The sequence below is a fragment of the Camellia sinensis genome, chromosome 7 (assembly GCF_055761805.1).
Source record: "Camellia sinensis isolate YWXY chromosome 7, ASM5576180v1, whole genome shotgun sequence".
Classification (NCBI taxonomy): domain Eukaryota; kingdom Viridiplantae; phylum Streptophyta; class Magnoliopsida; order Ericales; family Theaceae; genus Camellia; species Camellia sinensis.
In genome coordinates this window covers 70,415,468-70,559,646 of record NC_138967.1, presented here as the reverse complement: position 1 = coordinate 70,559,646, position 144,179 = coordinate 70,415,468, and the positions used below count along the sequence as shown (strand labels likewise).

Genomic DNA, 144,179 nt, shown 5'->3' with positions numbered 1-144,179 from the left:
ATTGTGCTACTATTGACTGTGTAGCTAAACAAGTTGTGTTCCGACCACCTGAATTTATATTTAATAAAGTTGGTGTCATACCTCTCCCATATTTGATCTCTTCTATTAAAGCAAATAAGTTGCTTAATAAAGGCTGTAGGGGATTTTTATGCTTTGTGTTAAATGTGCTAACTGATGATAAAACTAATGTGGATAGCATTCCTATAGTCAAAGATTTCCCAGAGGTTTTTCCAAATGATTTGTTAGGGAATTTGATTGACAGAGAGATTGAGTTTACTATTAAGATAGTATTGGGTGCACAACCAATTTCTAAAACCCTATATCAAATGTCGACCATCGAATTGAAAAAGTTTAGTAACAATAGTTGCTAGACAAGAAGTTTATCAGACCTAGCACTTCATCGTAGAGCGCTCCAGTCCTATTTGTGAAAAAGAATGATGGTTCCCTATGACTTTGCATTGACTACCGTGAATTGAACTACGATAGTAAAGAACAAGTATCTGTTGCCAGGCATTGATGATTTATTTGATCAATTGCAAGGGGGCACAAGTATTTTCCAAAATTAATCTTCGATTCGGATACCATAAACTGAAAGTTAAAGTCGAATACGTGGAAAAGATTGCCTTCTAAACAAGGTACGACCACTATAAATTTCTTGTTATGCCTTCGAGGTTACTAACACGCCAACTGCTTTTATGGACCTAATGAATAGAATTTTTAAGCCATTCCTAGAAGAATTTGTTGTTGTTTTTATAGATGACATTCTAATCTATTCTAAACGTAAAGAGGAACATAAACATCACCTGAGACTTGTTTTACAAACTTTGAGGGAAAAGAAACAGTATGCTAAATTGTCTAAGAGTGAGTTTTGGCTTGATAGTGTCATGTTTTTGGGACATGTGATAACTAAATATAGAATCTCAATTGATCCGCAAAAGATAGAGGCAGTTATAAACTGGTCTAGACCAACCAATGTTACTGAAGTCCACAATTTCATGGGTTTAGCCAGGTACCACCGCCGATTTGTAAAAGATTTCTCCAAAATTGCTTTGCCAGTTACTCAGTTAACACATAAGGAAGTACCATTTTAATGGACTGAATAGAGCGAAAACAGCTTTTCAAGAATTGAAAACTCGATTTGTAATGGCACAAATTCCCACCTTACCTTCAGGTATGGATGGTTTTACAATTTTTAGTGATGCATCTTATAAAGGTTTGGGGTATGCGTTGATGTAGAATGGAAAAGTGATTGCATATGCTTTCGGCCAACTGAGACCACATGAAAAGAATTACCCAACTCATGACTTAGAGCTTGCCGCAGTAGTTTTTACATTGAAGATTTGGCGCCACTATCTGTATGGGGTAACATGCGAGGTTTATACGGATCACAAGAGTCTCAAATACATTTTCACCCAAAAGGAGTTGAATATGAGACAACGTAGATGGTTGAAATTAATTAAAGACTATGACTTGCAAATCTCATACTATCTGGGGAAAGCTGATACTGTTATCGATGCCCTTAGTCGGAAATCAATTGGAAATTTGGCTTGGTTACTCACCAAGCAAAAAGAATTGCTTCATGACTTAGAAAGGTTTGAAATGAAGATTGTTTTGCGAGAACAATACGGGACATTAGTTGCTATTTCTGCTTAGCCGGCAATCATTGAGAAAATTAAAGAAAAACAATTACAATATGACTTTCTGAAGAGAGTTATTGATGAAAGGGAAGCTAAGCCAAGACCGGGTTTCGTTTTTGACAATGATGTGTTGAAATTTCAAGGAAGGTTACCAAATGATAGTGATTTAAAGAAGCGGATTATGCAAGAAGTCTATACTTTAAAATTTGCCATCCATCTAGGGAACACTAAAATGCATCAAGACTTGAAACAAAATTTATGGTGGCCGGAAATGAAAAAAGAAATTACTGAATTTGTGTCGAAGTGTTTACAATGTTAACAAGTGAAAAGCGGAACATCAACTACCCGCGGGATTACTCTAATCATTGCTGATATCGAAGTGGAATTAAGAACACATTATAATGGACTTTGTCATTAGATTGCCTCGCTCCAATAGAGGTATGGATTCAATTTGGGTAATTGTCGTCCATTTGACAAAATCTGCTTATTTCTTGTCTATTAAAGTAATTTATAATGCGGATAAATTGTCTACACTATATATTAATAAGATTGTGAGATTGCATGGAGTGCTTGTTTCAATTATTTCTGATAGGGATCTGAAGTTCACTTCAAGATTTTGGCAAAGTCTACAAAAGGCATTGGGAACTGAATTGAGACTAAGCAGTGCATATCATCCGCAAATAGATGGTCAATCGAAAAGAACAATACAAATGATGAAAGATATGTTGCATATGTGCGTATTAAACTTTCAAGGAAATTGGGAAATCCATTTGTCGTTGGTTGAATTTGCATATAACAATAGCTTCCATTCAAGTATTGGCATGGCACCATTCGAGGCTCTATATGGCAGGAAATGCCGATCATTGATTTGTTGGCTTGAAATTAGAGATAGACCTTTGTTGGGACCTGAAATTGTGCAAGAACAATAGAAAAAAATAAAGTTAATTCATCAACGGTTGAAAACAGCGAAGAGCCGACAGAAAAGCTGCGCAGATATGTGTAGACGAGATAAAGAATATGAAGTGGGTGACCATGTTTTCATAAAAGTGACACTGATGAAAGGGAAGACTTGTTTTGGAGCAAAGGGCAAATTTGCACCTCGGTACATTGGGCCATATGAGATTATTGAAAAGATTAATCCATAGCATATGTGTTACAACCCAAACCCGCCTCCATGGGTTTAGCGTCGTAACCGGCCAGTAATCCTCAGATTACCGAAGGCCTTTGACCTGATCGCAATTTATAAGGGGCTAGCAGAAGCAAATATAGAATATACATAGTCCATTGAGCTGTGCAGACATACACAAGACAAGAAATTTCAAAACTTACATATACGTGACGTCATAATATAGTAGTCTTACGTCACATTCAGTATATACATAACCAAAAGGGAACTAAGCCCAATATACAGATAAATGAGAAACTTGTTCAAAACCCAAAAAAAAACAAGTCTTAAACGTTCACAAAACAAGACCACATGACATTCGGAAGACTCCAGGTCATCAACTCTGAGTCTGATCAAGGGCCTAATCATCTACATACATAAATAACAGAGTGAGTGGAAGCCTAGTGAATAATAACAAAGTAAAGGTTTAATGAATGATGTCCTATAACAGATTCAGAAATAGACTTCATATCAGAGAAAGATTTGTATTCATATCCTTATTCAAATCATGTACAGAAATCAGAATTCATGCTTAATCATACATGGTACATCCATTAGCACTCACAGATCTAATACAAAGCATAAATGGTCATGCTTGCCAGTTCCATTAAGGAACCTCCGGTATCGGGAACAGATAACATACTTAACCCACGATATTGTTACCTCTGGGCGAGGGCCATGGGACAACGGTATTATTACCCCCGGGCAAGGGCCTTGTGCTCATAGACCATGGTATTGTTACCCTCGGGCAAGGACCCTGTGCTAAGGATGCCATGAATACTTTTCAATATATGGACAATCGTTCATTGATATGTAACATAACATGTCAGAAAACAAATCATTTATTGTATATCATATCACATAAGAAAATATTTAAACGTGAACATAACTTTACAAAGTTACTACTCACAGTTGGCTCCAGTAGCAGATAGACAAAACAGATATCCAGATAGCTTACTGCGCTTGACCTACACAAACCCAGAATAGACACCTTGAAACACATGCTCGGGATACACTTAACTCATTGTGTTTCGTTATTAACGTATTTCTAAGTCTTATCCTTATTATTATGTCTTAATTAGAGCTTAAGAATGCCTAAGACACAATAAAGATGCAAAAATGTGATTGAAAACACTTAGTCAAAATTTGCTAAAAACAAGGCCTTCGCTCGAGCGCAACTTCCTTCGCTCGAGCGGTTTATAAACTTTGCAAAAGTACTGGTTACTTAATTTTTTCGCTCGACGGTTACTCGAGCGTGTGACTGAGATCTTTGCTCGAGCGCAACTCTTGTCACTCGAGTGGTCTGCAAAACATGTGAACTTCTGAGAGCATGCATTTTACGCTCGAGCTAATTTTTGGTCGCTCGAGCAGAAGTACAAGATCAATAGTGCTCGCTCGAGCGCAAGTTTGGTCGCTCGAGTGTAGAAGCAGAATTCTGGAATTCTTAGATTTTCTTCCAAGCTTCAAACTCAAATTCAAAGTTGTAAAACATGTTCCATTAGGTCAAAACTCAAGAAATCACTTGTAAACTTGCAAAACATCATGAATTAAGAATCATTGCTCAAAATCAAGGCCCAAAAGCAAGTGGATTCTTCAAATTCAAACTTGAATTATATGTATACATACCATGCATGTATTGACTTAAGTTCAAAACTTCCAAAACATATTCAAATAAGGTCCAGTAGTGAGAAATGTCATGAATTAGTAAATCCCTGCTAGAATTACCACATGCATGAGAGAAAATCTTCGTAAACAACTTCAAAATTCCATGAAATGTACATATATGCATGGGATGCTCTTCTTTTCTACTTCTCTAGCTCAATTCTTGCTTAACTTAGCTTACTTCTCTAGAATTCATGTATTGAATAACTTAAACTCAAGCCTAAGGGTTGAATTCTCACCTTAGATGTTCAATTATGCTCTAGAATGCTAATTTCTTTGAGCTTGAAGGCCAAATGTCCAAGGTTCCTTCCCAAATGCTAGCAATTCTCTTGCTTGATCTCAACTTCCTCATTTTCTCTCTCTCTCACATTTGTGTGTGGTGTAGGTTCAAAGATGTGATGAAGAAAATAGATGAATGATGGCACAAAGAAGCCTTATATATAGGCTTGTTTAGTGGTGATTAGTTAAGACTAATCAAATGAACATTAATCATTCTAATTTACTTGTTTCGATTCGAATTTTAATTAAACCTACCATAAAATTCTAAAAATTTCAAAAAGCACATACCACGTCAATTTCATGATCGGATGCCGATAAGGCCTTTAATTCGCAAAACATAACAGAATCTCAAATAGATATTCCTACGCAAAACAGATAGAATCTCATATAGCATATAACACATTCAATTAATGCAAAATTCCACCTTAAGTACTTATTAGGCATTCTTAATAATGGTTTAAAGATTAATCATAGGTCGATGTCGTTACAATATGCATAATGTATTTCATGTTTCCATGTTATGAGAATATCTCCTAGATTTTTTCCATGTCATTGAGCCTGCGCACGTGGTCTTGAATGATGATTACACATATAAAGAACGACCCATTCAGATTGTTAACCGTCGAATCAAAAAGTTATGAAATAAGGAAATCCCATTTGTAAAAGTGGATTGGCAAAACCACGGTGACATATATGCAACTTGGGAAAGGAAGGATGATATGAAGAGAAGATACCCGGATCTCTTTCCTTTAGACCCTACATTATTCACGGAATAAGGTAATTTAGTTTAGAGGACTAAACATCTTAAGGGGGAGACATTGTAGCACCCGCCTTCTTGATTAACTGTTAAGTCTGTGGCTTACCTTAATTATGTGCTTATATGTGACTTATATGCTTATATGTGCGTTAATTATGTGCCATGTGCTATCTGACTTATGTTATAATTGACAGATATGTTAGAATGTAAAAAAAACCTGCCTGAACCGTTGAACCATGAGGTTGAAATTAAATTGTTGGAATATGCAATTAGAGCCTAATTCATAGTAGTATGGATAAATTTAAGTTGATTTATTAGGCCAATTTATGAATAATTACAATTTAATAGTGATTAGGCACCTTATTGGTTTAAGTCAACAAATAATATGGTGATATAGAGAGAGATATTTTGTAGAGACTTGAGAGAGAGTTAAAGAGAGAACGAGAAGATAGCCCTAGAGCAAGAAAGGAAAAGAGATAGAAGAGGAATTAAGCAAACTATACCAAATCAACCACTGAAGGTAAGAAATCTTTCATAATTTCTTGAAGTTAATTTACACATGAGATTGTAGAATTTGAGTTGAATTAGGGAGTTGGGAGGTGTATGTTGAAGTTATAAACCCTAGAGAGAGAACTTGTAAGAAAGAGCTTCAAATATTGTCATATATGGCATTTCTCATGATCAAACACTTGTTTCTTATGTGATTCTTAAAGATGGAGGATGACACTCCGTGGATTTGAGTTTGGAATTTAACAATTGCATGGTTTGCATTTTTGACCCATAAATTCCAAGTTTGTGATCTTTTAATGGGAGAATGAGTTTTGTTTTAAAGCTATGAGTTATATTTGAAGTTAGAAATGTTGTATTCAAATGGTTTGAAAGGGTTTTGGGCTTTGATTTGTTTGGAAATGGCGTTAGTTTTGGAAAAATTGCATTCCATGGTATTTACCAGAACTTCAAATTCCGGAAGCCCAGAACTGCACGTGCTGAAGGGAGCCCCGCACGCGCGAAAAACAAAGCAAAGGAAGCTGCACCTTCTGAAAAAATTGCACGTGCCATCATACGTGTGGTGGGAGTTCCGCACGTGCGGTCAAGACACACTGCACGTGTGGTCAAGACATACTGCATGTGCGGTTTCAGGACATGTCCAGTTCCGTTTTCTTTCTGCGTTCACGGGCTTTCGTTTGCATGGTTTTCAACTATTTTCACATTCATACGCATTACATGAGCATGAGAGGAACTAAGGAATAATAAAAAGAATCGAGTAACGTAAGAACCAATAAAATGAATTTACTGTGAATTGAACGTGTTATGCTTGCATGTCTTTATGTAGGTCAAACGCCGCATCCCAATCGCATAAATCGATGAGCCAACTATGAGTAACACTCTCGTAAAAATATGTTCAATTATCAGTATTTTCTGAACGATATGATATGATTTGTTTCCTGAAATGCTATTTTGTGATTAAATGAATGATTGTCATATTTGTAAAATGTATTTGTGGCATCCATAACATCTGTTACTGCTACTACTTATTGTTATGGTTACAGAGATTTTTGTCAGTTTCAATTATTGGAACTTTGGTTTACTGTATTGATGGCACGTCCATTAATTCTAACTATTTGGTCTTCATGATCGCTTGTACTATTCTGCTATTGGATGTACCATGTATGACTGCCATGTTTTCTATATGAAATATGAATTGGTTATGTAAATGACTCTGATTTTCCATGAACTGCATAACTAACCGATTTGGCTTACAGTAAGGACATCACTCATAACCTCTTTATGTTGTTGTTATTCATTGGGCTCTAACTCATTCTTTTATATATGTACGTAGGTGATCAAGTGTAGGAGAGAACGTAGTGGCGTCGACCTAGCCTTAGTTTTGTCAAGCCAACTTTTGTATCTCGCTGCGAGGTTCCCATCGGTCAAGTGTCGAGGTTTTCGGGTGGTGTAGAGGACACCCTTTTGGCATTTTGTTTACGTTATGGTTTGGCTTAAATCTTTTCTTTTGACTGGGTTTGTTAATGGGATTAACTTCCCTAAGTTGTGTAATGTTTTGTATGTATATTTGTGTTGGATCTTGTACATAGTTTTGTATAATCTATAAAATTGTTTTGTTCCATGTAAGTCTCACAGCTCATTGGACAGTATATTTTTTTGTTTATTGGCTTCTGCCAGCCCCTGTTACTGTTTACTGTTAAGTAGGTCTTTGGTAATCCCGAATTACTGGCCGGTTACGCCTCTAATCCCATGGGGCGGGGATTGGGTCATGTCAAGTTGTGTATTTATTTACGTAGGTAATAGACCCTTGCTTTTCGGTGATGTTGTAATGAGTGGTAAAAAGTGAGGGGGTGGGCAGTGGAAAGTTTTTTTTTTTTGTGTTGGATTGTGGTCACCTGTTTAGGCATGGTCTGAGAATAAGTTAATAGGTGATGTGGTGGTGTGAAAATGTAATGTTAATTTGAATTTGTAAGTTTCTTGAATTTTAAAGAGGGTTGTACCATTGATTTGGTTGCATCGATGTGGTGTAATATGTGTGAGCCAGTAAGTGAGGACATATATGTGGTGTACGTAATGTTTACGGTTATTAGATTTGATGTTTGTGTATGTTAGTTAGGTGGTAGACATTGTAGGGTGGTTAGGTTTAATGTTTGTGTTCCTTAAGTATATTTAGATTAGGTGTATCCAAAAAATAAAAAATTGTTTAAAATATTAAAAAATCAATAAAAATAAAAATAAAAACTAAATAAAAAAAAATTATTTTTTTGTGTGAGTTGAATCAAAGAAGACGATTATTATTTTTTCATAAAATGACATAAATAAAATATTTATATTATTTTATTATTTAATATATAAATTAAGCAATAAATATATTATTTTAATCTGAAAAAAAAAATAAACGTAATTTTTCAAATATAAAAAACAGCCGGTATTAAAGGACCTTTTCCCAAACTAAGCCTATTTTGCCTCATATTTCCCAAACTAGGCCTAGTTTTGCCGAAATTCTCAAACTAAGCTAAAGCGCTATTACAAATCGCGCTTTAACTGTTTGGAGGCCAAAATTTGATGAATAGTTAAGGTGTTATTGTGAATCGCGATTTTAATTAAGAAAACGCTGTTCCGAATAACGATGTTAACCTCAATTATAAAACGCTATTCTGAATAGCGCTTCATTCTTGAGAAAACGCTATTCAGAATAGCGACTTCACTGTGCATCACCGTTGTGAATAAAACGCTATTTCTAATGGCGACTTCATTGTAGCTAAATGAAAACGCTAATTGAAAAAGCGTTTTTCACACTGCTATAAAAGACGAACCCCGTCATTTGCATTCATGTTTTTCACAGTTAGGTTTTTCGTCTCTGCTCGATCTACAGACTCTCCATCTCTCACTCTTCATCTCTCACTCTCCATCTCCCTTTGCTCTCAAACTCACTCTTCATCTCACTCTCAATCTCGCTCTGCTTCATCTCACTATCGCTCTCCCTCTGCTCTCTGCTCTCACCCTGATCTCTGCTCTCTGCTCTCTCTCTCTCTCTCCATGGTATGACAGTTAACCCTAATTTTATGTATTTATTTTTTGTGTTTGTGAAAATGTGAATGTGTTTTAATTTGCTGTGAATGTTAGGGTTTTATATTCGAATTATTAAATGTGTTAGGGTTTTATCAGTGTGGTTATGAAATTAGTGTTTGGAATTTTTTGAAATCAGAAATCAGGGTTTGGAAATCAGAAATCAGAAATGTGAATGCTTTTGAATTTGTGGAATTTTTTATGCTTTTGAATTTTTGGATGTTGCTTGTGAATTGAATATTTGGGTTTGGATTTTTTACGCTTTATCAATGTGGTTATGAAATTAGGGTTCTAATGATAATTGTTGCTCGATATCAGATTGTTCACACATCCTTTTAGGATGACATTTTAGACTTCACATTATTAAGGGTTCTAATGCTTGTGAATTTGTATGCTTTTGAATCATAAATCAGGTTTGGAATTTTTTTAATTTTTTAAATAAATCATAAATATGAGAATTGAGAATTGAAAAATGGAATTATGAAATTCATAAATTCATAAATCATAAATATGTCAATGTCATATTATGAAATTCATATAATTGAGAATTGAGAATTGGGAATTGAAATTATGAAATGTTTATATTTTGAAATTTGAAATCAAAAATTGGGATTTTGAAATTATGCTTGTGAATCAAAATGTCTATATTTTGAATTTTGAATAAACCAACTTATATTTGTTGAATTGGAAATTTTTTTTTTCTTGTTAAGAGGAATTAAAAGGAAATTAGGGTTTGACATTAGGGTTTTAAAAGTAATTTTTTTAATTAAGAATTGTGATTAAAAAATCCGAAATTCATATAATTGATAATTGTTAATGTCATATTATGAAATTCATGTAATTAAGAATTGTTGAATTGAAATTATGAAATGTCTATATTTTGAAATTTGAAATAAAAAATTGGAATTTTGAAATTATGCTTGTGAGTTTTTTTTTTTTTTTTTTTGCTTGTTAAGAGGAATTAAAAGGAAATTAGGGTTTGAAATTAGGGTTTTAAAAGTAAGTTTGTTTAATTAAGAATAAAATTTAAAAATTTGAAATTCATATAATTCATAATTGTTAATGTCATATTACGAAATTCATGTAATTGAGAATTGTTGAATTGGAATTACAAAATGTCTATATTTTGAACTTTGAAATCAGAAATTGGAATTTTAAAATTATGCTTGTGAATCAAAATGTCTATATTTTTTTAATCAAATTATGCTTCAGAAATTGTTAATGTCTATATTTTTTGAATCAAAATGTCTAATTTCTACTAAATGTAATTATTAAACAAAAAATATTTAATTTTGAATGTATTTTATTAAAAAAAATTGTATTTACTTCAAAATAATAAATGAAAAGATCATGTTCTCTCAAATAAAAGATCATGTTTTCTGAAATATTTAATTTTGACTCTATTTTATTCAAAAAAAATATTTTTATTGACTTGAAAATAATAAATGAAAATATCATGTTGTCTCGAAATATTTAATTTTGACTCTATTTTATTTAAATAAAAAAATTTTGGTTTAATTTCGTTTGGTTTATTTCACTATATTTGGGGTCAGGCACCCAGAATATGATTAAAAAAGTTAATGAGCTGAATTTGTAATACATATAATAGCATTATAGTACAAATTAAAATTTCCTTTGAAAACTTAAGAAAATTTGAAAAAGTTTTTGAAATGGGTATTGAACGAAGTGACTTATCGCCACTTCCGCTTTGTGACTGTTCACCACCATTGAAAAGAAAAATCTAAACATTATGTTTTAATAATTTTTATTTTTATTTATATAATTACAAGTCATTATTAGACTAGTTATAATATATGCATGAAAAGAGTCTTAAACTATTTTAATTAATAGTCCATAGCAATTTCGTAGGTAAGAAGGAAAAAACAAAATGGCACTTTGATGGGTAAGCCTGTGTTTCGTAATACCAAATAATTGGTACGGATGGCCCGATAGATTCACATGGATAACTATTCAAAATTTAGTCCATACATTTAACCACCAACTTCAATTTAATTCTCTCTAATGGGTATTGAACGAAGTGACTTATCGCCACTTCCGCTTTGTGACTGTCCACCACCATTGAAAAGGAAAATCTAAACATTATGTTTTAATAATTTTTATTTTTATTTATATAATTAGAAGTCATTATTAGACTAGTTATAATATATGCATGAAAAGAGTCTTAAACTATTTTAATTAATAGTCCATAGCAATTTCATGGGTAAGAAGGAAAAAAAAAAATGGCACCTTGATGGGTAAGCCTGTGTTTCGTAATACCAAATAATTGGTACGGATGGCCCGATAGATTCACATGGTTAACTATCCAAAATTTAGTCCATACATTTAACCACCAACTTCAATTTAATTCTCTCTAATTTTTGGCCATTATAAATTATCTCTCTAATTATTTTTTTGTTTTTGTATGTTTAAGAAAAAAAAGGAGTAAATAAATTAAATTTTTTTTCTTATTTTTCAAAACGATCCAAAATGAGCTTTTTGCTTTAATTTTATAAGAAAGCCTCTATGACCTCTACAAAGTGGACGAGGGTTACTAGTTCACATAGGAAATAACTTTGTCATTAAGGTCCCTAGGCACAAGTTTGAGCAAATCAAATTAACTTATATTGTCCATGAATCTGAAGAATTGGATTACCAGTTTTAAAAAATTAATAACAATGTTTGCAACCTCTATTTTATATTGTCCAAATCAATCGCATTCTTTCAACTCAATAAAAGAAATATTTAATTATCTACAAAACTTACACTATGATTTAAAATGTTTGTATGATTTGTCAAATTTTGTCCAGCCTCACTGCATAAGAAAAATTCTTCATACAATGAAGTGTTTTTTAAATGTGTGATATATCTGTCTACTTTATGAGAATACTAAAAAATAGATCAAGATTTATGAAAAGAAAACAAAATACGTGTTTATAAAATTGGTCCCGCTTACATGCGTACGATTAAATCATTGCCTAAATTAACGGTTGTGTAGAGTCGTTATTATTATTTATTTATTTATTTATTTATTTTCAGTGAATGCCTTTTACAAATTGATCATATTAAGGGAGGGATCATATGAAGTTATTACTGCAATGTGATTCAAAATTTATTTTTCGCCACTAATTCAAAAGAATTAACACAAGAAGTATACTTGTTGTGATGTTTTTTTTAAATTAAGACAAGAGAGCAATGACAACAAAGAACATTCACGTAGAGAAGATAGGAGTCTTCACATAGGAAGTAAATGAAAACTCCATGTAGAGATGAAATCTCAGCTGTTGTTTTATACGAATAAAAATAAGTGAGAAAAATGAGAAAATAAACAGTAATAATCAAATTGAGACACAAATATATAGTTGACAAAATATAAATTGAATTAATGTTTCACCTCTACAGTTCCTTCAACCCTGGAAAATATAAATTGACAAAAAATGAGAGGGTTGATTTTGATAGGAAAATGTCACTTATGATATAAATGTGACTTCTTGAAAATTTATTGTTCTTCTTTTAATGTTTGTTTTAGAAGTAGAATTTGATATATGTATATTGTTGATATTTTAATGTTTATTGTTTCATTGAAGCAAGTATATGGCAACTGTTCCAATTATCTTCTACTGGGGGGAAACATAATTCGGGATCCCGATGAAGGTGTGTCATATGATGCTGAGCCAAAAGGGATATATGGGGTGCAACTTGGCACCACACTTGTCAATTTGGAGGAGATGTTTATGCCCAAGGTGGCAAGTTACGGGGAAACAGTTCGATTGCTCTTCAAATGTAGATATTCTTATCGCCAGTGGCAAGCAACCAGCAAATACAAAATATTACCGATAAATGACGATGAGGCGTTGAACACCATAATAAGTATCGGTGGAAGTTTCCAACCACCTAATTGTTTGGAAGTGTACATTGAGAAAGAGATTGTACACAATCTTCCGAATATAACACAGATGGATCCTCATCCGTTCACTACATTGCTGACACATGGGATTGACACGATAGCGTTTCAGTCTCCTATGTATGAATCAAATGAATGTTATGCAGCTGGCTACACACAACAGACATTTCATGGCCATGGTGGGGAATCAAGTTCGCGTGGTGGATACGAGACTGAATTTCACAATAACACTGAAGATGTGCCCACCTACAGCCATCATACAACTCCAGTTGAAGTTGCTGGTAATATGGCTGAAACGGTTAATTCTATGCAGTTTGCTGACAGTGACATGTACGGTCCTGATGTCGCCCTAGACAATGATGAGAATGAAATGTGTGATGAAAAAAATGTATTGGGCGGATCAGATGATGATGAAGATGATGCCGACGCTCCCGTTGATATTCAGAATGCCCCCATTCCACCTAGACCTGAAATCCCTTTCTATGACAACATTCACATGGGTGGTTATTTTGACATTAGTAACCGCGATGCCGTTTCCCGTTACCGAATCTGGAATGCTGAAAATCCAGAGTTGGACAAAGGGATGGTTTTCATTGATAAGAAGCAACTCGTACATGCTGTGAAATTGTACCATGCAACAAATAATCGAGAGTATAAAGTCGTAACCTCCAAGCGAGACGTTTGGGTGTGTGCTTGCAAGCACGATTGTAGATGGTGGTTGCGTGCATCTCTTAGTAGGATACATGGTCTTTTTGAAATAATGCAGTACAGGGGTCCTCACCATTGTTTATACCCACGAAAGAACAGGGACCACACAAATATTAGCTCCAGTTACATTGCTTCTCAACTTTTGGGACAAGTTGCGGTGAGTATACAAAATAAATGTTTACATTTATATACATATTTGTTTGTTTAAAGTGTTCACACAAAAATAATCTAACTCATAGGTATTGTCGTATGCAGAATGAACCTGATATGCCCATTAAGAATGTCATCGAAGATATAAAAAAGAACATGAACTATAGTATATCATACAAGAAGGCGTGACATGCAAGGGCAAAGGCAATTAGAATGGTATTCGGGGATTGGGATGAATCATATAGGATGTTGCCTAAATTCATGTATGCATTACAAACATCTAATCCTGGCACCATTGTACAATGGAAGCGTAGATATACCGGAAATACAACCATTATGCCCGACTTCCACTTTGTTTTCTGGTCTTTCAAACCCGTCATCGATAGATTCAAACATTGTAGGCCTGTTATAACCATAGATGGTACATTCTTATACGGGAAATACACTGGTGTGTTGCTTGTAGCAACGATTGTCACTGCCAATGGCAAAATATTACCGCTTGCATTCGCTGTTGTCGACAGGGAGAGTTTGGAGTCTTGGTTGTTCTTTATTGCAAATATCAAGGAACATATTGTCATGGATTGACAGGGAGTGACTTTGATATCTGATCGAGCTGAGAGTATTTTAGCTGCTGTGAGGCGGCATTGGCTGAATCCCTCGCTCCAATTTGTTGGATATCATCTGCACTGCCTTCGACATGTTTGTAGTAACTTTAACACTAAGTTCAAAAATAAGGAGCTCAAACAACTTCTATGGAAAGCAGGGAGTGCTCATCAACGACGGAAGTGTAATAGTTACTTACAACAAATACAGGCTATTGACCAAGAAGCCATCAATTGGGTTTACAAGATGAATCCTGAGGAGTGGGCCCTTTCGTATGACGGTGAACATCGGTGGGGGGTATTGACCAGCAATGATGCAGAGTGCTTCAATAGCGTCTTGAAAGATGCAAGGAACTTACCTATCTCAGCTATGGTTGAATTTACATTTCGGCGGCTCGTAAAATATTTTGACGAGATGGGAGCCCAAGCTAAAATAGATGTACGAAATGAGTTTCAATACCCTAGAGAGATGCAAAAAACTATTGAGGATGGCATCGTAAGGGCAAATACTTTCACGTTGATATCATATGACAGATTAGTTTGTAATATAAACTAAATTGTTGTTATTATGTTGTCAAGTTAAGTACACCTAAAATATGAACTTGATTAATTTCTATTACAATTTTCTGATAGGCCACACCGCGTGTTTGAGGTGCAAACATCTTTTCGCCATGGACGAGGTCGCAATACATAAATTGTGCGGATGAATCAACCCACATGCAGTTGTGGGAAATATGAGATATGACACTATCCATGTTCTCATATGCTCGCTGTAATGTCTGAATGCGGTGACAATCCATTCGAGTACATTGATCTAGTATATAGGCTTCATGTATACATGAGGGTTTGGGAAACTAAATTCAATCCAATACCGCATCAAGATTATTGGGCTGATCCGCAGTGGACCTTAATGCCTAATGTACTGCGTCTGCGAGAAGTAAAACGGGGTCGTGCATCTATGTCTCGTATTCCGAATGAGATGGACATATCAGATAGGCGTTTGACCGCTCGTTGCAGTGAGTGCCAGCAGACAGGTCATGACAGGCGAACATGTCCGGCGCGAGTTGGTCGATGAAGACTACGTAATACTTACATATTGTAATAGATCATTTTTTAATTCTTGATTTGTAATAGATCATTTTCTTTTCTTTTGTAATTCATTATTTGTAAACGGGGTCGTACATTTAAATAGATCATTTTTTATTTGTAATAGATCATTTCTATTTTGTAATTCTTTATATATTGTAATTGTTTGATTTCCTTGACAAAATTTACAACTAACATACTAAACAAATAAATTAAACTAAATGACAATGCAAAAACATTTAACTATACCACATAGGCCTATGTTTTTTATTCTCTACTTGATTGAAAATGTCTATTACAAAATTTTAGTTAAAATCACATAGTTCTTCTACCATTTGAAGATTTTAATAGTTTGACTGATGCAAGCATTTTGTACATTTACAATTTCTGAATTACATGTACGTAATTTACAAATTTGATACTTTATTGGGAAAAAAAAACATTACAAAATCAATAATGAAGTTTTGTCAAATATGCCATAAATGTAATGAAGTTTTGTCAAATATGCCAAAATTAATAATGAAGGTTTGGAAAAAAAATTATTATTCTTGTTTTTCGCAATTATTTATGTACGAAAACTATCCACATGTTACTGGTCATTATTAAGCTTATGTAACTGAGACCGTAAAATGATTTTGTAAAAGATTTCTATATTAGTTATAGCGTACATAACGATAGGTTCTGTTGAATTGCTTATCATATTTAATGACACATAATATGCAAACTTTAGATTTTAGTGAATTGCTTCCATGTTAATGGCACGCAAATTAATACTTTTAAAATAATCGACCACACAAATTTGATACTTTTTCAAGTCGTCATGTACAAAATAATTTGAGTATAATTGTTATAGTTAAATTACATGCTCACCAATATAGTTTTTAAAAATGTATTTGTTTTTCAACTGTACAGGCTTCATGGCACATCTACCTGATGAGGTCCCACTTTTGAGTCATCCACATCGGGCTGACAGTATATGGGAGGACCCGGTATGCAATAACGTTTGTTGGACTTTACGCTTACAATGAAAATACCCTGCATTTTGTTTTATATTACGTGATAATGCTATAATTTAAACTACTCATTCTGTTATGTAGGACCAGGCACGCACCGTGGTAGCATGCCGGCGGGGAGATTCTGGCCTGTGGGAGCATCCATTGAACCATAGAGTCTTGCAGTGTCTACTACGCGCGGGATTCTATAGTGGATATCGTATAGGCCATATCAGACTGGACCACCCACTCATTACTGCTCTCGTCGAGAGGTGGCGCACAGAGACTCATATATTTCATTTCCCGACCGGTGACGCCACCATCACATTGCAGGACGTATCTGTCCTATACGGTCTACGGATTGATGGGCGAGCAGTTACTGGACCTGACCCATCATTGACGAGGGAGCAGTGGATAGCCCTATGTGCTGAGTTATTGGGAGTAGCACCTACACCTGCAGACTTACAGGCAAGTAGAGTGAGGGTGAGGTGGCTGTCCGAGCAGTTTCAGGGCCATCTTCCAGATCATACATCAGCATGCCCGAGCATATATTATGTGGCTTATTGAGGGGGTACTTCTCCCTGATAAGTCACAGAACCTGCTCAAGCTGATGTACTTGCCACTATTGAGAAACATTGACGTGATCGGCCAGTACAGCTGGGGCGCCGCGGCTTTGGCATGCTTGTATAGGATGCTATGTCGAGCAGCTCAAGTGGGTGCGAATCAGATTGGAGGACCCCTTGTCTTGCTACAGGTTAGTAAGAATTTTATTACATGTCAATTCATATTGTATGACATATATTAGTATTGTAATTGCGTTCAAACTATTACAAATTTGGGCGTGGGAGAGATTGATTCGCATTGCGCCGTCTAGGCGGCAACTGGTTGCTCCTGGTGAGGTTCCCATCGGTGAGGGAGACATGCAGTTGCCGGCCGGACCTTAAGGTAGTCGGTGGAGGGTTGACATGGGCCACGAGGTCGTATCGACCCACGTAGTCGTCGTGTATAGAGACCAGCTTGACCGGATGATAAATGGCGAGGTATCAAATTTAAATACCTAAATTTTAATTGTCATATGGAGTGTATATGTTCATGAGCGATTTTTAATAGACTTGTCGTTATTGTAGTTTATCTAGCAGCCTTATGCTAAGGTCCTCGATACGCTCCCAGACTGTTGCCGACTAGGTGAGGAGATATGGATGGCGAGAGTGCCACTCATTTGTTTTGACGTGGTTGAGTGCCATCTCCCTGATCGTGTCCTCCGACAGTTTGGTCGGGTCCAGTCTGTGCCGGATCGGTGTGACACCGAGTGGCGGTTGCATGTGACTGATAGACGTGGTTGAGCCAGCACTGACTGGAGTGTGCATCATATGCGATACATACAGTTGTGGGATGCCCGTCGCGACACTATTGTACAGGCTGAGTGGAGTGATGGGGTCCTCCCCTCTCCCGACCCTTACATGTTGTGGTATCGACGACATACACACCTATTTGTCGATAATCCGAGCCACCTGTCTGAGGCCAGATATCAGGGAGTTGGGCCTTCTCTCGAGGCATTGGTGAGTATCATAGTATGTGTCAGATAATTGTTAATATCATAATTGATTATTTTCAGTCAACTATAGCCTAATATATCTGATTTTTTGTTCAGGTGGTTCGAGTTGGGAGGTCATACCACTTGGTTGATGACGCACTTTTCAAACATGATGGACAGCTTGATCCGCAGGCCCTTGCAGAGATCCGAGAGTTATTATACGAGGGGATCCAGCATGCCCATCGGGTAGATCGTCTGCATTTTGGGGACTACGGTGTACACAGTGCAGCAGCTGCGCCAGACACATCAGTCCCGTCCACGTCAGTGCCTCCCACTTCAGCGCCAGCCACAGCAGGTCCTTGGACTTCAGTCACCCCACCACATGATACCTTATACATTTCTCCAGATTCCCCACACGTACATCCTACCCAGCATGCTGACCCTGACCCTGATTGGACACCGCCCCGGTTCATGCATGATGTTGTTACCCCACCCACCCAGTTACCACCTGCTTTTCTAGGGAGTACTTCGACCGCGCCCCGGTTCATGCATGATCTTGTTACTCCACCCACCCAGTTATCACCTGCTTTTCTAGGGAGTACTTCGACCGCGCCCCGGTTCATGCATGATGTTGTTACCCCACCCACCCAGTTACCACCTACTTTTTTAGAGAGTACTTCGACCGCGCCCCGGTTCATGCATGATGTTGTTACCCCACTCACCCAGTTACCACCTGCTTTTCTGGGGACTATTTCGACTGCGCCCATGAGTACACATGATGCAGTTCTCACCGACATCTCCCACCTTGATGATGAGGCCGATATTGAGCCCTCTCCCAGAGCGCGAGAGAGAGGCCGAGGTTATAGTCGTGGGGGACGTCGCGGCCGAGGTCAGGGTGCGGGCAGAGGCAAAGGTCCAGGTCCAGCTGCAGATCGTGACACAGTTGCACTAGATGAGGGAGTTTCACAGCTCACAGCAGTATCCGATCTGCAAGCACAGACAGGATCAGGGGCAAAGTGGGCCACATGGTTAGAGACTGTCCCTCCGCTCCGCAAGTTAGTAGCAAAGCTACGCCAAGCGCAGCAGCGTCAACTGTAGCACCAAAGCCTAACCCCAAAGCTACCGGGAAAGAGCCCATGAGGCAGGGTCGAGTGTTCGCCCTAGTACCGGGAGACGTGCAAAATACTGAAACTGTTGTGTCAGGTATCCTCTCTATTTGTACACAAAATGCATATGTTTTGATTGATTCGGGGTCTGCATATTCTTATGCATCGCATGCTTTCTCACGGAAATTGAATAGACCCTTAGAACCCATGAACTATCTGCTAGCCGTATCATCACTCGTAGGAGGATCCATGACATGTGCTTATATGTACCCTGCATGTGAAATCATTGTTGGGGATATGCATCTGTTTATTGATTTACTACCATTGAACATTGATCATTTTGATGTAATATTGGGGATGGATTGGTTACAAAAATATCATGCCACTATTGATTGTGTGACCAAGCAAGTTGTTTTCCATCCACCTGGTTTGCCTGAATTTGTGTTTAATGGGAGTGGAGTAGTACCTCCTCCGTATTTGATTTCGTCAGTGAAAGCTGTTAAATTAATTAGAAAGGGGTGTAAAGGATATCTGTGTTCTGTGCTGACTGTGTCTACTGATGATAGTGTTAAAACTGATGTGAATTGTATTTCTATAGTCAGGGAATTCCCAGATGTATTTCCAGATGATCTGCCAGGGGATTTGATTGACAAGGAGATTGAATTTACCGTTGATGTGATTCTGGGTACACAGCCGATATCGAAAGCTCCTTACAGAATGGCCCCAACTGAACTGAAAGAGTTGAAAGTGCAATTGCAAGAACTGTTAGACAAGAAGTTTATCAGGCCCAGTACTTCACCGTGGGGTGCACCGGTTTTGTTTGTAAAGAAGAAAGATGGCTCACTGAGACTGTGCATTGATTACCGTGAATTGAATAAGGTAACTGTGAAAAATAAATACCCATTGCCACGTATTGATGATTTATTTGATCAGTTACAGGGTGCACAAGTGTTTTCCAAGATTGATCTCAGATCGGGGTATCATCAACTGAAGGTTAAACCAGAAGACATTGATAAAACTGCTTTTAGAACGAGGTATGGCCATTGTGAATTTTTAGTTATGCCATTCGGAGTCACGAATGCCCCTGCTGCTTTTATGGACCTCATGAACAGAATTTTTAAACCATACCTTGATGATTTCATTGTAGTATTTATTGATGACATATTGATTTATTCCAAAAGTATAGAACAACATGAACATCATTTGAGACTTGCCCTGCAGACCCTAAGAGAACAGAAACTGTATGCTAAACTGTCTAAATGTGAATTTTGGCTTGACCATGTTATGTTTTTGGGGCATGTTGTTAGCAAAAATGGAATTTCTGTTGATCCGCAGAAAATTGAAGCTGTAGTGAACTGGCCTAGACCAACAAATGTGACTGAAATCCGAAGCTTTTTGGGATTGGCTGGATATTACAGAAGATTTGTCAAAGATTTCTCCAAAATTGCCCTACCATTGACTCAGTTAACTCAGAAGGGGACATCATTTGACTGGACTGACCAAAGGGAATCAGCATTCCAAGAGTTGAAAACTCGACTTGTGATTGCATCGGTTTTGAGTTTACCTTCAGGTACAGATGGTTATACTGTATTTAGTGATGCTTCTCATAAGGGTTTGGGGTGTGTTTTAATGTAGAATGGGAGAGTTATTGCTTATGCTTCTCGACAGTTGAGACCACATGAAAAGAACTACCCGACCCATGACCTGGAACTTGCTGTGGTGGTGTTTGCACTGAAAATTTGGCGTCACTATCTGTATGGGGCGACATGTGAAGTATACACCGACCACAAGAGCTTAAAATATTTCTTCACACAGAAGGAACTAATTATGAGACAGCGCAGATGGCTAGAACTGATCAAAGACTACGATCTACAGATTCTGTACCATCCGGGAAAAGCCAATACTGTTGCCGATGCATTGAGCCGAAAGTCAATTGCCAACTTAGCTTGTTTGCTCACCGGACAGAAAGAGCTGCTTAGTGACCTTGAAAAATTTGAAATTGAAGTTGTTTTGAGAGAACAGGGTGGAACGCTAGCTGCTATTTCTGCTCAACCAACCTTGATAGAAGAAATTAAAGAGAAACAGCAACAGGATGACTTCTTGAAAAAGATCATCGAAGAAAGAGAGTCTAAGCCGAGACCGGGTTTCAAATTCGAGAACAATGTACTGAAATTTCAAGAAAGACTGTGTGTGCCGAATGACACTGAACTGAAAAGAAGAGTTCTGCTAGAGGGCCACAATTCAAAATTGTCTATCCACCCGGGGAATACGAAAATGTACCAAGATCTGAAACAGAATTTCTGGTGGCCGGGAATGAAGAAAGAAATTGCCGACTTTGTGTCCAAATATCTTCATTGCCAACAAGTCAAAGCTAAACATCAACGACCTGCCGGATTATTGCAACCCCTACCCATACCAGAGTGGAAATTGGAGCATATCACGATGGATTTTATTGTTGGGTTACCTCGCTCCAGAAAAGGTATGGATTCAATTTGGGTTATTGTTGATAGACTAACCAAATCTGCTCACTTCCTACCTGTCAAGACAATCTATAATGCGGACAAATTGGCTGTTATCTATATTGATGAAATTGTGAGACTGCATGGAGTGCCTGTGTCTATTGTTTCTGACAGGGATTCGAAGTTTACATCGAGGTTTTGTCAAAGTCTACAGACTACATTGGGTACTGAATTGAGGCTAAGTAGTGCCTATCATCCTCAGACAGATGGACAGTCAGAAAGGACCATTCAAACTCTGGAGGATTTACTGAGAATGTGTGTCCTTGATTTTCAGGAAGATTGGGAAAGTCATCTGCCATTAGTTGAATTCGCCTACAACAACAACTACCATTCGAGTATTGGTATGGCGCCTTTCGAGGCATTGTATGACAGAAAATGTAGATCTCCGATTTGCTGAGCAGAAGTTGGAGATGGGCCTTTGCTTGGGCCCGAGATCGTATATGAGATGGCTGGAAAGATAAAACTGATACAGCAAATACTGAAAACTGCACAGAGTAGACAGAAAAGTTATGCGGATGTCAGAAGACGAGACAGAGAGTATGAAGTGGATGATCACGTTTTTGTGAAAGTGACACCAATGAAGGGCCAGACTCGTTTTGGAGTCAAAGGCAAGTTAACGCCAAGACACGTCGGACCGTATGAGATTATTGAGAAAATTAATCCGGTGGCGTATCAAGTTGCGCTCCCTCATGAAATGGAGCACATGCATAATGTTTTCCACATTTCGATGTTAAAAGATTACCTCCGGGATCCCTTCTATGTAATTGAGCCTACTCGGGTAGTGTTGAGTGATAACTACACTTACGAGGAACGGCCTATACAGATTGTAAACAGACGGATCAAGAAACTGAGAAACAAAGAGATCCCGCTAGTGAAAGTTGACTGGCAGAACCATGGTGGTGTGTATGCCACTTGGGAAAGGGAAGATGACATGGCTAAGCGATATCCTGATCTGTTCCCGCTTGATCCTGTTTTCTCCCAGAATGAAGGTAACTCGAGTTTAGAGGACTAAACTCCTTATAAGGAGGGGAGACTGTAACAACCCCCATACTGCTTACCGGAAAAAAAAAAAATTTTCTGAGTTACCTACTGATTATTGCTAAACTGGACTGCTTATGACAGATAATTGAACTAACTGAAGTACTGAATGGACTGATTGAAAACTGGAACTGAATTGACTGAGCATATCTATTGTATTGCATTTTTATCTGTTCGATTGTTTGATTATCTGTTGGTATTTTTATGTTTAAACTGCAAAATGAAGGCCTTATTAGCGGCCGAATCGAAAATAGATTGATGTTTTGGGATCATTGGAAATTATGTGATTTAATGGTATATTTATCAGAAATGTGATTAGGTATGACTGAATTAGATTAAATATTGTTATATTGCAAACTTTGACTTATTTACCAAACTTGCCACTAAGTGGGCCACTACCTCACACACTTAGAGACTTGTATATGCTTGATCAAAAACCATTTCCCCAGCCCTTTTCCTTATACTAGCCGACCAAGAGAGGAAATAGGAGAGAATTGAGTTCATTTTGTTGAATTGGCTTGAATTGCTTGGAATTGAAGTGTAAATTGTCAAATTGGACTCCTAAACCTTGAATACAAGACTAAGGTAGGACATTCATCTTCTTGTTGTTGTCATAGAATTAATTCTTGCATGATTCATGCTTCAATTGTAGAGTTAAGTCTTGTTTTAGTTCATACATGTAGGATTAGAACATAATTCATGCATGCATGTTTGAATTGATGAGTTTTGAGTTGAATTCATGGTAAAATTGTACATGCATGTTCATAATTAGGCTTGAGTCCATGAATTCATCATGTTCTTGAAGAAATGAGTCCATCTGAACAAGCTTTGAAGGTTGAATTTGGTTTGAATTCATGCATGTTGCATGTTCATCCTGTTCTTGACAATGGTTTGAAATTGAGTTTGAATTAAACACCCTTGGGCTTCGATTTCTCAAATTGAGCTTTGAACCATGTCATTCTATATGTTTACAAGTGTTTTCTGGAAATTCAGCCCAAGAGGATCGGTTTTGATGCATTTGAACCTGGTTTTGGCTTGGAGGTGCAATCTGGAATTCTCAGATTTTGCACTTCCGCTTGAGCGGGGGAAAGTGACGCTCGAGCGTGGAATCCGAGCGTCCAGTATTTTCTCTGCACTGTTTTACAGTCCGCTCGAGCGGAGGATTGGACGCTCGAGCGGAGGCATGTGTCTCACGATCGAGCGGGAGTCGAGCGCCCGTTGAGCGGAGATTTCACCCATCCAGTACTTTTACAGTACGCTCGAGCGGGAGAGTTGACGCTCGAGCGTGTACCTTGTTACATGTCCGCTCGAGCGGGTAAAACCGCGCTCGAGCGGGACTCTATTTTTCTGAAACTTCTGAAACTGTTTTCTGATCACATCTTTGCATCCTCATCTCATCCTAGGTATTCTTAGGCCTAGTTTAAGGCATCTTACTGAGGATATAGATGTAGAACACACCGAGGCATTAGGGGTTAAGTTACTATCTTTCCCAGCTGTGTAGCTTAGTGTGTGTTCAACCTGTGAACTGTGTAGGGTTGGCGACTGGGGAGACACGCTCTAGCATACTGTAGCCCAAACTCTGTGAGTAACAATTGTGTAAAGATATGTTCAACTGAGAATGTTTTCTGACTGTTTAACGAAACTGTTTTCTGAAGTAATTATTGTTAATTGTTTGAATGTATGTCCTATATTCTGAAATGCATTGTGGCATCCTTAGCAACTGTTGTATACTGTTACTGCTACTGTTACAGAGAACTCTGTCGGTTCCCTCGTGGAACCACTACTGTTTACTGATTGATGGCCATCATTACTGTTCGGTCTTTAAGACCTATTGTTTACTGCTATGCTAATGGATGTACCACATATGACTGAATAACTGTTTTGACTGAAAGACTGAAGTATTGTTTAATGAACTGCTTTCATTACTGTAAGGACATTTCATTCTTAACCTCTTTACGCATTATGTTATTCACTGGGCTTTAGCTCACTGTTTATATATATATATATATATATGTAGGTGCTCAGCCACCCGATCGGAGCTAGGAGCGTGGGTTAGACTCCAGTTTTGTCAAGCCAGCCTTTGTGCCTCACTGCGAGGTTCCGAGTTGCCATGCTATGGCTTTGGGGTGTTTTGTTTTCCCCCGTCTGTCTCGATACTGTTTGGATTACTGTATAGACTGTCAGCTACTAACTGTACTGTTATCAAGGGATTAGGTCCCTGTACTGTGTGACTGTAAATTTTGTATAGACTGCACTGTTTGTATGTATGAATGCATGAAAAAAAATCTTTTTTGGCATACAGACTGTCACAACTCAATGGACATTATTTATTTACTGTATTGGCTTCCGCCGGGCCCTGAACTCTGTTTTACTGTACTACTGTTAAGCAGGCCTTCGGTAATCTCGGATTACTGGCCGGTTACGGTGCTAAACCCATAGGGCCGGGTTTGGGTCGTGACACGTAGTCTGTGCATTATTTATAGTAATTTACGATTTTTCCTCAATTTTACAAATTGAGACAACCATTTATAAAATTGAAGTTTAAATAAATTTGAAGAATTAAATTATAAATCCTAAACCCTAAAATAAAAATAAATAAGGTAGTGTTTGGTAACGTTTACGTTTTTGGTTTATGTTTACAAAAAAATTAAAAACTGATTTTTGTTTATTTTTAGAAAAACATAAATTACAAACGCGTTTGGTTTGAACAAAATGTTTAAACAACACATAAAAACATAAAATAAAAAATATGTTTGTCCATGCCTAAAAAATGTGTTTGTTCAAGCCTAAAAACAATTGAAATATCTCCCTTCATTGATAAGTCATAGATAAGCATTACAAATTCACTACAACATAAATGGTTTGGTCATTCATCCAAACAATTTCATTCATTATCATCATCATCTGACATCTCAATATCAGATTCATACATAACATCCATGCTCCACGCGTAGTACTGGTGTGCATCATCCATTAACCCATCTTCGGCACGCTCATTTGCGGTCTTCATTAGTGAGGACCTTTGCAAACGTTGGGTCATGTGATTAACTTCGTCGCAGATACGATGCAATGCTTTTTGCAACAACTGTGGAGTGTCAGTTGGCATACGCATGGCTAACCGGCGAGAAAATTTAATATTAACTTCACGGCATAACTCAACGAGAACGTTTGGTATAGTTATGCGAAATTCCCACTCAGCTCTCATGGTATTGACGGTGCCACGTGAGTAATGCAAATTTGGATTTAATGGGTATTGAAATTCATCTCCATCCGCAACCCAATAGCGACCCATTGCTGAATATAAATCAACCACCGTATATCTCATGATGATATTGCTCAAAATAGCTGTAAAACTTTTGTTGTGGTATGATGCGATATTTATACCATATATACACATGGTAGCTGTATGTATGAAATTATTGTAAACAACTATGACAACTATGCATCAGAGTTGTCACATCAACTTTGATGACCTGAACAACTATGCATCAACTTAATAGGAGTTGTCACTTCGACTTTTATGAATTGCATAATTTATTGTTATTTGAAAACAAATTGCATAATTTATTGTTATTTTTTACATTTCTATTTTTTATTTGTAAGATTTTGTTTTGAATTTTTTTACTTTTTAAGTGTATTTATGTTAGGTATGTCTAAAAAGTAAAAAAAATTGCTTAACATATTACAAAAATTCAATAAAAGGAAAACACGAAAATTAAGAAAGTAGAATTTTCTGGAAAATATTTTCTGAAAAATAAAAACAAGCTAGCTAATCAACCGACTAAACGTCTGAATTAGAGAAATTTTTTTGAAAAAATAAATGTGAAATTATAATTTAAAAATGCAAAACAAACACCACGGGCGTAAAATTGGGTAAAAATGTAATTGACAAATATAACTGAACACAGCCTGAATTTTGACTACAACATTGCATTGAAATATACTTATAATTTTAAGTACTAAAATATTTTAATTTATTATAATATTTTGTCTCAACCAATTTATGAGCATTTCCTGTTGGATCACATGCATGCCACTGACCTTATACAGTGCATTCGGCTGGCAGGACTCGACTTTTGTCAAGTCATGAACGAATCAAAGGCTTGTAGCATCGGCTGTTGTGCCGCAGATGGTGTCAGCCTGGCTACTGTAAAAATGTAACTTTACCTTCTTTCAAATGGAAGTTGAAAATTAAGAGGTTGTTTGGGATGATCAAAACAAGTGTATTTTTTCCTCACATTACAATATTTTTCTACAATATATTTTTCTACCCATTGTTCAAACCACTTTTTCTACAATATTTTTTACTTTTATGTATTTCTTAATTTGTTATTTTTTAACAATTTTTTTTTTACTTTTTACATGTATTGTAATGGTTATTAATTTATTGTTATTTTGTTCTGACACCCCCTCAAAATTTGTATGAATTGCATAATTTCAATGGGCACTGTAGGTAGGTATGTGACTTTGTGCAGCGATGCAGTGATGCATCTGACTTTGTGAAGTGATACGGTGATGCATGTGACTTTGTGCAGTGATGCATGTCACTTTATGCAGTGATGCAGTAATGCATGTGACTTTCTGACTTTGCCATGCTTCCTCACATTACGTGATGTCTGTGACTTTCTGCAGCGCAACTTACATGCTTTGTTTTTTCCTCACATTTCAGAATTCATCTAAGTCACATTAAAACGACTGTGAAAAGAAGCAGAAAATGCAATTATGTTGGTGAAAAAAACATGATGGACGGTTGTGTAATAACAATGAAAATGGGATGACTGTGAAGTTCATTAAGTGAAAATAAGATAAAATATAGGCTGCAAAGTTCCAATCGTGTTTACATATCAGGTGACCATTTTATTATTTTGGAAAAAAAAACAACGATAGTTTTGTAGGTCGAAGTGAGTTGGACGGTTATGTATTTACTTGCATTTTGTTTCATAATTGTTTATGAACAATATTACTTTAAAACAAAGAAAATTAAAGTCGTTTCATTTTCTGATTTCAATTAATTTTTTTTTAAAACACCTATACGTACTGAAATCGTCTATTCCAAGTGACTACTTACTGTATTACAAAAGTAAGCATGACAAAATAGTTTCATGTGGCGATGTGACAACTCACTGCATTTTGTTTTATTTGACAACTCACTGCTCGAATATGAAGGGATTGCATTGTGATTCTCTGGCCTACAATTATGATTTTATCTGACAACCACGTCCGTGACTACATCACAGGTACACAAAGTCACGGGTACTCAAAATTATATGAAATGAATAACATAAAATAATATCACGTGTATAACTTTGTCCATAGTGCCCTAGCACGCATTATCGTCACCAGATCATCTTTAGTTAACCCCCACTATGATGCCTATAAATACCCCAGTATGATGTTTGTTGAAGTCATAACAATAGTAATATATATACAATTACTATTATTATTAAATTTTTTATTTTATCAACAATGTCTTCAAGAGGTACAGAAAGTTCACGTCGGCAAAGAAATCCGAAAGTGTGGCTGCTACCTCCATTTACCTATGACTACAAGAGCGAAAAGTACTCGAGTCCGAAGGATTATTATGCTAGTATCCGAGCAGAATGGGCGTTCAGGGTAACGGAGCAAGAAGGATTGTATAATGATCTACGTAACTTTGGGGCATCGATACCTCATCGTCGTTCATTGACCATGGCTAGACGAAATGTGAGTGACTATGAAAAAGCAGTTAGCAGAATTAAGAAGGAGAACAACAGAATGTTGATGCGGAGATGTCGACATTTCATGCTTCAGCTAGCCACCGAAATGGCTGAAGCAAGCAACAGAGATTTGACAGTGATTGAGCGAAATAATGTCTTAAACAATGAAAAATATCTCTCTGACTACTACATGTCAGATGAGGAATAAGAAATCAAACACCGTTATCTTTCATATATGTTTGTATGTACGTTGTGTCGTATGTTCGTTACTGGAGTGTAAGACAATGTTGTTGTTCATCTTACGTACGGATCTATTTCAAGTATTTGTTTTATGAACCTGAAGTTTATGACATAACTACAGTTATAGTAATTTACAGTTATTAGTTCATGACTTTCTTTATTGAATTGCAATGAGTTAATGAATGTTCAGGATTAATGAATGGATTAATGTGCGGATCAATTATGTGAATAATTAAAACACATAAAACATAACAGGTAGCTTGGTAAAAAATTTTCCTTAACTGCGCCTCGTTAAATAGGGATCTTCTACATAAAGAATTTCAATCTCCATCAGGAAAGAAAAAAGTGTCACCTTCCAATTCTTGTAAGTCTAGTACAAATGATGACTCTGGTAAGGAATGTGGGGTTGACAGAAAACTAAACTCGGTGAAACGAACTACCGCCTTCAATAACACATAAAACAGAGGAGGTAGGTCGGTGAAAAGCTTCCCGTAACTGGGCCTCGTCAAAGGCATTTTACTCTACGTAAATAATTTCAATATCTATCAGGAAAGAAAAAAGAGTCGCATTCTAATTTCTGGAAGTCCAGTAAAAATGATGACTCTGGTAAGGAATGGGGGGTTGACATAAAACTAAACTTTGGGGGCTGGACAAACAGGCTCAAAACCAAGTGTTGGTCCAGTTGGGGGACTAATAAAGTTCAGACAAACGAACTACCGTCTTTAATAACACATAAAACAGAATAGGTAGCTCGGTGAAAAGCTTCCCTTAACTGCGCCTCGTTAAATAGGAATCCTCTACATAAAGAATTTCAATCTCCATCAGGAAAGAAGAAAGAGTCACCTTCCAATTCTTGTAAGTCCAGTACAAATGATCACTCTGGTAAGGAATAGGGGGTTGACAGAAAACTAAAATTTGGGAGCTGGACAAATAAGCTCAAACCCAAGTGGTTGGTCCAGTTGGGGGACTAAGTTTAAAACCCAATTGGTTTTATTTGATTTGGTTGGGATGAATCACTATTTAGAATTAATTATACCCAAACATATTGTTTTCTGCACATTTTTTAAGAAATTGACGATTCTCTTAGTATATGTAATAACCCTCATCACTGCTTACCGATAAACATTGATTACTGATAACTGAACTGATTATGACTGATAACTGAACTGATAATGACTGATAATTGAACTGATTAAAGTACCGAACTGACTGACAATTAAACTGATTAAAGTACCGAACTGACTGACTGAAAACTGGAACTGAATTGACTGAGTATGTGTGTTGATCTGTATTTTACCTGTTTGATTGTTTACTTGATCTGTTTACGTTTTATGTTTAAACTGCTAATTGAAGGCCTTATCGGCGGCCGAACCGGGAATTGATTGATGTTTTATGATCCTCATAATTAATGTGATTTTATGGTATATTTATCTGAAAACTGATTAGGTATGATTAAACTAGATTAAAATGAGTTAATTGCAAAGTTTGCCGTAATTACCGTTTTGCCACCGAGTGGCCCACTACCTAGTTATGCTAGAGCCTTGCATACTTGACTCTAAACATCTCTTAAGCTCTATTTCTTGCACACAAACCGACCATAGGGAGGCGAGAGTGAGAGATTGAGTTGTTCATCTTGAGTTCTTGAAGATTTGGCTTAGACAACTTGGAGAATTGAAAGTTGATTGTTGATTTGTGGTTTTACACTTGTAATTGAAGCTCTAGGTAAGAGAATTCAACCTTTATTGATGTGTTTGAGCTTGTTCTTGCATGATTCATGTCAAAATTGAGAATTGAGCCATGATTTAGTGCTAGCATGTTGTAATAGAGCATAATTCATGCATGCATGTTTGAATTGTTGGATTTTGAGTTGAGTTCATGGCAAATGGTACATGCATGTCCATAATTTTGTAATGGTCCATGTTTTCAACTTGTTTTTGGATCAATTGGCTCCTTAGAGCATCAAATGGAAGCTTTGAATTGATTTGAATTCATGCATGTTTGCATGTTCATATTGTTCTTGATATTGATTTGAAATTGAGTTTGAATTAAACACCCTTGGGCTTTGATTTCTCAAATTGAGCTTTGAACCATGTTATTCTACGTGTTTATAAAGGTTTTCCAGAAAATGGGCCCAAGAGGATTGGTTTTGATGCTTTTGAACCTGGTTTTGGCTTGGAGGTGCAATATGGAATTCCCAGATTTTGCACTTCTGCTCGAGTGGGTAAATTGGCGCTCGAGCGTGGAATCCGAGCATCCAGTATTTTTCTCTGCACTGTTTTACAGTCCGCTCGAGCGGAGGATTGGGAGCTCGAGCGGAGGCACGTGTCTCACAATCGAGCGGGCGTCGAGCGTCCGTCGAGCGGAGATTTCACCCATCCAGTACTTTTACAGTACGCTCGAACGGGAGAGTTGACGCTCGAGCGTGTACCTTTGTTGCATGTCTGCTCGAGCGGGGAAACCTGAGCTCGAGCGGGTCTCTGTTTTTCTAAAACTTCTGAAACTGTTTTTTGAATACATCTTTGCATCCTCATCCCATTCTAGGCATTCTTAGACCTAGTTTAAGACATCTTGTTGAGGATATAGATGTAGAACACACCGAGGCAACTTAGGGATTAAGTTATTTTCTTTCCCAGTTGTGTAGCTTAGTGTGTTCAATCTGTTAACTGTGTAGGGTTGGCAACTGGGGAGACACGCTCTAGCATACTGTAGCCCAGAACTCTGTGAGTAACGATTGTGTAAAGATATGTTCACAAATGATTATCTTCTGAACTGATTTACTGTTAACTGAATGAATGTATGTCCTATATTCTGAACTGTATTGTGGCATCCTTAGCACCTACTGTTTACTGTTGCTGTGACAGAATTCTCTATCGGTTCCCTTGTTGGAACCACTACTGTTTACTGATTGATGGCCATCATTACTGCTCGGTCTTTTTAGACCTACTGTTTACTGTACTGTTATGCTAATGAGTGTACCACATATGACTGTACTGACTGAACGACTGAAATACTGTTTAAATGAACTGTTTTCATACTGTAAGGACGTTCATTCTTAACCCCTTTACGCATTATGTTATTCACTGGGCTTTAGCTCACTGCTCATATATATATGTAGGTGTGCAGGCACCAGACCGCGGCTAGAAGCGTCAGGGTTACTCCAGTTTTGTCAAGCCAGCCTATGTGCCTCACTGCGAGGTTCCGAGCCTATCGTGTTAAGGCTTAGGGGTGTTTTACAATTCCCCCTTCTGTACTGTCTTACTGTTTTGTATAGACCGAATGTTTACTGTACTGTCATGCAGGGACTGAGTCCCTAGTCTGAATGATTATAAATAGTGTGTATACTGTTCTGTACTGTTTATGTATAAATGTATGAGAAGTCTTTTTGCATACAGACTGTCACAGCTCATTGGGCATTGTTTATTTACTGTTTTGGCTTCCGCCGGGCCCTGTACTCTGTTTTACTGTTCTACTGTTCTGCAGGCCTTCGGTAATCTCGGATTACTGGCCGGTTACGGTGCTAAACCCATAGGGCCGGGTTTGGGTCGTGACAGTATAGAAATTAGAATTGTTATCAGTTCTAATGACGCTGATTTGTTAATTTTCGGATTTATGCCCAAAGAGAACAACACTTCCGAAATTACTGTGTAACACCAGTTTTCTAGACAAATTTGAATGCACCACTTTTCTGGACAGATTTGAATGCACCATGATATTCATAAACACTGCTGGCCAAGTACTCCTACGTAACCCACGTTTCACTCACAAGATTCACCATTCTTTTAAAGTTGATTTCAAAAGTTGAGATTGTAAATGTTTGCAAAAATATTACAAATCGAATATTCAAAAGTTGATTTTAAAATAATTCCAAATGACAACAGAAATTCAAATAGTCATACTTTTCCCGTTGATAGAAATAGTAGGTCGTAACAACGAATGATGCATAGCTAACACTACAAGAAATATCTGTTTTGGAGGCGTTTTTTTAATGGCGTTTTTGAAAACGTCACTGTTTCAAATATTTAATGACATTTTGTAAACGTCACCTTTTCGTTTAATCAAAACAGCGCCGTTTCATGAACAGAAGACGCTTCTGAACGCCTTCAAATGGTGTTGTCCCACGCGCTCTTTATCTCCGTCTTTTCAACCTTTATTTTGAATATAATAAGCTATTTTGATCTGATAAGCGAAAATGAAAATCTCGAGCTCTCTCTCTTTGCGCTGTCTAAGATCTTTCAAAATCGAAGTCACAGCCATTTCGAAGATCTTACATCGGTGATTCATCAGAGCCATTTCGAAGTTCTCTCTCAAAATCGATTCAGATCGGTGAGCTCTACTGCTGTCTAAACCCTAATGATCTCAAAGATTCAGATCAGTGAATCGATTCAGATCGGTGAGCTTCACTGCTGTCTAAACCCTAATAATCTCAGGGATTCAGCTCGGTGATTCAGAGATTCAGCATGGTCTCAACGAAACAGATTGGTGATTCATCAGAGCCATTTCAAAGTTCTCTCTCGAAATCGAAATCGAAGTTCATCTCAGCGATTTAGATCGGTGAGCTCCACTGTCTCTGTCTCTGTCTCTGTCTCTGTCTCTCTCTCAAGCTGAACTGATGGTGCAATGTCGATTTGGTTATTGAAATCAATCCTGTGAATTCTATGAATGGTTTTGATATTTGAATGTTGATGCCCTGTTGTTTCTTCTCACTGAACGTGCTAATTGTTTGTTGGTTCATATTTTGTTTTTGAAAATATTTCATTTTATGCTGCTTTTGAATGGTTTTGATATCCTTTATGCTTGTTCAGTATGGCTGTTATTCTCTAGTTGGGATTTCAGAAGTGACAAACCTGCACGATCACACCAACACAAATTAGTGTTATGTTCAGATCATGGATTTATCAAGTGGAAAGTAAAAAAAAAAAAAGTCTTATTTCACTTCAGTTTCTTCTTGACTTTTCCCACCACAAGTCAATGATCGAAATATAGCCCAAGGAAAAAGCTGTTAAAATTGATTGTAGGATCTTAGGCTTGTGGCAAGAAATTTCTGATAAACTTGTTCTCTAGGAATAAGAAGCTCTGTTTCATCAACTGTTAGGACAATAGGATGATGAGTGTTTGTTTTTACCATGAATGCTCTTTCTTTTCAAAGCTATCTGCTATGTAAATATACCAAATATCTACGATTTTTCCCTTTCAAGTAATGATGTGGCTATGAATTATTTTAATGGCACCCCACGTTTTTCTCTATCTACATGCTTGTATTGCATGTTCATTGAAGCCATCAGTTGACTGGATTGCAGCTTCAGACCTTGGAGATGAAACTGCAAAATTGGCATTGGGCCTTTACTAGTTGTATGTTGGATATTCTATCAAATGTTTTTGAGGACAATGTGTTATTTCATTGTTCCTTGTGCAGGCACCAGAAGATCATGCTACTGCATGAGAGGCATTGAAGGTAAGTTTTATGGAATCTCTCTCTTCTTCTTTTTTGCCTTAGTTTTTTGGTGTGTGGCATCTTCTTTTTGTTCTTATATTTTTCTTCCCAATAGGTCACACATCTTCAATAATTTGTTTGTATTCAAATGGGAACTCTCTTGTTTTGCGAATCACATTATTTAAAACATAGTTTACATAACATGAAAAACCAAGTTTTTAAAGACCTTCTAGACCAGATCATTGGTTGAATTTTTTGTTGACTGATTGTGTGTTGACTCTGGTTGCATATATGGTTCAAGATGCACATGATATACAGGTGGCATTCATGTAGTTGGGTCATGGGAATTGTTGCCTTGAGCCTTACTCAATATGTGAATTTTGTAGAGTCTTTTGATATCAGAGGTGATATATATGCCTTTATTTTTTCGTGTGTGTCTTTTCCTGATTTGTTTTGTTTTGTTTTGTTTTTTCTTCTTTTTCTACATGAGTGGCATCCCCATTGATTTTTTTTTTCTAATACATTTTTTTTTAAAGACAAGAAATTTTAGCTCTCCTTAAGAATAGAATAATTAAGAAGAAATGGATTTTGAAATAGGAAACTAGTTCTATGTGGATGAGGTGACCAGTTGTACAAAAAAGTGGAAAAGTATCAAGATGGTTGTGTGATTGCACGATTCCTATTAAGTTGAACATGTGAATTGAGGAGTAATTTGATCCATGTGGAGGGTGATTAAAAAAAAATAGAGGAAAACCGAGGAGAACCTGAGATGTGGTGATAAGAAATAACATGATTAACTTAAATTTAATTGAGGATATAACTTCAAATAGAATCAATTGGAGGAAATAATTGACCCCAAATAATTAGGATATTGATTTGTTGAGTTGAGTACTTTTCAGAAGAAACAAAGAATATACACACACCTCACATAATTTGTCTCTATTTACATTATTTATTTTCATGATTACAGAAGAACATTATTGGGAATTTTCTAACCTCTTTGTATTCGTTGTTGGCTATATGGCCAAATCTTCTGATTTTCCTCTTTCCCAGCAGTCTTCTGATTTGTTTGGAATTTGGTATAAATAGGTTTGTGATTGTTTCACTGTTTCATGTTTCTTCCGTTCACGCCATGTTATTTTTTATACCAGGATACATGTTATCTATAGATGCATGTTTATCTATAGATGCATGTTTTTCTTACTTCCTTTTATTTTTATTATATTTTTAATCTTTTTGATAGTTGAGTGTTGAGCATACTATTTGTTCAAACCTAAGCAATGACCATCTTGATTGTTCTTAAGCTAGTATTGAGTAGGACTGCCGTTAATTTTTTAGTTAGAACATTTTCACCAAATCATACAAATTTGGTTACCCAAACATTTTCAGAATGCAGCATGTGTCTTAGTTCCTGGTGGATTTGGAGATCGTGGTGTGAAAGGAATGATGCTAGCTGCAAAGTATGCCAGAGAAAATAAAGTTCCATATCTTGGGATTTGCTTGACCATGCAGATTTCTGTTATTGAGTATGCTAGATCTGTAAGTGACTTTCCTTCCAATAGATTGACATGTTTCATATGACAGACCATGTACTAACCTTATTTTCATCACATGTTTTAGGTTTTGGGTTGGGAAAAGGCAAATAGTACAGAATTTGACAACGAGACACCCAATCCTGTTGTAATTTTCATGCCAGAGGTGCTTGCATTGTATTGCATTTTTTTGAGCTACTCCTTTGCAAGAAACATTGGTTATAGAAAATTAATAACCATCATCTTTCTATTTTTATACAGGGTTCAAGAACACATATGGGAAGCACAATGAGACTGGGGTGTCGCGAAACGCCGTTTCAGACTCCTGATTGTATCACTGCAAAACTGTAAGAGATATCAATGCTCCATTTAATAATTTCCAAAAGTGAACCCAACATCCCTTTCTGCGAGATATGAATGTCCACATTTTCCAATCAAGTTTCTTTGATTTTTTCATCTTCCTTCATGCATGCATAATACTATATTCTCTGTTTATTTCTAGGTACCATAATTCAGAGTATGTGGATGAACGACATCGGCATAGATACGAGGTTAGTTATGAAGATTGATTTGGTGGAAGAAAAGTGTTCATAGACATAATACTTATCACGGGATATATACTTGCCCATGGCATTATTGTTATAGGTGAATCCAGATATGATTGACTTTTGGTTGAGTTGATTTTCTTTACTAGACACTTGAGAAGGTCCTAATAATCGAACCTCATACTATTTTCCGGACCCTTTAGGTTGAAAACAAGTGCATAAATGTTTTTGTGTTTATTTGCTAGATGGCTTTCAGTTTCGGGATGAATTTCGCAATTTGCAGTTTTTATACGTTTACATGAGAAACACTAGTTTTGATAGTTTATTTTCTCAGTTCATGTTTGGTGGCTCAGAAAAGTATGTTCTTTTAAAGTCACATTATTTGAACTATTTTAATATTTTCATAGCTTACTCTTTTAGAGTCACAACAGCAATTGACTTTCTCCTTTTTTGGATGTCTGCAATTAGCATGTATTCCTGAATTTCACATACAGCTTTCTAGTCATACCTAGAAATTGAATTTGATTTATTTATTTATTTGTTTGGGTTCATGTGACTTTTATCAACTTTGATTGCTCAGTCATTAATTACTTTATTCTTTCAGGAACACTAATTGAAGACATTATGATTATCACTTTCAATGTGCAGGCCACAGATATTAAAAAATGTGAATGAGGTGCTGACCTTATGGAACTTCCATATTGTACCGTTAAGGTAAATAGTAGTTTTTGTCTTTGAGTTTTAGGATATGTAATTATCATTTTTGCATCTCTAGTATTATTTTGTCCGTTGAGAACAAGATTTAACGCAATTTAGTTGCACCAAATTAAGTATTTCAAGATTTATGAATGAAATAAACTAAGCATATCCTCCCAAATTTCTTTAATATGCTGGTGATTCTTTATTAACTGCTAAGGGTGCACCCAATCACTTCATCCAAAGTTGCTGTTGCTTTCAACACATTTTTATGACTATGTTTGATGGCCACAGGTGCATCGTTTAATGTGCCTAGAGCTTAAGAAATGCATCGACAAAATCTCGCAGATATTTTCGTCCATTGAATCTTCTCGACCAGGATGCCAATCAGGAATGAAGGTTCTGTGCGCTTTACACCTTGCCATGGAGAGAGCCAATTCACTTATTCTGCACTGCTCTGAGTCTAGTAAACTCTACTTGGTATTTTTCACTACTATTTACATAATTGATTAAACTGTTGTGATTTTTTGTTTTAATTTTTGTTGAACATGCTTATACCAATATTGTCAATCTATCGTGTGGGATTGAACATGCTTATACATATATTGTCAATCTAATGTGTGGGATTGAGTTTCCATTAACCACCTCATCAACTGAAAGAAAATTTTCATTCAATCTTCAACCTCAAATACTTCCAAAAGCCAAACAAAATGGGTCACAGCAGAATCGAACTTTACATAATGTAAAGCAGTTCTAGCTTTACGTCCACTTGAGGATGCTTGGGGATTCTACAATGTAAAGTAGTCTCCAGAAGAGAATCAAACTTTACATCCACTTGAAGATGCTTGGGGATTCTGTAATGTAGTTCTAGCTTGTTTATTTTGTGAAGTGATTTATTATCTAAAAAACCCATTATATACATTATTTGTTTGCCTTCTTCAATGTAATCATGCTTTTTATCCTCTTTTTTTTGGGAGAGTGTAGGTGTAAATCATATCATTCTTTGTCTAACAGTTAGTTTAACTAATTTTTCCAGGCAATCACAGGGTATAAGATTTTGTTGAGATGTGAAAAAATACGAAACACATTGGAGTCATGTTTAAGCCAAATTCAAAATATGGTTCATCCAGTTATGGCTGCTCAGGTTTGTCCTACTCTAACGCTATAGCCTTTTCTTGTTTATGTACCCTTCAGTGCAATTTGGTGTTCCAGATGTTCTGTCATAAGCTAATGTCTGAGCACTATGTGCAAGTCCAGTTGTTTCTTATAGTGAGCAATGTCTGTATCACATTTCTCCAGGGCATGCAAATGTAGCTTTTTTTTTAATCCTTCTAGGAGGAGTGATAATTTCTTTTGTTCCTCCGTTTGTGAACCATTTTGCAAAGTTTAACATTTAGCTTCTTTAACAGATATCAGACGGTGTAACCACAATCTTAATTTGATAGAGTTTGTCCTTCTTTCCATAATATGTTAAGAGTTTGCCTCCATATGGAGTTTGCATTCTTCATATATTTGTACGAATTTTTCTTCCTTGCAGCTTCTATTGATGAAGAGAGGAGGGAATGTGATATATGCTGGACCTCTCAGTCGCCATTCTCACAAGCTTGTTGAATATTTTGAGGTCAGTTTTCATTTTCCTCCATAGCTAGTTTCTAAAGAGTCATCTATTATCAATTTGAAAGTTCAAAATATGATGAATCAATACCTTCTCCTGAAGGCTGTTCCAGGGGTTCCTAAGATTACTGAGGGTTACAATCCAGCTACTTGGATGTTGGACGTCAGCTCTACTTCAGTTGAGGCACAACTTGATGTTGACTTTGCAGAAATTTATGCCAATTCTGGCCTCTACCAGTATGTTTATAGACAGTACTAAGTCCTTTACACTTTATCACTGTCTCTCTCTCTCTCTCTCTCTCATTGTCCGAGTGCGTGCTGATATTTCTCATGATTTTCTTTTCCAAGAGAAATCAAGAACTTATCAAGGAACTAAGCACTCCAGCACCAGGTACCAATGACCTCTACTTCCCTACCAAATACTCGCAATCCTTACTAACTCAATGCTTGGCTTGCTTCTGGAAACAACACTGGTCATACTGGAGGAACTCACAGTACAATGCTATCAGATTCTTCATGACAATTGTCATCGGTATTATTTTTGGTGTTATCTTCTTGGGCAAAGGAAGCAAAATGCAAGTCTATAATTTTGGCATTTACACTCTAGTTATCACATTTGTGGTAATTATTATTATTATTATCAATTGACGTCAATACTAACATGAAGATCAATTGTATAATTTTTGGTCAATAGACACCAACAACAAGACTTGCTTAATCTGCTTGGAGCTACCTATTCTGCTGTCCTTTTCCTTGGAGCCTCCAATGCTAATGCGGTGCAAATTGTTGTAGCAGTTGAGAGAATAGTATTTTACCGTGAAAGGGCAGCTGGGATGTATTCAGAGTTGCCTTACGCATTTGCTCATGTAAAGGATAAAAGACATTACATCACATCTCTCTCTTCTTTTCGCTAAGAAGAATGTGTATATATGGTCTCCCACATCCAATATTTACACGGTACTTTTTCTATTACAGGTGGCCATAGAAACAATTTATGTTGTAATTCAGACCTTTATCTATGCTTTTCTCCTTTACTCGATGATTGGCTTTGAATGGACAGCAGTCAAGTTCTTCTATTTCTACTACTTCATATTCATGTGCTTTACCTACTTCTCCATGTATGGAATGATGGTTGTGGCTTTGACTCCTAACCATCAAATTGCGGCTATTGTCATGTCCTTCTTCTTCAGTTTTTGGAACTTGTTCTCTGGTTTCCTCATCCCCAGGCCGGTATGTATCTATAACGTGAAATACTACTTTCAGCGTCACATATATACCTGTATGAGGATTTTTGTTATTGTTTTTGTCATACCACATATATCTTTTTACTTGAAATCATGCCATTATTATCATAATTATGACACTTGTGCTCTCTAGACACATAAACGTTGTCTTTTTTCATATATATATATATATATATATATTCTTTAATTTTATAATAAATTATATTAGCCTCTCTTAAAGTTTAACAAAAACACACTAATAATTTAGAAAAATCTGGGTATGTAATCTAAGCATCAATTTACTTTAAAATCTTATTGGATTCAAATCAGTGGCGACTCCAGGTTTTTATAAGGATGGGGTTCACTCCAAAAACTTAAGTTCCCCAATTTTTATGAGAAAAAAAAATTAAACTAATTAAAATTTAAACTTCTTCAACTTCAAGTAAAATAAACTTTTAATAAAATACTAGTGTCTTAACAAATCAAAAAAAATATGTAAGCTTCTACAATTACATTCAATGAGGTGCCATTTTTTGAAATTTTTGCATGATAAATTCATTGTCAATAGTGTCAAACACATCATTTTCTATATATATTATCAAGCAATCATTCAACCATTGATTTGTTGGGGTCAATTGATTATTAAGTAAAACATTTACCATTAAAAAAAAAAAAATCAAAAGCTTTTGGCAAGCTGATGGGGAGATGGCTCCCCATCAGTTGCTTGGTAGAGTCGGCCATGATTCAAATTGTTTGATTATTCTTTAGTATTTATTTTCTATTGTGACTGTACAAAATGCTTTAATTACAAAACTTGCACTTGCTTGTCCTGTCCTTATACTGAAAATTGGGTAAGCATTGAATCTTGTTGCACATCCTACTACAGTATTCTTCCATATTTTTTTTCTTCATGAATTGCTAGTGGCATTCAAGTTTTTGAGACATTTATTTATGTACAACGAGTGATGGGCATGCTTACTCTTCTATACCAATGCTGTAGATTTTCCATTTGTACCCAATGTTTATTCATGCAGAGGCATAAGGCTTTATTTGCTCAGAAACTATTGTTGGGTGATTTTAATCTATAGAGGCATTTGAAACCTTGTAAACCATTCTCCAACCAAATTTTAATGTCTCATAAAATTCTACATGTTCAAGCATCTCTTGGAAGAAAAAAAGAAGGAAAAATTAGTTGGGAAAGTGGAAGGGTTATGTGGATTTACATTAAGATTTTCTCAAGTATATTCCTTGTTTTGTTGGTCCAAACCATCTGCCTGTACTTGTGGTTGAAGTGATATTGGTGTGTTTAATGCTTGTAATTTTATCATCTCAGTGTTGATTCCTCTTTTTTTTTTTCCCTATAAAAATGGAGTCAAAAACAAAAGGAACCCACCTCCTCACAAAAGGGAAGTAGAATTTGGAGAAAACAAAGAAAAATTGAACATTTAGAGTTTCAGATTTATTTTAGTGCTTTTAGATGGCTACATGATTTTGTTAGACTGCTATTGGACATGTTTCAATTGATGCCGAAACCTGTATCATAGCTAGATAGGGGCACTTTAAATTTTACATATACATGTGTGTGTGTGTGTGTGTGTTTATGTATTTCATAGGTAACAGAGACTTAATAAGGCTAATTCTTTTATGTGTATTTCATAGGTAAAAGAGACCACATGGTGGGTTGGGTTAAGTCACGGTTCCGCAGCCTTCTTGTTAAGGTTAGTGTCTTGATCTCATTTTAGATTATTAACTTCTTGTTGATAACTACTGTGATTGTTTAGGCAACTACATTTGTATTCTCTGTACTTACTGGTTGTGTGGTAAATTTGTCCTTGTTAACACCTATTTTGGTGAATGCTTGGTAGGTGACAGCACAAGATGTGTCAACCATGCTGAGATGTGAACAAAGGACCATCATCTTCCTTATAGAACCCGGGAATTTTTGTTTCTTAGTAGATGCTTTCATAGTACTTGTATGTATAATTAGTTTGAATTGCATCTTTTGTGCCGATTTGTTTTGTAATAACTTTCAACTTACCACTTGGTTAACTTTATTTCATCTTGGAATTGAAATATTTTTGCGTATTGAGAAGCATGAATTGATCTAGTATTATGTTTGCCTAAATTTAGTCAATATATTGTATATTTTTCATCTTTATAAAAGGGATTTTTTTTGGGTTAAATCTCACAGAATTAGCACAATTTATTATTAATTTTTTTTAAAAAAATGAAGTTATAACGGCGTTTTTAAACGCCACTGTAGAATACTAACGGTTATATTTTAAAATAAAAATGATCTATCACGGCGTTTTTAAAACGTCGCTAAATGTGGAGTGACGTCATTGCATCATTCTGAAGCACATTTAGCGGCGTTTTTTAAAACGCCGCCTATACTGATATAGCGACGCTTTTAAAGCGTCATAAAGTTACAGCGACGGCCGCATCTTCGGCGTTTGGTACTAAACGTCACAAAAACAATTAGCGGCGTTTTTGATAGCTATAGCGGCGTTTTTTAAACGCCACTAAAAGCTTAATTTCCAGCAGTGTAAGTGAAACACAACATTGCCTACATAAGCTTCATTTTTTAAAACATTGAGTAGTCAAATCGTGGAGAGACTTGTCATTGCGAAGTCATGTGACCTTGTGCATAGGCTTTGGATTTCTCGATATTTTGCTCGATTATTTGATACACAGTGACAACTCATCTCTTATTGATATATGTGGGATTCTCAATTCAGAAAGTCACATGGCAACAGTGAATTCACTGATTTACCTTACAGTGAGCATGCCCTTATTTTGTCTGTATATGCAGATGGATTGCCAAGTCATGTGACTTGGTGCACAGGCTTTGGTCAAGTTGATGTTTTGCTCGATTTTTTAATTACAGTGACAACTCATCTCTTACTGATATATATGGGATTCTCAATTCAGAATGTCACATGGCAACAGTTAATTCATTGATTTACCTTACAGTCAGCATGACTTTATTTTGTTCGTATATGTAGATGGATTGTCAAGTCACGTGACTTCGTACACAGTATTTGCTTTTCTCTGTTTTTTCAGTCTAGTGACACTCATACCTTGTTCATATATGTGGGATTGTGATGCAGAGACATCTTTCTAAAGCCGTTCATAAGCAACTATATAAACGGCTAAAGGTGAAGACATAACTTTACAACTCATTTCGCTCTACGAAATTGTCATTTACTTGTTTTAAAAAATTAGCATGGCTACATGGTTCATGGGAGGGAGTGGGAATCGCAGAGGTGGTAGGAACTTGCAAAGGGGTGACAATTCACGACGAGGAGGGGGAAGGGGAAGTGGCAATGCTGAAGATGAAACACTATTTCCTTTGTTAGATGCCTTTTGTGCTTATCATGATAGGTTTGGGAAGCGACATTTTGTCATGCCCAAATACTATCGAGATCCATGTGGTTTGGTGGAGGATCCATCAGATAATCAAACAGGATATGGTTTAGCAAACGCTAGACTTCTGAAGTGGCCTGCACTATTTATAGAGCGAGTGCAAATGGAAAGATTATGTCGGGAAAATCGACTGAAGGTGCCAAAAGCACGTTCTGTTGAGATCCAAAAGGAAGATCCTGATAATGTTGATCGACTATGTGAAAGACTACAACGTGAGATTTCTCAAATGCGCCGCAAGTTAGCCCGCGATATGCAGCTATACATAGTTAAGAAGGATGCCCAGAAGAACAGAACAGAACCAAATGTTGCGGCTATCAACGGTATTATGAAGGATCCTAAGCTTGTCTCTGATGCTGAGCTTTCGGATTATTCAGACTCTGAGCCACCTGCCGATTTAAGCGCGAATTAGGTGTTAATGTCTACACTTCAGCAATATTAGGTCATGCATTAATATGTAATGTTTGTGTTAGAGTAAGTATAACTGTTATGTTATGTTTATGTTTATGTTTATGTATTGTGTCTGTCAAATGTTGCGGCTATTAATATGCAATAATAGGTCATGAATTAGGTGTTTGCCTGTCTAACTGTTATGTTTATGTATTGTGTGTTCAGTTCAGGATGTCCAGGATGTATGTAATGTGTGTTCAGTTCATGGTGTCCAGAATGTATTTTTGTGGGAGAATTATGTCTGTACTACCTATGTAACTGAAAACTATTACATTTGCAACTTCAGTTATGTTGTTTTCATGCTTGTATGAGTATTTAGTAAATTAGTGACTTCGTATATTATGTATTAAGATTTATTACAAAAATGTTGACAAAATTTATTTAGGAGCTCTCGCTGTGGCCTTCGTCTTCTTGGCCTACTCCGCGGTGGTCTTCGCGTCTCACCCTTTGTCGTTGCTCGTCGAGCTGCACAGTGTGTGGGTGTGCTTCGGACTGTAGAGCATGCATATCACCTTCTAACCCATAACAAAGACGAAACAAAAAAATAATTTTTTTAATGAAAACGGGTACAAAACGGTTTTACTAAACTGGTTTTCTGAATTACATTCCCACCTTCTAACCCAAAACAAAGACAAAATGATTAATATATATGTATATTTAAATGAAAACAGCTTTCGTAAAGCCAAAATAATTTTCTGAATAACACCTTCTAACTCAAAACAAAGACAAAAGAAAAAAAAAAAATTTACATGAAAAACGACTTTAGTAAAGCAAAAAAAAAAAAAAAATATTAATTACATTATCACCTTCTAATTCAAAACAAACACAAAACAATAAACAAAAAAAATTTACAAGAAAACGGCTTTAGTAAAGACCAAAAAAAATTTTGAATTACATTTTCTAAACCAAAACAAAGACAAAAGAAAAAATAAAAAATTTAACATGAGAATGGCTTCAGTACAGCCAAACAAAATTTATAAATTACATTATCACCGAAACAATGACAACAGAAAAAAAATATTTACAAAAAAAAATTAAATATAATTTAAATGAACAGTGAAAGTGTGGTTTCAATCCATGCTTACAATAGTGAACAGTGAAACCATGACTTTTGTAAATGAACTTGATTGGCTTAATAATATCTAAATGAATATGATTTTAAAATTATATATATGAAAAATATTATGTAAAATAAATATATGAAAAGAGGTTTTTCTCATATTATGTAAAATTTATGAATTACACATTCTAAACCAAAACAAAAACAAAAACAAAAGAAAAAAAAATAAATTTTAACATGACAATGGCTTTAAAGCCAATAAAATTTTATGAATCACATTATCACCAAAACAATGACACCAGCAAAGGAATTGGCACTGAAACAGTTTAAACGTTATTCTAAATAGCGTTTTATTCATAATTAAAATCGCTATTTCCAATAACGTTTTATTCAGAAGTGAAATCGTTATTTGTAATAGCGTTTTCTTTATAAAACCAATCCGCAAAAATCAGCAAATGAAGCGCTATTCAGAATAGCGTTTTATAATTGAGGTTAACATCGCTATTCAGAACAGCGTTTTCTTAATTAAAATTGCGATTCACAATAGCACCTTAACTATTCATCAAATTTTGGCCTCCAAACAGTTAAAGCGCGATTTGTAATAGCGCTTTAACTTAGTTTGAAAATTCTGTCAAAACTAGGTTTAATTTGAGAAATAAGAAACAAAAGAGACTTAGTTTGGAAAAAACTCCGGTATTAAACAAAAAATCTCAACTGTCAGTCTAATTTTTCCTTATAAAAAAAAACTCCCATTCAGAGTGATAACTCACCACAAAATTCGTGCTTAAACCCTGTGTTGTTTTGTCTGTAATTTTTCCAAAAGATATTTTATAATTTCCCCCCAAATCACCCCGTCCAAACCGGATAAACCCTGACAAGACAACACAGTCACCACCCTTCCATTGCAGTTAGGCCTTCCACCACCGATCGTCACCGCCCATCACCACCGTCCTCACGCACAGAGCACCGTCGTTGCTCCCATCCCCACCGCCACTGCTCCTCCGCACAACCACCGCCTCCTCCATCAATAAAGGGACTCAAGTGGAGGTATCAAAAAAGAATGGTTGAAATATTGTTTTTAAATTGAAATACTAGGGTTTTAATTTGTTCCCACACTCAAACCCTAGTATTTATTTTGTAATTTTCTCTTAAATTTATATTGACAATGGTTTCATTTGTGGGATTTCATTATTTCAGGCCATTGGTGCAATAGAAACTCATTTCTTATGCTATATATATATATATATCAATTTCAGAAACATATTCTCCAGACAAGCTGGCATGAATTGATGGCATGCTATCAAATTTCACATTATCTCATTCACTCCTTTTCAAGGACTCTACGTTGCCATAAAAGGAACTTGTTAATGATTCAGCGGGCTCGAAACTTTTGCAGTCTTAAGAAACAACCATATGGAACTCGTCCTTCGTCCGTTCTTTTTAAGAAGGTAATGCTCAATAATCAATCGCGTGCACAATTGCTTTATTAGTGGCATTATGGGAAATAGGAAATGTGAAATGAAGCCATTAGGCTAGTAAAATTGTTTGACTTCATTTTAGGTTTACTAAACCTGGTGTTGCGAGATGTTTTTGCTTTACTAAAATATAGAACCTTTTTGTGTGATTGCTACATCATCAAATATCAATTGTGTTTCGGCAACCACATCGGAGTCAGGGTTGTTTCATCTTACTATTCATTGAATGTGGTGCTTGTCTAACAGGATTACTGTAAGCTCTCCAGTTGTTTGGATTCAGATTTATCTGGAGTTCCTTCTGCAACTTCTTCTGGAAATATGGGAATATCTACCTATGAAGAACCACTATGCCAAAATGAAGTTTCTGATTCTTTCAAGGGTGTAGAGAAATCAGCCAATCTTGATTCTTCAAATGGTAGAGTAATGCTCATTGATGGCACATCAATTATTTACAGAGCTTACTACAAGCTTCTTGGTATGTCATGTATCCCATCTTTTAAATGTGTTGTATTTTATTTTAGTTGGTTTTTGGGGTATATGGATTACCCTTGCCTTGTGGTGGAACCCATGAGCACCGCATCATCTCCTATGTCATGGTCTTCACCCTTCATGTGGCAAGCCTTCAAGGGTGTGATGACATCTATGAGATTTGTTGTGGTTATGTGCTTAGCTAAGTGGAGGTACAACAATCACCAAGTATGGTAGCTTAGCCCACTAATGTGATTGACACCTCAGTCGCAGGCCTAAACACCTACTGAATGAGTCAAAGTAGGAGTCTCAAGGCATGGTCCATAACGCCACTCAGCCAAGCGTTGCTTGGTAGTGTCATGGTTTTGTTGGACGAGCTCTTGCCAAACCACGGCTCCTTATACCTCATTCCCATAGGGTATGACGAGAAGTGGCCAGGAGTTCTTCTCGATCAAACTAATGTACCTCTGTTTGGCACTTGATAGCAGCATAGCCTGGCTTTCAACTTGGTGATGCCTCCCTTATGTCCTTACCCACTAGCTAGGAATTTTACTTATAACTACCATCATTGTCACCATCGTGGCATCTAAAGTTGGCAGCAACTACTACTCGGAATCATTGTAGGATTTTGGGAGGCTAGGACCAATGGCTCGTTAACGTTTCTTGGCTTGCTTTCCCTAGGTAGCAACCCCTTTTTGATTTCATCTTAGAGAGAGGGACCTTCACCCAACACCTGACACCTCGGAAGAGGTACGATACCTACCAGCTACATCATGCTATTATACACCCTATGATGCATCATACCTAACTTTGCAACTCCTATGATACGACCTCTGAGGTTTGAATCATGGGAGACAGAGATAGGCCTGATATATCCCTCTGTTGGACCTAGAGGAGTTCAATTGTTCATAGGTGGGTTGGGCTCCATTGGTCTTGGACCTTATATAAGGGATATCCATGGACATAAACAACACAACTGTTTTCATCTTTTTCTATCACTTTGGTGGCAAGGTTCTCTTCCATTGCCACACTCTCTCCCTTTACGGCTTACTTGGTTCTCTCTTCCTTACTTTGGAGGACTCCCAGCCATTGAATTGCCCACCATCATCCCAAAGGTCCATGACCGATCACTTCACTTTCAACTACTTTTGTTGTGTTTGCTCTACATGTTGGGATGCTTCACTTTGTCCTTTGATATACATATGTTTATTAGTTTTATTTTGAAATGTTGAGTTATGGTTATGCTATTTAGATGGTAGTGTTGTTGCATCCTAGTTTGACAGTGCATAATAATATCACAAATAATGCTGTATAAATAACTGTGCATAATGAATTTTAGTCGTAGGGTGTGCATGGAAGCTACTTCAGGAAGAAGGATTTCTCTCCAAACTTTTACATATCAAGTTAGGATCAAATGTTCTTGGATGCTGTTTAGCTTATAAAGAAACTAAATATTACTATTTGGATGATTCTATAAGAATGTATGTACAGAAGATATTATAAAGAAACTAATATCAGAGGATTACTATGGAATCTGAAGAAGGAATATTCAATTTCTTTTCAAAATTAAACCACAAGTAATTTGGTTGGTTGTAATTAATGTTAACCCATTGTCCTCGCAATAAATCATTTCTTCGACCTCTGCCTTGTTTCCCTAGATACTAAAATACTCTCTTAATCTTCATTTTTATTCATATTGTTTCTTTGTTGCTTCACTTACATACTTTGTGTACACAATCGGTTGGGTCATTTGAATTTTTGTCTGACTGAGTTCTGGACCATCAACTGCTCATGCAAAAAGATGCAAGCTAGTGAAGGGCAGGTTCTATGGCATATGATAATAAAGTGTAAACAACTAAGAAATATGATAATGTGACTAGTAGCAGCTGTAGGAGCAAACATATTAACAAGTACAACAAGTTTTAATGATAACCTAAGAAGCATGGACACTTTCATGTCGTGTCCTTGTTGGACACCGACACTCGTCAAAATTTGTCCTATTTTTTTTTGACCTTGACATTCTTTGAATACTTGAAGGACACATGTCCATCGATTCGACACATGAAATTAATGATAAGTTTTAACAAAATAACTTAGGATACAATAATAAAAGAAAAACAATGTAAATTTACAGAAATGCGTGTTATATTACGTTTTTTTTAAATCTTTAAATGATATATTCATATATATGATGTATAATAAATATATAAAATTATATATTTCGTACATATCTCTCACGTGTTGTATCTTGTAGTTTTTGAAAATTGTCTTGTCGTTTGTCCATTTCGTATCCGTGTCTGTGCTTCTTAGACGATAATGTAGTGTAGTGGTAATGTAGAGCAATAGTTGTAACCAATGTTTTTAAAGGCAAATGTGTTACATAAGACGTTTAACCCCTCATCATGAGGCGAGGCATAAGCCTTAAGGCATTGAGGCTTAAGAATTTCAAATTTCAAATTTTTATATTTAGTAAATAATTTAAATATCTTAAAACAATAAATAAATACATCAAAATTAAAAATAAAGGTGTAATTACTTTTTTTTAGTGTGGAGAAGGAAGTTTTGATTTATTGAAGTGAAATAAGTATTTTTAGCTTTAGTGATTGAGCTTCTCACTAAGCATTAACTTTGTGTTTTTTTCTTGATTGGTCATTTACTTAATTTTTCCTATAGAATATAGTTGCAAAATGAGGTACTAGACTAAGCTTAACAAGAGCCTAAGGTAAACCCTGTAGATGCTTACTCCTCACATGCTTATGCGTAAAAAGTGTATAAGATGCACCCAAGGCACATGTCTCAAGACTGTGTGCGCAATTCTTTGGGGAGTAAAGCCTAAAAATCAAAGCCTTGAGGCAAAGCCTTTTAAAACTTTGGTTGTAAACCAGATTAAATCACATGAATTTTTTAGGTTTCTAGATATGGACATCGTGGATGAAATGGAGAGATGGTGTTTGGTGTGGTTGAAGTTAAGTGATTTGCAAAGATGGTCAGCACATGGTTGGCAAGAGACCACCAGAGGCGGAGGAGAGAGCCAAGGAAACCCTAGTAGGGAGAGTTGCAATGGGGATACTTTTGACCTTGCCGAAGAGGGTTCAATTAAAGGCTTGTTGTTCATGCATGGAGATATCCCCTTTTATAAGAGAATTGAATGACTCGAACCATGGGAGCTAGCTCAATGGAGACAACTAGTGTAACCTCTTTGATTCGACAATTCGAATGTATGGACTAGTCACTATGGCTCGAAGTCAAATTTTGGGAGCCATATCATGGGGTGTGTGTAGTGGTAGGTATGTTTAACCATTGGGGTTCACATCATAGTGCCAAAGAGGTACGCATGATATGATCTTTGAGAATCACATAAAGGCTATGTTTGTGCCTCTCTCTCTAAGGTTGGTCAAGGTGGGGCTATGTGAGCCAAGTGATATTGACAATCCTTGTTTCTAGCCTCCAAGCCACATTATTCCAATGGCCTTGTGCAAGGATTCAGACCTTGTTCCCATCTCAATTCCTGTGGCCGAAGAAGCATGGACATGGACATGTGACATGACATGGATACGACACGGATACGCCAACACGCTAATTTTCAAAAAATGCAAGACACGATACATGAAATATATAATTTTATATATTTATATATATGAATATATCGTTCAAAGATAATAAAAAATGTAATATGACACTAATTTCTATATATTTATATGGTTTTTGTTTTATTATTGTGTTTTAAGTTATTTTGTTCAAACTTATAATTAGTTTCACATGTGTTTAATCGATAGATATGTGTGTTTAAGTAATAGACACGTGTATCCTCCAAGTGTCCAAAGAGTGTCCGAGTCTTGAAAAAAATTTAAAAAATAGGACATGCTTTGAAGAGTGTCAGACGCGTGTCTTAAGAGTGTACAAAGAGTGTTGGTGTCCGACAAGGACACGTCACCTTCTTAGAAGTGTTTGTGCGTATTAACCTGTGGGTGAGTGGAAAGGAGATTGGTTGGATAGTTATTTGCTCACACTCTTTTCTATTTGGAGCTAACCCAAAAAGGGTGCATGGAGAATCACCATAGGGATCTCACTCTTGCTCTTTGGACATGCTTGGAAGCATCTTCGACCCAGCATGGGGATACATTTGATTTTTTTTTAATTTTTTATTATACAGAATAGACTCAGTGGGGTGTGTGTGTGATTGGGAAAATATGAGTGAGAGAGTGAGGTTGAGTGTTTTTGTCGGGGGAGCTTCTGAGCTGTGAATCGAACAGAAGCTTATCACCATTCAGGTGGATTCTGAATCCAGAGGAGGCTTAGTGGAGAGCATTGAGCGGAATCGATTTTGAAGTTACAATTTGAAGATAGATCTGGGGGGTGTTTCTTGGGCCATTAAAGCCTTGCGACAGGTATGGAGCCAGCATTATGACCGACCTTTCTTCTCCAAATACACAAGTAGTTCAGCAGTTTTTTGGGTTCAGAAATTTAGTAACAAGGGAGTTATCTTTGTTGAGATGTCAAAATAGGAGGCTGGGGTGAAACGCAACAACATCATCATTCCAGCAGGGGTTGATGGTCAGGGATGGCAGGCAATGGCCAAGATGCTGGAACGAATCATCCATGGAGGTATCAGGGTTTCGGATGTTGAAAGGAATGTAAGGTCTACAGATAAAAGGGGCCATAATATAAATGATCAATTTGTATTCAAAAGCCGTAGGGGAAATTCAGAAGGAAATAGGTTTACTCTCCAAACAACAGGGGCAAACAGAGTAGCCTCATACGCTGATGTGCTTAAGTCTCGATCAAATGTTTCGGATGGCAATGATTTCTGTTTGGAGATGCGCAAGGTGGTGGTCTGTACCAGAACTGACTTCTTCGATGACTGGGCTTAGATTGAAAAGGAATTAAATCGATCGTTTAAAACCTCAATTGTTTTGAGACCTTTTCAATTAAATAAGGCTTTATTTTTTGCAAAGAGTTCTGAGGAAGCTGATTACTATGGTGAACAAGGAGTGTGCTTTTTTCATAAAAGTATTGCTGTGAGAGTGGATAGGTGGTCGGAGGAGGTATTCAGTAAGGATGCTGTCATCGCTTCAAATGGAGGTTGGATATCTGTCTGTGATCTGCCTTTTAATTTCTGGAAGGACAGAGTTTTTGAGTGGATTGGGTCAAAATGTGGTGGGCTGATTGAGGTAGATCGCAGAACCATGAATTTTAGAAATCTCTTCGAGGCTTGATTGAAGGTTAGAGGGTATGGAAATGGGTTTTTACCTGCAAAACTCCATGTTCAGTTCGATGGGATCTCGGTGGTTGTGCGTTTGAAGGCTCTGTCAAAGCCCGTCGGAAGAATGGAGGTACATCGGCAATGGAGTTTTTCAGGTGAACCCAGAGCCGGAGAAGGGGAAGACGAGGAGCCTCAGGGGACAAGCTCGACACGTGGCACGAAGAAGATGAGAAGGCAGTTGGGTGACACGCTCGAGGAGGGTGAAGATAATGGAGGAATTGAAAAGGTCGATCGGGGAAGTCGACTTGGGAAGAATAATGTGAATAGGCCTGTCTTCAATTTTAATGGGCCTGGTAATGAAGTGGGCTCAACCCACGAAGTGTTAGTATCAGATAATAGCTACGCTGATGGGCCACAGCTTTCAGTTCCATATGCTTGCCATACTCATAAGGAGAAGGGCCCAATTAATTTTGAAATTTCAACATCTGGGCTGCCTCTTGAAAGGAGCCCAAGTGTTTTTAAAGGCCCTAAGGTCTCTTTTGCCAACCCGATTGAGGTTTCGGGGTCGGGTTTCAACCGGGTTATAGGGTTGGATGAAGAAGAGGGTCTTCGACGTAGCTCTGCGATGAAGGAGGCCAGTAAAGTTATACCATGCGAAGGCTCAGATCAAGTCGATCATGCTATACAAATCTTGTCACCCATTCGCAGAGATATGAGCACAGAGGAGATCCATTTTGGGCTGGCAGATGTTGTCGATAGATCAGTGGGGGATTTACAGGGACTCAATGGGAGGACAGAGACTGGAATTCAGGAATTGATGGAGGTGATAAGGAGCTCGGAAAAGCAGATTAATGAGGTGGATGAGGGTCATTTTGAGATACACGAGGTATTGCAAAATTTGGAGGATTATGGATCATCTGCAAGCTCGGAATCGAAGTCTGAAGGGGAAATTAGTGAGGGTGAGCAAGTAGATAGTGACTGGGATCTCAACCGATTCTTTAATGTAGACTGTACCACTTTGGATGAGGATTTCGGTAAGGCTCCTGAAGCTTTGAATCAGGTCAGTTCTTCTGATACCCAAGGTTTACAAGTTTCACCTTTCCAAGAGGGATTACATGCTATTCCAGATTTTTCCTCTTCTGGGGATGGGGTTCGGGATGGGTGGTCTTTGCCTCTTCAGTCCAATTCTTTCTGCCCTGTTCATGATGTTTCTTTAGTTGACACTGTTGTACAAGGGGTTACAGTTGATATCCCGAGGGCCACGGTGATGCAATCTACCTTAGTGTCTGAGTCCTTATGTGCAACTATATCTCAAGGTCAGGTGAACGATAATCAGTGTAGGATTTCCAGAAATCATTTTGACAAGGGGGATCAGGGTTTTAGTGGAGAGAAGGATGAAACAGAAAGATGGTTGAACGAGTTGAGCAAGTATGCAACTTGCCCAATTGAGGAGAGTGAGATTCCTCATTTTTTGCAACTATTGCAGGTCATGGGGTTGTCATTAGTTAGAATTAAGGATATGTTTGGGTCGGGTAGGGTGAGTAATAGGCCCACGAGGGGGTTAGCTGTTAGAAAGGAAGGTGATAGTAGTAAAAAGGGGGCTAGGGAATTAAAGAATCTAGCAAGTTCAGTGAATTATGAGAGGAGAAGTGGGGCGGGTAGGGGAGATAAGGTTTCCTTCTGAAGATTTTTAGCTGGAATATTAGGGGTCTGGGCTCTCGGAAAAAGAGGGGTGTTATCAAGGATTTTCTTAGACATCATCAACCGGACATTGTTGTTTTACAGGAAACCAAAGTAGAAGTATGTGAGAGAAGGTTCATGCAAAGCCTTTGGGGGGTTAGACATAGGAGATGGGTGTGTTTGCCTGCAAGTGGTAGATCAGGGGGTGTTTTGATTTTGTGGGATGAGAGAGTTGTTTCTGAGTGTGAAACAATCGTGGGGGAGTTTTCGTTATCAATTAGGTTTAGGAACTTAGATAATTCGGAGTGGTGGTTGACAGGTGTTTATGGCCCTAACAGGCCTTCTAGGAGAAAGGATTTTTGGGAGGAGATAGCTGGATTATTTGGGTTGTGTTCACCAAATTGGTGTGTTGGGGGGGATTTTAATGTGGTTAGAACGGTTTCAGAAAAACTTAATGGGATTAGAACGACTAGGGGGATGAGAGATTTTGACTCGTTCATACGAGAGTGTGAGTTGGTGGATCCTCCTTTGTGTAATACCAGATTTACTTGGTCTAATCTCCAAGAGAATTTGGTGTGCTGTAGACTGGATAGATTTTTATATTCTTTGGGGTGGGATGGGGTTTTTCCCAATTCAAAACAAGAATCGTTGCCTAGAATAGTTTCAGATCATTGTCCTATTGTGCTCGAAAGTTGTCCATTAAAATGGGGTCCGACGCCTTTTAGATTTGAGAATATGTGGTTGGAGCATGCATGTTTTAAGCGAAATTTTGAGGAATGGTGGTCCAATGCTAGTTGTCACGGCTGGGAAGGTTTTAAATTTATGAGAAAGTTGAAAATGGTCAAGGAGAAGGTAAAGTGTTGGAATAGGGAGGTGTTTGGGATTTTGGAATCTTCAAAAAAGGAGGTGATAAGTAGAATAGTAGAGTTAGATGATTTGGAGACGCATGGGGGTTTAGTTGAGTCATTGAGAAAGGAAAGATCCGAGTGTAGATTGAAACTGGAGGAGTTGACTTTTAGGGAGCAAATTCATTGGGCTCAAAAAGCAAAGATCAAATGGTTGAAGGAAGGGGACGTTAGTTCAAAATTTTTTCACAAGGTTGCAGATGGGAAAAGAAAAAAGTTCATCAAGAGATTAGAATTAAATCCAGGGGTTGTGGAGGACAGGGAGAATCAGATTGTCAGTGGCATTTATGAATTTTATTCCCAACTTTATTCGAAGGAAGAGATGAGTAGACCGGGGATTGAAGGACTAGATTGGGGAACCATTGATCCGGAAATTGCAATATGGCTTGAAAAGCCTTTTGATGAAACAGAAATTCCAGAGGCAGTTTTTGATTGTGAGAGAGATAAAGCTCCAGGTCCGGATGGTTTTTCTATGGCTGTCTTTCAAGATTGTTGGGAGGTGGTGAAAGGGGATTTGTTGAGAGTGTTTTTGGAATTTTATGAGTCCGGAATTGTTAATTTGAGCTCAAATGCCACATTCATCTGTTTAATTCCTAAGAAAGTCAATGCTGTTAGAATTGGAGATCTTAGGCCTATTAGTTTGGTAACGTCATTGTATAAGATCTTGGGAAAGGTTTTATCAAAAAGACTTAGGATGTCTTTAGGGGATACGGTGTCTAGGGTGCAAGGGGCTTTTGTGAAAGGTAGACAAATTTTAGATGTTGCCTTAGTGGCAAATGAAGTAGTGGAGGAATATAGGAGTTCAGGGAGGGAATGACTTATTTTTAAGGTTGATTTTGAGAAGGCATATGACAATGTGGATTGGCAATTTTTAGATTTTGTTATGGATAAGAAAGGATACGGTGGGAGGTGGAGATCTTGGATTAGGGGTTGTTTGTCGACCTGCAATATGTCAGTTATAGTTAACGGGAAACCAGGGGAGTGTTTTAGGGCTTCGAGAGGACTTCGACAAGGGGACCCTCTTTCTCCCTTCCTTTTTATTTTGGTGGCGGATGTTTTGGGTAGGATGGTTGATAGTAGAGGGGTTGGAGGTGGGGCGGGGTAGAGTTAGTGTGACCCATTTACAATATGCGGATGATACTATCTTTTTTTCTACGGGGGATGAAAATCAGATATTCAACTTGTATTCGATCTTGAGAATCTTTGGGCTTATTTCGGGACTCAAGGTTAATTTGGGAAAAAGTAGTGGTGGGAATTAATATGCAGCAAGATCACCTTCAGAGTAGGGCATCTCTTTTAGGTTGTGGTATAGAGTCCCTTCCGATTAAGTATTTGGGTCTTCCTTTGGGGGGTAATCCTAGGAGTGAAGCTTTTTGGACTCCAGTAATGGAAAAGATTGGCAAAAGATTGGACGGCTGGAGCAAGGCTTTATTATCTCGAGGGGGAAGGTACACTTTGGTTAAGACTGTTTTGAGCGGAATTCCTATCTATTATTTATCTTTGTTCAAGATTCCAGTTAAGGTGGCAAGTTCAATAGAAAAGTTGATGCGGGATTTTCTTTGGGAAGGTAAGGATGAGGGGAAAAAGGATCATTTGGTGAATTGGGAGGTGGTGTCGTTATCTAAGGAGAAAGGGGGTTTGGCTATCGGTAACATTGTTGCTAGGAACTTGGCCCTTCTTGGCAAGTGGTTATGGAGATTTCCACTGGAGATTGATTCATTATGGCATTCGGTTATTAGAAGCAAATATGGGATTCAGGACAATGGTAGGGATTCACGAGTGGTTTTAAGGGGTAGTTGCCGTGCTCCTTGGAAGTCAATTTCTCAAATTTTCACATGTTGGTCTCGACATCTTTCTGTAAGTGTGGGTAATGGGGAAGTTGTTCGGTTTTGGGAGGATGTTTGGATGGGTCAATCTTCTTTTGCCGCGGATTTTTCGCATTTTTATCGAGTGGCTCGTTCTCATAATTCTTCAATTGCTTCCATGGCTTGCTCTCTCTTAGCTCCAATTGCTTGGAACTTTGATTTTTCTTGAAATCTTAATGATAGGGAGGCTTCACAGTTGGTTTCTTTATTATCTAGAGTTGATCACTTTTCTTTATCTCCTCTTTTGGAGGATAAGAGGGTTTGGGCACTTCATTCGTCCGGCATATTTTCTTGCAAGTCTCTTTTTGACTACATCATCAATAATCCTCAAATCCCTCAATTCCCTTTTTGTAAAAAAGTTTGGAAGGCTTGTGTTCCCTTAAAGGTAAAGGTGTTCATGTGGGCCTTGATTCATGGGGGAATTTTGACCAATGATACATTGCAGAAAAGGAGACCAAATCGTCTTTTAAATCCTCAGTGGTATATTCTGTGTTGTAAGAGCAGGGAATCCGTGGATCACTTATTCTTGCATTGTCCAATAGCTTTGAATCTATGGCATAGATTGTTTCGTGTTGGAAACGGTATGTGGGTGGCCCCAAAAAGGAGCGTACATATGCTCGTAATTGATTTTCATACATTTGGAGGATTGAAGAGAGCCAAAATTTTATGGACTTGTGTGGTCTTTGCAACTTTTTGGGTGCTATGGTGGGAGCGTAATCAGAGGTTGTTTGAAGATAAATTTCGGGAGGTGGATTGTTTACGGGATCATGTTTGTCACTTATCTTCTTTTTGGGCGTCGGGGAACTCTTTATTTAAAGGAGTTCCACTCTTTTTGTTAGCTAGAGATTGGTTAGCGGTGTGTGCTTTGTAAGCTTTTGATTGTTTTTAGTCGGTTAAGAGCTTTTTCTTGTTGTCTTCTCACTGTTTTGTATTCAGAGGATGCCTCATCCTCTTCTCTCCTTTTTCAGTTTTATTAATAAAGCTTTTGTTGTTGATCCAAAAAAAAAAAAAAAAAAAAAAAGAATCACCATAGGTCCATGTGTTGCCAAGATGCGGAGGTTCTATGTAATGGAGATGGATACATATATTTACATTATGTTCTTTGTGCGCTTGCTTTAACAAACAATGGGAGTGTGAACCACTTCGAGGTGGTTATTTTGATAGTAGGTGAGGTGATTTGATGTTTCATTGATAAAAACTACCCTTTTGTATTCCAAGAATGCCCCCAACCTTTATAAATAGTGCCCTTTGGCCATTTGATCATGTCACTTTAAACTTGAGAGCTTTGAGTTTGGCTTATCTTGAGTTGCACTTGGCCCCCGTGATTGTTTGACCCACTGCTCTCCCTTTTTGTGATTGGCCCACTCAATCGACCCACGTGATCTTGTGTCTCAGAATTACCCTTTAGTTTTGCCTCAGCATACAGCCTGACATAGTATAAATTGTATCTATGTGCTTATCTCTTTTTAATCCTCACTAATGCTCTTTTGCTAATGGTTGTTTTCTTTTCATTGCATTGTGAGTAGCAAAGTTGCACCATGGTCACCTCTCACATGCTGATGGCAATGGAGATTGGGTCTTAACTATATCTACAGCTTTATCTCTTGTAAGTCATGTTTATCTTAGCTTCATTCTTCTACTGTTCCGTTCTTCCAGTATCTTTATAGAGCTATGAGCTAATATTTATTAATTATTAGTTTTGAACAGATAGAGCAATGGGCTGATATAATTCTCAATTTTTTTTTTTTTGTGTGGTCAAATGGAGATTCCATTTTATCTTGCACTTCTTTGGTTGTTCGAATTACCTGTTCTCTTAGGAACAGGATTAGCTGAGTAGTGGTTGGTGAAGTTGATTTTCTAAAAAGTTTGAATCCTTCAAAGCTTTGGTGTTATCTAGGGCTTATCTATGTCAAGTGCTTTAGCTATCATTTTGCATTTGGAATATGGACACTTAAAGGCAATTTAATTGTTGATTGGAAATTTTTATGGTTCACCTGGTAGAAACAACCATTTGGCTTTCTAAGTTATGCTCCTTCCCACACCTCTTTCCCTCTCTAACGCTAAAAATGGTTGGAAGACAATTAAGCATATTGTTCAGTTGGAGGAATAAGTCTGTTTGAAATATGATAAGTGCCATACTTCTCTTCTAAACTAGGGTATTATAATGAAATTGCTTTTTTAAGTTTGTACTACTAATATTGGTCATCGAAGCATTTCAAAGATTAAATCAACTATACTTCGTTTAGTTTGACAGAATTTCTGCTACCATTTTCCTGTGTAGGCATTCATGTGTATATGCACAAAACACACAGAGAAAACTTGGGACATGTAACATAGGATTTATTAAAGCTTTAGAGTCCCTTGGTAGGAACTGTCAAGCTCACAAATCAGGTCTGTTATATCCAACTTGACAACTGATCATCCACACACAACAGGTAAACTAGAGTGGAAAATGGGCTATACTACACTGATATATGGCAAGGAGTGAACTTTATTGAAGACTTGCAACTCATAGAAATCAATACAAAAGCATAAATATTTCACAAGCTTCTGAATAAAAAATAGATTTCAAGTATGAATGAATAAATTGTTTTGGATGGGAAAATATTGGCTACTCTAAATGATTAAGAATTTATATGAAAGTCTGGTTGGTGGCGGTAAGATAGCAATAAGCCAATGGGGTAAGACTAGGGGAGAAGTGGTTAGTATAACAAAGGTGAGAAATAGCAGAGAGGAAAAAGTGAGGAGATTTTCTTTGGTCAAAGCTGCAATGTGGATTTCCAAGTCTGTTGAACATAGAAGAAGTAACAGCTGATTCATGCAAGCTTGCAATCTCTTATTTAAGCCATCAATTATCAAGGATAAAAGGAAAAGAGATATAAAGAAGAGATGGGAAATTCCTATATATGTTGCAATCTCTTATTGCTTCGGATAGATATCTTTGGCCAGATGGTTGGTTCCATTCTTATAGGATGAGTACTCTCTACTGCACAAGTATGCAAATCAGAGTTCAAAGGTTTGGGAAATGGAGGTTTGCCAAACCTCTAGCACGAGGTTAAGAATACATGATGAGGATGGTTGTGTTAGAATATATGTTAGGATCATTCTATTATTTGTTTCCTTATTTACATTATATTTTGATTCCTTAATTAGTGCCTTAGGACTTTCTTATTCTATTAGCTGTTATTTCCTTATTCTGTTATTTCCTTATTTGTGCCTCCATGACTTCCATTATAAGCTACCTATTATCAATATAAAAGGGGGTGATTGTCTAATCATTCTCTAAGTTAGTTTTTTCTCAAACAAACATGGTATCAGAGCCAAAACGCTAAACCCGTCACCCACACAACCACTAGCCATCATCAATACACGACCCGACCACTACCCGTCATTACCCAACCTGTTCCAGACCCTGTCGGCTCCAGCAAAAGGCCTCTAGCTGCCGTTTAGGGCCTGTTGAGCTCTTCCGACACTTCTCTGGGTGGTTTCAGACCAGCCGACACCTACCCCAGGGTTTTTCGGCTCTAACCGACACCCTCCTAAGGTTTTTCGGATCAAATTGACACCCTTCTGGGTATCTTCAGCCTTCTTCCATGGTCTAGTAGGTGCTTTGGACTTCCCTCTGGCCTTCTCTTGTTTGTTTCGAACTCTCTGTGATAATGTCTAAGTGTTTCTCCACATTGTATGTCTGGATAACACTCCTTGATTCATCCTCTTTATTACTACTGTGTTTTTGTTTTCATTGTGGTTGAACCCAAGACTTATTTTGATTGAAGTCTCACATTTTTTTTAACCATTTTATTTATTCTTTGGGGTGCTAAATGGCCCCATTAATCTAAGTGTTATGCTCCCATAGTGGTTTGTGTTTGAGATTGCTTGCCCATTCCATTCCCTCTTTCCATTATTGTGATTAGTGCTGTGTTTTTTTGGTTAAGATAGTAGCATAAACATGGTTGACCCATCTAGTGAATCCACTACTTCTCACCCATCTAAAGAGGAGAGTCCCAGTCTAGTTATGACTACTACTTCTGAGAACCTGAACCCTAGCCTCAAAATCACCACCTCTCTGTTTAATGGTCAGAATTACCTTGCATGATCTCAACGTCTGACATTTTTTTTGAAGAGTAGAGGAAGATGGGATATGTTGATGGGAGAGTTCAAGCACCATATAATATTTTTTCATTCATGGCATTATCTATCAAATATCTTGCATTGACACCTCTCAATAGAATGGGGTTGCCGAGCGCAAGAATCGTCATTCCTTGATATGGCTCGCTGTATGTGTTTTTCTATGGGCATATATTGGGCCGACGCCAAGGTTTTGAAAAGCGGTTGCAATTGCCGTAGCGGTAGTGGTGGCGGTGGCGGTGGCGCGGTTGTTGTTGCGGGGTGTAAAGGTCGTAACGTAATGGTTGTGGTAACCGGAACTGTGAATGTTTTTATTTTTTACAAAATTTGAAAAAAACTTACCAATATGCATTTTTTTTAAAATCGAATTTATTGGATTTAAAAATAAATTTTGATAAATTTTTGTTAATTTTAAGTATGATCCAATATATTTCATATTTTTAAATCACTATAAAATGAGTTTTTTGTTTTACATTTTATTTTAATGATTAATGACTTTATATGTCATAAATTTATATTACACTTGTGGCAAAAATTTCTAGATGAAATAAACTAATTAATAAAAACTAACATGTATAAAATATATATTAATATATAATTATAGGTATTATGTTTTTTTAGATATTTAAAAAAAAATCAATCACTAACTATTATAAGATAAATAGTCACAAAAATAAAAAAATAAATATTCTTAAAACAAGAGCTTATATATATATATATATTTTTAATCAAGAGCTACCAAATAGATGATAACCACACAATAATAATATTATTATTATTATTTTTTTTTTTGGAAACAACAGCTGGCGCACACAAATAAAACAATTAAAAAAAAAAAAAAAGATTTGAAGAGACAACTACTAGGAGTGAAACAACAACAACAATAATAATAATAATAAAAAAAAATTATTTATTTGTTTATTATTTTTTTTTGCAAACAACTGACACAAACAAAACAATAAAAAAAATTGATTTGAAGAGACAGCTAATAGGAGTGAAACAATAATACTTTTTTTTTTTGGTTGCAAACAACCACTGGCACACAACCAAAACAATAATAAAAAATGATTTCAAGAAGCAGTTGTATTTGCTAGAAGTGTCTATGGAACTCCAACATTCATCATCATCAACTTAGACCAAAAAAAAAAAAAAAAAAAAAACCTTTTGATTTCTTAGTAGATTTGGAAGATGCATCGACAACATCAGTTCTTCCTCTTCAACAACAACATCAGTTCATCATCTTCAACATCAGTTCTTCATCTTTCCTCTTCTCTCTCTCTCTCTCTCACTCCTCCATCTTCCCTCTTCATCTTCAATAACATCGGTTCTTCCTTCTTTCCTCTTCACTCTTTTTTGTTGAACTCAACTCCTTGCAAAGTAGACCAATCAACCATAAAGGTATGTATAAAACCTGTATAATATAATTTTTCAGCTTTTTGTTTTTTTTTTTGGGACACAAAGTGTTCAGAATATTGCGTAACGGGCCGTTACGGTACTGTTACGGCCGACACACCTATGAATCTCAATCACACCGCAAAAGTGGGGATAACACGTGGTGCCTACTGCCGCAACCGTTACGTAACGGCTGTAACAGTTACGTAATGCCGCATTTTGAAATCTTGGCCGAGGCTATTCTCACTGTTGCATATCTCATTAACCGTCTTCCTACACTAGTCTTACAAAAAAGGGCACCTCTTCAGGTTCTCTTAATTTCTGAGTCTCTGTTTTCCATTCCTCCAAGAACCTTTGGCTGTGTGTATTTTGGTCACAATCATTCTCCTTTTTGGGGTAAGTTGGATCCTTATTCTCTCAAGTTTGTGTTCTTAGGTTACTCTCCTACTCAAAAGGGGTACAAGTGTTATAATCCTTCTTTGAGTCTCAATGGTTTATGTCCATGGATGTCACCTTCTTTGAGTATCAATCTTACTTCTTGTCCTGTCCAGTGTGCCAATCATCTTTTTAGGGGGAGTCTTGGAGTGGAGAGAGTCCTGTTACTTCTATTGTTCTTGACCCAATACCGCCACCAGCGGTACCTGTTATTGCTCCTATTGTTCCGGGCCTAGTACCACCTCCACTGGTACCTATTACTAGCAATACAAAATCTGATGTTGCCAAGAACAGAGAAAGGCAAGTCTATGTCAGGGATAAAGAAAGATAGAAAGTTACTTGGATACAAGAGACCATTTCTGATCAATCACTGTCGTCTCCTTCTCTTGATGAAGGTCCAGGTAACCCTAAAACTCTTGATATCACTACCTCTGGGTCTGAGCCTATTGATCTTGATATGCCCATTGCCAAGAGAAAAGGTATGAGATCTTGTACTCATCATCCTACTTCTAACTTTGTGTCCAATTCTCATTTGTCCTCTTCATATAAAGCTTTTGTGTCAAAAATTTCTTCTGTTAGTATACCTAATCATTTTCGGGATGCTCTTACTATTCTTGAGTGGAAATTGGCTATGGTGGAGGAAATGAAAGCACTTCGTAAGAATGACACTTGGGATTTGACTGAGTTACCTAAGGGCAAATGAACTGAGGGATGCAAATGGGTGTATACTGTGAAGCACAAGGTAGATGGTTCAATTGAGCAGTATAATGCTTGACTTGTAGCAAAAGGTTTCATTCAGACTTATGGGGTGGACTACCAAGAGACATTTGCTCCTATTGCAAAGATGAATTCAGTCATAGGACTTCTCTCTCTAGCAACTAATTTGGATTGGCCACTTCATCAGTTTGATGTGAAGAATGCTTTCCTGTATGGTGACCTAGAGGAGGAGGTGTATTTGGACATTCCTCTTGACTTTGAAACTCGTCAAACTAAGGGTAAGGTGTGTCGACTTTGGAAGTCTTCATATGGCCTCAAACAGTCTCTTAGGACTTGGTTTGAGAGATTCACTCAGGCGATGCTAAAATATGGCTTCAAATAAAGTTAGGCTGATCATACTTTGTTTGTTAAACATTCCTCTCATGGTAAAACTACAACTCTCATTGTATATGTGGATGACATAGTGTTTATAGGAGATGATGTAGAGGAAATCTGTTAAAATCCACCTACTCTCCACCTACTTCACCCACTTAAACCTACTCCACTAAACCTAACCCACTACACCACTACCACCTCACCTACTCCACTAAACCTAACCCACTACACCACTACCACCTCCACTTCACCTACTCCTTATCTACTACACACTCACCCTCTTCTATATATAGGAATCATGAATCATTGTAATAGATATCAATATAAATCAATCAATAATACAATTCTCTATTTCTCTTTATACATTAAATTTCTACATGGTATCAGAGCAAGGTTAAGCACTTAGTATTTTTCGTTTCACCGGCGGGCGGCAACCTCGCCTTGGCCGCCCGCCGGACCTCAACCTATTCCGCTTATTTTCTACACATACCTTCCCATCACTGCCTAAATCCTCTCTTTTGAGGCCAATGTGAATTCCTCTTCTTCATAATCTGCACTAACTGTGGCATCTTTTCCTGGAGTAAACTCTGCAACCCAACACTCAATCTATGCTTCTCCTCCATGCTCATTTGCCTCTTGTTAGGATCCTTCGCCTTCGGCTTTGGTTTGGGCTTCGCCACAGCCTTGAGCTTCACTGCAGCTTTCAGCTTCACGGCAGCCTTCGGTTTCACAGCAGCTTTTGGCTTCGCAGCTGGCTTGGCCTTTGCCGCTGGCTTGGGCTTCACAGCGGCTTTAGCTTTTGGCGCAGCAGTTTTTGTCTTAGCCGGAGCCTTCTTTTCCTTTTTCGCTTTTACAGCCTTCGGCTTTGCAGCAGCCTTCGGCTTTGCTTCCCTCTGGTGGCTCCCCAGGTTCCACCTGAGCTGCATGATTCATTTATAGCTGAAATTGATAAGGGAAGTATTAGAACAATGCCCAATGGAAGTATGCCAGCTGCTCCTTACCCTACTCCTGGAGCACTATTAATAGGTGATGCTTTCAACATGCGTCATCCTTTAACTGGTGGAGGAATGACTGGAGCCCTGTATAAGGTGTTTTGCGCATCTCCTGATCAAGCAAGGAAGGAAATGCGTGAAGCATGTTTTGATTATTTGAGCCTTGGAGGTGTGTGTTCAACAGGACCAGTGGCTTTACTCTCTGGTCTAAATCCTAGCCCATTGAGCTTGATACTCAATTTCTTTGCTATAGCCATATATGGTGTTGGCCGTCTCTTGCTACCATTTCCTTCCCCTAAGCGCCTGTGGATAGCAGCTAGATTATTTTTGGGTGCATCGGCTATCATTTTTCCCCTCTTTCTCTCACATGGGCTTGTCCCCTCTCTCCTCCGTTTGATTTCAAAATCCATTATTTTTATTTATTTTCTCCAAACCACTTTCCTTATTTCCCCCATCTTTCATTTTGATTTCAAATATATTTTTATTATTTCTTTCTTTATTTTTCTTTCACATTATTTTTTAATCTTTTTCAAATTCCATTCATACCATATAGCTTTGCACACCAAACCATCTTTTATTCATCTCAGGGATCAACCCCGATCACAATTTTAACAAAAAAAAAAAAAAAAAAAAAAAAAAAAAACAAACAACCACAACACCACAACACCACATGATTTGTTTTCTTTTCTGCAGACGGCCACCCACCGACCTCACTTTTTCGCCTATTCCGCTGGTCTTTTCTTCTTGCCTCCATCCTGGGCGGTCCTTGACGGTGTTGCCTCCGTGTTTCCCACTCCACTGGGCACGATCACTCCTCCCTGCTCCTCCACTACAGCATATGGTGGCCCTCCAAATCGGAACATCACGGTGGCCTTCCGCTTCAGCTCCTTAGTTTCCGCCTTTAGCACACTTATCTCTGCTCGCGCATCCTTATACATGCGTTGGAGCAGAGCCAGCTGGGAGTTTAACTGTTGCACCTCATTTGTCCTGCTCTGCAGCCGGTGCGACAAGTTTGTGACCGCAGTCATGGTTTCCACACATGACTTCAGAGTATACTGATTGGCCTCAATATCAGTTTGCACCGCCATTTTTTGCTCCACCGACCGCATCGGAAAGTTCAACGGAGCAAACACAGAGGTGTTTGGTTGAGGTTCACTGGCCACCGCACCAGTTCTCTCTCTTGTTGACTCATTGAGGTCTGGAAAGAGAGTGAGCAGACTACGGGACGAAGAGGCCATTTTCTGGGCAACCGAGTATTACAGAGTGTTTCAAGATTTGCAGCTCTTAGAGACACTCTCTCAGCAAAAGGAACTATCTCTCTCAGCAACACGAAGAGTTTTTTTCAGAGTTTTTTAGCGGGTTTTCTGCCTCAGCTTCAGCCTCGATTTATAAAGACCTTGACGAAGAGGCAGACACGCGCATCATGAGCCGCTCGGCGCTCGCCGACAACTTGGCACGCCTTTTGATGGCACGTCTTTTTATGGATTGGGCACGCCTTTTGATGGCATGCCTTTTTATGGATTGGGCACGCCTTTTGATGGCACGCCTTTTGAAAGATTGGGCACACCTTTTGAGGGTGCGACTTTTTATGGGTCCGACAAGACTCTGTAAACTGTCCCGACATTGATTCCGGTTAGCTCCTTTATGGGTCCGACAAGACTCAGTAAACTGTCCCGACATTGATTCCGGTTAGCTCCTTCAAGGGTCCGACAAGACTCTGTAAACTGTCCCGACAATGATTCCGGTTAGCTCCTTCAAGGGTCCGACAAGACTCTGTAAACTGTCCCGACATTGATTCCGGTTAGTCTTCTACAACGGTCCGACATGACCCCGTAAACTGTCTTCTACAACGGTCCGACATGACCCCATAAACTGTCTTCTACATCGGTCTGACACGACCACACAGTGTCTGCTACAACGGTCCGACATGACCCCGTAAACTGTCTTCTACAACGGTCCGACATGACCCCATAAACTGTCTTCTACATCGGTCTGACACCGCCATACAGTGTCCTCTACAACGTTATGACACCCCCATACAGTGTCCTCTACAACGTTATGACACCCCCATACAGTGTCTTCACCAATGGTCTGACACGACCATACAGTGTCTCCTATCCTTTTTTTATTTTTATATATTTTCTTGTTTTGTTACTCTCTCCAAACTCAAGTTGGTTAGTTCCTATCCCCCTTGAGTTTGCGGGGGGCTGTTAAAATCCACCTACTCTCCACCTACTTCACCCACTTAAACCTACTCCACTAAACCTAACCCACTACACCACTACCACCTCACCTACTCCACTAAACCTAACCCACTACACCACTACCACCTCCACTTCACCTACTCCTTATCTACTACACACTCACCCTCTTCTATATATAGGAATCATGAATCATTGTAATAGATATCAATATAAATCAATCAATAATACAATTCTCTATTTCTCTTTATACATTAAATTTCTACACCTTTTGTTAAAGAAGTATTTGGCAAGTGAGTTTGAAATCAAAGTCTTGGGGAACCTGAAGTACTTTCTGGGGATTGAAGTGGCTAGGTCGAAAGATGGGATTTTCATTTGTCAGAGAACATATATCTTTGACTTGTTGAAGGAAACAGGGATGCTTGGAAGTAAAGTCTGTGACACACCACTGGAATCTAATCAGAAACTTTGTGATGATAATGGGGAAGCAGCCGTTGATAGGGGGAGTTATCAGAGACTAGTGGGTAAGCTTATTTACTTATCTCATTCTCGTCCTGATATTACTATTGCCTTTAGTGTGGTTAGTCAATTTATGCATGCTCATCATGAAATACACTTGGCGGCAGTTATAAGAATTTTGAAATACTTGAAATCTTCTTCTAGAAAAGGTCTTTATTTTTCCAAACATGATCATCTTAGTGTGGAAGCTTATACGGATGCTGATTGGGCAAGATCAATAACTGATAGGAGATCCACGTCAGGGTATTGTACCTTTGTTGGGGGCAATTTGGTTACTTAGAGAAGTAAGAAACAGAATGTGGTTGCCAGGTCTAGTGCAAAAGCTAAGTTTAGAACTATGGCACAAGGTGTGTGTGAGCTTTTGTGGATTAAGTTGTTATTGCGTGATTTGGGAATTGATCAGGAAGTCTCCATGCGGCTATATTGTGATAATAAGGTTGCCATCAACATAGTTCACAATCCTGTTCAACATGACAAGACAAAGCATGTTGAACTTAATCGTCACTCCATTAAAGAGAAGCTCACTAGTGGCACACTATGTACTCCATTTGTGAAGTCTGGCGAACAACTTGCAGATATACTCACTAAGAAAGTTGGCAGGAAACCATTTCATGATATTCTTGGCTATGTGAGCATGAGAGATATCTTTGTACCAGCTTAAGGGGAAGTGTTAGAATATATGTTAGGATCATTCTATTATTTGTTTCCTTATTTAGATTATATTTTGATCCTTAATTAGTGCCTTAGGACTTTCTTATTCTATTAGTTGTTATTTCCTTATTTGTGCCTCCAAAGCTTCCATTCTAAGCTACCTATTATCAATATAAAGGGGGGTGATTGTCTAATCATTCTCTAAGTTAGTTTTCTCTCAAAACAAACAAGGTGTCTTGCACCTGTGGCTGTGTAGCCAAGGCTGCAGCTTCAGTGTATTCATGGATGAACCCCTTACGAAGACCATTTTGAACTAGGAAAATGCTGAACCTGCTCCTCATCTACAACTGTGTATTAGAACTTCCTCTAAAACTCAAAATGGAGTTGCATTGGGTTGCCCGGCTACTACCCAACTTTAGGACACGTTTCTTTAGAGGTGGAGTTTTGATGTAGTAAAATAAGCATTTTAAATGCTCAAGTATGCTCAACTTTAGCACACGTTTCTTTAGTGTCATCTACAACAGGCTAATTTAGTAACTTTTTGGCTATTTAGCTAAAATATGAGCTAAAAAAAACTAGTATGTTTGGGATGACTTTTTGGCTTTTTACGAAAAGATGTGCAAAAAGTAGAGAGAAAAGTGAATCTTTGACTTTTTGGTATGGGTTGTTGGCTTTTTGGCTAATTTAGTAACTTTTTGACTTTTTAGCTAAAAAAGAGGATTCCCAAACGAGGCCTTGGTCTACAAATAGTCTTAAGTCACCAATTGTCCCAAAAGTTTAAGCTGTTAGGAAATGGGCTTACCAATGTATATCGAGCTATCCAACATCCTTCCTTACATGCAACTCCGTCTTACATGTGGAAATGCAAACATCCATACATAGAGAGAAGAAAGAATGCAAATGGGGGGACTTGAACTCTAGACCTCTTCAAACTTGAGCTAGTATTACCTGAGGTAGTTGACTTCGTTTTTGCAAATTTGACCACCCAATGGACAATTAGGCCTTTTCTCTCCAAATTTGCAAGTGGGTTTCTAGAGAGAGAAAGGTGCATTGGTGGTGATAGTTGTGAGAGTGATGAAGGGTGCTCAGAGTTGAGGGAGTTTGGCCCCTTTATGCTTTCTCCTTCGATTATTGTTGCAGACAAGCCCTCCTCTCTTTCTCCAAATTCTCTGCTCTCTCTCTCTCTCTCTCTCTCTCTCTCTCTCTCTCTCTCTCTCAACCCCACCTACAACCTCTCCATTACTCCCTCAACCCATCACCACCACCTACAACCCATTTTCGCCTAACTCCACCCCATCCCTTTCTCAACTAGCCACTCTCAACCATGGCATCCACGTATATTTTAGAAAAGTGAGTTGTTCAAACATACATATAATGCATACACAGATGTATGTGTTTATAGTGTTACTCATATTTTTTAAGCTGAGATATACAGTAAACCAGATTACAATTTTCTGTGAATATTGAATCCAAAATTAGATCAAGGCAATTGAAGGTTCTATCACTAGAGATTGTGTTTTCTTATAGACACACACAAAACCCAAATGAAGGAAAAGAAAAAGAAAGAGTGGAACTTTAGATGTTGGACATATGTATATACATATGTATGTATATGGATGTTCACTCCCACATTTTGTATACGTAATGACAATCTTGCGAAATATGCCACAAAATTCCCATTGAAAGAATAAACCTATCTCTAAACATACATACATATATATATATATACATATACACCCATTCGGTATACATAGCTGCCAGAATCATAGATCAAGGTGTATCTTGCCATGGAAGCTTTCCGTAAGACAACTGAAGTTGATATTGGATACATGAAGTTGTCTACTTTGAGAAATTTCAACTAAATTCACCCATGATGAATTATAATATTATTATGAGACAAACTGTGTCAATGCCTTTTTTCCTCCTAATTTTAAATCCTTCCACGTGGGCATGAATTTTCTTTGCTTGAAATTATGGATTGATTGCCTCTATAAATATTACTATATTTTTCTGTCGGTTTTTTTTTGGGGAATTTTAGGTGTTGCTGATTTCTATTGTTCTCGCAGATAATTGATGTTCTGGAATTTATCCCTTCACATGTGGCGGTATGGATCTTTCCCTCTGTTTGTGTGTCTCTCTCAAAATAAAAAAACTCAAAACTAATGCACAATCAGTGCTTTTTAATGTTTCATTTTTTGATGTGCTGATATTACTATCTGTGACCTCTTTTTTCTTTGACAATTAGTTGATAGAGTTTCTTTTAATTTTTCTTCTTCTTTCTTTTGGGTACTTTTCCTGTTTAAATAATGGGCTGGAAAGATTGACTTAGATTGGTCCCCTGCTATCTGGCTAGTTGAAGGGTTGAAATTCAAGTTCCTCTTACCACATTTGGAATAATGCTGAGGCATTTAATCTATATTTATGGTATAAAGAGAGATGGATTTTAGACTGTCGCTTCTAGTTTTCCATTATTCCTTTGCTAGTATTAAAAGAATGAAAAGAATTATTTGGCTTACCTATAAATGAGGTAGAGGCCATATATATATAATAGATTCATGATACAATTTAGGAAACGATATAAATAAGGAAACAATACTAAATCAGTGATTGACACAATCACAGATTATATACATAATACTAAAAATAAAAAGATTCTATGTACTCTAATTTTTGTATTCAACACTCCCCCTCAAGCTGGTGTGAAGATATTCAATAATCGTAACTTGCCAATGGATGACTGGAAGAAGCTGGAAAAAACTCAATAGCTAGTCCAAATAAATGCCACCAAACAAATTTGGTAGTCCATTAAATAAAAAAGGTCAAAAAGTGCTTAATACATCAGCACCACACCCTAGAAAGGGAAAAAAACAGGGACTGAACTGCCCTAGAAGAGTTGCCGAAGTATCTATGGCTAGGAAACACCCTGGTCGGCAGCCAACAAGACCTTGGTCGGCACAGTTTAAGGTTATGTTGGACCGTTGTAGGAATTGACCGGAATCAACGTCGCGACAGTTTACAGGGTCATGATATAGGTATAATACTCCCCTCAAACTCAAATAGGTTTGAGGATAGAAACCTATCTGAGGTTGAAATAGAGGAAAGACAAAGTGAAACAGAAATATACAAAAAAATGGATTGCAAGTAAAAAGAATATGATAAAGATATTTGGGATAGAAATAAACTAGTGGATAGCGGAAGAAATCACCACGAAGTGATATTGAAAGAAAATATGGCAGTGGAATGGGTTGAGGACCAGCGGGCGGCCAAGGCAAGGCTGTCGCCGCCGGTGAAGCAAAATTACTAGGTACTTAACCTAACTTTGATACCAAAAACAATGATAAGAATTATTTGGCTTACCCATAAATGAGGTAGAGACCATGTATATATAATAGATTTACGATACAATTTAGGAAACGATATAAATAAGGAAACAATACTAAATCAGTGATTGACACAATCACAGATTATATACATAATACAAAAAATAAAAAGATTTTATATACTCTAATTTCTATATTCAACAGTCTTTGTATATGCTTTTATATCCAAAGACAAGGAATCTAGGTTTTTGATGTATTCTTTTTTGTTCTTTGTCCTTCTCTAGATGGCTGTTTCTCAGTTAGGAGGGTTGGGTGCATTCACATTCCCTTCAAAAGCATTTCCAATTTGTGGACCACCATCTGAATTCTTCTGTTGGGTAGATTGATGAATGGGGATTAGTCTTGATGTTATCAGTATCTGATTTGTTTTTGGACTTGTGTCAAGGACATGTTGCAAACAATGTTGTTGGCTAGATGGATAATAGTAAACCTGTTTGTTGTGTTGTCCTGTGGTTGGGCTGTCTTCTGCTTTGTAGTTTTGGCTATTGTTATGTTGCTTTCTGCTTGTTAGTGGGGTTGCAAAGGGTGCCTCACACCATACTCTTCCATCAATTAGTACCCAATGATTTTCCCAAAGTACGAATTAAAATCTGATAAGGAGGCTTGTTGATAGGCTCTTTTCTCTTTATGGTGTCCCCTAGCAAAACTTCTAGGATGGTCCTAGTCAATTTAGTACTTTCTCAACTTCTGATTACTCTACCTTTCACATACTAAAAATTTGTAAACTTTACGCCACCATGCTCATGTGTTTGATATGTACCACTCATTAGTTGTGATGGAGCGGTCGAGTTCCTCGATCTTCATTGATGTGCCATCTGTTGAAGACAGAGAAGAACTTGCCAAGCCATTGGCTAAAGGAATGCAGCTTTTTATCACATTTTTGTGCAAATGGGCATTTTTAATTTTCTTGCACCAGCTTGAGTGTGTGCTAATGGGATGACGTCACACCAAGTGTCCTGCTTTAACTTCCCCATATCCAACTTAGCAGAAGGGGCACCTTCTCACCCCTTTCTATCATGTTATTTGATTGTACTTTATTCTTATTTATTAATGTTTTAAGGGAGAGCATAAATAGTACAAGTCTCTCTTCCTCCTTTGCCCTTCTCTTCTCTTTATTTCCTTTTCTTCTCCTTTTGTAAAATCTAAACATTCTAGAACCAAAAGGAGCTGTTAGTATGCTTTTAAGTTACTAGTAATTATTTACATATCATAATTGGAAATGTGAAATTTCAATTTCTGGTATTCTCATCGTTGCTCTTTTATGCTTTTAAATCCATTTGTTTATTTGTTGTCTCTGATTCTTTCCTTTTTTTAAATTCATTTAGAGTGTGCTTTGGGACTGTTACTGTTGCTTATGTTGGATTCTTTTTTGTTTTGTTTTTTGTGCAGGTGGTTTTTGACCATGACGGTAAGTTTTGTAATCTAGTTACATCTTCTATTGTGCTCTGTTTCCTTCATTTTTGTCCATGCCAATCTGTTAAATTTGATGTATAGAAAAATAGAGAAAATGAAATATGTATTGATGATTGATATTATTGATTGATGTATTTATCTCTATTACAATGATTCATGATTCCTATATATAGAAGAGAGGATGTGGGAAGAGAATAGGTGAGTGTGTAGTAGGTATGGAGTAGGTGAGGGGTAGGTGGAGAGTAGGTGAAGTAGGTGAGTGTGTAGTAGGTGGTAGTGGTAGGTGTGTAGTAGGTGAATTTTAACAGTCCCCCGCAAACTCAAGGGGGATAGGAACTAACCAACTTGAGTTTGGAGAGAGTAACAAAACAAGAAAATACATAAAAATAAAAGAGGATAGGAGACACTGTATGGTCGTGTCAGACCATTGGTGAAGACACTGGATGGTGGTGTCATAACGTTGTAGAGGACACTGTATGGGGGTGTCATAACGTTGTAGAGGACACTGTATGGTGGTGTCATAACGGTGTAGAGGACACTGGATGGCGGTGTCAGACAATCCCTTATTATCGTCCGTCATGTATGGGGATCATACTATCCATCTTCATGCTGTTTTTGTAATGCATGGACTATTTTTGAAATGCATGGTTTTGTCCAAGCTAACGCCTTTCTTCTTCTGACTTTTTACTTGTGTTTTCCCTCTGATTTAATAGTAGTCCTTTATTTTTTTATAGGCTGAAATAGTTGTCAAAAAGGAAATACCTTAGTCACGAAGAAATTTTAAATAACCATCTTTCTTTCTTCATTTAAATTGGATAAGTTTACCATTTAATGGAATGGATGGTTTAGTTCATTCATGCATTCTTTTGGCCTCAATAACTGATCAGCTGAATCCTGATTAAATTAGAATTTGCTCATGTAAGGGGGTTGATTGACCCATACATAGTCTGATGTAGCACAATTAGGGACAGCGCTGTGAGGAATTTAAAAATGACTTTCTGTGGGTTTTTATGGTTGCTTAAAGCTGAAAATCAATAGAAATTTTAGGATTTCAATTAATGAATGGAATGAACTGGGTTTAGGATTAATAAATCGGATGAAAGAGATCAAAATAGGGGTTGTTTAGGAGCTGTGAACAGTAGTTCGTGAACAGTAAACTGAAATAGAAAGAAGAAGAAAGAAGAGAAGAAGATAGGTCTAGGCATCACACTTAGATTCTATAGGCATAACACCTAGGGTTAGAGTTGCATCACATAAACCTAAAAGAGGATTCAAAGTTCTGAAAATTCTATAAATTGTCAACTCCATAGAAATAGAAGCATTACATGACTTTATATAGACTTTAGAGACTTCTAAACCAACTAAAACCAAAAAAGGAAACTGTTACAATTTCTTTGAGTTTTAAAACCAATTTAAGACCAAATAAGAAATATAAATAAAAACCAATTATATAATTTGACCCGCAAGACAATCCATGGGCAACCCCTACAGCCTATTTCAACAAATATGAAAATTTCCAAAATATCCCTGACCTAAAAATCCTAGAAAACATAAATATATAATCATAAATTATGACTAATAATAGTAGAAACATAATTATATAAGATTTCTATCAGTTCGTCTATGAAATCATGCCAATGTCCAAATATCATCGCTTCTTTGAGTTTAGTCTTTCTTGAGCTTCTTATACTCTGCATCATAGTCTTTAGTGAAAGAGAGAACTTTTGGCATCTCTTAATTTTTTTGGGTTTCAGGAACTCGAAGGATCGTGGAACATGAAACAATGTTTCAGGACTGACTGTCGATTTCTATTGAGGTCCTGCTATCCGAACCAAAATTATAGCTTGAACCCTTTAATTTTTAGCTTATATTATTGCTAATAGGACTTAACTGCACAGCATTCATGAATATACTGTCCTTTTCTACCTTTGTTTTTTGTTAAAGTTCGTCGGAATCTTCTAATGAATATGCAGACCTGGTGCAGTGGCTAGTGCTATCTGCCCCCAGTCTTGTGGTTTAGGTTCTGTTTCTTTTGTTATGTGTAAATTTTGGCCCTTATAGTGTGACATAAAACTGGCCTAATGTTCCTGGATTAGCTCACATGGTAATACTTTGTGGTTTCTACCATTTATACTGTGCATAAGCATGACCCATGTAAAATCATACTGTGAAATGTATAGCTGAAATGTTCTTTTAAACCTTGCTTCCACTGTTGTTGTTTGGGTAAGCTGGAAGGAGAGGAATTCCAGAAGTTTGAGAACTGATGTCAGTGTATTGTTGCAAGAATGCAGTTGATCTGGTTTGGTTGAGCTTTGTCCCTGAGCAGCTTCAGGGGTTTCTAAAGGCAATTGGGACGATTTATTTGCAGTTATCTTGCTTGCTTGTTTTCTCTGTTCATTTATGGGTGCTCCTTGGGTGTTTTTTCCTTATCCCTTGTTTTAAACTGAATGCAAAAAGAGAAAAAAAAAGGCTGGTCCTATAGTGATTGTTCAGAGTGTTTGATTTATTAACTAATCTTTCTGTGCCCGTTTACCAATTTAGGTGCTTTGGTTAATAGAAATATGTCGTAGTAGTGTTTATGTAGTCAAATTATTGGCTTCAACTTGAAGAAATCATAAGAATACGGATGTCAATTCCCCCTGCCTCACCCCGCCTGCTTGGGGTCTCCTTACCCCTCCCTTGTCCCGATTATATTTATTAAATATAACAATGTAAAATTTAATTTGTTAAATATACAAAAATATTACTCGTGACATACATTTTCACTTCTTTACTTGTCATCTTACTTATTTTAACTCTCATCACTTATAAATCATTATCTTTAATATACCATGTCATCTTTCATTTTTATTAGTAACCTCATTCCTAAAGGTATAAAATTAACCCGCCCCACCCCCACTACTTTTTTGATTTGCCCCGCCTCAGAGATGATATGCGGCGGGTGCAGGGGTCGGCACTACAAACCCGCCCTGCTTGCCTGCCAGGCCCGTGTCCCTAAGATTGAGTCTTACTCTTTTAGTACATTCATGGGGAACATTTTTTTGGATGGGTGTCTTGTAGATGCTTTTAGATGCTATTAATTTCGAGATAGAACATTTTCGTGAGATGTATGCAAACGAGTGGCATGGGTTAAATAACACTGGTATCTACCTACCTTGCTCATCCCTTCTGTAATCAGTGGCAAGTATTTTCGAGTTATTGGGTTAGTTTTTGAGGATGTTGAGTAGGGCAATATTTTGATAAAACAAACTTTTTCTTTACAGGAATTCCATTTGGTCATTCATCTGTTTCCTCCAAACAAAGTTTTGTGGCAAAAGGTATGTTGTTTGTTTCTAATACCCTTTTTTGGGAAATAAATTAGAACTGTGGGCCTATATTTAAGAAAGAAAGAGCTGAGGATATATTTGCTACGTGGGAGAATTACGAGTGCTTCCAGTGAGAATAGATGAAGGAATGTGGATAACTTAGTGCACGAGTGTAAGATTGAATGCTATATGACAACAGTATAACCTATTGGCCTTGTAGCCCAGGTGGGAATATAGCAGACAGCTCTCGTATAAAGATTTAAAGTACTTCTCCCTCCCCCTTCCCAGGAAGAGGGACAAAAAAGGAAGGAAAACAATGGCGTCATTTTCCCAGAAAGAGGGACACGAAGGAAGGAATATAATGATAATAGAGCCTGAATATACAAATATTGGACAGTAGATGTAAGACCTTATCAAGTCTAACTCTAGACATTTTCCTGTTGATACAGTATATCTCATGCGCACCTTGTTACGCCACTGTAGTATTTTGTCTGGCATGTTCAGTTTAGTGTTGACTGCAGAATTCTTGAGTACTGTGAATTTTTAATTATTTATTTTTTGATGCAATACTCTCTTTGGTTTAACAATTTCCAAAACAGTTTTTGAGTTTCAATTTGTATTTTCTAGTTTTTAGTACTTTTTTAATATTTTAATTATTAATTTTTTTTTACTTTTTAGATTCACTGAATCTAGATACATTTTAAAAGTACAAAGTTTGTCAAAAAATCTTTTAAAAATTCATTAAATACAAAAAAATACAAACAATAGTACATTTTCGTAGTTTTTGTATTTATTAATTTTATTTATTTTTTATAGATTTTTTCACAAATATTTTACTTCTTAAGTACATTTAGATTAGGTGCATTTTAAAAGTAAAAACATTTGACTAAAATACAAAAAATGTTCACTAAAGACAACAAAACTCGAAAAACAAAAAAACTCAAAAACTGTTTTCTAAAACTCAAAACCAAACAGAGTTATTACTTGAAGTCAATGTGTGTGTTTTTATCAAGAAATTTTGTCATTTTGGAGTGTAGAGTATGTGGTTTTGGACACATGGTAAATAAGGTTTTTCTAATACTGTAGATTTTCCTTCATTATTCTTTCTATCTTCTTGTGTTTTTGTTTTCTATTTTATTTCCCTTCTTCCTTTGCAAATTATGTTCTAATGTAGGTCTTTCAAACTAGAAGGTATTTTCAATTCCAATATATTAGAGCACCAGTATATATACACTCACGCAGTGTTCTCCATGGCTGTGCCATTTGGCTAAGCATTTTAAAGAGTCACTGGGGTACACTATTTGATGCCACAATATATATATATATATATATATGTACGTACGTTTCTTTTTACTTATTTATTTATTTATTTTTTGGGTGTGTGTGGGGGTTATCTATGTCCTATATTATTGCTTGCATCCACATCATATCATTTATTGTCTGTGTTATTAGCGCATGTATGGTTTATGACTGTAGGTTGAGTATTCTAACTTGTGCCTGTAAAGAACTTGTTTGCTAGTGCATCCTGCCTTCTTAAGTATAATTAGCGTCACTTAAAAATTGCATTAATTAGTGCCGTTGCATGTTGTTTGGAAAAATTGCATCAATCAAACTGCAGTCCAGTTGGTGGGAAAAATAAATGCGGTATTATTTAATGACATCATATATGGGTGAGATTGCTCGAGCCTAGCATGAGCTAGCTCTTTTCTTCTTTACTTTTATTTGTCTCATTTATTGCATGAAGATGTTTGACTTGCCAGGTGGCTGGGTTTTGATTTAATTCGTAAAGATCATGAAAATGATTATGGCCATGGAACAAGTGCCATGGTGTTTTGTTGGGGAAATAAGTGTGATGATGTTTTATGTGATAGACCGATGTACAAACTAGAATTCTTGGATTGTTTTTATATACAAGTGTTGCATAAGTTACACGGACGCGGGTACGAGGATCGGGTGCGGGTGCGTATCTAGGGGTCGGACACTTCAAAATTAAAAATTAAGGATACGTGGATATGTATCTAAATTTGGATACGGGTACGGGGATACGTTAAATATATATATATATATATATTTTAAATATAGTTATTAAGATGAGTTATATTATATAAATAACAAATAATTATTTTACATATATGTGTTTATTTATTTTTATTAATATATATAAGTATATGTTATCTTATAAATATCTTATATGTTATACAATAATTATTATATAATATCTATATAATTTATATAATATCTATTGTATTATATAATTTTTTTTAGATGAATAATATTACATATTATTATATTAATGTAATTTATACTATATATTATATATTAATGTAAATGTAATATGAATAATAATTTATAAAAATTATTATATATGATAAATTATATAAATTATATTATATATATTATATATGATCAATATATATGATCATTAAAACAGAGGCGAAGAGAGAGAACAGATTGAGAGACGAAGAGAGAGAGAGAAGCAGAAACGAAGAGAGAGACGAAGACGATCGAGCTCGAGGTCGAGATCGACAGTGATCGAAGCCCTAGACGAAGACGATCGAAGCCCTAGACGAAGACGATCGTGATCAACAGTGAGAGCCGTAATCGTGATCGATGATCGAAGCCAACAGTGACCAAGTTCTCTTCCTTTCTCCTCTTTCATTTCTTTGCTGTCTGTAAAGTGCCGTGTCCGAGAGAGACGAGGCGAATCCGACACAGATCTCACACCCGCACCCGTGTCGTGTCGTGTCGACACGGGTACTTCGCCCCAAAGTGACGAGTCCATGTAATGCACAGTAATCATGCTACAAAACAGAATTCATATTGGTGGGGTTTTACTGTTATTGTATGACAACCCTGTCTTTATTGACTAATACAGTCCATTGGTTGCTGAATCTTGTATAGATAATCATGCTTGAGCATGGCCTCGAAAATCTATAGTTGCTATTATAAATTGCTTATGTATTCAGATAAACCGGTACGCAATGCAACTATGCCACCTAACTTGGTCAGTGTTGGAATAACCTTGCATTCCGTTTACTTGACTGAAATTTTAGTCACTATATCATCTATTCATTATGTTTTACTATTTTCTTTAAAATTTGGATGCTCATTTTTATTGCCTTACCTTCTGGGTTTTTTTTTTTTTTTTTTTTTTAATTAAGTGGTACCATAGGAAAGCATTTTGTTCTATTTTGGCAACAGCTTGCTAATATTACTTCTTTTGGAGATTACCATTTTGAGTTTTGATTTAATTGGCCGCAAATTTCTTCTGAGATGCTTTTTCTACCATCTATTTCTCTCTTTCTTCAGCCTTCATGTACATGCATTCCTATGTGGGTGCACATGCATAAATGTGTGCTTCCATGTGTTTTGTATGCTCCCGAGTGTACTCACATGCTCTGTAATGCACATACTGTCTTTATTTATCTCTCTATTCTTTGCTTCAAATGTGCCTTATTTATGCAAGTTAAAAAACAACTCACTGGATTTCCATTTAACTCCTGATATGGCATGCGATGTAGAGACACGGGCACGGACACGGACACGGACACGGATATGGATACGGGCATGGACACGGATACGGATATGGGACATAGTGATTTCTAAAAAATGGGGACACGGACATGGCAGGGGACACGACAAATTATTATATATATTTGCTATGTAGATTAATATTATGTTATCAAATAATTAAAATTAATAAAAATTAACATTAATTCAGTATATATATATTATCCACTATGCTATTACTGCATGTTATATATATATATAAACTACTACATTTAAACAAATTAATAGATTATCTATATCTGAACACTCATGTCCCCGCCGTGTCCCCTGCAAAAAAAAAATAAATAAAAAATAAAAAATAAAAAATAAAAAATAAAAAATAAAAATAAATGGGACACTCCATTTGGCGTGTCCCCTTCAAAAAAAATAATAAAATTTAAGGTGTCCCATAATGTCCCTAGTGTGTCCCTGTGTCCGACACCGCTACGGCACCTATATTGAAGTGTCCGTGCTTCATAGCATGTGATTCTGCGCTTGCCAACAATGGAGTTATGACTTTTTTCCTCTTCTTCTGGATATTCTCAATATCTGAATTCGAATTGGAATCCACTGCTAATAATGAAGACCAAAGTGAAGACGCATTGATATCAGTTTCAAATTTCTCGACATTACGTAGTTCTATTAGCTGCTTTTCATTGTATTCCAGTCAAAGTTATCCGAATTTGACTGAACACAATCTGATATCCCAACTAATGCTGGCTGACTAGACGTATCCTTTTATGCCACCAATTCTATTGAGGTTCATATTCATAGGCCATCATGTCTGTCTCTTGTAGCTTCAAGAAATTATCATCTATCATAGCAGTTATGGGTGTTCATGGGTTGGTTTGGCACTAAATTTAGAACCAATCCAATCATGATTGGTTTCAAGTTTTTGGACTCAGAACCAAACCAATCATGCACTAGAACCAACCCTACCCAACCCAATGTAACTCGGGTTGGAACCACGGTTCCACTACATTAAAAATAAATGAATCAATCAATAAGAATAATTAAAATATACACGTCTTTAACATTTAAACATTACACAAACTAAGAGCAAAATATTGTTTAATGCAAGCCAATAGAAATTAAATCCAACTCGAACTTAAGCATAACCAATACAGATTAAATCCATTAATACAACCAATACAAATTAATCAACTTTGAAATCCAACTCAAGCTTCTACTATTTTCTTCGATCATCTAATAATTCTTGTATATGGAAAATTATTAGGTGCCCATTGTAACAGACCAATTAGGTGAAGGCATGTCAATATAAATAAAAATTTAAAAAATATACATAAAAAAGTTCGGTTCTCGGGTTGGTTCGGTTCGGTTTAGGCAAGGCCTAAACCAAGAACCAACCCAATACTATTGGTTTGATGATTTGAAGATCCAGCCATGGTTGTTAGAATCATACGATTCATGATTCGATTCATATGATTTGATATGAGTTTCAACAAAAACGATTCAAATCGTGTTGTTGAATCGGAAAATATAGTGAATCGTACGATTCAATTTACAATTCATTGCAATTCGCTACGATTCATTGCGATCTAGTTATATTCTATTTTTGTTTGCATGATGTATGAAACAACATTGTTTTTGCTAAACCATGAAGGTATATCGAAGAGATTAATTAGTTATATTGATATACGTGATTTTATATGAATATACCATCGTTTGGGAACTTGGCTATTTTAGTTGGCTTTTTGGCTATTTTATGATATAAAAAAAAAGTTGTGTTTTGAATGATTTGTGAATTTTTTTTTTTTTTTTTTTTTTTTTTTTTTTTTTGTAGTTGAATAGATGGTTGTGAGAGAAAAAGTGATTGACTTGATGGATAAGATGTGATATTTTGTCTTACTGGCTATTTGTAGCACCAAACTAGTTCACTCAAAAACCAACCCAACGCAACCCAGCCCAAACCAAACAGGTTGGTTTGGTTTGGTTTGGTTCTTTGGTTGACTGCATAATTCGAACACCCATAATAGCAGTGGTGGGTTTACAATTAAAATCGTGGTCGGTTTTTGGTTATGGAAAGCTTTTAGGGTTAGGTTTTTAAAAAATAGAAGAAATATTTTTTTGTAAGGAGGAAGATGGTGAAGTGAGTTAATTTTTTTAGTGTCAGGTTGCAGGATTTGCAGAGAGACTAGGTTGGATTTCTCTGGACAACTGTGAAATCAAGGGTTTCTATTGTAGATTGAAAGGCCAAAGGGTAGGGCAAAGTGTTAGGGATGACTTTAACTGGATTGGCTAGGGTTAGGAGTTGAAAAGGGGATTGTTCTATGGCAGTGAACAGTTACCCGAAAATAGTAATGCAAAGAAGAAAAAGAAGAAGAAGAAAGAAACTAAGAGCTTGTCCTCGCAAGGGTTGAGCAAATCTCATTCAAAACACAATATCAATTCTCCATTAATTCAATGAGATTATACATGTATTTATAGGTTGAAGACTACTTTTACGAGGAATAGGACTCCAATTTAGAAACTAAATCTAAAACTATATAGTAATCACAAATCTTCTAGATCAACTCAGATTGCATATAAAAATCAAGAAACATTACTTGATCTAAATTATGGCCCATTGACTATGACTAGGGCTGCAAATGAACCTAGTTGTTCGTGAGCTCGGCTCGTTAAGGGCTCGGCTTGACTCGGTTTATTAACTAAATGAACGAGCTTGAGCCTAATTTTTAGGCTCGTTTAGTAAACGAGCCGAGGTCGGGCTCGAATAAGCTCGGCTTGTTAAGCTTGACTTTTTTTTTTTTTTATTCAAATTATAAAATAAATATATTATTTATTTATAAAATATGTATAAATAATAGCATAACTATATTATTTATATGTTAAGATAATATAAATAATTTTTTAAAATAATATATAAATATTATGAATAATAATAAAAAAATTATATTATTGAGCTTTGATTCGAGCTCAACTAATATTTAATGAGCCGAGCTTGAGCTCGATAAGCAAACGAGCTGAGCTTGAGCCCATCAAAGCTCGGCTCGGCTCGGCTCGTTTGCAGCCCTAACTATGCCTACTACTTAGATAATTCTATTTGCACACCATACTTTATCACGGTACACAGCATTTGTGTTGTCGAACATCAACTTTTGAACAAAAACAAAATGTTCGAATATCACACTTTGCTCAGTACACACTATTTGTGCCATTTGGATATCAACTTTAGGACAAAATGTACATGTTTGGATCTCTACTTCTGAACAAAATACAAATCTTACACACCATTTGTACCATTTGGATATCAACTTCCGGACAAAATACACATGTTCGGATATCAACTTTCGAACAAAATACAAATGTTCGGATATCAACTATTGAATGAGATTTTTGTTTGAACAATTGGTTTTTGTTATTCAACATTTTTTTTTTGGTTCAAAAGTTGATATCCGAACGACACAAATGGTCTGTACTGAAATAAAGTATAGTGTGTGAATAGAATTATCCCTACTTCTCATGTCCAACAATTATTAAAATTACCAAAGTACCCTTGACACAAAAAATTAATAAATTTGACTAGCAGAATAAAATTAAAATGGACCATCAAACATGTATAAAAAAAAGACTCAGGACTAAATTATATAAGGGTCCCAAATGAGTCCCGGTCTGGATGGAAACCAAATTTAATAGTTTGTCGCCTATGTTAATTTGGTTTTCGAAGACTTAATTGCTTGGGTTTTCCAAGACTTAATTGTCTGGGTTTTCGAAGACTTCATTGGGATTTGAGGATTGGAGTGTAGTGACCCTCATTCCCCACCTTAGCCTCGGGCATGAGCATTTGTATAATCTTGTTTTGCTAAGTTGCAGTAGCGAATTTTCTTGACTTGTCTTAACTAGAATGAGATTTTTGTCTTGGTATGTACTTATGTGAAATTTACTTGTTGAGTCTTGTTCTTTCTGGTGAGTCTAGCCGAGGTCACCTTAAAGCCAGAACCACCTTGAAACCACTTTGGTTGACCTCTACCTTCGTCCTGGCATATTGGCCGAGATGTCATTTTCTAAGCCGAGGTGTATCATCAAGACCGAGGGGTGTATCATCTAGGTCGAGATGTTATCCTTGAACCCAAGTGATCTTGTGCCTGATTGGTGCGACCTAGACCAAGGTGTGGCACATCTAGGCCGAGGTGTGGCACAACTAGGCCAAGTGTTGTCCGTCCTAACCGGGATCATAGGTACCTCACCTACCGGAGCCGATGTTTTCACCCGATGTCAGTACTTTGTCAGAATGCCATGCCGCTTTACTTGTTAAACACCCTTTCGCCATACTTTGTCTGATCTGTCAGCCTCCTCTTTGGGGAGAACCAACCAGCCATTGCCACGTGTCCGAACTGAATGTTAAATCAGCCGGCAGTAAGTAGAACCTATCATTTTGTATCATATCTTTGCCTTGTAGAGAGAGAGGCTCTAGGAAGAAGAAGAAGTCTTAGAGTGAGAGAGTGGATCTTCGAGCTTGATTCCTAGAGATCTAACCGTTAGATTCGTGTATTAAGGACTTGGACTCTCGCTTGACCCCGACGTTGAAGAACTAGGTGAGTGGTATTTCTAATAAAGCTATGTTATAACATTTTGTTAAAGCTTCGTTTTGCTTTGTTTTGGAAAGTATTTGCTAAGCATGAAGGACTATCCCCATTTGTGTATCAAGTATTAGCTTTGATCTTGACAATCTTGAAAGTCCGTACGTGCTAGGGGACTATAAGTATTTGTAGCACAATCTTGAAAGTCCGTACGTCCTAGGGGACTATAAGCATTTGTAGCACAATCTTGAAAGTCTGTACGTGCTAGGGGACTATAAGCATTTGTAGCACAATCTTTGTTAATGTCACCCATGAAATTTGAAAGACCTTGATTGATGAAGCTCGATAGATTTGTTAGATGAACACGATTTATCCCACGTTTGTCATAAGCTATGATTATGCATTGTTTTGTTAAAGGTCACGGATGTCATACATGCAAAACCCTTTATTATTTATACCATTCACTGAGTATCCAAGCTCACCCCTCCCTATATATATGTAGGTGACGAGCAGGACGGTGGTGACGCCTAAATGTACTTGCTACTTGTTTTGGATTACGCACTTTTGCCGCATCTTGAAGATTATGCTTCTTAGTCGTATTTTATTGTATCTTGTATTTGATAGCTGAGAAGCCTTTTGGTCAAGATGTATTTTTGTACTTCATTTTGTTGTATTAAAGCTATGAACGAATGTATGCCATTCCATTTAAGTTATGTACAACTCTTATGGACTTACTAAATTTGTGTATATATTGCTTCCGCACATGTTAGCCCCATATGTAATACTCTGATTGTGTGTGAATTTTACCGAGTTGGCCTTTGGTAATCTCGGATTACTGGCCATCACGACACCAAACTACTAGGGGCGGTTTGGGGTCGTGACATGGAGTCAATTGTGAAACTTCAGAGCTCCATAGACTCGATCATGTTAACACTCTCTCTCTATTTGTGTACTACATATGTAAATTTAAAGGTTTAGTTACTCTTATCAAGTTGTCTTTAACAATATTTCTTGAATTTTGTGAAGGCCTAAATTTTCGTCACACTCTCTACCCCTCGTACAAGAGCAATCGCCCCCCTACACCTGATACCATAGTTCAAGGACTTCAATACTTGAAGGCATCTATTAAAGCTATGTCCATTAAAGTAATTGAGGTAAGTAGCTCTAAAGCACTGACTTATGATGAGTTGACTGAGGTGGTTGGTGGACCGTGGAGGTGACCTAAAGTTTTCTTTTAAAGCAGGTGCCGGGTGTTGAAGCCGATGATGTTATTGGCACATTAGCCATAAGGAGTGTGGATGCCGGGTTCAAGGTAGTGTCCTTAAGTTGTGTGTGTCATATGTTTTGTGTTTGAGAACTGTTATTTGTTAACATATTTCTTAATTGCCTAGGAGATGGTAAAAATCTTGTTGACATAATGCATTGTTAGCATATAATTATAGACAAAGATGAAAGCTAGAATCACTCATTCTGAAATACAAAACAGTCTAATGTTTCATGTTTACTGATTGATTTTGACACGAGTTTTTATCTCTATTGTTTCTACTATTTAATGGAAATATGCTAATAAGGATGACCCCTACTAGGCTCTAAGAAAAAAATTTACATGGTTGTTAGCTATTGGTATGACGGTGAGAGATTAAGCTACTGTGATGATGTATTTCTCCTATTGGTGTTATTTATTTTTGGGTTGAGGGTACTGTTGCAGATTTGCCATCTTTTAGTCATTAGGGTTAATCTTCTATTTATTTTGTGTTAGGAAAACATTGTACCAAATTTTGGAATAATGCAATATTGGCCTTGTTTGGTTTGTGTTTCTCAAAAAATTTTGGGAAAAATTCTCTACAAATAAGTTTTCAAAAGTAATCAAACCAAACAAATTTTTCCAAATTTTTTTTCCAAAACTTGATTGGTTTACAAATTTTCCAATCAAATCTCTCTCTCATACACATCAAATCAATCACTTTTTCCAAAACTCTCTCTCAAAATAATTTTTCAAAACATCTTTTGAAAAAAAACCCAACCAAACAAATTTTCGTACTTTTTATCTCAAAACATGTTTTTCAAATACAAACCAAACAAGGCTAATATGTTTTGAAAAATTATTTTGAGAGAGAGTTTTGGAAAAAGTGATTGATTTGATGTGTATGAGAGAGATTTGTTTGGAAAATTTGTAAACCAAACAAGTTTTGGAAAAAAAATTTGGAAAAATTTGTTTGGTTTGATTACTTTTGAAAATTTAAAATTTTTTGAAAAACACAAACCAAACAAGTTTTTCTCTATAATCTCACAATTGGAGGTCATAGTTGGACTTTCGAACCTCAATGGCATCACAAGTTGGTTCTTAGAGATTGCAAGTCGTCACAACTTCTTCCTTTAGTCTACAACTATGAAGCATGGGTACTTCAACAAACATGGCGTACCCGTACTGGGTACTTACTGGCGTATGGTATTTCGTGTGGTACTTTTGCATACGTACTGGATACACGAAACACATATTCAAATTTTTTCTTTTTAATTTTTGGCGTACCTAAACGTACCTAGTATATACTCAAGTCGTACTGTACCTTAGTTGAAACAATATTTTCTTCTACCAAGAGATAAAATTCCTTTCACCATACTTCTTTTTTATTTTTAGTTTTATGTTTAGCATGATTTTAAAATTAAGGTATGATTTGTAAGTTATTTAATATAATGACATTTAATTTTGGTTTATATCTTTACTTTTGACATTAAATGTTAATTGTGGGTTGGATCTTAACAAATTAAACGATTTAATCAATTTTTGCATTACTCCAAATTAAAAATAAATATTTTCTTACAAACGTACCAAGACCAAGCCATACCCGTAACCTACTTTTTTGGATTTTACCACATCGACGTACTCGTATTGTACCAGTACTAGTACTCGTACCTGTACCTGTGCTTCTTAGGTCTACAACATTCACTAGATAGGTTCTCCCTCTTCAAACTTCTCTCTCTCTCTCTCTCTCTCTCTCTAAATCTCTCTCGTTGAACCCTTTCTCTATCTTCCAACCATTGTTGTCAAATCATGAATCGAATCGTGAATTGTTTTCTTAAAATAGTGAATCTTGAATCGTATCGAATCATGAATCGTAAGATTCATTTTATTTAATATGATATATAATTCTATATATTTTTATATACATGTAAAAATACATATTGTTTAAATTAAAGTAAATTATCAATATGACTAAATTATGTATATATATATAAAATCACGTATATCAATATAACTAATTAATCTCTTCTGTATATCTTCATAGTTTGGGGAAAACGACATTGTTTCATGCATTATGTAAACAAAAATGGAAATAGAATTGAATCATAGTGAATCTCAATGAATCGTAAATTGAATTGCATGATTCACTCAATTTCTGATTCAATAGCATGATTTGAATTGTTTTTGTTGAAACTCATATCGAATTGTATGAATCGAATCATGAAGTGTAAGATTCTAACAACCATGCTTCCAACCTCTCTCTCTCTCTCTCTCTCTCTCGCTTTGAATTTATCTCTTGTTGAACTCTCTCTCGCATTGAATCCTGCTCTTTCTCATCGAACCCCTCTGTCATCTCAAACTCAACCCTCAGTCTGAACCCAAACTATCGTCAGTCTCCTCTCTTTTCCATTGTATTATCTCTACCTTCAGAACTGCTACTTGTTCTGATCCACAAAGCTTCAATCCAATACAACCTGACTCACTGATTACTTTACCCTAAGAAGCTTCTTATGTTAATTGTGTAGAGACTCACAGAGACATTCAAAAGGACAATGGGACCCTCTTAGATGGCTGAAATTGTAAACTTTTTGGAGAGATAAAATGCTGATCCTTTCATGTACTAGGAGATGAGTCACTCTAAGTTGGTTACACTAAAACTATGTAGCAGAATAGATGATTACCCTCTGCATGTGCAATTGGCATGCATTCAGCTGTTATATCATTTGACATGATATTTGCCTTTATTTTTGATCCATTGAAATCTATCCTGTGGATGATCTTGGTGGAACAAAGTTTTTTGCTACCATTCCTTTATCATTAGATACAATATGCATGAGTAAACCAACAAATAGTTGTTATTGAGTAACATATTTGATCCTTAAGGATCTTTTGGAACAAAAGTGTATGGGCTTTTACTTCTAATGGAAAATTTTGGCAAATATGTTCAATGCGGAGTTTTCAATAGGGCTGAAGGGAAAAAAAGGAAAAGAAAAGAAAAGAAAAGCTTTTGTATTATTTGACATGGTGATTGGTGAACTAAAAAGGAAGACAAAAAGGATTGAGTGGTTGAAATCAGTAGTTTTGGGAATGAAGAAAAGAGTTGGTTATATATTCCTTTTCATCTATTTCATGCATTTTGGGCCTTATTCTTTTAAGTTAAAATCAATGTAGTTGAAGAGAGAAGAGAGAAGAGAGAAGAGAGAAAGAAAAAAGGAGAGAGAAAAGAAGAGTTGCAGGAAAAGAGGCACAACCCAAATTAGGGTTTTCCTCTGTAACAACATGTATTTATATTAATGAGTGCATAAGTACAAAAAACCCTCATTACTTAAAGATTTTATATGAGTCATTGTATTTTATAATTTGTTATGTAGTTTATCAAGTAGTCTAGGTTAATTTTTAACCTATAAAGCGCGTGTACGTGTACGGTTCGGATACTGGTACAATACGGGTACATTGATACAGTAAAATCTAAAAAAGTATGACATGGGTATGGTTAGCTATGTTTGTAAAAAAATATTTATTTTTGATTTGGAGTAACGCAAAAATTAGTTAAATGTTTTAGTTTGTTAAGATCCAACCTACAATTAACATTTAATGCCAAAAAGTAAAGGTATAAATCAAAATTAAATGTTAATATATTAAATAATTTACAAACGATAGATAATTTTAAAATCATGCTATGCATTAAAATAAATTCCAATGAAACTTGGCCTTGTTTGGGATAAACTAAAAAAATCAAAAAGTCAAAAAGTTACTAAAAAAGTTAAAAAGTCTATACTATTCAAGGGTAGCTTATTTTGCCCATAGTTGTCAAATTAGGATTCATATCGTGAATTGAAATGGTCTCGTACTGAATCGCGAATCGAATCGAATCGAATCGAATTGAATCTTGAATCGTAAAGATTTGGTCACTTTTTTTAAATTACTTAAAAACATATATCTACACATTTAGATGTTAAATATATCTTATGAATATGAAATATTTAGACTTAAATTAATGAAAATGTTATTTTGAATGATAATCACGTAGTTTAATAGGTAAGAAGTTAAAAAAAGTTCCTATGTAAGATCACTATCTTATTTTTTTTTATATTTTTTTATAGATATTTCTTATTAACCATTCTTAACAAAGATAATAACCAAATGGATAAATTATCAATTTTCAAAGTAACAATAATTAAAAACGATATTGATATTTGGACAATAAGCATATCTACTTTTCTAAATAACAGTGAGCAAATAATAAGAAAGAATTATTTCGAATATTTTATTTTAAAGCCTAAAATATTTTAAAAGGTATAACTGACTTCACACATGTAATATTTAATTATATGCAATTTATTAAAATAGCAATATATAATTCTAGTGTAACTTTAATCTTAAACATCTTTAGAAGATATATTATGCTTTTTTAAAGGGAAAAAAAATGAGAAGAAAAGTTACAAATATGTTGGGTTTAACTGAATCTGATTAGATCCTATTAAAAACTTCATGATCACTAAAATAACAATAAGTCGTGTATATATATGTTGGTTATTTTGGCATTAAACACTATTAGAAGTTGTATTATGTCATTTTCACTAAAAAGATGGAGAAAAAAAGAGTTAAAAATATGTCAGATACAATAATTTCAAAAATTGCATGAATCGTAAAAAGTGAATCGAATTGTGAATTGATTGTGAATCGTGCGATTTACTAGAGATTCACCCATAGATTCGTATCGATTTTGCAAAAATCGCGAATCGAATCGTGAATTGTAAGATTTTGATAACAGAGATTTTGACATTTGGATTCAACTATCCAAAAAGTCAAAATGTTAAGTCAAAGAGTCAAAAGGGTAAAATGGTCATTTTGATTTTACTACAATATTTTATTACACATCTTTTCGTAAAAAGTCAAAATGTTATCCCAAACATACATCTTTTTTTTCTTGACTTTTTTAACCAAAAAGTCAAAAAGTGCACTTATATATCACATTCCAAATAACTACTAATTTTTACCTATGTATTAGAAGAAAATATTATTTTAACTGTGGTATGGTACGGCTTGGGTATACACTAGGTACGTCTTTAAGTAATACAACATGTTTGGAAAATTGTTTTTGGAAACTTTTTTGGGAAAGATTTTTGAAACACCCCTTTTAGGAAACTCTTTTAAACTGTTTTTAGAGTTTGAAAACTATTTTTGTTGAAAAATAAGAACGGTATGAAAACAATGGGTGTTCTGAGCTTTTCATTGTGTTTGTTTTTGAAAACACAAAAAACGAAAATGAAAATTTTAAAAGCAATACCTAACAGGATTTTAAATTTGTCTTTGCTACTTATTAATACATGGCATTATTCTTTTGTTTGCATGGTTTAGTGAACAATAATGCATTTCTTTTTCCTTGACAAACAATAACTTGCTCTATTATAATCTTGTTCCCAAACACTTTTGTGTGTCATTTTATTGTAATTTGTAATTGATGCTTGTACTGCCTTGGTCACAGGTTCGTGTGGTCTCCCCAGACAAAGATTTTTTCCAGATTCTATCTCCTTCATTGCGTCTTTTGCGAATTGCACCTCGTGGATTTGAGTAAGTATCACCTTCAATTTGCACATTTAGATTGTTTTGTTGTACCTTGTTGTACGTTCATATTTCTGTTAACAAACATCTATTTTTCCTTGTTTTGGAACTTTGAGTACTATTCTTTATTTCTGTATCTTTTTAAGATGTTAAACATTTGAATTAGAAGAGCCAAAGTGATGTTTGAGTCCCAATTCTGGACTAGATCATCATGTAGCATCATTAAGGGATATCAAGTTGCACTCTTTATTTTCCTTTTTTCCTGCTTGTGTGAATTTGGTATTGTTGGTAGTAAAAATATGAGGAATTGATTCTGAACATGTTTCACCGAAGAGACTTGAAGGAGCCATGCTTAGCGAGTACCACTCTTTCCCTATGGAGTATGTTGTAGGTATTTGGTTGTGATTTGGTCGGCTGTGGACCTTCTAGGAATCATGGTAGGCACTGAGATGGCTCGACAACACCAGATGCGGAGAGGGAGAGAGCTATGGTAGACTTCGAGTAGAGAGAGAGAGTGGCAGTGAGGAGCCTCTGATGTGGTGCAAAACTCTGCATGCAGAGGAGCTTGCTTATGACCTTGTTAAATATGGAGGGCAAGGCCCTGTTTATAGGAGTTGGTTGGCTAGCTCACTTCCAGTAATTGTGCTGAGTAGATGTGATACACCCTACAAGATTTGGGTAGTTGTGATACACTTCCCAGGTGTCACATGACTTGGTTAATCTTGGTGTATGTAGTGACCTCTCTCATGTCTAAGATTGATCAAAGTGGGCCCACCCCAAGGGGGTGAGCCATACAACTTTGACGATCCCTCAGCTGTAGTCATCTGTCACCAATGCAGAGCCATAGGTTGCTCAGGCATCTCATGATTGAGGCATCAACCTCGAGGGTGTCCTTAGTCCCTGCGCCCAGCCTATGAAGCCAATACAACATCAAGGTGCTATTTCGGAGTTGGAGCCTTAGCAAGGTGAAGTGATTGCTGAGTGGGCGAGGTGAATCGACGCATATGGCATTGAGCAGTGGTAGTGAGGTGAGTAGATGATCCGTGGAGTGGGGTATTTGCTTGCGCATCGGGGATAGTGGGGTGGGAAGATGGTCGTGGAGCAGGGTTCACTCATAGCATATGAAAGCTCACGAGCCAATATGAAGTGCTTGGGTGAGCACCTACTGAGGTACGGCCCATGCCTTGAGGTTGTGGGGTCCACTCCTTAGTGGCTGTCCAACCAGTTAATGGTATTCAGATACCTACAGGTTTATTTTGCTGAATTTGTATGGTCCTTGGCTTTGTGTGTTCGTACAACTAAATGTTATGTCAATATATGCAGCTTCATGCACTTCTTTGCTCATGGGAATTCAGAGAGAGTACTTCTTTTGTTGGTCAATTGCTTTGCATTATTGCTTGTGTTAAATCCGATACTTTTGTGAAATTTTCTTTCTCAATCTAATAGTTGTAAGTATTGATTGAAAGAGTAATGTAAATTAGCTGAAAAGGTATATCAAACTGGAGAGAATTGAAATTTCATAAAATAGTGAAATTTACGATATAAGTAGATATTTTTTCTTGGTTATTGGTCTCTTTATTGTCTTGTGGAACTTAAGGGTGTGTTTGGTAACGTTTACGTTTTCAGTTTATATTTACAAAAATTTTATAAACTAGTTTTTGTTTATTTTTTGTTTATTTTTAGAAAAACATAAACTACAAACGCGTTTGGTAATTGAAAAAATATTTTAAAACAATTAAAATATAAAAAAGAGTGAGAAATCGCAAGCGGCGGCAAGTGGCGGTGGAAGACAGTGATGGAAAATGGTGACGGTGGGTGGTGGGTAGCTGGTGGTGGTGGGTGGTGGTGGTGGTGGTGGTGGGTGATGGTGGCAGGTGGTGGGTGGTGGTGGCGGGTGACGGTGGCCTGTGGTGGTGGCGGGTGGTGGGTGGTGGTGGCAGGTGGGTGGCGGATGGCGGGTGGTGGTGGGTGGTGGCGGGTGGGTAGTGGTGGCGGGTGGTGGTGGTGGTGGTGGTGGGTGGGTGTGTGATGATGGCGGGTGGTGGGTGGTAACGAGTGGGTGGTGGTGGTGGCGGGTGGTGGTAGCAGGTGGTGGGTGGCAGGTGGTGGGTGATGGTGGCAGGTGGTGGGTGGTGGTGGCGGGTGACGGTGGCCTGTGGTGGTGGCGGGTGGTGGGTGGTGGTGGCAGGTGGGTGGCGGATGGCGGGTGGTGGTGGGTGGTGGCGGGTGGTGGCGGGTGGGTAGTGGTGGCGGGTGGTGGTGGTGGTGGTGGTGGGTGGGTGTGTGATGATGGCGGGTGGTGGGTGGTAACGAGTGGGTGGTGGTGGTGGCGGGTGGTGGTAGCAGGTGGGTGGCGAATGGCAGGTGGTGGCGGGTGGTGGCGGGTGGGTGGCGAGTGGTGATGGTGGGTGGGTGGGTGACGGTGGCAGATGGTAGGTGGTAGCGAGTGGGTGGTGGTGGTGGCGGCGGGTGGGTGGCGGATGACGGGTGATGGTGGTGGGTGGATGGGTGTGTGACGGTAGCGGATGGTAGCGAGTGGGTAGTAGTGGTGGTAGGTGGATGGCGGATGGGTGGTGAGTAGTGGGTGGTGGCGGCGGGTGGGTGGTGGTAGGTGGTGGATGGTGGTGGCAGGTGGGTGGTGAATGGTGGTGACAAGAAGATGGCGGGCGGTGGTGGCGGGCAGTGGATGGTGGTGGGGGTTGGTGAGTGGTGGCGGGTGGATGGCAGGTGGCTGGTGTGTGGTAGTAGTGGGGAGTGGGTGGTGATGGCGGAAGACGGTGGTGGAAAATAGTGGCAGGTGGTGGCTAGTGTTGGGTGGTAAAAAAAAAAAAAACTGAAAACTCAAAATGAAAACACATTTTTTGTGTTTTCATTTTTTGGCCAAATTTATAAACTGAGACCACTGATTTATAAATCAAAAATTTTACCAAACAAGTTTTTATTTGAGTTTTTTAAATTTTTGTAAATATAAACAGAAAACTGAAAACGTAAGTGTGTGTTTGGTAACGTTTACGTTTTCAGTTTATATTTACAAAAATTTTATAAACTGATTTTTGTTTATTTTTTGTTTATTTTTAGAAAAACATAAACTACAAACGTGTTTGGTAATTGACAAAATGTTTAAAAAAATTAAAAAATATAAAAAAGAGTGAAAAATGGCAAGTGGTGGCAAGTGGCGGCGAAAGACGGTGGTGGAAAGTGGTGACGGTGGGTGGTGGGTAGCTGGTGGTGGGTGATGGTAGTAGGTGGTTGGGTGATGGTGGCGGGTGGTAGCGAGTGGATGGTGGTGGTGGTGGTGGTGGCGGTGGCGGTGGCAGGTGGTAGGTGGTGGTGGCAGGTGAGTGGCGGATGGCGGGTGGTGGTGGGTGGTGGCGGGTAGGTTGTGGTGGCAGGTAGGTGGCAGGTGGTGGTAGTGGGTGGGTGGGTGACGGTGGCGGGTGGCGGGTGGTGGGTGGTGGCGAGTGGGTGGCGGCGGCGGTGGTGGTGGTGGTTGTGGCAGGTGGGTGGCGGATGGCGGGTGGTGGCGGGTGGGTGGTGGGTGGTGACGGTGGTTGGGTGGGTGACGGTGGCGGGTGGTGGGTGGTAGCGAGTGGGTAGTGGTGGCGGCGGCGGCGGCGGCGGGTGGTGGCGGTGGCAAGTGGGTGGCGGATGGCGGGTGGTGGTGGGTAGGTGGGTGGGTGGGTGGGTGGTAGCGAGTGGGTGATGGTGAGTAGTGGTGGTAGGTAGGTGGCAGGTGGGTGATTGTGGTGGTGGTGGTGGTGGGTGGTTGGTGTTGGTGGTGGTTGGTGGTGGTGGTAGGTGGGTGGTGAGTGGTGATGGCAAGTAGGTGGCGGGTGGTAGTGGCGGGTGGTGGATGGCAGGTGGGTGGTGGGTGGTGGTGGTGGCAAGGGGTGGGTGGTGATGGTGGCGAGTGGGTGGCAGGTGGGTGGTAGTGGCGGGTGGTGGCAGGTGGGTGGTGAGTGGTGGTGACAGGTGGTGGTGGGGGGTGGGTGGTGGTGGAAAATTGTGGCGGGTGGTGGGTAGTGGTGGCGGAAGACGGTGGTGGAAAATGGTGGCGAGTGGTGGCTAGTGTTGGGTGGTAAAAAAAAAAAAAAAACTGAAAACTCAAAATGGAAACACATTTTTTGTGTTTTCATTTTTTGCCCAAATTTATAAACTGAGACCACTGATTTATAAATCAAAAATTTTACCAAACAAGTTTTTATTTGAGTTTTTAAAATTTTTGTAAATATAAACAGAAAACTGAAAACGTAATAGTTGCTACTTCCATGTATAACCGATTTGTGGGGCTTTCTAATGTTTGGTGTTGCTTCTCAGGATGGTCTCATTTGGAGTGGAGGATTTTGCGGAGAAGTTTGGAGCACTGAAACCTTCTCAGTTTGTTGATGTAATGTCACTTGTTGGTGACAGATCCGATAATATACCAGGTTCTTTTGTAATTCTTCGAGGAAAGACGTTTCTATAAATTTTTTTTTCTTGAAATCATATGGTTCCTTATTTCATTTAGGAACCAGCTAGTCACCTTTTCAAATCCCGGGCAACCCATTGTTATATGGAAATCATATGTACAGAAATCTATATTCTATTTTTGCAACCCACTTGATTCATTTACAAAAAAAATTCTGATAGATCTTGATAGATATTCGTTAACTTGGTTGGGTATACTAGTCATGTTATGTTGTTGAATAACTAGCTGATGTAGAGTGCTTTAGAGAGAGAGGAAGAGAGAAGAGGGCCACAGCCCTGACACAAATGGCCACAGCCTTTAGACATTCAATATATGAATCCAAGCTAACTATTACAAAGCAATGACCTAATATTTATGGGTCAACATCCTAACTCAAAATAGGAAATCAAATTCTAATAAAATAGGAAATAAATATTAATTAAACTCCTAACCAAAGTGAAACTCTAAATAAACTATAATTTAAAATAAATAAATAAAATAGGAAAATAAATAATAAATACAAAATCTCCATGTGTGCACATTCTGCATCACTAGCCTTCAATTTTGTATTTCTGGTTATGAAAATTCATGTGCTTTTGAGCCCTTGATGATTAAATAAACCAATATTTTACCATAACCACAATTTTAGAGGGATAATTCAACATGATTTGTTTTCAGTTATCTAATAAATCGCTTAATGAAAGTAGATTATCTTTCCTCAGAACTATACCCATTTTGAAGATGGGGTATTCTGTTTTGGAGCCTCTAATGTAGTTTAAAATTTGTAGAATCAGGCTTGTGCTTTTATCCATATTCAAGCTATATCTTTCTCTTTATTTATTTATTTTAATCGGCAAAGTTGTATCCTTTATTTTCATTAAAATATTGGAATGCACATCTTATTTGTAGTCCTGCATGGAAACTGTAATATAATTTGTTTTTTAATCACAAAACTGTTCCCATAGGTTGTGCATTATAAATAATCTAATCAACTTAAAATATATAAGGGAAAATTATGCAAGTAGTCCTTGTACTTGCCCTCTATGTCATTTTGGTCTCTCTAATTTTAATTGATTCGATTTTGACCTTGAATATTTTTTTTCTTTTCTTGTGAGACTCTAGTCCAATCAATTACAGATGTTTCATTTTTTTTGGAAGAAAATGGTCACGTGCTAGTCATGTGACCATTCTTCAAGGATAAAATTGACAATTTACACGCTTTTATTATTATTATTATTATTATTATTATTATTATTATTTATTTATTTTTTAAAACCAATCAAAACCACTCATCTTATTATGCTTATACACTAAACAAGACCAAATCACTCTTTCCAGTCTCCTTCTGACCACCGACCTCCTCCCCACTGCCACCCACCACCTATCTCTTATGCTTCCCACTGTTAGCCACCACCTCCCTCTTCCTCGTCCTCTTCCTCTTCCAGCAGTTCCACTCCATCTTATGGCCCATTCCCTTGCAGCTATTGGAGTGTGATCGTTGGAGACCTTCCCTAAGAAATGCTCTTTATGCATTTGACAAAAAACCTCAAACAAATTTAGTCAATGGAGTCTTAAAAAGAGGCTTTAAGATGCCAATCTAGCAGTGAACTATTTCGATGGTTGAGACAAAAACCATCCAGAACCATGTGATTCACTACTCATTGTAATGACTAGAAGTAAAAAATTCAATTATCTGGAACATATTTTGGAAAAAATGAGCCTTGCTTGATTTGGCCCTTCTAATAATATGTGTGTTAGGATAGTTAGGCGCCCCCCCCCCCCCCCCCCCCCCCCAAAAAAAAAAAGAACCAAATTAACAGAGAGATTCTAATGCCAGAGAATAGGGAGAGTGGGATTTTGAGAGAGAGAACAACACCCTGTCGTGGCCAACCATCGCCGCCTTTCCCATCCTCCACTACACATCCCTCTCCTTCAGCCATCCTTAGTCGCATTCCTCTGCCTTACTCCACCCGCCATCACATCTCCCCTCCCTTCCCTAGCCGCCTTCCTTCCCCTTCCCCAAGCCCTTTTGGTGCCTGCCTCATTTTCTATCTCCTTGTCTATGTGTGTGTGTTTGGCACATAAATTTCAACCAAATTTAAATTCAATGGGATAATGAGACTGTTTGTTAAGAGAGAACAAAGCCTAGGGAATGATTAGACAATCATCCCCTTTTATATTGATAATAGGTAGCTTACAATGGAAGCTTTGGAGGCACAAATATGGAAATAACAGAATAAGGAAATAACAGCTAATAAAATAATCAATACACAATAACCAAAGATATTATTCTAATACTCCCCCTCAAGCTGGTGCGAAGATCTCTCTCGTGCCCAGCTTGCCAAACACTGAAGCTTGGGTAACCAGCTTGGGGAATGATAGAATATCATCCCCTATTTATAAAAGAAGATTAGGGTTTACAAGAAATGCAATTTACAAGATGATCCCTGAGTGCTATCCCTGAGTGCATAAAATGATTACAGTGATTACAGACAGACCCTAGTGTGCCTTTCGGCGAATATCATATGCTATCACTTAATATAATATGCTAACACTCCCCCTCAAGCTGGTGCGAAGATATCTCTCATGCCCAGCTTGCCTACGATGTCATGAAATGGTTTATTCCCAAGTCCCTTGGTGAGAATGTCAGCAAGTTGTTCACCAGACTGGACAAAGGGAGTACAAATGATACCACTAGTGAGTTTCTCCTTAATGAAGTGGCGATCAATCTCAACATGTTTTGTCCTGTCATGTTGAACTGGATTGTGAGCGATGTTGATGGCGGCCTTATTGTCACAGTATAACCGCATGGAGTCCGTCTGATCAATACCTAGATCACGCAACAATAATTTGATCCATAAAAGTTCACACACACCTTGTGCCATAGCTCTAAACTCAGCTTCTGCGCTTGACCTGGCAACCACATTCTGTTTCTTACTCCTCCAAGTAACTAGGTTGCCGCCAACAAATGTGCAATACCCTGAAGTTGATCTCCTATCAGTTACTGACCCAGCCCAGTCAGCATCTGTATAGGCTTCTACACGAAGATGATCATACTTTGAAAAATACAGACCCTTACCAGGAGCAGACTTCAAATACCTCAAGATTCTCATTACAGCCTCAAGGTGAATCTGATGAGGAGCATGCATAAACTGACTAACTATACTGACAGCAACAGCAATATCAGGACGGGAGTGAGAGAGGTAAATGAGCTTACCCACTAATCGTTGATAGCTCTCCCTATCCACAACTTCTCCTCCTTCATCATCCCCTAATTTCTGATTGGGTTCCAGGGGGGTGGCACATGCCTTGCAGCCAAGCATCCCAGTTTCCTTCAACAAGTCAAGCACATATTTTCTCTGTGAGATAAATATCCCATCCTTAGAGCGAGCAACTTCAATGCCCAGAAAACACTTCAAGCTGCCCAAGTCTTTGATTTCAAACTCTTTAGCTAAATATTTCTTCAACAGAGGTATTTCCCCACTATCATTGCCTGTAAGAACTATGTCATCTACATAAACAATAAGTGCTGTAGTCTTACCGTGTGAGGAATGTTTCACAAACAATGTGTGATCTGCCTGACTTTGTTTGAAGCCATATTTAATCATAGCCTGAGTGAATCTCTCAAACCAAGCCCTTGGAGACTGTTTGAGACCATATAATGACTTCCGAAGTTTGCATACTTTGCCTTCTGTTTGATGATCCTCAAAACCCGGAGGAATGTCCATATATACTTCTTCTTCGAGGTCACCATGGAGAAAAGCATTCTTGACATCAAACTGATAAAGCGGCCAATCTAGATTAGCTGCTAGAGAGAGAAGTATTCTGACTGAATTCATTTTAGCCACGGGTGCGAAGGTCTCCTGATAATCAATGCCATATGTCTGAGTAAACCCTTTTGCCACAAGTCTTGCCTTGTAACGCTCAATAGACCCATCTGCTTTGTGTTTCACAGTATATACCCATTTACATCCCACAGGTCGTTTGCCCGGAGGTAACTCAGTCAATTCCCAAGTGCCATTCTTCCTAAGTGCTTTCATTTCCTCAATCATGGCTAGTTTCCATTCAGAGGTAGCAAGAGCATCCTGAAAATGGTTAGGAATGCTAACAGAGGAAATATTGGACACAAACGCTCTATGAGGATGACAAATGAGAGTATGATACAAACTGTGAGATAGGATGTTGAGTACAAGATCTCACACCCTTCCTCTTGGCAATAGGAACATCAAGATCAATGGACTCGAGAGATTCAAAGTTACCTCGACTCTCATCAGAAGCAGGAGATGGCAGTGGGGTAGCAGAAACGGTCCCGTGTATCCAGTTAACTTGTTTTCTGTCTATGTCCCGGACATAAACATGCCCGTCCGTATTCTTGGTGACAGTGGGTTCTATAGTCCCAGTAGAGGAGGGGGGTTCAAGAACAACTGGTTCCACCATAGGAAGCACAGTAGTAGAGGGTGGTGCAAGAACAACTGGTTCCACCATAGGAGGCACAGGACTCACTTCACACCAAGGCTCCCCCGGAAATGAGGACGGTGACACCGGAGAGGACAAGAAATAGGACTGGGATTCAAAGAAAGTGACATCCATGGACACAAACCACTTACGAGACGAAGGGTGGTAACATTTATACCCCTTTTGAGTAGGAGAGTAACCAAGGAAAACACACTTGAGGGAGCGAGGGTCCAACTTACCACGAGAGGGAGAGTGATTATGGACAAAACAGACACAACCAAATATTTTAGGAGGAATAGAAAACAAGGACTGAGAACCGAGGAGGACGTGAAGCGGAGCCTGTTTGGCCAAGACCTGGGTAGGGAGACGATTAATAAGATGGGCAGCGGTGAGAACAGCGTCGCCCCAATAGGGTCGAGGCACATGCATAAAAAAACACATGCACCGAGCCATGTCAAGAAGATGCCGATTCTTGCGTTCGGCCACCCCATTTTGTTGAGGGGTATTGGTGCAAGAGGTCTGATGGATAATGCCATGAGTAGAGAAATATTGTCCTAACCCAGAATCGATGTATTCCCCGCCATTATCAGAACGAAAGATTTTGATAGTGGCCCCAAACTGAGTACAAATCATCTTATGAAAAGTGCGAAACACAGAGAAAACCTCACTTTTATCTTTCATGAGATACACCCAAGTAGCACGAGAAAAATCATCAATAAATGTAACAAACCAGCGATGACCTTTCACAGACAGAACACGAGAGGGACCCCAAACATCAGAATGTATTAATGAAAAAGGAACAAAGCTTTTATTCAAACTGGGAGCAAAAGAAGCTCTATGTTGTTTTCCAAGTTGACAAGACTCACAAAGAAAGTCAGACACATGATGATTGGCGAAACTAGAAGGAAATAAATGCTTAAGTAAATGAAAGGAGGGATGCCCAAGACGCCGATGCCACAGCCATACATCAGCGGGGGTAGTAGAAGACGTGGTGGAAGAATAAGCAAGTTTGTCCGGTTGATCTAGGAAGTAGAGACCATTTGCTGCACTACCACTGCCAATCGTCCTCCCCGTGACAAGGTCCTGAAAAAGACAATGATCAGGAAAAAACGTCACACGACAATTCAAATCCTGGGTAAGACGACTTAAGGATAATAGATTAACAGAAAACTTGGGAACATGGAGAACAGAAGATAGATGTATGGTAGGAGTGACTTGGACTAAACCTTTGCCAGAAATGGAAGAAACAGTTCCATCGGCAATCCTAACTTTGTCCTGACCTGAAGAGGGCTTATAGACAGAGAAAAGATCAGCGGAGCCAGACATATGATCTGAGGCACCAGAATCAATAATCCAAGGCAAAGATGTATGACACAGGAAAGCACAAGGAGAAGATGCTAAGTTACCTGAGCGGGCAAAGGATGAGGAAGCGGTACTGAGAGCAGTAGAAGATCGGCGGTCCAACAATTGGCGCAAAGCATCCTCCAGCTCAGTGTCAGAAGCTTGGGTAACAGAAGTAGAAGTAGTATCAAGGGTATCAACGGCACTAGACTGATGAGCCCGGGAATAGGAACCACGTCCCCTAGATTGACCTGACCGACCTCCTCGAGAACCAGACCGATCACTGCGACCCCCGGATGGAGTCCCATGAAGCTTCCAACACGTCTCACGAGTATGCCGCGGCTTCTTGCAATAATCACAAAATACAGACTCCTTAGCAGCAGACGGATGAGGCAGGCTGAGGCCATCTCGAGGAGTAGACAGTAATGCGGAACGGTCAGTAGAGACAGGGGACATCATAGCAGACCGGCGACTCTCCTCATTTTGTACATAGGAAAATGCCTCCTGAAGTGAAGGAAGAGTATCCATACTCAGAACTCGACCCCTAACTGGATCATACTCCACATTTAGGCCGGCCAAAAATTTAAAGACCCGTTCCCGTGCGATGAACTTCTTGTACCCGACAGAATCAGTAGGGCAAACGGGCTTATAGTCTTCCAGGTGATCAAGGCGTTTCCAGCCGTTGGTGAGGAAAGTGAAGTACTGAAGAACAGTTTGCTCCCCCTGAAGTGTGCTCTCAATAGAGCGGCGCAACTCAAATGCCTGTGAAAAATTCCCTTTGCGGGAATAGGTAACAGCCACAGCCTCCCAAACATCCTGGGCAGTCTCCATAGACAAGTAGCCCTCACCAAGTTCTGGAACCATCGAATGGATAAGCCAACTCATAATTAAAGAGTTGGTAATCTCCCATTGTTCATAACTTGAGTCAGTGGTACTAGGGGCTTGTATCCTGCCATCAACATATCCCATCTTCCCTCTGCTCTTCAAAAACATAGTCAAACTTTGGGACCATGCTAGGTAGTTCTGACCATTAAATAGAGAGGTGGTGATTTTCAGACTAGGGTTGGGATTCTCAATCATGGCAGTAGGTAGAATGGGACTCTCACTCTTTGGTGTTTGAGAAGAAGGGGACACACTGGTGGAATCTGTCATGGATACAATACTACCGAACCCGCAACACAACTAGGAGCAATCACAAACCTGGAAGGTGGTAGTGATATAACAGGCACAATGACCACTATAAAGATATAACAAAATTAAGAAACCATTTTTGTTTTTTTTTGTTTTTTTTTTGTTTTTTGTTTTTTTTTTTGTTTTTTTTTTTTTTGTTTTTGTTTTTTTTTTGTTTTTTTATATTGATTTTTTTTTTTTTTTGATTGATTTATGTAGATATCAGGATATATACATATATTTATATATAAATATATATATATCAGGCTATTTATATATATATCAGTATATATATATATATATATATATTTATAGATATACTAGAGTATCATACCACAGTGAGGACGACGAGGGACGACGAGTGACGAAGCTGAGGGCGACGAGTGACGGAGACGACAGAGGAGCTGAGGACGACGAGGGCGATGAGATCGACGAGCTGAGGAGAAGACGAAGACGAGCTGAGGACCTGAGGAGATCGACGAAGCAGGAGATCAACGAAGACGAAGCAGATGATCCAATCGGCTGATGAAGACGAAGCGGCTGATGAAGACGAAGCGGAGTGACGACGGTGGCTGAAGATCGACGAAGCAGATGATCCAACTAGGTACGGTTTTGAACCCTAACCCTAGAGGTGTAGCTCTGATACCATGAAGCTTGGGTAACCAGCTTGGGGAATGATAGAATATCATCCCCTATTTATAAAAGAAGATTAGGGTTTACAAGAAATGTAATTTACAAGATGATCCCTGAGTGCTATCCCTGAGTGCATAAAATGATTACAGTGATTACAGACAGACCCTAGTGTGCCTTTCGGCGAATATCATATGCTATCACTTAATATAATATGCTAACAAACACATCATGGAATATTTGCTTCCAATTCCTTTGGTGAGAATGTTTGTCAGTTGTTCATCGGACTTCACAATAGTACATATAGTGCCACTGGTGAATTTCTTCTTAATGAAGTGGTGATCAATCTCCACATGTTTTGTTCGGTCATGCTGAATTGGATTGTGTGCTATGTTAATAGCAGCCTTATTGTCATAGTATAGTCACATGGAATTAGTATGACTCATAGTTATCAGAATTTTGATGCGGATCGTAGGATTCTACGATTCTACGATTTTAGTTGGGTCAAACGATCCAGATCACACTAGGATCTTAAATTTAGTAAGATCTTAAAGTTACTACAATCCTATTTATAAAATCGTGTAAAATTGCATACGATCCCGATTCTACTACAACCCCGATCCTAACAAATTTTTTTGTTATTATTTATTTCTTATATATATGTTTGTATATGCGTATATCTATATAAAATTTTTGACTATAAACACTTTTTTCAAATGTCTCTTCTAATTAATGTTAACATAAAAGATGCATTATATCAAATTTATCATATTTCTTTAATCTTTTTAAAATTACGTAACATATATTATCATTATCGATAATTTTTCATTTTATATTACATTGAAAGTAGAATCTTACGATCCTCGATCTGATTCCACGTGTCTCTTCCAACGATCCCACATAGGATCCCGATTTTAACAACCTTGGTATGACTAATCCCGAGACCACTTAGTAACAACTTGATCCGCAAGAGTTTACATACACCTGGTGCCATGGCTTTAAACTCGGCCTCTACACTAGACCGGGCGACTACATGCTGTTTCTTACTCTTCGAAGTAACCAAATTACCACTAATAAAGGTACAATAACCAGAAGTGGACCTTCTATCAGTTACTGATCCTACCTGATCAGCAATAGTATAAACTTCCACCCGAAGATGATCATGTTTGGAAAAATAGAGACCCTTTCCTGGAGAAGATTTTAAGTATCTACGGATGCACATTACTGCAACCAAGTGTTTCTCATGAGGAGCATGCATGAATTGGTTAACCACACTAACTGCCATGGCAATGTTAGGACGAGAATGAGATAAGTAAATGAGTTTATCCACTAGTCTTTGATAACTCCCCCTATCAACAATAGTTCCCCCACTATAATCACTAAGTTTTTGGTTTGGCTCTAATGGTGTATCACAAGCTTTACTCCAAAGCATTCCGGTTTCTTTCAACAAGTCAAGAACATATTTCCTCCAACAGATGAAAATTCCATCCTTGGATTGGGTAACCTTAATATTTAGGAAATACTTCAGATTCCCCAAGTTTGTTTTATTTTATTTTTCAAATTCGCTTGCCAAATATTTCTTCAATCGGGGTATTTCCTCATTATCATCTCTTGTAAGCATTATGTCACTCATATAAACAATGAGAGCTGTAGTCTTACCATGTGAGGAATGCTTCACAAACAAAGTGTGATCAACCTGACTCTGTTTGAAGCCATATTTGACCATAGCTTGAGTGAATCTCTCAAACCAAGTCCTTGGAGATTGTTTGAAACTATATAATGACTTTCGAAGTCTGCATACTCTACCTTTTGTTTGATGGTTCTCAAAGCCAGGAGGGATGTCCATATACACCTCTTCTTCTAGATCACCATGTAAGAAATCATTTTTTACATGAAATTGATGAAGTGGCCAATCCAGATTAGCTGCAAGAGAGAGAAGTACTTTGACTGAATTTATCTTAGCCACTAGTGCAAAGGTCTCTTGATAGTCTACTCCATAAGTCTGAGTAAAGCCCTTTGTCACTAGTCGAGCCTTGTAACGCTCAATTGAACCATCCGCTTTGTGCTTCACAGTATACACCCATTTGCATCGCACAGGTCTTCTGCCATTAGGTAACTTAGTTAATTCTCAAGTGTCATTTTTACAAAGTGCTTTCATTTCTTCTATCATGGCATGTTTCCACTCAGGTGTAGCAGGAGCATCCTGAAAATGATTTGGTATACTAACAGAAGAAACTTTGGACACAAAGGCTTTATAAGAAAAAGACAAATTAGAGTAGGACACAGAGTTAGAAATGAGATCTTTAGTACAAGACCTCACACCTTTTCGTTGAGCAATAGGAATATCAAGATCAGTATACTCAGGAGGAATAAGGGTTTCAGAGTTACTTGTACTCTCATCAGAACAAGAAGATAGCAATGGATGATCAGGAGTAATCTCTTGTATCTAAGTAACTTTCTGTCTGTCTTTGTCCTTGACGTACACTTTTCCCTCATTCAATTCATTAGATTATGGGGGTGTTTGGCAAAAGCTTTTTTTGGCTTTTTGGGTTAAAATCCTCAAAATGACGAAATAGGATAAAATAGCGAATAAGACAAAATGTCACATCAAATCCAAAATCATTTCATTTTTTCTCTCACAAACATCACATCCAACTACCAAAAAATCAAACTATCTTCCCAAACACAAAAATTTTAGCCTATTAAAATAGTCAAACTAAAATAGCCTGATAAAATAGCAACTTCCCAAACACCCATTATGTATTTCCACCACTAGTAGCTGGTTCACCTTTTGTGTTCTTAACTACCGGTGATAAGCCAGGAACTGATACAGACCTAGGAATCCCTTCACATCGAGGCTCTCCCTGAAGGGAGGACTGGGACCCTGAGGAGGATTGTTGCAAGAAATAGGATCGTGATTCTAAGAATGTGACATTCATGGACACAAATCACTTACGAGATGGAGGATGGTAACACTTGTAACCCTTTTGAGTAGGAGAGTTACCCAGAAAGATACACTTCAAAGAGGGGGGGGGGGGATCAAATTTACCACGAGAAGAAGCATGATTGTGGATAAAACAGACACATCTAAGGACTTTGGGGGAATAGAGAACATAGACACAGAACCTAAGAAAATTTGGAGAGGAGATTTTTTGTGCAACACTTGGGTTGGGAGACGATTGATGAGGTAGGTAGTAGTGAGAACTGCGTCCCCCTAGTAAGACGTAGGCACATGCACAGAAAAAGACATGCAACGAGCTATATCAAGAAGATGGCGATCCTTGTATTCCGCCGCAGCCCCATTTTGGTGAGGGGTGTTGGTGAAAGAAGTCTGATGAATAATGTCATGGGTGGAAAAATAGCTTGCTAGACCAGAATGAATATACTCACCTCCATTACTAGAACACAATATTTTAACAATCGCCCCAAATTGAGTATATATTATTTTATGAAAATTACGAAACACAGAAAAGACCTCACTTTTGTTTTTCATAAGATGCACCCAAGTAGTACGAGAAAATCATTGATAAAAGTAACAAACTAACTATGACCTTTTAATGACACAACACAAGATGGACCCCAAACATCAGAGTGAATTAAGGAAAAAGGTACTAAACTTTTATTAAAGCTTATAGCAAAAGAAGCTCTGTGTTGTTTTCCAAGTTGACAAGACTCACAATGAAATTCGGAGACATTATTGTTTGTAAAAAGAGAAGGAAATAAATACTTAAGTAATAGAAATGATGGGTGCCCAAGACGTTGATGCCACAACCACATGTTTTCCTTGGTGGTTGGAAACTTGATGGAATAAAGTGTCAGCTTGTTCGCCTGATCCAGGATATAGAGACCACGTTTTGCTCTACCACTGCCAATCGTTTTCCTCGTGATAAGGTCCTAAAATAGACAATGATCAGGAAACAAAGTCACACTACAGCTCAGGTCATGAGTAAGACGACTCAATGATAAAAGATTAACAGAGAAATTGGGAACATGCAAAACAAAAGATAATGATAGAGAAGGAGTGACATGGATTAAACATTTCTCAGAAACAGAAGAAATAGTACCATTAGCAATCATAATTTTGTCCTGACCTAAAGAAGGCTTATATTTCGAGAATAGATAAGAAGATCCAGACTTATGTTCTGAGGCACCAGAATCAATAATCTAAGGTAAGCACTTACAAGATAGAAAAGCACTTGGAAAAGTGGCTAAGTTACCTGAGTGGACAAAAGATGAGGAAGATTTACCGGATGGAGTAGCAGAAGAAGACGTATCACCACTAGGAGGAACAACTGAAGGGGCGTCAGGAGCATCCATTGCACTAGTATGATGTGCACGTTGATTAAACTCGAGTCCTTGAGACCGTCCGGAGCAACCCCCACAACTACTAGACTGGTCACCACGACATTAGAAGGAACCCCATGAAGCTTCCAACAAGTCTCATGGGTATGTCTCGGCCGACGGCAATAATCACAGAATAATGTATCTTTCTTTGAAGGACTAGGTGCAGTGGAAAACAAGTCAGTACCATCTCTAGGAGGAGCAGAAAGCAAGGCTAAATGCTCTGTAGAAGTAGGTGGCAACATAGCAAAATAGTGACTCTCCTCATTTTTTACATAACCAAATGTCTCTTGAAAAAAGGGCAGAACATCCATACCAAGGACACGACTTCGAACAGGATCAAACTCTAAGTTGAGACCTTCCAGAAATTTGAAGACCTTTTCTTCTTCAATAAACATCCGATAACCCACCGAATAAGTTGTGCAGATAGGCTTGTAATCTTGTAGATGATCAGGACGTTTCTAGCCATTATTCAGAAAAGTGAAGTACTGAAGTACAATCATCTCCCCTTGTACTGAGCTCTCAATAGAATGGCACAACTCATTAGTCTATGAGAAATTCCCTTTTCGGGAATAAGTAGTGGCCACAACATCCCAAATATTTTGAGCTGTATCCATAGACAAGTAGCCTTCCACAATTTCAGGTACCATGAAATGAATAAGCCATCCCATAATTAAAGAATTAGTAATCTCCCATTGGTCATAACCAAGATCAGTGATACCTGGTGCCTTGATCCTCCCATCAACATAACCCATCTTCTCTCTACTCTTCAAGAAAAGGGTCAGACACTATGACCAAGCAAGATAGTTCTAACCATTAAACAGTGAAGTGGAGATTTTAAAGGTAAGATTTAGGTTTTTAGATGTAGTAGTCATATTGGGACTCTCCCCTGTAGGTGGCTGAGAAGTAGTAGTGGATTCATTAGTAATATCAGCCATTTATACTCTACTGAATAACAGCCTGCACTAGCCACAATTGCTGGAAGATGGTATAAAATAACTAGACCAAGCAATATCAATTACAAACTATGATAGGTGCATAATACGAAGTCAAAAAATAGCAAGAGGACCATATATTGGCCCAATAAATCAAAAAGAGGAGAAAAAGGCTTATGGGTCAATCAAAACGGTCTAATAAATGTCCCAAATGACCCAAAAACAGTCCAGGAAAAAGTTAGGGGTCAAACAAGATTCTCAGATCATATAGAGGTGTATTTCGGCCCTGGTAGGCGAGGAGAAAGGCTGTAATAGAGGCCTAGGGGCCTAGAGAACCTGTCGACAGTGATAGTGGAGGGCCGAGAGTGCCCTAGTGTTAGCACCTTCTACTTAAAGGCTGCGTGGTTGGCATTGGTGACACATTGCACCTATGTCCAACCAAGGCCATGGCATGATGGTGGCATGCCAAGACAGCAAGGTGGGAATATGACATGTGTTGTGTGGCAGTAACACTCAAACCCTTGGCCAAAGTGTGGGTAGCATTGCACAGATGCAAGGCATTAATATGACTTGAATGGGGGATGCGGTATACTTGGGGGTTGAATACAATCAGTGGGCAAGACTTGGTCTGGTGTCCATGACAACCAATTTCGTGGCTAGCTTGATGGTGCAGACTACAAGGTAGTTATTAGTAGTTATGCATGTCTGTTAGAAGCAGTTACCTTTCTTAGAGCAAAGACAAGGGAAGGCTGGAAATTAGGAAGCAAGGTCGGAAGTCAAAAGCAGTTGCTGACAGTTAGCTCTAGAATTATGCCTAAGTCCCTAGGTAGTTGGGGGTGTCACTTGCCATGCCACTTGGCATGCTTTCCTTGTATTGTTGGTTGTATTTTGTAATTGATTGTAAGCCTATATAAGGCATGGCCATGGAACTCAAAATTCAATCAAGTAATTGTGAGAGTTTCTATTGGCATTCCTTTGTATTGTTGGTGCAATAATAAAGGTTGGGAATTTCTTGTAAATTCGTGTTGCCTTCTCCCTTGTTCTAACTCATTGTGTGTGTGTGTTGGAAATTGGCTGAGACTAAGTGTTGGAACTTAGTGCCATCACAAGACTAAAATTTATACTCCAAAAATAGTGTTGTGACAATTGGTATCAGACCACGATTGCTCATAAATGGTGTCTGGTATGGATGCTTTCAAAGAGCGAGTGACTTGGTTGAAGAATCTGGTGGGGGCGGCCGCTGATGAAAGTCGCTCGTTGATGGATCGATTGGATGTCGTGGCTTCTGGGTTCCTTGATTTTGAGGTCTCGACGACTGATCGGTTCAAGGGAGTCATGGAAGATATGGCTGCCATGGTTGATGCCTGGAAGGACAAGATACAAAATGTGGAAGACGAATTGTCTATCCTCAAGAAGGCTGTTTGTGGGCATTCGGGTCGTGGTGACGTCCCTTCGAAAATTAAAGTTCCTTACCCTAGGGCATTAGGCGGTGCTCGCAATGCCAAGGAACTCGAAAATTTCTTATAGGACATGGAGCAGTACTTAAAGGTTGCTTATGTTCCTTATGCGGAGAAAGTGACGATCACTAGTATGTACTTTTCTGATGATGCTAAATTGTGGTGGCAGACCTGAACAGAGTACGATGCTTGCCCAGTGATCGAATCATGGGAATTATTGAAGAAGGAATTGAAAGAACAATTTCTTCATTGCAACTCGTCTTGGGTTGCAAGAGAAGCATTGAAGTTATTGAAACACACTGGTTCTGTGCGGGATTATGTGAAAGAGTTCAGTTCGTTGATGCTTGACATCAAGAACATGTTGGAGACAAAACTCTTTAACTTCATGTCAGGCTTACAAAGTTGGGCATAGTTGGAATTGCGTCGACTGGGGGTCAAGGACTTAGTCGCAGCTATGGCTGCCGCTGATTGGTTGCTTGACTACAAGTTGAGTAAGGATTCTATGTCAGAGATTAGCAAATCTAAGAAAGGGAAGGAGAAAAGTGGGGAAAAGAAGGTTGGTTTCAAGAAAGGAAAAGACAAGTCCTAGTACAAACAGAAGGGAGAGTTTGCTTCACATTCACAGAATGATGGTGAAAAGTTGAACAAAGGATGCTTCATATGTGATGGACCCCATAGGGCGAAAGATTACCGTAAGCGGGAGAAGTTGAATGCTATTGTGGCAGAAGACGATTGTGGGGGGAGGGGGGGACACGGATGGTGATAGCCCAACTCGGGTAAATCCTTTGGAATTGTTAAATGGAATTCATGCGGATAAGGCCCCTTTGACCGGTCTGATGCACATTCAAGTAGCGCTGGATGGTGGGGATGTTCTGGCTATGATGGACATTGGAGCCACTCATAACTTCGTTTTAGAAAATATGGTGTAGTCCCTTGGTTTACAAGTTTCTGAAAGTCCAAGCCGAATCAAGTCCATAAACTCTACTGCACAACCGGTACATGGAATGGCTTCCAAAGTGTAGATTAAAATTTGGGGAATGGGTTGGACAAATGAACTTGACGGTGGTGCCACTGGATGATTTTGATGTCATCCTCGGAAATGACTTCTTTGTGATTGCCAAAGTGGCATTGATGCCTTGTCTTGGTGGGTTACCTATCTCGGATAAAGACAGAGATGCGGTTTGCAATTCAAGTGCACAATGGCTTAAAGAAAGGGGCTGAGACTTATCTTGTAGCCTTAGTGGAAATCAAGCCTGATGTGATGATGGAAGTGCCTGATGAAGTTTCTGCAGTCTTGAAAGAATTTGAGGATGTGATGCCTCCAAAATTGCCCAAGTCTCTGCCGCCTCGACGTGCCACAGATCATAAAATTGAGTTGGCCCCTAGTGCAAAGCCTCCGGCAAAGGCACCTCACAAAATGGCTCCAATGGAGTTAGCAGAATTGTGCAAGCAATTGATGGAATTGCTAGATGCTAGACTGGTTCAGCCATCCAAAGCCCTTTACGGTGCCCCAGTGTTGTTCCAAAAGAAGCGAGATGGGTCCATGCGGATGTGCGTTGACTATTGTGCCTTAAACAAGGTGACAATCAAGAATAAATACCCAGTCTCTTTGGTGGCCAATCTTTTTGACAGTTTGCGCAAGGCCACTTACTTCACCAAGTTGGATCTGCGCTCTGGGTATTGGCAAGTCAGAGTGGCTGAAGGGGATGAGTCCAAGACTACATGTGTTACTAGATATGGGTCTTACGAATTTCTTATAATGCCATTCGGACTCACGAATGCACCTGCTACATTTTGTAACTTAATGAATGATGCTTTTTTTGATTATGTTAATCGTTTTGTCATTGTCTATCTTGATGATATTGTAATTTATAGTGAATCTTTGGAAGATCACTTGTCCTACCTTAGTATGGTGTTTTCTCGGTGAAAGGAACACCAATTGAATGCAAAGAAAGAGAAATGTGAATTTGCCCAGCGGGAAATCAAATTCTTAGGGCATATCATCTATAAAGGCCATGTGAAGATGGATAGCAAGAAAGTACATGCCATTCAAGATTGGTCTGCTCCCAGCAATGTTTCTGAGTTGCATTCCTTTTTGGGTCTTGCCAACTATTACGGAAAGTTTATTGAGGGCTACTCCAAAGAGACCGCACCACTCACTGATTTGCTTAAGAAGGATAAAAAATGGAGCTGGAGTGAGACGTGTCAAGTGGCCTTTGAAATTGAAAGCTGCGCTGTCAACTGAGCAGGTGTTGCGGTTACCAGATTTTGAACTTCCTTTTGAAGTGCATACTGATGCGTTAGACAAAGCTATTGGCGGAGTTTTGGTGCAGTAAGGGCACCCAGTTGCCTTTGAAAGTCGTAAGTTAAATGCTGCGGAGAAAAACTATTTGGCCCACGAGAAAGAAATGACAGCAGTGGTACATTGTCTTCTAATCTGGAGGGTTTATCTGTTGGGGACTAAATTCCAAGTCCTAACAGACAATGTGGCAAATACTTTCTTCAAAACACAGAAAAAGTTGTCTCCTAGGCAAGCTCGATGGCAAGAATTCTTGGAGGAGTATGACTTCGAGTGGAAGCATAAGCCTGGTTGGCATAACCAGGTTGCGGATGCATTAAGTAGGAAGGTGGTTGAGGTATATTTGGCTGCCATTTCTACCATTGAGTCAGATCTACTGGACAGAGTTAGAGAACATGCTCTTAGGGATGCCACTTATCAAAAGTTGGTACAGTAAGTCAAGGAGGGGATTGTTCGCAGATATTGGTTGGAAGATGACCTTCTCCACGCCAAAAGAGATAGGCTGTTTGTCCCCAGCAATGGGGGACTTAGGCAGGAATTACTTTGAGAAACACATGATCCGTGGTGGGCTGGTCACCCCGGTGTGAAGTGGATGTTGGCCCTTTTATCTCTTTCTTATTATTGGCCGAAGATGGAGGATGACATTGAAATTTATGTCAAGACATGTTTAGTCTGCCAACTAGACAAAACAGAATGCAAGAAAGAAGCTGGTTTGTTGCAGCCTCTTCCTCTTCCATGGGTTTTTGTTTGCATAGATTTCATATCGGGATTGCCTAAGGTGGACGGTATGCATTCTGTTTTTGTTATTGTTGATTGTTTTTCAAAGTATACGATTTTTATTGCAGCACCACATGCATGCCTAGTGGATGTGGTTGCAGAGTTGTTTTTCAAAAACGTGGTAAAGAACTTTGGGTTGACGGAGGACACTGTAAGTGATCGAGACATTCGGTTCACCGGATGGTTTTGGACAGTGTTGTTTGGGTTGATGGGGTCAGAATTGAAATTCTCCACATCAAATCATCCGCAGACAGATGGGCAAACAGAACGCATGAATGCTTTGCTGGAGGAATATTTAAGGCACTATGTCACAGCAAGTCAAAAGAATTGGGGTGGACTTCATTGGATAGTGCACAATTCTGCCACAACATGCACCGGTCCTCAGTAATCGGCCTTAGTCCGTTTGAGTTAGCCATTGGATATCAGCCTCTCACCCCTTATGAGGTGGCCAAACAAAAAACAGGGGGACGTCATCCCGCAGCATATCGGTTTGCACGTGCCAAGCAAAAGTTGCTAGAAGAGGCACAAGATAGTTTGTCTAAAGCCTCTCGTCACATGAAGAAGTATGCTGATAAGGGAAGAAGACCACTTGAATTCCAAGTTGGGGATAAAGTGTTGTTGAAACTTACCCCCCAAATTTGGAAGAAGATCAGTAGCAAGATTGTTCATCGTGGGCTCATTCCTAACTATGACGGTCCTTTTGAAGTTATGTGAAAGGTTGCTGTGGCTTATAGACTAAGATTACCTGTTAGGCTAAAAATTCACCCAACATTTCATGTGAGCTTCGTAAAGCCTTATCATGAAGATATGGCGAACGCTGAGAGGAAGCAAGCAAAGAGAGCTCCACCAAATGATTCAAAAACAGTTTGACAAGGAGGTCGAAAGGATGGTTGATCACAAAACAGAGGGCATGAGCAAAAAGAACAGGAGAACCCATTACTTAGTGAAATGGAACGGTTTGCCTGAAGCTGATGCTAGTTGGGAGAAAGATGTCACGTTGTGGCAATTTAAGAAACAAGTGGCTGAGTACTTAAAGACCCTACCAACGAGGACGTTGGCTTTTTCTGGTGGGGGTGGTTTGTTAGCACCTTCTACTTGAAGGCTGCATGGTTGGCATTGGCGACACCTTGTGCCTATGTCCAACAAAGGCCGTGGCATGATGGTGGCTTGCCAAGACAGCAAGGTGGGAATATGACAAGTGTTGTGTGGCAACAGCACTCAACCCTTGGCCAAAGTGTGGGTAGCATTGCACAGATGCAAGGCATTAATATGACCTGTATGTGGGCTGTAGCATACATAGGGAGTTGAATACAATCAGTGGCCAAGACAATCAATTTCGTGGCTGGCTTGATGGGGCAGACTACAAGGCAGTTATTAGCAGTTACGCATGTCTGTTGGAAGCAGTTACCTTTGTTGGCGCAAAGACAAGGCACGGCTGGAAATCAGGAAGTAAGGCTGGAAGTCAGGAGCAATTACTGGCAATTAGCTCCAGAATTATTCCTAAGTCCCTAGGTAGTTGGGGGTGTCACCTGCCATGCCACTTGGCATGCTTTCCTTGTGTTGCTGGTTGTATTTTGTAATTGATTGTAAGCCTATATAAGGCATGGCCATGGAACTTGAATTTAACTCATTGTGTGTGTGTTGGAAATTGGCTAAGACTAAGTTTTGGAACTTAGTGCCATCATAAGACTAAAATGTATACTCCAAAAATAGTGTTGTGACACCTAGTATGCTGTAGAGACAACCGATAGAGCCTAAAGGGCTGTCGTTAAGCCTTGAAAAGCTGGCAGGAAGTTTGATAGGCCTGGGAGAGGGTCAAATTGGGAGTTTTTAGGTATAGGTGTTGATGGGTGATGATGTGGTGGTGATAGGTGATGGTATAGGAGCAACTAGGCTCTGATACCAATTTTATTAAGAGAGAACAAAACTTAGGGAATAATTAGACTATCATCCGCCTTTATATTAATAATAGGTAGCTTACAATGGAAGCCTTGGAGGCACAAATACAAAAATAACAGAACAAGGAAATAACAACTAATGGAAGCTATTATTCTAACAGAGACCACCGACACTAAAGTTTTTGAACCCATAAAAGCCAAGGGACAGGTGGAAAATGACATGGGCAATTAGGCAACATCAAATATAGAGCCTAAGGTGACGAAGGTGTAGGATGCCAACTCTAAAAAGGATCAATATGACCTATTGAAATACATGAGAAGGCGTAATAACATCGTATTACTCAAGATCTTCAAGTGACATGTGGAGCCTACATGATGATGGGTTCAGTCAAATGACAACATGCATAGAGCCTACAACAAGAAAACTATAGAAAAAGTTTGGGAGATCAACACAGTCAACTAAATTTGTTATGATAACATTACATTTGAATTCAAACATCATTATCGTGAAATTTGAAATAAAAAATGAAGATAAGACCCTTGTCACGTAAGTGGCCCTCTATAAATGAGGACCATCATACAAGGAATGAGGGGAAGAGCAGAGAGAGAAAAAAACAAAAGCGAGAAGAAAAGGTAAGAGATGAAAGAAGCAATCGAAAAGAAGAAGAGCGTTCGAGAGAATTCAAAAGCTGTTGAGGCTAAGGAATTGCAAACAACATCAAACTTCATTACTCAACACTCAACAAACTAGCACGCAATACAATGGCAAACTATAGGTCAAGAGTTTCAAAACCCAACAATTGTACTTCGTGTATCCATGGGTTCTAAATTTTCAAAATCTCAATAAAATAATTCTTCTGTTTAAATTTTCCTTGGTTAAATTTTTTGTTCTTAATCAATTAGAGTTTCACTTGTTTAAAGTGTGTAATTAACGATTTGGAATCTAGATTGGAAACATGAGCCTGCTATCAAATAATCAATAGTGTTTAGTCCAAAAACTAAATAGTGGATGCTTGTAACATGAATTTCTAAATGTGTTTAAACATTTCATGTTTCGAAATTTGTGTCTACAGTGTGTGAATATGTATAGGAGTAAACATTTGAGTGAGTAAACTCATTGCTGGGATGGTAAGAGTCAACTCGCTAATTGAATTTACAAGTTTGTTCATAAAGACTTGTCACATGCATAATTTTTGGGAAAAATTGTTACCCGTGTTATTGATTGGACTAGATTGATTTAAAATTAAAAATTAAAATTGAACGAAATAAAACTAGAGGGACCAAAATGACATAGAAGACAAAATGTAGGGATTATTTTGTAATTTGCCCATTACAAAATAAAAACTAGGTTCCTGGGAGCTTCTATTTACACACACCCATTCCCCTCTTTACACATCTTTTTCAATAAATAATTGATTCGGAAGTAGATTTCCGAAAATAAGCAATTGGTTCGGAAGTAGCTTTCCGAAAATAAACAATTGGTTCGGAAGTAGACTTCCGAATTTTTATTATTTTTTCGACAATCAACTTCTGAATGGATTTATTTGATGTCTATAATAGTAATTTCACCTGAAAAAAAATTTATAATAAAAATAATTTTTATGAAGTGTGTGCAAAGAGGGGAAGGTGGATGTGTAAATAGAAGCTCCCTAGGTTCCTAGAATGCTCAAACTGCTCTATCCTAAGAAGCACAAACACTTATATGGACAAGGCATATCATATTTGACACCCATATTGAGCACGACACTCTGTAGACACTCCTTAAAGCATGTCCGACACTTGTTAAAGGTGTCTAATTTAAAATTTTAAATTCATAATATTGTACACTATATAGACACTTCTCGGACACTTAAACAACGCTTCTTGAACCCTTCGAATACGGCCTATGTGATGGCTTTCTTCATGGTAACAATGTTTGGCATTATTAGGAATGTCACTTATGCACTCTTAATATATTTCGAAACGTTTATAAGATAAATATATCATCTATTTTTCAATATTCTACAATTGCTTGTATTTTTTATAATGCAATTATTACGCAAATGATATCATTTATGAAACATGGACACGGACACGCGACATGACACGGACATGCAAAAACGCAAATTTTCAAAAAATGGAGGACACGACACGCTGGGGACACGTTCAATATATATAATTAATTTTATTTATTATATGTCATAAAATTATAAAAAAAATCATTAAAAGGTAATAAAATATACAAAATAACACTATTAAAATTATAAAAAATAAACATTTAATTGATTTAACATCATATATATCATTCACAAATAAAATTGGTTCCTATAATAAAATTAATGAACATACATTATTAAAATTATATACTCAAATAATAGAAAAGAAAAAATAAAATCAGAATATAAAAGAAAAAATAAAAGAAAAGAAAAAATAAAATCAGAATAAAAGAAAAAGATAAAAGAAAAGAAAAAATTAAATTAAAATTAGAATAAAAGAAAAAAAAAAGAAAAAAGAAAATCAGAATAAAAGAAGGGCGAGAGAGAGAAGATAGAGGCGAGAGAGATCGACTGAGGAAAGAAGACAGGCTGAGAGAGAGAGAGAGAGAGAGCGACTGAGGGAAATCGAACAAGAATGAAGATCGAAGAAAAAGAGGTGTACCTTAACGACGAAGGGCGAGAGACGACTGACGACCGACGACCGACGAGGAGCGACGATCGACGAGAAGAGAAGACAAACGACGAACGACGAAGTCAGGTCCTCTTTTTCTCACCCTTTCTCTGCTGTTTCTCTTCTATTCGAAGTAGATTAGGGCAAATTTTGATCTGTTTTTCCTTATTTACAAGTTGACCCCAAAAAAATTTAGTAAATTGTGAAATTACCCCCGTACGTGTCCGAACGTGTCTATAACGTGTCTTGAACGTGTCCGGATGTGAAAAAATTAAAAAAAAAGGAGACACTCTCTGCTGCGTGTCGGACACGTGTCCACCGCGTGTCCGACGTGTGTCCGTGTCTGACACGTGTCCGACACTGGTACGGAGCCCTTGGAGGGGTGTCCGTGCTTCATAGGATATCATAGTGTTTAAGTCGTAAAATATTTGATCTTTTGATTTTATGTAGTCTTTTGTTTTTTTCATTACGTTTTGAGTAAACTATTTATATATTTGACTAGTAACAAATTTATAAAAATATAAATTTTTAATGTGTTCCAGGCATACTGTGTCTTGTATTTTTTAAAACTTGATGTGTCAGTGTGTTAGTGTTGTGTTCGTGGCATGTCGTATGTCCTTGTATGTGGTACTTCAGCTCTATCTGTATGCCTTCACTATTTATTTTGCACTTTTTGCTTTAATGAAGTTCTGTATCAACTTCAGCAAGTCCATGACTTTTTTATGCACGTCTACTCTCTTCAAAATGTATCTTGTCTAGTTAAATTTCTGAGGATTGAGTCATTGTATGCCTGCGATTAATGTGAGAATGTTTGAGATTATTTTGCTCTTTTTATTTTACTTGAGCTCCATGTAGAGTATTTTTTTAAATTCGTTATCCTGCTTCTATCACATTTGTCGGCTTCATGGCAAATATGATATATTATTTTGTTTTCTTATGAATTTTGGGCTTTTGTATGGAGGATATTATTGTTCTGAAGCTACAAATATGTGATGGCAATCGTAACCGTAATATCGAGTAACTATTGGTCATCAAGGCCTAAGAAATAACTTGACTTGCCTATTCAAAATTAGCAGTAAACTAAAAAGAAAACAGAAATCTGCATAAAGAAAGTTGATTTTGTGTGATATGGAAAGGAACAGGTTTATATGCACCATTTTCGGTTGTATGCAAGAGGCTATCAAGCCCTTGGTGATGTTACCCCTAAGCAATCTGTGGAATCAGTTTCAATGGCGATGAGATTATCATGCTTTCTTCTTTAGGCTTAATGAGAGTGATTGGTTCCCTTTGATATTTCTAGGAAAGTCTTGTGAAGGAAAGAGTTATCCACAAATTGAGGGAATCTGTTTCCAAGTTGGTCGATCTGTTTTCAAGGAGCAAAGTTTGGTTTGAAAAATCAATTGTTCAACAAGTTAGATCAATTATAAAAGATACCTTAAGTATCTGTAATCCATCAAGTTATGTTGATGTTGTCAGCTTGTACCCTGTTAAGCATATATGTATTTTATGATTAGGTTAGTTTAGTCATTGTTAGCAACTAGGGTTAGCTTAGGGAGCTTCTATTTACACACACCCTTTCCACTCTTTGCACATCCTTCTCACTACACACACCTAAAAAATTAATCGCAAATTATTTTGCTCACTGCACATACCTTTTATTCCACATCTACCCTCTCACACACACACACACACCCCCACCCAGACCCCCAAACCCAGCTCTCTGAGCGGTGCAAAAACACACCCATTCCACTGTCAGCCCCGTCTCTCACACACGTACATCTCTCACAGTCTACCTTTCGTTCCCAAAAGCTGCATCCATCCATTGAAGACATCTTATTGAACCATTGAAGGAATTCTTCACATTTGGAGAACTTAGGTTAGTTTATTTATTTCAATTCTGATTCCTATTTCATTTGTAATGTAGGGTTTGTTTTTATCATTTTCGAAACGAACGAACGCATAGCCCACCGAAATGAGCAATTTGTTCCTCATTCGGAACTGGTTTTCCAAAAATAAACAATGTGTTCGGATGTAGAATTCCAAAAATTATCATTTATTTCAACAGTAGAATTCTGAAATTTTTTCATTCTTCTGGCATTCAACTTCTGAAATGAATTTGGTTTTTCAGTTTTCAACTTCTGAACAAATTAGATATTTTTGGTTTTCAACTTTCGAACGGTTTTTTTTTTTGCCCCCCTCTTTTGTATACTCATTAAATATATTAATTTTTGCAAATAATATGGATTCTGAATGTCAACAACGTGTCCCGCCTACTGCTTCAAATAGATGACGTTGTGAATTGGATGTTGACTTTGAACGGGGACGAGGGCGTAGGCGAGGACAAGGACAAGGTTGGGGTCGTGGTCGAGGTCATGATCCAGTTCCGGTAGAATATGATATCCATACTGCCAGTCAAAGTCAGAGCCGAAGCCAAAGACTAGTTGAAGGTGATGATATGCCTGACATTGCCGTGGAGGATGCCCCTTTACCCGATTCTCCTACTGTCTAGGAATAAGACCTTACTAATGCTTTTCCAGGTGGACCGACTGATCCATCAATACTGTGGAGTTTCAATATTCATGTTGCTGCAGCTGTTTGGCAGGGGGAAGTAAACATTTCTGAGTAGAAGTGAAATTCATTTGTATATGATTTTTTTTTTGTGTATTATATGGTAGTTTCTAATAAGATATTCATTTCTTTTATAGGAACGAGGGCCCCTAAAGTGTCATAGTCACTCTTCGAAGATCCTTGCATGGCCATGGTAGTCAGTAGACAATACCAGATTCAAAGCCATTATTGAGCGGTCTGGACTGTCACAGTTAGCTCGTTGCACTTATCGGTTTGTCAACAAGCTTCTAATCTCCAGTTTTGTTGAGAGATGGCAACCTGAGACGAACACATTTCATATGACAGTTGGTGAGATGACATTGACCTTGGATGATGTTTTCACTATTCTTAGCCTTCCCATTGTAGGCAGAGCAGTCAGCGTACCAGATGTGACGGATCTTCATGGAGTTACACTACTGGTTTCTGGCTTGGGGATTACTGAACGTGTAGCACATGACAAGGTTTCTACTGCTGGTGGGAATTCAGTCAGGCTTAAGTGGTTGCGAAGCTAGTTTGCTTGTGTCACCGATTCAGACCCAGAGGATGCTATACAGTGCGCTATTAGAGCTTATTTGTTGTTTCTATTAGGATGTACGCTCTTTAGTGACAAGAGTGGCAGCAGGGTTTCTGTTGTTTACCTTGGCTTATTGATGGATATGGGATCCATTCATACTTACGCCTGGGGTGCTGCTGCATTAGCATTTTTATACAGACAGTTGGGGTATGCTTGCCGGTCCGGTGTTTAAGTAGATGGGTAGTTTTATGACTCTTTTGGAGGTATGGATTTATGAGCACTTGGAGCATTCCGACCTCACTAGAACATGGGCTACAATGAAAACATGCCACATGTGTACCATTGGACATCTAGGAGAGAGGCGGGTTCCTCCATCGATCATTTGAAATCTTTTCGAGCAGAGCTTGATAGTTTGGTAGCGACTAATGTGAGTTTACTCGTCCTGAGATAATTTTATCACTTTCCATTTATGTTACCCTTTATTTACTTTAATTCAAAAACATTTTACGTTTACAGGTTATTTGGGATCCATACCACAGTTGCAGAGGCCGGCATCCATGTAACCTGGTTACGTTCTACCATGGATGCTTGAAGTGCTTAGACGTGGTCGAGCCCTATCATCCAGATAGAGTTCTGAGGTAGTTTGGCAGGGTTCAAACCATCCTTGATGCACTGTTGGCTCCCACCCGTGGTGCTCGAGGCAACATATCTGCACGATATACAATCATGTATAGATACTTGGATAGGATTTGGGAGGCTTGGGATAACCACATGTTATTTGAGCAGCAGAGGAGCACACCAATTCGTCAGTCTTGGGAATGCATACCGAGTTAGATGGATTGGTATAAGAATATCACGCATCTATATGTTGAGCGCACTGATGGACCACATGTGCATGAACATTAGGATTTCAACCAACATGCCGATGTAATACGTCATAACTTGGTCAAACGTCATAACTTGTCACCTGAGTTAATGGTCATACGTCATAACTTGGCCTGGTTGCAAAAAAACCGATGTAATACGTCATAACTTGGCCTGGTTGCGAAAAAACCGATGTAATACATCATAACTTGGCCTGGTTGCAAAAAAACCTGCACCAAATGTCACTTGAGTTAATGGTCTTACGTCATAACTTCCTTTACATGCATAAATTGATAAGTTTCTCTTATACCTGGACGAAATGATTTCCGTTGACAAACCCAATGGCAATCTCACGTCTATCAAGTTAAGGTACTGGCACTATTCTAAGAGGTAAAAAGGTGAGACATTGCTGTAATGACAAGTGGTATAACACAAGATTGTAGCACGATGCAACAAGATGCTCCATGTCTGGCATAGTCATCCAATGTGAGTAGCCAGGACTGTCTTCAAAGTTTGACAATATGCTTGTCAATTCTTCAAACCTTTCGTAGGACCTATAAAGTGTAATGTATTCCTCTGTGTGTGTGCAGCTCACCCAAAAGATCACACCTAAAAGGTGATCTTTGCTATAGCTGCTTCAATTGGTCATACAGAAGATGATTGGGCTCAGGTTAGGCGTGATCTTTTGGGTGAGCTGCACATACACAAAGACGAATACATTACACTCAATGGGTCCTACGAAAGGTTTGAAGAATTGACATGCATATTGTCATACTTTAAAGACAGTCCTGGCTACCCACATTGGATGACTATGCCAGACATGGGGCATCTTGTTGCATCGTGCTACAATCTTGTGTTATACCACTTGTCATTACAGCAATGTCTCACCTCTTTACCTTTTAGAACAGTGTCAGTACCTCAACTTGATAAACGTGAGATTGCCATTAGGTTTGTCAACGGAAATCATTTCGTCCAAGTATAAGAGAAACTTATCATTTTGTGCATGTACAGGAAGTTATAAGGTATTACTACTAATTTAATTGACATTTGGTGCAGGTTTTTTTGCAACTAGGCTATCCAGTTCCTCCTATAGCCACTAATTGGCGAAAATACCGTCACCCTTGCGCTGTCGACTGGGATGATGCATATGTGCGCCGCATTCAACATTTCAAGGGCATCATTGATGATACTGTAGTTATTTGAGAGACATTTGATGTTGCTGATGTCGAATGACACATGTATGCATTTGACAATGTTAGAACTATGAAAGAAAAATAGATGTGTTTTTTGATGTTGATGTGATCTGTGGCATGGATTGAATGTTATCGACCATTGTTACCACTACATTCTAATAAGAAAATATCATTTACAATGTCATCAACCATTGTTACCATTCCATTCTAATAACAAAATATCTTTTATAATGTCATTAAAAGATGTGTAAGCAATGTCAGCTTACAAAATCACCACAAAAAATTCATCAACTGACAAATAACATGTCACGAATCATCTGTATGCCTACGACGAGGCCTACGACTGTATGTCAATGTCGGAGATGAAAAGCGACCTCCAGTACAACTAGGTCTAGCAGAACTAGGTCAAGCTTCATCAATGTGCTGACCTTTAAGGACATGCGCCATAGCCTCGATAGCCTGGTAAAGTCGATGAGAATGTCGAATCCCATCCTCATAATCGGCCTGAATGATAAGATGTGCAATTCTCAGTGCATGTGCAATACGCTGCATTTGAAAAGAATATCATATTTTAGGAAACATATCCAAAAAGCAAAAGTAAGTTACAAATGCATAAAAGAGGATAGTATATTACATCGACATGTTGGCTGAAATCCTAATGTTCATGGACACGTGGTTCATCAGTGTACTTAACATATAGGTGCGTGATATTCTTATACCAATTCATGTAACTCGGTACGCATTCCCAAGGCTGACGAACTAGTGTGCTCCTCCGCTGCTCAGATAACACGTGGTTATCCCAAGCCTCCCAGATCCTATACATGACTGTATATCGTGCAGATATGTTGCCTCGACTAACACGAGTGGGAGCTAGCGGTGGCTCTGGGATGGTTTGAACCCTGCCAAACTGCCTCAGAACTCTATCTGGATGATAGGGTTCGACCACGTCTAAGCACTTCAAGCATCTATGGTAGAACGTAATCAGGTTACATGGATGCTGGTCTCTGCAACTGTGGTATGGATCCCAAATAACCTGTAAACGTAAAGTGTTAAAATTATCTCAGGACGAGTAAACTTATATCAGTCGCTACCAAACTGTCAAGCTCTGCTCGAAAAGATTTGAAATGATCAATGGAGGAACTCGCCTCTCTCCTAGATGTCCACTGGTACACGTGTGACATGTTTTCATTGTAGCCCATGTTTTGGTGAGGTCGGAATGCTCGGAAGTGCTCATAAATCCATGCCTCCAAAAGAGTCATATAACCACCCATTTGCTTAACACCGGACTGCCTAGCATACCTCAACTGCCTGTATAAAAATGTTAATGCAGCAGCACCCCAGGCGTAAGTATGAATGGATCACAAATCCATCAATAAGCTAAGGTAAACAACAGGAACCTTGCTGTCACTCTTGTCACTAAAGAGCGTACATCCCAACAGAAACAACAAATAAGCTCTAGTAGCGCACTGTATGGCCTCCTCTGGGTCTGAATCTGTGACACCAGCAAATTGACTTCGCAAACACTCAAGCCTGACTAAATTCCCACCAGTAGTAGAAACCTCGTCATGTGCTACACGATCAGTAATCCCCAAGCCAGAAACCAATAGTGTAGCTCCATGAAGATCCGTCACATCTGGTACGCTGATTGGTCTGCTACAATGGGAAGGCTAAGAATAGTGCCAACATCATCCAAGGTCAAGGTCATCTCACCAACTATCAAATGAAATGTGTTCGTCTCAGGTTGCCATCTCTTAACAAAATTGGAGATTAGAAGCTTGTTGACAAACCGATAAGTGCAACGAGCTAACTGTGACAACCTAGACTACTCATTAATGGCTTTGAATCTGGTGTTGTTGTCTACTGACCACCATGGCCATGCAAGGATCTTCGACGAGTGATTATGACATTTTAGGGGCCCTCGTTCCTATAAAAGAAATGAATATCTCATTAGAAACTGTCATATAACACAAAAAAAGGGCATATATTAATGAATTTCACTTCTACTCAGGAATGTTTACCTCCCCCTGTCAAACAGCTGCAGCGACATGACTATTGAAACTCCGCAGTATTGATGGATCAGTTAGTCCACCTGGAAAAGCATGAGTATGGACCTCTTCTTGGACAGTGGGAGAATCGGGCTTCGACTGGCACTGGGGATATCATATTCCACCGGAATTGGATCACAACCCCGACCTTGTCCTTGCCCACGCCTTTGTCCCCGCTCATGGTCAACATCCAATTCACGACGTCGTCTATTTGAAGCAGTAGGTGGGACACATTATTGACATTCAGGATCCATATTATCTGCAAAAATTAATATACTTAATGAGTATACAATTGTAAAAAGAATATACAAAAGAGGGGGGGGGGGGTTGAACAAAACAAAACAAAACCGTTCTGAAGTTGAAAACCGCAAATGTCCATTCTGTTCGGAAGTTGAAATTCGAAAAAACACATTCATTTCAGATGTTGAATGTTGTCCGAATTAAATATATTCGGAAGTTGAATGTTGAAATAAAGAAAAAATTTCGGACTTCTACTAGTGAAATAAATGATAGTTTTCGGAATTCTACATCCAAACAACTTGCTTATTTTCGGAAAACAAGTTCCGCATGACGAACAAATTGCTCATTTCGGTGGGCTATGCGTTCATTCATTTCGAAAATGGTAAAAACAAACCCTACATTACAAATGAAATAGGAATGAGGATTAAAATAAGTAAACTAACCTAAGTTGAAGAATTCCTTCAATGGTTCAATGATATTCTTCAATGATGTCTTTAAAAAGCTTTTAGGGATGAAAGGTGTGAGAGATGGACTTGTGTGAGAGACGTGTGTGAGAGATACAACTTCAATGGGTGTGTATTTGCACCGTTTGGAGAGCTGGGAGATGCAGCTTCAGTGGGTGTGCGTGTTTGCACCGTTCAGAGAGCTGGGTTTGGGGTCTGGGTGTGTGTGTGTGTATGAGGGTAGATGTGGAATAAAAGGTGTGTGCAGTGAGTAAAATAAATTGGGATAAATTTTTTAGGTGTGTGTAGTGAGAAGGATGTGCAAAGAATGGAAATGGTGTGTGTAAATAGAAGCTCCCATTAGCTTAGTTTGCTTATATATATTACTCTTGTAATCCTTCGTTAATTAATTCAATAATACAATACTCTGTATCTAACATAGTTTTCACAACTGTAGATCTAGATTCCTTCAGTCCCAATTTAGCTGAAGCGCCTATTCCAAGCGCTTCAATCTGTTAGTCTCATGTTCCTCTATTTGCTTGTTTGATTTGTATTGTTTCTATGAAAGTAAAGGTTTTCCAAATCTATTTGCTATCCAAAGTTGTCCAAAAATTGCTACCATGTTGCATTTATTTGTGGAATTGATGCATTAACGATTAGTGGGCTTTGGGGAGGTAGATACATTTTAGTTAGTCTTTTTTATTTTCATTTATGTTTTTTGATGTTGTGTTTGGTTGGGAGATTTGGGGAGGGATTTGGAAAGGGAAAGGGAAAGAGAAAATGTGTGTGAAACTAGGTGAAATATAGGTATATTTTATTCATATTTTACTTACATTTTCAATTTCCCTTTCCAAATTCCTCCTCAAATCCCCCAACCAACATAGCATGAATATATTTTTTTGAATGACAAGCATCAATTTCCTTTGGATTTTAAATCTTGGAAGAGATTGTATTATTATTTTTTTGTTGGTATCTAATTATTTCTGTGTTCTTCTTCAAAATGCCATTGAAAGTTTATTTTTAGACTTGATATATTTACTTCATTGCTAATCAACAAGAAGACGTCTCTGCATAAAGTTGATGAATTGGTTTTTAAAATGTAGGAGTTCAAGGAATCGGAAATGTGCATGCTGTGCAGTTGATCATGAAATATGGTATGTTGAGATGTCATTTCTGCTATTCTCTTGCAAACTTGTGTGCATGTTGTAAAATCAATTTGATGGTTCTTTCCATTTTGTCTACAAAGAAATATGAAGCTCATAATTCCTCATCATCACCCTTTCAGACAATGTGCCTTAATTACTGTGCGATAGAAGCTCTAGCTATCTCTCTATTACAAGAAGGACTAATTATTTTTGTCGCATTAACATTGAGAAAAATTAAAACATGTTCCATTAATTGGGTAAAGTAGTTGAAAATAGTAATTTTTTATTCTTATTTTCTTAAATGAAATAAGGGGGCAAATCCATCAATGTCAAGAATTGATTGGTTTCTTATCTCAGTGGACTGTAGGATTGGGAAGACAACTTTTCCAGATGTGAGCCAGCCAGTTTAGGGTCATGTGTCTATTTTGCTGGATAGTGATGGTTTTAGTGAAGGACCAAGTCCATTTCACTTTGAGTTTATGTGGCTGAGAGAAGAGGGTTTATGACTACGGTGAATGCTTACTGGTAGGGGTCTACGGTGCATAACACTCCAAGTTACTGCCTTGCAAGGAAGTTAAAGCTTCTAAAGGAGTATTGAAGAAATTAAATAAGGTGTTCAACAAGGGTGAAAACTAAGATAACTAGGCTTCTTTAAAATATTAAAGAGTTGAATGAGGAGGGTATCTCCTAAGAAGAGAAAGTGTAGAGGAGGTTTATGACTTTTGAGGAAGTGAGTTCGTGGTAGAGAGTATATATCACTTTGGCTAAAGCTGGCAGATAGATATTCCATTTTTTCACAGAATAGCTAATGTGCAAAGAAATCAAATTATATTGGCAAGTTTAAAGTTGCTGGTCTGGAGTTGACTGGGGAAGAAACAATATCCAAGGGCATTGTGGAATTCTATAAGAATCTATATTCAAAGTTGGGGATTAGAAGGCCGTTTATAGATTGTTTGTAGTTAAGTGTTCTTTCGGAGGAGAGAATTTGGCTGGAAATAGAGTTGTAAAACGAACCAAGTTAGTCAAGCTTGACTTGATTAAACTTTGTTTGAGATCGGCTGGAAAAGTAAACAAGCCAAGCTTAACGCTAAGAAGTATGGACATGGACACACTGACCGAACAAATTGCAAAACATATAACACATGACACGAGAGGAGGACAGCACACACAAAATATATAGTTTTATATATTTATTATATATATATGAATATATCATTCAAAGCTAATAAAATACAAGATAACACTATGTTCTATAAATATATATATACATTTATCATTGTATCCTATGTTATTTTGTTCAAATGTATAATTATTTTCATGTTTATCTAAGTGATGGACAATTGTGTCCAAACTGTATTTGGGTAAAAAAATAACAGTACTTCTGTAAACTAGTGATTGGCATATATTGGGAAGTGTCGCTATCGGACATGTGTCTGACATGGATGTCCCACCTTTTATGTGTCCAGGCTTCTTAGGTTGAACAAACTTTGAAGCTCGGTAAGTCTTCAAGCTAAACTTTAATTACATACTACTCGGTTCATTTATAGGCCTAGTTGGAAAGAATTTTCTTAGAGGAGGTCATGGAGGCTTTCAGTAGCCTAAAGTGCAGTCCTAGTGCATAAGTCTCCTACCATTGCGGGGTTTAGGGAGGGTCAGATGTATGCAACCTCCCTAGTGTGCAAAGAGGTTGCTTGTATGATTTGAACTTATGATGACTTAAGTTCAAAAAAAAAAAAAAAAAACAAAAAAAAAAAAAACGTAGGATGTGTTAGAATTTCCCATCTTTACCTTCACCTACTCCACTACACACTCCACTTCACCTACCTCCACTTCACCACACACTCCACTTCACCTAACCCAACCTAACCCACTATCACCTCCACTACACCTACTACCACATTTTCTTCTATATATAGATTGTATAGGAATTGTAATTTATCAATCTTGTAACACATCAACATCAATCAATCAATAATACATATATTTTCTTACATGGTATCAGAGCAGAGTTAAGAACCTGATCATTCTGCTTCACCGGCGGGCGGCAGCCTCGCCTTGGCCGTCCGCCGGACCTCTACACATACCCCTTCCATCCGCTGCCATGTCCCATGACTCCAGAGTCTCAACCCAAACATGAATCATCGAATTTTTCAGAATAAAGATCCGCCACTTTCATCTCGTCGGAATGGGAGCTTCTGTTTGGGAGATCTCCAGTGACAGATTTCCAGTGGCGTCACATTGTCCGACAAGACTCTGTAAACTGTCCCGACATAGATTCCGGTTAGTTTCTACAAGGGTCCGACAAGACTCTGTAAACTGTCCCGACATTGATTCCGGTTAGTTTCTACAAGGGTCCGACAAGACTCTGTAAACTGTCCCGACATTGATTCTGGTTAGCTCCTTCATGGGTCCGACAAGACTTTGTAAACTGTCCCGACATTGATTCCGGTTAGTTTCTACAAGGGTCCAGCAAGACTCCGTAAACTGTCACAACATTGTCTTCTACAACGGTCCGACATGACCCCATAAACTGTCTTCTACCACGGTCCGACATGACCCCATAAACTGTCTTCTACAAACGGTCCGACATGACCCCATAAACTATTTTTCTACAACGGTCCGACATGACCCCATAAACTGTTTTTCTACAACGGTCCGACATGACCCCATAAACTGTCTTCTACAACGGTCCGACATGACCCCATAAACTGTCTTCTACAGCGGTCTGACACCGCCATCCAGTGTCCTCTACACCATTATGACACCACCATACCGTGTCCTCTACAACGTTATGACACCCCCATACAGTGTCCTCTACAACGTTATGACACCCCCATACAGTGTCCTCTACAACGTTATGACACCACCATTCAGTGTCTTCACCAACGGTCTGACACGACCATACAGTGTCTCCTATCCTTTTTTATTTTTATGTATTTTCTTGTTTTGTTACTCTCTCCAAACTCAAGTTGGTTAGTTTCTCTCCTCCTTGAGTTTGCGGGGGGCTGTTAGAATTTCCCATCTTTACCTTCACCTACTCCACTACACACTCCACTTCACCTACCTCCACTTCACCACACACTCCACTTCACCTAACCCAACCTAACCCACTATCACCTCCACTACACCTACTACCACATTTTCTTCTATATATAGATTGTATAGGAATTGTAATTTATCAATCTTGTAACACATCAACATCAATCAATCAATAATACATATATTTTCTTACAGGATGACTAGGTTGCAATGGAGCAACCTTTCCTGTTGTGTGGTTTAAAAAGCCTCAATGCGGATAAAGCTCTATGGCCAGATGGGTTCACACTTTCTTCTAATGGTACGAGAGCATGACTTAGTGTGAAGTGGTAAAAGTGATGCATTTCTTCTTTGAGATTGAAGAGTTTAAGGAGTTTGAATGTTTCCTTTATTGTTCTAGTTCCAAAGAGAAGTTGTGAAGTTGATACTAGTGATAACATGCCAATTAGCTTGATTGGTAGTGTATAAAATCATTTCTAAGTTCTAGCTTTGAGGTCGAGGAAGGTGATAGGGTTGAACATATCAAAATCTCAAAATGCTTTTGTAGGAAGGCCAATTTTGGATGCAATATTGGTAGCTAATGAGTCTATGGATATCTAACTATAGAATGTTTAAGGGACTATTTCGCAGTTGGATAGTGAAAAGGTCAACTTGCTCCATGCTAAGAAGCACGGGCACCTTTAAGGAGGTAACGTGTAATGTTCACACGACACGACATTTGTTGGACACTTCCCAACACTTGGATACACATAAAACATATTACAAGTTTGAATAAAATAACTTAGAATTCAATGATAAAACAAAAACAATATAAATTTATACATATTCTTCGCCGTCGGACTTCAAAAATTATTATCCTTAACTTAAATATTCATATATATGACATTGCATGTGTCTCCCATGTGTCATGTCTTTAAAGTTGTTGGTGTGTCCGTGTCGTGTCACGTGTCTGTGGTTGTGCATTTTAGGCTCCATATGAAATTCCAAATTTGCCATTTTTCTTTATTCCATGCTGGCCATCACTAATCTTTTTCACATTTTAAAATATTTAGTTTTTCCATTTGATGTTGTTGCTCTATACTAGACTTTATACTGTTGCAACACAAATGAGAAAGAGAAATTGTGCGGTCCCCCATCTCTCTGTGAAATTAAGTTTCCCTTATTTAACATTCACCATTAGACAATATTCTTTGCTATCATGTCAGCCATGTCCATAAGCTCTTGTTAATTGCCAAACTATTGTTAGGTTTGTCTACAGTCATGCCCCTGTCAATACCCTTGATTAACAGGGACCAACGTTGGGAATTTTTCTTTTATAAAAATTGTTGCTGCATCAAGAGATGAAAATTATGGGTTTCCTATGCTTTCTTGGAGTTCAATTTTGTATCTTATTGCCTTTTGCAGGCAGTACACTATTTGCTATAGATTTACAACTGTTGCTTGCAGTAACCTTCAAACGAAGTGATTAACAAGTGACCTAGAATGCCTTGATGGTTTAGTAAATCTGTCTCCGGGTCAACCTTTGTATTTGGGGAACAACAATGTCTTTCTATCGGATGCTTCTTTTGTTTTGAGTTGAGTATTGATACTGAATACAAATATGGGAGTGTTATAAAACTGATTGGAAATCTGAAGGGTTATCATGATAAGAATCTCCTTTTGGTTAAGTGTGCTTGCATTGAAACTGCCTGGGTGTTCCACTGTTTTTCTTTCTCTAGAAAGAAACAACAAACTTTGTTAATTATATTGCAATTTCATAATTAAGTCGTGAAGTTGAAATGATTGACAAGGTGATGAGTTACATTATATTGTCAATAACTTGCTCTAGTTAATAGCCTGTGCTATATGAGTATGAGCCTGGATTGGTATTGATCTGTGTAATGTGAGTCAATTAGACTGACTATAAATTTTGTGATACACTTGAGGAGTTTAATTGACTTATTGAGCATAATAGTCAATCAGTTGTTTATAGTTTTATTTCATATTTATCAACTAGTAGTCTCATTTATTTTTCTTTTGTCTTTTATATTTTTCGACCACTTGAGAATGTAATACTAAATTTTCTAACTCTGTACTCCACTTCTATATGTATAGGTTCATTGGAGAATTTGTTGCAACAAATTGATCGAGTTGAGGAGGAACGTATTAGACAGGTTGGTAATTGTTTAGATTGAAGGTCACACACTTTCCATTCCTTTCCATAAGACCCATTTGAAATGGAGCTCAATTAATCAGATCGATCCAGTTGAGTCCTTGCAATGGGATTCAAGTTTGTCTTTTTGATTGGACTGTTACAGCTTGAATATATAGGTTGGATGAGCTGGATCTGAATACCACCAGTGGTTCTTAAGGAACCTTTGAATTTTTGATGAGATCAGCTGTCTTTATAAGAGGGTTGGATTATAGTGCTGATCCTACATTTATTTGGATTTGGATCTACATGATGTGGATCTGTGTCCAGTCAGGTCTTTTTCAAGTGCTACTCCAACCCCAATTTCTCAATGCTGCATGAGGTGCTTGTACTCCAGGTCAAAGTTGTCTGTGTTATATAAGCAAAACATGGATACAAAACTAGCTCTGTTTGGTCCTTAAAAGCGAGAGTACTGTGAAGAACAGAAAAGAAAATGGTGCAATAAGATATTTTGGATTGCTGAGGCCTATTATTGAATTATAATACTATTTATTTTTGTTTTTGGTTGGTAAAATGTAAAGGCCTTTTTATTTTATTTGATAAAATAAAAAGAAGACTTGATTTTTCACTTGTAGGCCTTGATATCAAATGCTGATCAGGCTATCCTTAGCAAGAACTTGGTAATCCTCTCTGCCTTTGCTATCGTTTGTTCTTATGACTTTATTTTCTATGGAAAATTACAATTATGAGTCCTCAGACATTATCTCATTTGTTATTCATATATAAAGTGAAACATAAAAACATCTTTACATATATGGAGAGTGCATGCAAGAATCTCTGTAGCTGCCTGTTTATAGAATATAGATCTTATCGACAATGACTATACCCTGACTATCATTATGAGAATATTTCTGTGTATTTATCAGGGTTTCCTTAGAACTTCTGTTCTTTTCCTTGATTTTACTTTTCTGTGTGTGTGTGTGTGTGTGTGTGTGTGTGTGTGCGCGCGCGTGCATGTGTGTGTGAGTGATGTGGTGGATGCATTAGTGATCTAGGCTATCTTGGGACCTTTAATCACACAATCTGATGATGGGTGAATGCTGTATGTGGTGGACCACACTTTATTCGACATTGGTGTTGGCTTGCTTTAAATAGTCCATCTCCCTATTGGTTTTGTCAAAGGAGAAATAGTGCTTATGGAGAATTTGACACACAATTGGATTCATGCATTTGCAGTTGAACTAACAGTATTGCTTTATAGATTTTTCTTTGTAATATTGTCTTTAAAATCATATTCTCACCCTTGCTAGTAGTTAAATCCAACAAATCACACTGCGTTAGGGATTTTTCCTTCACATTGGTCTCCCAAAAGGATTGGTGAATTTTTCATAATTCCTTTACCTTACTCAAAGTCAAAAGAATTTATTATTGGTCTTTTTATTTTGGTCCAAAGGTTACCCGCTAAGACACCTGGCACCTTCAGTGGCCAAGTGTCGCGACCCCATTCTGCCCCAAATAGGATAGCATTGTGTCCGGCTTGACTACCGAAAGCCTAGCAAGACTAGACTAATAACATTGGAGCTTATGCGGAATCATTTGTCTATTAATTACCAAGAGTCCACTCAGAGCATGTGCATAAGTCGTATGTAAACAAAACAAGCATGCTTCTCATATTATTATCTTGACATTTACAAGTCCAAACAACAAAAGGAAATGTACAGAATTCACAACATAACCTTAACAAAAACCAAAACATATATACAAGGCTATCGTCTCTAAGTTGCGGCTCCGAAGAGTACAAAACAAAAGGAAAATGCTTCTAGTTTGACTTCTCATCCTGACCGTGCTTTTCATCATCACCTACATACAAATATGTGAGAGGGGTAAGCCATTGCTCAGTGAATAGTAATATGATAAAGTGGTAAATGAATGAACACTAATGATTTTTAATAAAACCAAGCACAAGATTATGTTTCAAACATAATATAATTTCATCAAGATAGAACAAAGCTTAACTTGCAAGCATATACATAGCGATGAACATTCCAAGCGTTTCTAGAACATCAAGAGTCCACAACAGGTGCAAGAGGAGCTCAGTTAGCTAGAGGTTATTGGCATGATTTCCCAATAAGAAAACAAGATCCAAGATGTCATCTTAATACATGATACAAGAATGTAAGATGTTTATTCATAACAAAACAGTAGCTTAACTTTCACAAACATAGTATAGGTTTGCATTTTGAATCATAGTTTTAACAAACATAACTTTACTACACTACTATTCACAAATGGCTCCGTGAACGAAGGTATATTCTCCTTCAACGCTTAACCTACACAAAACCAAAACAAAACATTGAAGCACCTAGCTTACATGCACAAATATAACAAATCGTATGCCTAACTTGGCTTAATGTTTTCCTAAACTTCTCTCAAGTGTTTAGTGTTATTCTAGGTCTAATTCAAGTCTCAAACAAGTGTTAAATGTATACAAGGAGTGTCCTATGTGAAAGAGGCTTACAAAACCAACAAGTGCTCAAAACAGGGGGTTTGAGCACGTGCAGGGCTTAGGCCACACATGCGGGGGAGGAAGGGGCACATGCGGGCAGCACATGCCTTTATTTCAGAACTGCAAATGTTTTCTGGGGACCTGGCCGCACATGCGGGGCTCTCAGCCGCATGTGCGGGACTGGGCAAAACAGCCTGCACAAAATTTTCCCGTTGTTCTAGGCTTACTCCCGTCAAGTTCTAAGCTAGGGTTCATGCAAACTCAATCTAAATCATGCAAATTTAATGCCAACCATGAAAATATGATCATTTTCCAAATCATAAACATCAAAACTTAGTTTGGTTTCAAGATTAAAGGTTCAAATTACAAAATTTGTCAAGAACTTCATGAATTTAATCCTTATCTAAAACCTTTCTTTTCTTTCCTCCAAAATATGAATTTAAGTTACAAAACTCTTGAAAATCAAAGGAACATGTGAAGATAGAGGCTCAAATGCATCCAGAACATCAAAAACTAAATCAAAGTGCTGAAATTCTAAGCCACCTACCTAGTTCTTTAACCTAACTCAACCTTTCTCATTCTTTCCCTCATTTCTTCCTTGTTAATTCAAATTGACCCTAACTTTTTCTCAATCTTAGATGCTAGGAGGGTTTACTACAAGAAAAAGAATGAAAAATCTTACCTTAGAGCACTTTCTAGAATGGATTTGAGCTAAGTTTTGCTTAGGGTTTCCTTTTCTCTCTTTTTCTCCTTTCTTCTTGTTTCTTCTAGCTTTTGTTTCTCCTGCAGAATTTTTGTCAATCTTAGATGCTAGGAGGGTTTACTACAAGAGAAGGAATGAAAATCGTACCTTAGAACACTTTCTAGAATGGAGTTGAGCTAAGTTTTGCTTAGGGTTTCCTTTTCTTTCTGCTTTCTCTCTTTTTCTCCTTTCTTCTTGTTTCTTCTAGCTTTTGTTTCTCCTGCAGAATTTTTCTCTCTTTGGTTTTATTGAAGTGAAGATGGGACAAAAACTAATTTGAGACAAAAAGGAGAGGTGTATGTATCACCTTTGTTCATGCTTCAATTAATTGTCTAATCTTGCTTACTTAGCTTGGTTAACCAAGGTTTGCACTAATTAATCTAGGTTTAACTTAATCATGCTTAACTTAATTAATCCTAATTAAGACTCACTAATCATATTTAATTACCGCTAATTCTGATTAGTAAAATAACATTTAGCATGAAGTGGACGATCACATTAGTCTAAGATCTTTAACCTCCTCAATTAGTGTATAGGAGTATCCTAGCATTGTCAAATTCTAGCAAATGACATCAGTAAAAAAGGCCCTGTGGCCGTCCTCATTGGATAAATGTGGAAATTATGCTTGCTTAGTTTTATTATATTCTGTATGAGTCAGTGTTGCAGATCTCTTGTTTTTTTCAAACTGGTTGGTAATTGACATTTCATTTCTATCTAGTAATAACATGCTTGGACACCCTTTTCCATGGTCTCTTATGCTTATAATTGTTTCACCTTATTGCAGGCACTGCTACGTTCAGATCTTCCATTTTACATGGTTCCATTTTCAACCAATGATCTGAGATTTAAGAAACCAGAGGTTTGTACATAGCGTATTCAGAAGACCTCTTTTCCCCTAATAATGATGAAAACAACCCACATGAAGTTTTATATAGTATATTCAATCTGTCTGTCAAGCATTATTTATCACTATTGCAACTACAGCCTTGCTGGCTATTTAATTTAGCTAGAGCCATGCCATGGAACCCAAATCGGGGTCTATTTAGGTCCTTGCTTAGAATCATTGTCCTTTGTGTCGTTAACCTTGGGCACACATGTGCTGGACTTTGGAGCTAGTTATCTGCATGCCATAAGATATAGGATGTGTGAAGGTTTCATCATCTTCACACATGAAATATATTGGTGTTATGAAGAAAGTACACTTTTAGAAAGGGATGAAATGAATTCCCTTTTGGGTTTATGGGTTTGTTAATTCACAAGTATGGTTATGGGTAACAAGGAGGGGGAAGTCATCTGCAGGTTTTCTGCTCCACCCAGTACATTGAACTCTATTATTAAAATCTTACGATTCACAATTCGATTCATGATTCATGTGTAGATCAATGTGAATCTATTAGTGAATCTATTTTGGGATAAAATTGATGGTCAATCACACATTTCTTTCATGTTTAGATTTAGGTTATATGATTCATGGGATTCTTGAACTATTCGATCTGATAGATTCTGACCTCTCTTTACCCTTTTTTTTGGTGTGTGTGTGTGTGTGTGTGGTGAAAATGCCATAATAAAATTTCTAAGTGTTTAGTACGAAAATAACCAATACCTAGGTATAATTTTTTGTTATTTTAGTGATCATAGGGTCTAATAGGATCAAATCAGATCCAACAGGTTCTTAACTTTTGTTTCTCAGTTTTTTCGTACAAAATATTAGTATGCATCTTGTAAGAATGTTTAAGGTTAAAGTAACTTACACCAAGAATTAAATATGATTTAACATGACTTGACAATGCCACAACAGTTTTTTTTATTTTTTTTATTATTATTTTTTTAATAATAAGCATACACGTTTTAATTTTTTTTGGTTTTAAAATACAATGTTTCCACTTACTCTTTCTTCTAATTATACTCTATTTAGGTTTTTTTGGGTCCATTTTTTTGAATGTCAAGAGATTATATTATGATTTTAAATAACTTTATGGTTGGCAGGATTTGGTTCCACATCTCTTGCTATGAAGTATGTCTTTCCAATTAGACAGTGTGATCATGTCCTTATATATCAACTATTGTATAACATGTCCCACATCAAAACCTTTGCTTGTATTGCTTGTATGCATGCGTAACTGCATCTGCCATTGAGCTTTCTTTTATAGTTTGCGTGTCTTTAATCTCTTTTTGTGCTTTCTTTTATTTGTTGGATTTATGTCTTTTAAGGAGGATTGTGATTGTTGAGCTCATAAGCAACATAATATATTTCATTGAATAAACAGTTGATCATTGCTATGGAAGAAGATCGTCTTCTTAATAGGAAATGTATCCAGGAGGTTATTTCACCTACTTCTTGTTTTTGTTATGAAAAAGATTGCAACATTCTAAAGTGAACAGCGACCACTATCAGTTATTTACTTGTCTCCGAACTATGACTTTTTCTTTTTTACTTTTTGCTTGGTGGCTGAACTATTACTTGATCTCTAAGCATGTCGGATTCAAGCAATAATAACATATCTTGATATCATTAGTTTGAGGATTAACGTGGCCCTGCAGGAATGTTGTTTGCTGAACCATCATGACTAATTTGTCCAAACGCCGTTAACTATGTAACTTGCATCACTTATTTCTTCCACTATCTCTTGTATGTGGGCTTATGTAGACATGAATTTTTGTTTGTATTTATAATCAAGACATCTTGTATATATTGTGAAACATGCCCCTTAACATTTGCAGTTAACCTAATGCGACCCAAAGTAATCCTTGCATTTGGTGTATGAGTAGAATATTCTTCTTAAGCTCATTTATGAAATGCTTGTTGTCTGTAGTAGAGAACTGAAGATGGTATTCTAAGCTTTGATTTGATTTGATTTGTTTGTGTGGATACAGGACAATGGGGATAAATTCACAAGCCTCTTGACGGCAATCAGTGCTTATGCAGAAGGATTTTCAGCTGATTCAATCATCAGAAGAGTTTTTTATTTGTGGAAGAAGCTTGAGAAAGATGAGATGAGATGAGATGATTCATATGACAATCAAGTGCACTAACTGTTTATAGTTTACTTTTGACTCACCCCTCTTCTTTATATATGTAGGAAATGATGGTTAGACCTTACTTAATTCAATGAGTGTAGGTGCAAAGCTGGCAATTCCATCCTAGTAGTTTTCTATTGGTCCATTTTTTTCAAGGGCTCAGGTTTGTTTTAATGTTCTCAAAAGACAGTTTTTGGCATTGTTTGTGTTATCATTTTATAATGAAACTATAGTAATGGGGGCATGATCCATTTACAACTTGTGCAAGTCTTCTTAATTTTACACCCCCTAGGTAGATTCATTTTTCACAAATTTGTCTGGTTGATTACATTTTCCTTGTATACTAAAAAATGCTATATGCTAATGGAATTGTCACGAGCTTTTTTTTTACCTGAACAGAGTAATTGACCGGCCAATAATTTTTAGGCTACTTAGGTCGAACTAAAACAAATTGATACTACAGTAATATTTGGAGTATAATTTGTTTATGTAGCGAAAACATTCAATTCTTTTAACTTGGTTATTCCATAAATATTCATTCAGCGCAAATGTGCAAATAAATAAATTGGAACACCTCACTATTTCTTGTTACAACGAGTACAATATTTAACATAATTGTGAACATCTTGTTCATTTCCAAGCAATTTGTGTACATTGACTTCAAACTGTGTCCTTTCAACCAAGAATTGAGCACGCAAGTCACCATGTCTGTATATGTATTCATTGCTTGAAATCTTTGGTCATAAGGTCTCATCATCATTTTCTACATATATAAAGAAGAGTGAGTCAAAAGTCAATGAATAACATTGAATCAAAGTTATAGTAAGAATGAATATCGTTATTCTTATAAAATGCCATAACTGAACAAAACACTTAGGCCATGTTTGTTTGGGTGGACATGAGCTTGGGATTAGACTAATAGTCCAATAAAATTATTAATCCGATATTTGGTTAAACAATTGAAGTACGGACTAATTATTTTAAACTTGACTATTAGTTAAGATAGAATACATAATCCAACGGATTCGTAGTCCTAGGACTATTAGTCATGGGAATGTTAATGCAGTCCGCCCAAACAAACATGGCCTTAGGGTTGAAGCATAAAGCATTTATATCAATTGAAAACTAGTCTTTTCACAAAGCATATAGGTGTACTCTATTCGAAGACCAACATTTCTAAACCATGTTTCAAAGATTCATCAAAGCATGTCTCCAAACATTTCACAAGACAATGTTACTCACTTTCAGAACTCAATTATGAAATGAAAATATGTATATGCCATGTTATGATACTTAGGTGTTACAAGAATTGTAGATTGATCAAAGATCAAAACATCTCTTATTTTCACATCTTTCAAAATTTTAGTTATATTATACCAAAAAGAATATTAGCCTATGGATGTGTGAGTTTCTAATCTAACTTACAATCGTCTTGAAATTTGGCATGTATTGTTGAGATAGAAGCATCCATTTCAATGGGTGGTTTCAAGAAATGCAAATATGACAAAGTTAATGAAGGATAGGTAGTAAGTTGATCTTACCTCGACAATAATAATGGAGATATTATAGTTTCAAAAAAGAAAGAAAAGTACAATACTTTCCCCAATGTGGAGTAGTTCTCCTAAAGATTCCAACATCTTCATACCCCTCAAGATTCGAACCATTTATTTCGTAAGTCTTAAAGAGAAAAATATATAAGCAAAACAAAAAAATAAAAAAAAATTGATCAGACATCTATAGATATACTGACTTATTGTATTTTATTTTATAAAGTGGACAGTTTTAATTTAAAATCATATTTACAAAAACATGATTAGTTAATTTGTCTATTGATTTCATATATGTTCTTTCAAGAACTATGAGATTAACGGTTCAAATTACTATCGTGGGCCTTGTAGGGCTCACGAAATAAAGCCTCAATAGGTATGGAAATGATAGTGTCTTGAGGGAAGCTATTCCCCCGGGAGGATAGACATGATTTCATAAATGCAAGCAAAATTAGTAAAGTGAAAATGAAACTTATTGTGTACCTCATTTGGCAACTTTCAATTGTAGCTTAGAGCATCTTCAATGGTGTGCTATATGGCTTGCTATTACTATATTTTATTGTGAAGCTTCCAAATTTTCACTCCAATGGTAAGGCATATGACTTTCTATATATTACCAATACGTAAAAATTGTGTCAAATATAGCACAAGTTTTATGAGTTTTTTTTCATTTTTTTTATTTTTTTAAATATTCTAAAAAAAAATAATTTATAGAATTGACCCACTTTTCAAACTATTTGGGAAACTAACCTGCTTTTTAAAATTACATTTTAGAAATGTAATTTATGATGACATGGACTTCACTATTTGAAATCGCATATTGCATTTTCAACATGTGATTTCAAGATGAATTTGCATGTTGAAAATGCAATTTCAATTTCAAAAAGCAAGTTAGTTTCCCAAATAATTTGAAAAGTGGGTCAATTCTCTAAATTTTTTTTTTAGAATATTAAAAAAAAAACTCCAAGTTTTATCTATAGCTAAAATCTTTGTCTAGGGATCCACATATAACATTTTGATTTGACATTTTGTGTGAAAAGTTAAATTTTTTTACATTGTATCATTCTAGCAAAATTGCTAAAATTAAATATTTTAACACTATTTATTGCTAAATTATAGCAATAACTAACTCTCTATCTATCCAACCATTAGAGATGCTCTTTAACTAACTCTTTAAAAGTCAAAAAGTAACTAAAAAAATTAAAAAGCTAACAAATTTTATAAAAAGTAAAAAATTTCTTTTTCTCTCTATCTTTTGTACTTTTTTTTTTATTATAAAAATCTAAAAAGTTATCTCAAACATACCAATTTTGTTTACCTTATATTTTAGTTAAAAAGTCAAAAAGTTACTAAAATAATTTTTTACCAAACCAAAAGGCAAATGACATTTTGGACAATAAAAAAGAAAAGAAAACAATTTAAAACCACTAACCATGTTTGGTTTTAGAAAATTGAGTTTCTTGTTTTCCGTATTTTTTTTTGTTTTTAGTGAATTTTTGTTCATATTTTACACAATTATTTTATTTTATTTTTTAGATACGCCTAATCTAAATACGCTTAAAAAGTATAATATTTGTGACTTTTTTTTAAAAAAAAAAATTCTCTGAATACAAAAAAAAAAAAAAAATTATATAATTCAATACATTTTCATATTTTGTTGTAGGGGATTTTTTTTTAAGGCCCCTGGTATTAAAATTTTATAGCATAAAGGACATTTAATATTTTCATAATGTCTAAGGTCCCTCAACATTGATCCAGAGAAATTTCAGTCCACAGAAATTCTTCTCAAAGATTTTCTCCAAAGAAATTTTGAACTTTCCAAAAAAATTTCCTGGATTCAAATCAGAGAAAATCCAAATTTCTCTGAGTTCAAACCAGAGAAAATTGAACAACACAGAGAAAATTAAACAAGGTAGAGAAAATTATTCAGAGAAAATTCAAATTTCTTTGAGTTCAAACCAGAAAAATTCAGAGAAAATTGAAATTTCTCTGACTTTGTTCACAAAGAATTTCTTTGAGTTTCTTTACAAATTTTCTCTGATTTGCATGTCTATAATTTAATTAAAAAGTAGTGCACAAAATGTATTTGATACATTGAACCAGAACTTTTGATACAGTGGCACTAACAACACCATTTGAAGCACAAAAATTAAACATTTGGCTACAGAGAATTCGGTGGTGAGTGACAACATTCAAAACAAATATGATTACTATGCTACGGTGGAACTATACATATATCTGATCTTGAAAAAATGATGGAAACTGATGATTTCTTTCTCATCTCTCTCTCTCTCCCCCTCGTCTGATTCATCAACAATGGACGACATTGATGAATGAATTTTATGCTCAGATATATTCCTGCTCAACATCCTCTTCAACGAACCACTCAGTGTCATCGCTACTTGCGACGACAACAAAGAAAACGATCAACATGCTGATAATGAATTACTCATCATTATTGCTCTAATTCCACAAGCTCATCGAGAAAGAGGTTTGTTCGAATCGTTAATCGCTCAAACGTGCCTGTTTTTGATTTTGATGCTGAGGGACTTTAGACTACAAAAAGAAATATTGTGGACTTCTTCCATTACTAAAAGTTGGAGAGGGATTTGTTGTATTCAATGAATTTAAAAAAAAAAAAATTGTACAAATTTTGTACTTTTTAAGTATATTAAGATTAAATGAATTTTAAAAAAAAGGATTAAATATTTAAAAAAATTATTAAAAAATATAAAAATACGAATTGAAAATTCAGAAAACTATTTTTGAAAACTAAAAACCAAACATAATAATTTTTTTTTTCCTTGCATGAATAATAATTTCATTGGTGTTCTGTAAATCATTTATAGTATTTTTAAAAACAAATTAATAAATTATACACAACAAAATCTGGCCATATACTCTTTAGGCCCTGTTTGGGAAGAGGGTTGGAGGCTATAATAGCTAATAAAGATAAAATAGTTAAAATATGAGAAATTCTATTTACACCACAATTTTATCTCTTTACACCTATTTTCTCATTATAGTTTTAAGAAATAATTGAAATTTTTATTACACCCTTTATAATATCAAAATTAACCCTAAATTAAACCCTTTTCAAAACTCCTACAGATTTTTCTCATTACACCTATTCCTTTTGAATTACTCCAGTGTTATATTACCGAACAAATTATATTTGTTCAGTCATTTGTTGCCATGCGTTTACAGATTCACTTTCCTCAAAACATCATTTTTTCCTCTAAATTTATGATAGGCCTGTTCGGTTATACATTTCCTAACAATTTGAATTATTTTGGTGTCATGTTACGGAACAAATTAGATTTGTCCAGTCATCTGTTACCATACGTTTGCAGATTCACTTTTCTTAAAACATCAAGCATCCATAAAACATGAAGTGTACAAACATCTATAAAAAATTCATAAAATTTGTTAATACAAATATCTTCAAATTTATCAATACAAACATATAGAAAAACACACTGAGATGTTATCACAATCTATCTATGTTGATAGTTTCAATAGTTACTACATTAGGGCTGACAAACGTACGAAATTAATCAATACGGATAGTATGTGCTTTCTCCCAATGCATATGGGTAATGAAAAAGAATTCAATAACTTGCTTTCGGAGATATTAGATGACTAGGAAGAAGATAAATTTAACAAATTTTGTCTGTAATGAATTCATGTCTATAGTCCATTAATAATGCACTACTAGCCTTACTACAATGAATAAAAGTATAATCCTTCAAAGGAAAAAAATAAAAAAAGAATAAAAAAACAAAAACAAAAACAAAAACAAAAACAAAAAGGTCAAAAAAATGAAATTGGAAATATTAAGCAGTGAGTTATCGGACATGTACTTTTTGTTTGACAATAGGTTACTGAACAAGTATTTTTTGTTCGACAATGGGTTACTAGATATGTATTTTTTGTTCAACAATGTGATTCCGGGTTATTTGATTTTGTTCGATTCTAGTATACCGAACAAAAGTCAAACAACTCTCTTCAAAAATGAAATGAAAACATCAAAAACAAAGGAAAAAAAAAAAAAAAAAACCTCACCATTTCAAATTTTTGTTGATCCTTCATCACAATTTATTCGTCCATTACTTTCTTTTATGATCAAAACACTATGATTCTCACTTTTTGAAAGTAGATATATAGCAGAGCAAAATAAATGAGAAAGGAAGAAAAAAAGTAGGGATTGAAGGGTATTGGGTGTAAAGAAATAACTAAATCTATTCAGTTTTTATCTTTTGTCCTTAAAGGTAATTTCATATATGGATAAAATTAAGAGAAAAAAAAAAAAACCTCAAATGAAGGGTGTCACACCAAATCTTCTCTGTGCACATCATTTTTCAAGACACACACTTAGGGAAATTCTATTTCTACACACCAAAATAACTCAGAGCAAATCTTTTCTCAATACACACACCTGTTAATTTATTTATTGATTGTTTTTCTCAATCCACACACTAAAAATTACAATTATATCCTTTACTTAAATATTATTGTACACACACTTACCCCTCCTTTTCACACACTTTTTGAAAACTTGAAGACCAAAAAAACTTCCACCCATGTGAAGCTTGAACACTAGTCTGAAGACCACATTCTTGAGCTACCCATGAACTTGAAGACCTCCATTGAAGTGAAAACTTCCAATGTTTGAAGTGAATCTATTGAAGCCAATCATGGAAAACTTCCATTGAAAATCTCTAAAATAGTATTGAAGGTAAAGAATCTTTCCATTTTATTTTTATATTTATCATTTTGTTATTATATTTTATCATTTTTAGATCTTTGTACACTCCATTGCCATAAAATCCTTGATTTTTCCATGTTGTTCACGGTTTGGGGATGTCGGCATTGGTTTGCCGAATTTGTGCACCAAATTTGAAAAATCAACAATCGAATAAATTGTTATAGATCGACTGAATAGAGCCGAAAATAGTTATAATATTCGATAGTTAAATTCCGAATGAAGCAAGTAAATATATTTTGGCAGTTGATATCCGAATTTAATACATAAATTCAACACTGGTTCTTCGAATTAAAATCGAAGTCACCTCCACTTCACAATTACCCACATGAATTGGGATTGCAGTAAATAGGTTTTCAAATT

General features: G+C 37.3%; 3 protein-coding genes and 1 long non-coding RNA gene across 18 annotated transcripts; all 4 read left to right on the top strand.

Annotated features, from left to right (window-relative positions):
* The first annotated feature begins 33,037 nt into the window (after positions 1-33,037).
* Positions 33,038-38,359, top strand: LOC145794684 (uncharacterized). Its single transcript, XM_082877074.1, has 9 exons — positions 33,038-33,199; positions 34,062-34,100; positions 35,469-35,618; positions 35,700-35,777; positions 35,873-35,958; positions 36,114-36,162; positions 36,805-36,870; positions 37,147-37,332; positions 37,889-38,359. The coding sequence occupies exons 3-7, from the start codon at positions 35,523-35,525 to the stop codon at positions 36,829-36,831; spliced, it is 336 nt and encodes a 111-aa protein (XP_082733200.1). The 5' UTR covers positions 33,038-33,199; positions 34,062-34,100; positions 35,469-35,522; the 3' UTR covers positions 36,832-36,870; positions 37,147-37,332; positions 37,889-38,359.
* LOC145795880 (pleiotropic drug resistance protein 2-like) lies at positions 37,970-42,859 on the top strand. Its single transcript, XM_082880807.1, has 9 exons — positions 37,970-37,996; positions 38,390-38,473; positions 38,570-38,703; positions 39,161-39,332; positions 39,442-39,696; positions 40,724-40,760; positions 41,349-41,407; positions 41,555-41,662; positions 42,800-42,859. Exons 1-9 carry the CDS (start codon positions 37,970-37,972, stop codon positions 42,857-42,859), a joined length of 936 nt encoding a protein of 311 aa, XP_082736933.1.
* A 2,487-nt stretch (positions 42,860-45,346) lies between these two features.
* LOC114301175 (5'-3' exonuclease family protein) lies at positions 45,347-137,762 on the top strand. Of its 15 annotated transcripts, none has more exons than XR_014335473.1 (16): positions 45,347-45,669; positions 45,820-46,070; positions 46,344-46,572; positions 57,745-57,824; positions 69,695-69,733; positions 72,398-72,416; positions 75,685-75,738; positions 84,843-84,970; positions 85,060-85,128; positions 90,548-90,633; positions 94,942-95,051; positions 126,030-126,080; positions 131,202-131,260; positions 131,569-131,918; positions 135,271-135,345; positions 137,361-137,762. XR_014335473.1 is itself a non-coding variant. In XM_082878175.1 (16 exons), the coding sequence occupies exons 2-16, from the start codon at positions 45,849-45,851 to the stop codon at positions 137,487-137,489; spliced, it is 1,395 nt and encodes a 464-aa protein (XP_082734301.1). In that variant the 5' UTR covers positions 45,347-45,669; positions 45,820-45,848; the 3' UTR covers positions 137,490-137,762. The 15 variants fall into 15 exon arrangements, 12 of the variants coding, with proteins under 12 accessions (XP_082734301.1, XP_082734300.1, XP_082734308.1 ...); XR_014335472.1 differs by having other exon boundaries at positions 85,057-85,128; XM_082878175.1 differs by having other exon boundaries at positions 131,874-131,918.
* On the top strand, positions 115,195-116,655 carry LOC145795154 (uncharacterized). Its single transcript, XR_014335475.1, has 2 exons — positions 115,195-115,722; positions 116,028-116,655. It is a non-coding gene; the product is annotated as an uncharacterized LOC145795154 (long non-coding RNA).
* Positions 137,763-144,179: the final 6,417 nt, after the last annotated feature.

What these genes read in the sequence shown, in the direction of transcription:
- LOC145794684 (XM_082877074.1), top strand. Translation starts at nt 35,523, where the DNA reads ATGATGCTAGCTGCAAAGTATGCCAGAGAAAATAAAGTTCCATATCTT. An exon ending in TTATTGAGTATGCTAGATCT is followed by an intron (nt 35,619 to 35,699) that starts GTAAGTGACTTT and finishes CACATGTTTTAG; the next exon opens with GTTTTGGGTTGGGAAAAGGC. An exon ending in GACATCGGCATAGATACGAG is followed by an intron (nt 36,163 to 36,804) that starts GTTAGTTATGAA and finishes TTCAATGTGCAG; the next exon opens with GCCACAGATATTAAAAAATG.
- LOC145795880 (XM_082880807.1), top strand. Translation starts at nt 37,970, where the DNA reads ATGGTTCATCCAGTTATGGCTGCTCAG. An exon ending in GCCAATTCTGGCCTCTACCA is followed by an intron (nt 38,704 to 39,160) that starts GTATGTTTATAG and finishes TTTGGTCAATAG; the next exon opens with ACACCAACAACAAGACTTGC. An exon ending in TGCCTTACGCATTTGCTCAT is followed by an intron (nt 39,333 to 39,441) that starts GTAAAGGATAAA and finishes TTTCTATTACAG; the next exon opens with GTGGCCATAGAAACAATTTA.
- LOC114301175 (XM_082878174.1), top strand. Translation starts at nt 45,849, where the DNA reads ATGCTATATATATATATATATCAATTTCAGAAACATATTCTCCAGACA. An exon ending in CGTCCGTTCTTTTTAAGAAG is followed by an intron (nt 46,071 to 46,343) that starts GTAATGCTCAAT and finishes CTTGTCTAACAG; the next exon opens with GATTACTGTAAGCTCTCCAG. An exon ending in AGCTTACTACAAGCTTCTTG is followed by an intron (nt 46,573 to 57,744) that starts GTATGTCATGTA and finishes CATTGTGAGTAG; the next exon opens with CAAAGTTGCACCATGGTCAC.